The 130190-nt window shown below is 37.3% G+C and overlaps 1 protein-coding gene and 1 pseudogene across 1 annotated transcript in view; one reads left to right on the top strand and one right to left on the bottom strand.

The window, feature by feature from the left end:
• Positions 1-8554: 8554 nt before the first annotated feature.
• LOC131029919 (protein NRT1/ PTR FAMILY 8.1-like) lies at positions 8555-78698 on the top strand (annotated as a pseudogene).
• A 33619-nt stretch (positions 78699-112317) lies between these two features.
• The window catches only part of LOC131029920 (uncharacterized), a 21974-nt gene continuing 4101 nt past the window's right edge, over positions 112318-130190 (bottom strand). The window contains exons 2-4 of the mRNA XM_057960600.2: positions 113526-113791; positions 113009-113419; positions 112318-112586 (exon numbers count right to left, since the gene is read on the bottom strand). Coding sequence (XP_057816583.2) covers positions 113155-113419; positions 113526-113791 — 531 coding nt within the window. The 3' untranslated portion in view covers positions 112318-112586; positions 113009-113154. The remainder of the gene's footprint in view (positions 112587-113008; positions 113420-113525; positions 113792-130190) is intronic.

Below are 130190 nucleotides of genomic sequence, written 5' to 3'. Positions count from 1 at the left end.
ACCAAAATGCAGACAACGTTGTTGAGACAGAAGCGAGGTCTTGCCAAAAACTGTAGAAAGAAGAGTTTTTCAACATTTTTCAATCTGCAACTTGCACAGATGGAAAGCGATGGACCAAACACACTGTGAGACACATGTAGAACAAAAAACCACACCATTTGCACCTCTGCACCACATAAAAACCAATTCTTTTGTGCATATCAATTCTTCTGCAATCTGTAACTTTTGTGTAGCATAACACGACTCCATAACCTACATGTTGTGCGCTTCACTTGTCTGCAACAGTTCTCTTGTTCACATCAATGACAATCTAATACCAACATTAATAATGTATAACAATAAGGGTTTTATAAAAGTGGAAGATAGTAAGGGTTTGTACAACTTGAAAACAGTAAGGGTTTAAAAAAATGAGAAGGATAAGAACACTAGGGAAAGAAAAGGTTCTAAGAATGTGGAACAGTAAGGGAATTAAACTGGAAAACAAGAAGGGTTTAGAAAACTGAGAAGGATAAGAACATAAAGGAAAGAACATAAATGGATCTAAGAATGTATATAACAGTAAGGGTTTATAAAACTGCAAAACAGTAAGGGTTTAGAAAACTGAGAAGGATAAGAACATCACAAAAGACAATACAGGGTTTTAAGAATGTATAGTAGTAAGGGTTTATCAAAGTGGAAGATGGTAAGGGTTTATAAAACTCGAAAACATTAATGGTTTACAAAAATGAGAAGGATAAGAACATCAAGGAAAGAAAAGGTTCTAAGAATGTGTAATAGTTGTAGACACCTAAAATTAACATTTGATTAATTTAAGCCTATCAACATAATTAATTAACTTAATTGTGTTATCCTTATTCCTCTCAGAATCAATTAAATCTAATTTAATTAATCATGTCACTATAGTCCAATAATTAATTTATCAAATAAATTAATTTCTCCTATTCTTCTAAAGTCCTCTCAATAATTATTTCCTCTAAAACCCACTCAGTTAATTAATTCTAATTAATTAACCTAGTCATGTGATTCCTACAAATCACATTTCCTAATCCCACTCATGTCACATCAAACTTTGAATCTCTCAAAGAAATTCAAATTTCTTTGAATCCCTCAATGCATCCTTATTTTGGAATTTTTAATTCCTCAAGTTTGAAATTCAAATTTCTCCCCCCATTTTCCAAAGGAATTTTATATTCCTATTTATTTTCCCAAGGCACCCTTGATCCATGCCTTCTATCCAAAATCAATCTCAACCCTTCATAATCAAATCAATCTTGACGCTCCATTGGCCTTTTCCAATCTATAAATTGGAGCCAATTATCCTCACAAAAGGATCCACTTATCATAGCATCCTCATGTTGCTCTATTCTCCTCTCATCCTCTTCTAAATCCTCTCTCAAATCTATCCAATTCATAATCCATCACTCAAATCCAATACTCCTATCAAATCCACCAATCCAATAATCCTTAATCCATCTCGTTGAGCACAAAGGAGAGCATTCCACATCACAAGCAATCAAAGGAGCACATCAAGTGGAGCATCACCAAGGGGCGCCTTCACTTCACCAAGCTCAATCCAAAGGAGAAGGTATAAGGTTTGTGAGGTATATACATTTCATTCTTGTTTTGAGCATTTCAAATTATGTCTTTCAATTTCATATGATTATATGTTTGATTTGCATATTTGCTATCTAATCCACCTCACTAAATCTTTTCCCCTCTTCAATAGTAAGGGTTTATTAAACTAGAAAGTAGTAAGAGTTTAGAAAACTGAGAAGGATAAGAACATAAAGGGAAGAACATAAATGGATCTAAGAATGTATAATAGTAAGGGTTTATGAAACTGCAAAATAGTAAGGGTTTAGAAAACTAAGAAGGATAAGAACATCAAGGAAAGAAAATGTTCTAAGAATGTGTAACAGTAAGGGTTTATTAAACTAGAAAATAGTAACAGTTTAGAAATCTGAGAAGGATAAGAACATAAAGGGAAGAACATAAATGGATCTAAGAATGTATAATAGTAAGGGTTTAGAAAACTAAGAAGGATAAGAACATCAATAAAAAACAATACACGGTTTTAAAAATATATAACAATAAGGGTTTATAAAAGTGGAAAACATTAAGGGTTTATAAAACTCGAAAACAATAAAGGTTTACAAAAATGAGAAGGATAAGAACATCAAGGAAATAAAAGGTTCTAAGAATGTGTGACAGTAAGGGTTTATTAAACTAGAAAACAGTAAGGGTTTAGAAAACTGAGAAGGATAAGAACATAAATGGATCTAAGAATGTATAGCAGTAAGGGTTTAGAAAACTGAGATTATTGAGAAAATCAAAGAAAGAAATTATACATGTATATCTCAGATCATGGAACAACTGAATACTTTTATGTCTTCTTTGTCCTCTTGGATGCCTGTTTTGTCTCCTCCCTCCTCTACAATGCCTAGTACATTTTCTTTGTTGATTGAAATGGATAGCATTATGTGTATACTTATTGTAAATTTGAATAAGTGGCCTCATAAATGCTTGATACTGGTTCCTTTTTTGAATTTAAATCTTGCTGAGCAAATTGGTTTGAGTTATTGCATATAAATGGAGAATTGTGGCCTTACACGCTTCTTGCGGTGGATGCAGGTGGGATGTGAGTTGAGGTGACCAGTAGGTGTTCAATGAAAGTTGGACAGATGGGACACACAGTTTGATAGCTTGTGAAAGGATCATGGGGTAGTAGGCACGTAGGGACATATGATGGTCATCTTTTGAGTCGATGGGATTTGACATGGCAATGTCTAATCAAAATCAAGTTGTCTTAATAGGGTGGCGAAAGACTTTAATAGTTTAATGTTTTAGTTGTTTTTGGTTAATGTGGACACCTATTCTGATAGTGTACAACACAATAATGGGTAGGGTAGGATGTGTCAGTGATTTGGATAGGATTTGATCAATGTACTCCAACTTGTTTGATAGTTACCTTTTGATGGTAATTTTAAAATTAATTTCGCCGAAGACAACTCCTATTTGAAATGGACCGAGTTGATTTGAAACATCCTCAGCTCAAACTGCTCAAAAAGGGATGTAAGACGATTGCATTCATCTTGACCATTCATTATTTTGCAAGAGAATTTTACCCTAACTTTTAATGAATATCACCCGCCAACAATTTTTTATTATACAAAAACTATCTAGTCACCACGCACGCCCTTCAATTCACCATGCTAAATGAAATAGAATGTAGAAATACACATATAAAATATTAAAAAATGGTTGCAGTGGTAAAATAATTTAAAAAAATGTTAAGATGTGTGCAACGTTAATTCCTAATTTACCGTTTTCATTCTCACTTTATATAAATGTATTTATAAATAAAATATGATATATTATAATAAAATAACATTTTTTTATTATAAATATACAAACATTATAATAAATAGGATTATATATTAATAATTTATATATAAATAATAGTCATGTAGGAGGAAATCTAAAATCATTATGGAGTGTGTACTTCATGAATATAATTAATAGTATATAAATTGTATTAATTATGTGTATATATATTTGATTTGAAAATTTTAGTATCTATATATACATTGTTATCTTGGCTTGCTCTTCTTCCTAATGATGGAACACGTAGTTTGATCTGAAACGTTGAAGAAATAATTACACACAACTTTTATCAATAACATTAATTTTAGTAAATTGTAATTTAACTTTTAGAAAATATTATATACATAAATAATTATGTTTTAGATAATAATATTTATATTTCTTTAAAAAAAATTTCCCACAAGTTTAGCAACCCACCTAATAATATATAAGTTTTACAATATTAATAATAATTATTATTCATATATAAATTGAATTACATAGATTTATAAACTAACTTTACTTTTTACCTTTTTAATGAGTTTTATTTTATTTTTTTTAAGTTTCCTTTTACTTATAATTTTTACATTACAGTAAAATTTTATCTTTAACAATTTGAATATAATTTTTCTAAATTTTAATATTCTATTTGAAGTAGAATTTTATGTTCAATTTTATAATAATTATAATTGATTAATATTGAATTTATCTTTCAATTCATGTTAGTTGTTTTGTAATACAAAAATTATTTTTTTAGGTACACGTTTCATTAATTTTTAAAATTTGATATATTAAAAAAAAAGTTTCATTTTTAATTTAATTACTTGTCAATTTAAAATGTTTATCATTTATTATTAAAATTTTAAAACTATTATAATTCTATAAAATATAACATATGCAAAATATGTTTTTTGTTTTTGTTCTTGATTTTTCTTTCTTTGATTGATCCAAACAAAAATAATTATGTTGATGTTAGGATATTAAGGTTATTATTAAGAATTCTTCTATAATAAAATTTCATATAGAGAAAGGGGCCTAATTACTACCTATAATCATTCATTGAATTTTGCTAATTAAAAGCCGATTAAAAAAATCTACTAGGCCAATAGTAGTCCATTAGTAGACCCAAAAGTTGGGAAAAAAGTTAGTAACTAGACTAATTGTACAACTTTATTAGTACCTTAGCATACAATTACTAGGGCATTTGTGCATATTCAATTAGTTTTGCAAATTTTGGGGTGGTCAAAGTGAATAGTTAACAGGAAAATAGAGTATGTATTGAATGTTAAATCAAAATGACCGCTTTTTGGCCCTTGCACGAGTATGTATTGAATGTTAAATCAAAATGACCACTTTTTGGCCCTTGCACGCAAAACAAATCCCACTGTGCTCAACGTAACTACCCACACGCCAAACAATATGTATAAGCACTCAAGTCACATACAAAGAAGACCAAAAAAATTTAATCATCAAGACCAAATGTACTATTTAGGAGCTATAAGGTGCATGAAGTTAGCCACAATGGCTATTGATTCCCTTACCCTAATATAGTTTAAATTATTATTATATCTTATATTTTATATTATGTAAATTCATTTTGTAAAATACTATAGTTATATTAATAATTAATGAATATATTTTATAATAGAAATTATTAGATATAAATATAATATAATATACAATTATTATTAAGTCAAACCCCTAAAATCAAATTCTCTATATTTATAAATATTAGAAACATATTGTCGATTCTTATATTGGGTGGTAGTAATGAAGTTTTGTTCTAAGTTTCATGGTTATTTTGAAAATGTTAGAGAGCATTTGAGACATGAATAAAGCGATCAAATTGCTTTTACTTCTTCTCCTGTCAACCAATGAAAAAAAATGGAGCCAAGATGATTTGTTGGTTTCCTTCTTAAATAGGTACATTGCATGCAAGACATTAGATCATCCAATGGACATAGCTACAATACTTTGGTCAATTGAATGTTATAAAAATAGAGCATACTATTTTATGAGAATGTAGAAACTATTATATGAAAGAATCAAAAGAATTGTGCAACATATTTTTTAGACTATTCTTAACACTAAATTTAAGCATGTAGGAGTATGATCCTTTATGACATTTTGACAATAAAAAAAAAGTAGATTTTGAGGCTTTTCATTTCTGTAACTTACACTAAAACACAAGAAGAGAACTAGAGTGAAGATGAAATGTACATGCTAATATTAACTAACTCAAAAAATTATTGGCTTCATTGGGAGCCACTACAAACCCCTAATTAATTGAACTTAATATACTTCCAAAAAGAAATATTTATCTTTTGAGATGCCATTAACATTTCCATCCATCTCTCTCCACCTCTCCCCCTCTTTATATTTATCTCTTTCGTCTCTATCCACCCCTCCTCTCTCTCTTTATATCCCCCTCCTCTTTCTCTCTTTCTCTTCCCCTCTCCATCTCTCCATCTCTCTTATTGAAAACCTAACATGGACCTATTGGTAATGGATGCATTGTTGATTTTAAGATATCAATTTCCTCTCTCTCTCTCTCTCTCTCTCTCTCTCTCTCTCTCTCTCTATATATATATATATATCTTTCCCTCTCTCTACATCAGTCTCCATATCTCTATTACAAGTTATCTTTGTCACCTTCTTTCTCTCTCACTCTGTCCCCCTCTAAATCTCTCTATATTTATCTATATCTCCCCATCTCTCCCTCTCCTTCTCTATCTATCTCTCATTATCTCTAACTCTCCCTTATTCACCATATCTCTCTTGCTCTATATCTCAATCTCTTTATTTATCTCCCCCTTTATCTCCCTCTCACTCCTATGTCTCTTTCTATCCCCATCTCTCTCTTCCATCTCTTTATCTCTTTCTATCAATACATTTCTCTACCTCTGTCTATATCTCTCTCTATCTCTCTCCTTATCTCTCTGCATCACCCTCTATCTCTCCATCTCTCCCTCTTCTTCATCTCTCTATATCTCCCCCTCTCTACCCCTCTCTCTCTCTCTCTCTCTCTCTCTCTCTCTGTCTATCTCCTTATCTCCCTTTTTCTCTTCCTCCCTCTATCTCTCCATCTCTCCCTATTGCAAACATGACAATATGAGCCTAATTGTCTTCCTGATTCAAAGGTTTTTTTTCAATAATGTTTGGGTCCTTGTAAGTGGATGCATAGTTGCTTTGAAGATATCACTTCTCCATTGAAACCTATATTGAAAAAAATATATTATGTACTTCACAAATGTTTGAAAAAAAATAGACCAAGATTTTTCCTAATTTACCTTCCACAATTCTTCAGCGTACCCATTGCACACCAAAGGTACAACTGCTAGTATATATATCTACATGATGTTTGGACAAATAGTTGTTATGATTTACTTATAGCATTGAATGGGTCAAAATATGACACGTAGTAACTATTTTGTTGACATGTACCGAGTGAACAAGTGACCAAATGTAGACCCCTTACCACCCATTTACCAACCAAATGTAGACCCTAACCACCCATTTACCATCGCACGTTTAGGACCCCGTGCACGTTTTGGCTCTCCCCCCTAGCCTTGAACAAGTTGAACATCAAATATTTTTCCCTCGCTTTGCCTACAAATTTGTCAATGTTGTTCACAGGGTGTTAATTTTGTGGATTAGAATTAAAATTTATCTTCTTCTATGTATTATCTATCATTGAATTGTTGTATAAATTTGATTGTCTTCTTTTATGTTGCAGGAGAGGAGGGGCATTTTTATTTCGGTGTCCATTCTCACACATTTCATTTGGTATATGTAGTGGGCTGGGTATGGTCAAGCGATGCCTTGACTGGCCATGTCTTTTGGACATGGCCGATCAAGACATCACTTGATCGTGCCCCCTCACGATAATAAATGTTTGAATGAGAGACTTCATTTATCTCTAATTCAATCATTTATCTTACCGAGGCTATCATGCATTAACACTCCCTCTTAGCTAGGTAAGATAAATGTAAAAGGTATTGGGAGCAATATTCATAAATCGTATGATGCTTATCTTGGGACCATAGTTTCAAGATGTGAATTGCCTCTGTCGGCGATTCTATTCACAAACTTTTGAGTGCATTGCCTCTGTCGACGATTCTATCCATAAGCTCTTGTGTGGATTGCCTCAATCGACGATTCTATCCACAAGCTCTTGTGTGGATTGCCTCAGTCGGCGATTCTATCCATGAGCTCTTACGTGGATTGCCTCAGTCGGCGATTCTATCCATGAGCTCTTGTGTGGATTGCCTCAGTTGATGATTCTATCCACAAGCTCTTACGTGGATTACCTCAGTCGGCGATTCTATTCATGAGCTCTTATGTGGATTGCCTCAGTCGGCGATTCTATCCACAAGTTTTTACATGGATTGCCTCAGTCGGCGATTCTATCCACAAGCTTTTACATGGATTGCCTCAGTCGGCGATTCTATCCACAATCTTGAGTTATTGTAAGATCGTCACCTTCCAATAACCTCAAAAATACAAGTGGAAATCATTTGGAAGTCATCACTTCCTTAGGATTTATGCAGGGCCCATAAAATAATTATTAGTATTAATAATAATAATCAATATTTACAATTTTTACTTGAGAAGTGCTCAATCTTGATTAGTAAGCTCCTTCTCAATCACAAGGTATCTTGAGTTTCTTCTAGAGAACATATTTTTCTAAACATACGTCTGAATTTCTGACTTCAGCAAGGGACGCTTGTAGTTTAAGTTTGAGAGGACAAGTTCTTGCAATGTGGCCATATTCAAGACTTTCAAGAAGATATCAATCTGATCTTAATCGGATCTTCCTTCAGGCGGTTAGGCTTTATAGAAGGAAACCTGGCTCCGATACCATGTTAATTTTGTGGATCAGAATTAAAATTTATCTTCTTCTATGTATTATCTATCACTGAATTGTTGTATAAATTTGACTGTCTTCTTTTATGTTGCAGGAGATGAGGAGCATTTTTATTTCGGTGTCCATTCTCACACATTTCATTTGGTATATGTAGTGGGCTGGGTACGGTCAAGCGATGCCTTGACCGACCATGTCTTATCAAGACATCACTTGATCATGCCCCCTCACGATAATAAATGTTTAAATGAAAGACTTCATTTATCTCTCATTCAATCATTTATCTTACCGAGGCTATCATGCATTAACAAGGATTTTGTATCTTTAGTTGACAAAAGCGACCATTGTTGCTGGTTGATTGTTTGGTATGTATTATCAGACTAAATTATTAGCTAACGTGTTTAAATATAGCAGGAGTCAATGTTTTCTACTGGCTAGGCTTGCCAATGTTTTCTACTGGCTAGGCTTGCCAATGTTTGCATTTTCTTAATTTTGCTGGATGAGGTCGACGAGAATGGAATTTTTAGAGATCTCAAATCTACCAAGGTTAAAAAAGCCATTTAAAATTGATTTTGCCTTTTAATTTTGTTTCTGGTATTACGCCAATTCTTTCAACTACTTGAAATCTACTTGTTTGTTTTTACATGGATTTTGAACTGTTTTGGCTGGTTTTCATGGAGATGGAAGAATTGGAAATCACTGGCAGGGTTTGTGGCACGAATTCCAAGGTTTAGCTGGAGAGGAACCGAAGCAGAGTGTGACTGATTGAAGGACGTTATGGGAAATAAATTTCGTCGGTGTAGGCAAATTTTGGATGAGCAGTATACAAGGCCACAGGGTTTGCATCAACACAGGAGACAGCTTATTCTCGATGAAGAGTCGGTTCCTTATTATCGTGGAGGCGCAAAGCACACCATTAATCTTGATGAGTCTACAATTTGTTTCCTGGTATGTTTGTAGAATTTTAATGCTTTTTTATGTCTTTGAATTTTGTAGGTTTTTATTGCTTTGCTATTATGTGTTGGGGTTTTGTTGTAGCATGAGACTAATTGGGATATGGTAATAATTTAGGGTTCTATAGAGCTGTTGTTACATTTAGGTTTTGAAATTGGCAAGTAATTACTTGGGGTGTTGATGAATGTTGTCGCTTGTTACAAAAGCACTAAGTCTGGGTATGGAGTTTTATGTTTTGAAACTTCCAATTCGCTGTGATTGAATTTGGTATGAGTAGTATTGGACTGTGACAGCAGGATATATGGAGTAAGGTATCCACCAGCGTGGCAAGTGAGTTCTTGAAATTGTTTATGGAAAAACTGTGTCTAAAATAGGACAAAAGTGTGGCTAAAGTAGGAACAAAAGTGTCATGTTTCTATATCAAGGTAGAGAAACTGTATATCTTTTCCTCTGGTTCTCAACATAGATGACAATAAAGAAGAAGAGCAAATCAATTTCTCACTGTGTACTTTTTCCCTAGCCTTCTGTCTTCTGTTAATGTCACTTGATATTTGTTTCAATTCTACAACTTAGGTTTAGTCTCTCGCGCACAATGGACCAAATAAGATAATCGAAAGGGATTTTATGAGCTTGATTTATAGCAAAGAAATTGTAGAGATAAAAGGGTTAGAATGCAGGGACTGAACATATAAACATTAATCATATATTATTTTTGAAATAATTTCTTTTTCTGGTTTTGTTGAGCCTGTTATTATTTTATCATAATTTTAAATGGTTTACAATATATATTGTTAGCCATTTGAAAGTGATTTACAAATTGCTTTCTAGTTTTAAAAAAAAATCTTCAATAACTTGGGTCAAGGCGCAAGTCTTCAACAAATATATATATTTTACTTTGTTGTATTCGTGGGAACAATTAATATAATTATGAACTATTTTATATTTATATTTTATTAGTTTTTTAAGATTGAATTAAATGTTTTTCTATTTTTAAATGTTATGTTATGTGTAGAATCCTTATATGTGTTGTTTGAAATTTTGAATGCTGTTTGTTGTGCAAACAAATGAATTAACGGGGGCCTTGTTATTTATGATGCTTGTAATTATAGATTCCACCTCATGTCAATGCTTGTTATTTCTATTGCACTGTCAGTCCTATTGAAATGCAATAGCATAGAAAGAAAGTAATGTTATGGTCCCATGTGGGTGCATGAGTGGCTTTTCTACTTAATTTCAGTAGCATGGTTGATCCTATGCAAATTTTAGATTGTGTTAAAAGGATACTTTAGAATCTTTTGCTATTATAGTGGAGCAGCCACATTTTAGAGATTGGAGTAACATTGGTGAAAGGGGGGGCTGAAATTATGTGACAATAGCATTATTAAAAATATGCCACATGGCTACATATATTTCCTTTCCTTTTTTCATTTTCCTCCAATTTTGTTTCCTAAATTTTGTTTATTAAGAAATAGTTTTTATTAGTAATTTGCTTTTTGAAAAAGAATAGGTAAAAAAATTACAATTTAAGATAATTGCTTAAACTAAGTGAAAAAATAAAATACTCATGAGACCACTAGCTCCACAAATAACTCAAAAAATTTAGTGTTTACTAGACAAAATAAGTTAAGCAACCGCATGGGACCCTACCATAAGGATATTAATTTTTATAGGTGTGGTTGTGAAAAGATTGAGAGGTAAATATGTGCTTCTCTTTGAGGAACATAGAATCTTTGTTGTGAATAAGTGGGGATTTTATGTTGGTACTTTGCTTCTCTGTAATATCCCCAACTCAAGCCATAAGGCTTAACTATGCATTGGCTGTCCTTTCCTTGGATTCCCAAGAGAAAGCAGACTTAGAGAATCATTGGATATATGTTAGAGTCTTTGACTTGTTCTCTATTCTATTCTTAAGTCGTAAGGCATGTCTTTTTATGCAACTTAAGTGACTCTTAGCCTAAAGACTTAATATTTCCCCCTTTTGAGTTGAATGACTTAAGAGACATGTACTTTAAGTTATTTTTATTAAATGTGCTAAAAAGTCAAAAGGATGTTGGAATTTAGAGAGTTTATTGGCTCATTTTTGGGTCTTTTATTTGGAGCATTGGATTGGGTTGCAATGGAACTATGCCTACTAGTGTTCCACGGAGTTCCCTAATGTGGAGATGGGAGGACGGATTTCGGGGACTAAGTTTGGGGATGGTGGGGGATGACAGTGGGGGAGTGGTGCAAATACATATATAACTTGAAAAATTAGTTATAGAGAGTCAAGCAAAGGATCTAATGGTAGCTTTATCAATCTTCAATATGGAGAAAGATAGGGAAGATGTGGAATTTTTTTTATAAAACCTAGGGAACTTGATGAAGGAAGAAGTTAAGAATAGGAAAGAAGAATTAAATTTGGGGATATCTGTATTCAAGTTTTTTAGGAAATCTCCTCTTCAAATATTACAAATGCTTCTAGTTCTAGATATCAAAAGCCTTTTCATGCAATCCCTTTTATGTAGATTTATACATCCATGGCTAAGGATTGAGGAGTCAAGAAACATATGGCATTGGTATGGAGGAGTTGATAATATTAGAGATTAGGTTTTTTTATCTAAAGGGTTTTCCAAAGTAAGCTTCCAAAACATAGAAGATAGGGTTGGCAGATTGAGCAAGGAAACCTAAAATAAGCTATAGAGAGTTGGGCAAAGGATCTAATGGCAGCTTCAACAATCTTCAATATGGAGAAATATAGGGAAGATTTGGGAAACACTAATTATATATGGTACTTGAAAATTTTGTTTAGGGTTGAGGGATGCCTCGGCATCTCGGGGATGTCACATCATCCACTTTTGGCGTTTTCTATGCAAAATGTCTTGGAGATGTCCCAAAAATGTCATGGGATGCATGGTGGTGGTGGAGGGATGGCCGAAGGACATTCCCCTGGAGTTTGCCTATCCCAGGGAAGATTTGGAAAACACTAATTACATATGGTACTTGAAAAATTTGTTCAGGGTTGAGGGATGCATAGGCGTTTCGGGGATGTCCCATCGTCCACTTTTGGCGTTTCCTATGCAAAACATCTTGGAGATGTCTAGAAAATGTCATGGGGTGCATGGTGGTGGTGGAGGGATGGTTGGACGATGTTCCCCTAGAGTTTTCCTGTCCCAGGGACGTCCTTGTTTTGTAAATGTTGCCTTTTTCGAGGGGGGTGTGCCCTTGCAGAACTATGCTTGAAATCCTTGAGTATCCTTGGTTTTGGAGAGACATATGGCCCCCCCTAGTCAAAAGGGTGTGTTTTGGTGGAAGGGCTTTGGTCAATGGTGCCCTTGCACATCATTTTAAGAGCTGCATTTCCTTATTAGGTTTGGAGGCCATTTTGGAGGTGCGAGAGTTATCAGGATTAGATTTCGACAACCTACAACAATATGTCTGCAAATTTTTGAGCATCATTGAAGCTAACATCTGAAAGGACAAGTGGGACGCCACCATTGTAAGACCTATTGTTGATTTTCTAAGGGTTCTGATAGGAGAAGCTAGGGTTTTGAAGACATTTCTGAGGTATTTGAGTATAAATCTGCATACTGCTGGTCATATTCATCTTAGAAAAATAAGAAAAAAATATTGTAGTGATTTATGAAAATTCTGGGCAGATTTAGAGTGTTCTCTATAGTTTTTAATATACTTAGAAATATTCAGAAATTTATATAAATTAGCAGAAAAATCAGATAAATATTCTGAGTCTAGATCTGAGTTTGTGGAATGGTTTTTTATTTGCAAATAAAATTTCAGAATTTTTTGTGGCATATTTTTGGAGATATTGTTGTTTTTCCTTTATCCCTATTTGGGGATATTACATTCTTGTTGTTATTTGATATTTGCTATGGACATGAATTTTTTTAATTCATTTCTTTGGAGTCTGCTGTTCCAACCTGCTTATGTAAAACATCAGATTGGTTTTGGAGTCTATGGCTTCTTCATGTGTTTCCAGATAATCTTGCATTCTTCGGTGGCCCGATCTGTGCTCTTGCAATCTTTTGTGCATATTCTTTAAACATATGATTGGTAGTGGTCTTCTAGGCTACTTCTTGTAACCCTTTCTTTTTGCAAAATGCATGCTTGTAGGATAGAGTGGCAATCTCTCTTTCTAAATTGTAACATGCTTAAACAAAACAAAACAAAATTAACTGCACCTTTGCAACTTTAAAACATAAGGAAAGAAACACTATATTTTTTTTTTGAAACAATCAAATAACTGAAATGAAACTAGATCTTAACTGAAACTTGAATTAAACAATGATCTATGCTATAAGCAAGAACAGTAGATACAAATGTAACTTTAAACATTTCAATTTAAATGAAAGGAAAGGGTTTAGAAAGTACATTTCTTCAGATACTAACATTCTGAACTTTCATAATTTTATCAACAAATGGTAAACCAATGAGGAGGGAAAGTATCATCAGGGCACTTTTCCGCCCAAACACTGACTTACTAGTCCCCCGTGCCATATCCAACTGGATTGGCCCGACCCTTCGCAGGGAGGTAACGGGAAGTTGAACTCATGCCATCTGAGACTTGGTGTTTAGGATCGATGCAATCTAGTCGGTCATACACTATGGGTATCCCCCAACTAGTACGACACTTCTGACTAGAGGTGTATCTGGTTCTAGTGATCTGCGTTAGCTTGCATTATGCAGCACCACCTTGGCCAAGGTTTTAACGTTGCAAGCACGTTAAACGTGCTGTTAATAATCACCACCCTTCTCGGCTACAACGTGAGGCTCTAGGACATAGGTCTAGAAACAAGTAGATCTAACTTACAATGAACTATATCTGTACTCACATAGAGACTATTGGCCACACAATTGTTTTACATTATTTTTGTTATCAGCACTAATTCTCGTCACAGGTTTTTGATTAATCTTTCTCATAAATTACTACATAAGTTATCAGAGTATACAACTAATTCCCTAGGTTAGGAGAAGTAAATGACCTAAGAGCCGCTAGCTGCCCATATGGGCTTAAAATTTGGAACGGTCTTCTTGAATGACAGGTCTTTGCTATCATTGCAACGATTGAATGTATTTTCATTCGTAATTGAAATGCCAACTGCATTATGATTTCTGCTGTTTTGCTCTTATCCATTTTCCCTCCTAAACTGGGGTTTTAATTTTCAACATGTGCTAGAGAAGGTAAATCTCAAGTTGAATTTATCAACCTCACTGCTGTTATATTTTTCAGATTTGGATAATTCTGAGACAGCTCAAGTTAAGAGGTAATTTCTTCATATTACAAGTCTCTTGGATATGCACACCCTCTATTCTGAGTGGTAATGTTTTGTATATCTTTTACCAGCTATGCTCTACAAGTTTTCGGGATATATATATATATATATATATACACGTCTATAGTCCTTCATGTTGTTTTCAGCTAGAAGGTATTTTTGTCTTACACATTTTCAAAGTAAAAACTCAACCAGCCTTGCTGTACCTTATCATAATGCTTCTTAATTACCGACAAAAGAGTTGTTCATAGCTATTATTTATAACACAATATGTCATAATGTTCCAGTTCAAGGGTTTTATTTTATTTCCTCATAATCATACAATATCAGACCCTGAGTTTTATGATTCACATCTGTCAAGATTGCACTCATAGCCATACTTGTGATACTACACAACGTATATAAGTTCTTTTTGTCAAAAGGAAGAAAACAGCATGGCCATACATTTCAAGGCACTATACATATGTATTCATTTCTATTCCAGAAAATTTAATTCTCAGCCTTTCTAAGTATGCATAGTCATACTGTATATGCACAGCCTTGCTGTGTATACACAGTATGGTTGTGTGTTATCAATTGGTGCAAATAAATATATTTCTTCATATATAAAACTCAGCTTGTTAACACAAATGTTCATTACAAAAGTAAGGAAGGGTTTTGTTGATGTGTTTTTTATGCACATCCAAACACAGAATAAAACACCCAAAAGTATCTTATCCTGTCTTGAACAAAGTTACTCAAATGCTGAAGATTCGCACAAGGATCACTTGAGATAACTCCAAAGTTCTTAAATGTCAGGTCACGACGTGTGGATAAGCTCAATGGTTTGATGTGATTATGCTGAAATCACGAGGGGACTCACGTTGAATTGTTGAATCGCTGGAACTTAAATTCTATCTACTTGCTTGGAGAATAAAGAAAGAGCAAAAAATGTAAGGTTTGGGGAGTCTATTATAATCCTAAGAATGCAAGAAAATGGGTGAATGATTGAAAGGAATCCTACTGGGCAAGGTCTCACCATCAAATTGAACAATTTGACACAAGCTCAATGCAATCTTCTAAGGTGCAATTCAAAGATGTTCAAATCATTATCATCAAACATTGATTACCATTCAAGTTAATGCATAAGCAATGGATATATAACAACTTGAAGTTAAGTTCATATCATTCCAGTTGACCACACAAAGCACATTTACAATCAACAAGAGGCTAGTGGTATGGACTAAACGGATTACACACAAATGCATTCAACAAATTCCTCTATTCAATCTAATCAACATGAAAGCAAATGAGAAGCAGAAACCATGGGATTTGTTGAAATAACACATTTCACCGTAACTTCAATGAAAAGAGTATCTCATTTACAAGTCTTAACAATAATTCTTCCTCCTAATCTAACTTCTATTCTATCTTCTAATCTATCTATCCTTGGACTACACACTGTTGTATTCTTCTATTCTATTCCTTCTATTCCATTAACCTTTACAAATGAAGAGCTTGAGCTTTATATAGAGAGCTCATTACAATGAGTGGCCAGGATTGATTTGAGATCAATGGCCGAGATTTTACAATGAAAACCCTAATTAGGGTTTGTTACAACAAACTTTATTCTGGCCAATGAAATAATTACATTCAGGTTCAATACTGAATGTGAACCAATAGAAAATGAGGGTAGGTGTCTCAAAGTTTGTGCCTCCATATGATGAGTTTGGTTCAGTGAATCTGGACGTGTTGATGTGGAACTCCTTGATTTGGTGAGTGGTGACTGGGATGCCACCTCAATTTGCACTTGTAGACTTGATAGATCATCATGAAGGGATGTTGAGAGATATCTCAAAGCTTGATGTGATGATGATGGTGGTAAGTTCGACCTTCTTCCCTTGCTTGCCTATCTTGCCCTAGGGTGATTGTATGACTTCTCCTTTGTACTCCTTTGATCTCTTCATATCTCCATGATAGAATGAGAACTTAGAAGGCATCCTACTCTATTTGTTGTTACACTTGCTTCATGTTGCAGCTGTTGAAATGTTTTAAGTCCTTCATCCTAATGGCATTTTTGAGTCTTCTTCCGTGTCTTTGAAGTGTTATTGATGATGCTTCCAGTCCACTTCTCCATCCTTTTCATTAGTTATTCCTGCAAAATAAACAAAAGATAGTATTACGCACACATGATATATAACTTATACAATCTCTTAATTTGATATAATCTCTAATTTTATGTGGTTTGCAGGTTTGATAAGTGCATCTATAGAGGAGATCGCTCCTTGGTTTGAGCAAATTTGTTGTCTCCTTGATGAATTCGCTTCTTCCTTTGTGAATTTTGCCATCACTATTGATTGAAGTCGCTGCTTGTGGATCAGATTTGATGTTGATACTGACTGAATTCGCTGTTGATGTAATCAAATTCGGTAATGATATGCTTCCTGGGATTCCTTGCCTTGCTGATCAAATTCACTAGTGAAGTTGATAGGGACTGCTGATCTGCTGATCAAGTTCGCTCTAGGAGAAAGGATTGCTTTGAATTGGTGACTAAATGATTGCTTCAAGTCTCCTTATATAGGTGTCTTAATGAGGAGATGTGTCCTTTTAGGGTGAGGCCGACTTGATCTTGAGCAAATAAAATTGAATTTTCTCCCTAAAGAAGGCCAATTCACCACTTAAAAATATTGTTTTTGGCGCCAAATGAGTTTGGATTGTGTTTGCAAAGGCCAAAAGAGGGAATTCGCTCTCAAAAGGGGGCAAAGGAATGACTTTTCGCTCCTATAGTGGAGCAATGGAACAAGAATTCGCTCCATCCTGTAGGCAATGGAAGTTCGCTCTTAGACTCAAGCAATGGAAATGGATATTTGCTCAAACTTGTGAGCAATGGAAGCACATTGATAACCACTCAACTAAATTCCAATCTCTTATGTCTCAAAATCGCCATCTCTCCCATGTGAAATGCTTGAAATTATCATCAAAATTGACTTGGGAAGATTTTTCGCTCTCAAAGAAGGGCAATGGAAGGCAATTTCGCTCCACTCCAAGGGCAATGGAAGTAACTATTTAGTCAAAATTTCATTCAATATCTCCAATCCATCAACTCAAATTCTAGGTTCCAATCATCCATAGCTAAAAATAGCTCAAAATAACCTCAAGAATTGTCTTGAAATCAACTTCACTCATGTTCATGAGCAAAGGAAGAGCTTTTCGCTCTCAAAGGGAGGCAATGGAACAAGAATTGGCTCAAAATCAACTTCGCTCTTGTTCATGAGCAAAGGAAGAGCTTTTCGCTCTCAAAGGGAGGCAATGGAACAAGAATTGGCTCCTAGAGAGGAGCAAAGGAATTTTTTTGATACCTTGCCAAATTCTTGCTCTCCATTCATCAATTCATCTCTTCATATGCAAGCTTTGTCAAATTTCTTCCACCAAGCGTCTTGGAGATGATTTTGCTCTGAGATTGGAGCAATAGAAGTGAAATCCACTCTTAATGAGGAGCAATGGAAGTGAATTTCGCTACAATCAAGGAGCAAAGGAAGTCATTGCAATTTGGATACTTAGCTCAATCTCATTCACTTACCTTCATTTCATTGACTCAAACCTTAAGTCTTTTAGCCACCCATACGTGAAAACATGTCAAATTGACATCAAGGAAGGCCTTAGGAGGAAATTCGCTCCTAAACCATGGCAATGGAAGTGAAATTCGCTCCCATTGAGGAGCAATGGAAGTAAATTTCGCTCCCATTGAGGAGCAATGGAAGTAAAATTCGCTCCAATCAGGGAGCAAAGGAAATTCTCTCACACTAAATCAAATTTTGCCTTTCATCACTTCAAGTGCATCAAATCAAACTAGAGGAAGGTGTTGGAATTGACTCTGAGAGTGGGGGGGGGGGGTGAATCAATGTCAATAATAAATTTGACTCACCTTACTTAATTTTCAAACTTGACAAAATCTTTTACCAAAATAGAGCATGTGATACACTAGCTCTTATTTAAGCATGTGTTTCCAGATTGAGTAATCCTTTTATGCTCATCTTTTAACCTGACATTGCACAATGAACTGTTTTAAACAATGTATAAATTGCAGACTTGACCTTTTTGAAAACAATGGGAATTTGTAGATTTAGACACAATGAATTAAGTAAACTTTGCATAACATCACCACAAGATAGTCAAATGTATCAGAGCATATCAACTATTGAACACATAGAAACAAATTGACACATAACACTAGGATTTCATGAGTGGAAAACCCTCTTGGGGTAGAAAAACCACTCGGCAAAAGTTCCTTTTTATTATTCAAGAGCAACCACTCTGTACAATGAGTTTCAAAGCACCAACCCCTTTTCTCCCTATACAACATAACTGTAAGTAAATTTATATAACCTTATAATTGCATAATCAGAATGCAAGTACAAGTTTACATAAAATTGCTAAATTTAAGATATTCGATGAATCCTTTTTCAATCTCTGTCATACAACCAGAGAGTTCAATCTCAATCTCAATCTCAATCAGAGAGAGTAATCTCAATCTCTGTAATACAAAAACTATCTCAATCTCTGTATACAATCGGAGAGAGTAAAACTATCTCAATCTCTGTAATACAATCAGAGATAGTAATCTCAAATGTATTTCGGTTAAAACCCTTTTTAAATCTCTGAAAAATGTATGCTCTTTTTTTTTTTGTCAAAAATTCTGTAACAATCTTCTGTCATAAAAAGATGTCCTTAAATACCCAGTATTGTCTGAAACAAAGTCTTCAACTGTGACCCTCGAATAGAGTCACCAAACCCTAACTAGGGTTTGTTTTTCCAACTGAAAAAGATGTCCTTAAATACCCGGTATTGTCTGAAACAAAGTCTTCAATTGTGACCCTCGAATAGAGTCACCAAACCCTAACTAGGGTTTGTTTTTCAAACTGAAAAATAACCTCTTTCTGGAAAACATAATATACCAAATTTTACAATAATCTTTTACTGCTTTCGTTTTCCAATCTTTTTCCTTTTATTCAGAAATTTGAAAAGGAAAAATGAATTCAAAATCCAAAAACTTGTACTCCCTATTTTCCTTTTTCAAATAAACTGAATAATATTTCCATTTTGCAAAATAAACAAAAATCGTTTGCAGAAAATGAAACCCTTCCCCTTTCTTTTCAAAAAAATTAAATCTACATCATTTTTTTGATTTATAAAAAACATACCAAAAAAATGAAATCTTTAACTTATTTGCTGTTGAAAGAGAGAGAACGAGCATGTTACCTGTTGAAAGTAACTCAATCATACCAAAATACCCGTGCCAGAAGTTTACCGAAAGTCCCACAAAATCTGCAAGTGTATCTAGAAAAAAACGGCACCAAACGAATCTCCACCATCGTATGCCCTACATACCTAGCAACCAAATCAGAACTCGAGCTAACATAACCACTGTGACTGCTTGAAAAGAAAAGCATCATGATGGCAGCCTTAGGGTTTCACAAACCAACAAATGATACTTTTCTTTTGCTCAAGAAAAAAAACACTATAACTCGATTCCCAAATTAAAGTAGATAATCATTTCAAGTCCGCAAGATCAATACATAACTTGGAGCATATGATTGCCACATAATTTGCCTAGTCAACACACTGCAAATCACATCATTTGCTGTAAAAAAAAACATAATCATTAGCCACGTCATCTAAAGGAATAATGACTGTTGGGTCACATGCCATGTCACAAAAACAATAACTGTCAGCTAGTGCTTGGTTAGCACTTAAAAACAATAACCTTCATAAAGCCGACAAGTACTTTGCAATGTGCTTTGTAAATTTTTAAAATAACATTGAAACCCGATAGCTTATCAAAGCTATATGATTATAAACCAATGCCGATAGTATAACAAAATGCTATGAGTTATAATATTCACTTAGCACTATGAAGTGCTTTATAAATCAAGTGATCACCATGCTTTTTAAGGTGCAAGCCAGTATATATGAACCATAGAAGTGACTAACCATGATCACCATATACCTTGACTGGGACATTCTGAATAACACAAAAACTCTGTCATAAGCCCCTTGATTATGAAACCATATAATCAATGTCATGTAAACAAACCAACCATGTTTCCGTAGGAATCAATTGTAAATCATGTACAAAATGAGTCATCATTGTAATGACAAACTTTAGATGAAACACATGTATGCCTATCAATGTCATTGTTATGTTCAAATCCCCTTTTTGTCATCAAGGACAACTAGAACGGGGCAACAGAAGGCTCTATAAGCAATTTTGCTCCTAACCTTAGGCAAAGGAACACAAAATCACTCCCAACAAGAAGCAATGGAAGGGATTTTTGCTCCTATCAGAGAGCAAAGGAAGTAGACCTCAAACTCACCTCTTAGCTAGGTTTTATCAATTCCTTGCCTTTGCATCAACTTAGACCTTGTGATTTTGCCTTCCTAGTGTATAGATGTGCAAATTAGCTTGAAGGAAAAGAGATAATTTCGCTCCCATCTAAGGGCAATGGAAGTGAAATTCATTCCCACTGAGGAGCAATGGAAGTGAATTTCGCTCCAAAGGAGGATCAATGGAAATGGACTCCAAGTTGAAGTTTATCTCCTTTTTACTCATCAACCTTCATTCTATCAACTTAAATACATCGAATCATGCTCAAGTGAGGCTCTAGAAGTGAATTCACTCTCAACCAAGGGCAAAGGAAGTGAATTTCGCTCCAACTAGGGAGCAATGAAAGTGAATTTTGCCCTCAATCTTGAGCAATGGAACTAACTCTCAAACTCACCTTCTAGCTGGGTCTTACTAACTCACACCTTAGGTTTAGCTTTCATACATCAGAAGACCTCAATACCTACCTTGAATGTGATTTCGTTCTCAACCCAAGGCAATGGAAGGGAAATTCGCTTTGAAAGGAGGGCAATGGAAGTGTTTTTTGCTCCTAGAGAGGAGCAATGGAAGTGACCCTAATTTGTCACCTCCTTTCATTCCTTGGTTAAAAATCCTAATAAACTTCACTTTTTCCATAATCAAAATGATGCTAGAGGCTTCAAAACTCACTTATCTCCATCAAATATGCTCAAGAAATGCACATCGCTCTCAAATAAGGGCAATGGAAGAGGATTTCGCTCCAACTAGGGAGCAAAGGAAGTTGCTTCCTCAACTATCCCAATTCAAGGTCATTGATCCTGCATTGTATTCCTTGCCCAAATTAAGACATTTCATGATGATTAGAAGGGATTTTAGATGATTTGGGGAGCCTAGAGAGAGATTTCGCTCCTAAAGGGGAGCAATGGAAGCAAAATTCGCTCCAACTAGGGAGCAAAGGAAATTTTTAGATACTTAATCAAATTTTACTCCCTTACCCCACTTCTTGCTGAAATACATTTGAGTCACCCAGATGATGAGGAAAACACCCGCATTGTTGATTATGCTTGATCTTAAGGGTTCCTCCATCAAACCTCTTTCTCTCTATGCTCAATTTGACCTCTCCAATGCAAAGGTTAGTAGTGAAAGACCCAAACTACTACCCTAGAAAGCAAAAAAAAAAGAAGTGGGGGTCCCCATTTGCAATGGGGCGATGTGTGAAAACGTCACAACAAGTTTCTTTATCATTAACCGTATTGAAAACTCTACAAATTACAAAAATTCACAAGACAAATGCAAACTACAAAGAAAAACGTTTCTTCCTTTCCAAAAATAAGGTGACTAAGGCAAGAACAAAGAACATAGATTATTCCCTTTAGCTTAGAAAAGAAGCACATGACCTGGTAATAGAGAGCAATGAGTTGCTGAGCCTTCCCTTGCAGATTGAGCAATGCCAAACAGGTTTTCACAAAGCCTTGCCGCCAGTAAGGAAGAAAAACGCAGACCAAAATTTCCCAAGGAAGACAAAACAAATGCAAAGTTAAAATCCTCCAAAACTCCTGTGAATAATGTCCATCCCTCCTCCCAGTAGAATGCATATATGCTTCCAAAATAATAAGGCATTTTTTTCTTCTTTTCGCCCTAATTCCTTTCAATCACAAGAATTTTACCTGCCCATACCTCACGCCCTTTTGTAATATCCCCTTTCTCGCTCTAGTTTGTTTTGGGGTTTGTTGGCCAATGTCGAGACCCGTTGGTCAGTCAAAGGCAGAATTAGGGTTTCCTATTTTCTAGGAGGATGTTTTGGCAATTCTGGTGGCTTGCATGTTGGATTTTTATAGTTTTGATTCTAGATTTCTTCTAGGTTTTTAGAAAGCCTCGCAATGATGGTACATGCATAGCAATCAGTGGGGTTTGGTAAACTTACTATTTTTAGTAAGTGGGGGCAAGGACAACTTACTTTTTTGGGTTTTTAGAGAGCCTTGCGATGGTGTGATGCAAACAAATCTAAAGACTTTTCTAGACTTACTTTTTTTAGTAAGTTGTGACAGTTGCTCAATATGTGGTTAAATTGCATTTGGACACACTTACTATTTTTAGCAGTATGCTATTTTTAGTAAGTGACAGTTGCTTCCCAGTTTGTGCCCTAACGGAGTTTGGAGACACTATTTTTAAGGTTTTGGGTTGAGCCAGTGCAACACAGGCTATTTATGGCAGTCCAACTTGGCATGATGATCCAGAGATTCAGTTCTATTTTTGGCAGGCAAATTGGATTCAGCTTCTTCAGCTTGATTATATGATCAAATGGACCTAGTCATTTATTAATTAAATTACTTAAGTTATTTTTGCTTTTTGGGGGTGTCCATCTTAAAAATATTTTTTTAAAGATTTTAATCTTTGAAAATGTGTAAACAAGTGCTTATGTTGGGCGATTCCTTGTTGAGGAAAAATGTTTTATTAAGTGAAATATTAGCCAAGGCATAATGGACGCCTAAGGGAGAAATAAGTTAATTTTGCAATATATTTCACTCATTCATATTGGATGCCTAAGTAGGTATAAGTTGATTTTATAATATAATGCACTTTATCACCTTTGGACGCCACATTATGCTTTATTGATATTTTTATAAAGTATATTTGCCTCTTAGTGAAGGTCGATTTTGGGAAAAGGAGAAATGAAATGTAAATTTCAAAATAATATGAAGTGAATGTGCATTTGGGTTTGGCGTCCATTTGGAGGGAATGTGAATTTGAATTTGTAGACACCAAAAGCTATACATAAGAGTGTCAGGGTCTTGTTTTGGTATCCAAGAATTTATAACAAAGTGTTGTCGAAAGTTGTTGGAATGCTTCGAGGAATGCTTACCTCCTAGACTATTTGCTTAGCTACTCGCTTGAAAGATAGCGACTAGTTGAGTTTGGGGACTGTTCTTCACTCAGAAGAATGGATGGATTCATTGCTATTGTGTGCTCGAGTTTTCTGATTTTGGAGTGCTCTGTGTGGATTTTCAAGTTGCTGGTTTTGGTGTGGCTGTAACATATTTTTGTTCATAACTCTTTGTTCGTGTGTCAGTTCATTTTGGGTAGTGGTTTGTTCTCTTCCTATGCCCCAGGCGATTATGCTTGTAAGTTTGTAGTGCTTAATGTTGAGTATTTATTTTTAAAACGCAAATCGTACTTCTGCCCTAGCCGTACTATGCTGGGCTGCTTGGGAATGCGTGCATAAACCCATTTGGGGGTTTTGGGTGCAGTTTGTTGGTTATAACTTTATCACCTGCCTTGTATTTTCCTTTGCATTTGTTTTGGGGTCTTTCCGTTGAGTGTGGGTTGAGTTAGAAGTGTTTTTGTGGGGTTTAGTGTTGCTGGTCTGCATTTCCAGCTTGCTGTTCATGTATATCAGATTTTGGAATTCAAGGTTGGAGTTGTTTTTCGGGTGTGTGAGTTCATTGGCTTAGTAGGAAAGGTACTGGTTATTATTTGCAGCTATTGGCTTGTTATCAGCACTTGATTTACCATTCATATTCATCTTGTAATGCTGGTTAGTAGTACTAACAACAATTTTCTTGATTACTTTAATCCCACTGCATAAGTGGAAGAGGCTAGCTTTGTTGCCTATCTTTGGACAATGATATCTTATAATCAGGAAATCCATATTATGCATTGTAAAGCTGATTAGTAGTACTAATAGCTGTTTAATTTCTGGATTGTTGATCAGGACCCACTGGATAAGTGGAAGAAGCTGGCTTGTTGCCTTTCTTTATTATTGTAACACTATCCTCCCGCTGAATAAGCGGTTGAGTAGATTGCAATTTTATTTTCAGTCTTCCCATTGGATAAGTGGTCGAGTGATTGTTGCTATTTTTCAGTTCCTTATAATCTTGTAATTGGCTAGTTGCACTGCCAAACTGTTGAGGAAGTTCTATCACTTGTTGGACAAGCGGAAGGGGTTGGCTTGCCGCCCAGTTTGTAATTTGCATTGTAATTTCCAGCAGATTATTGAGCTAACGATCCCCTTAGCACCGTATGCTCTCACTTTCCCACATTGGGCTCTTGATGATCAGAAATTGGAAGGGTTATCTTTCAGTAGTATTGAGTTTATATTTCCTAACTTTAATGGGTGTTTGTGGTGTTTGAAAACTGAAAAATTTGAAAAAAAAAGTAAGGGGATATTTCACCTTTCCATGCCTTTTTCCTTTCACGGCAAGATAGAAGAGTCACGCCAAAATGGCTTCCTTCTCGACTCTTCTTGAAGGATCAACAATTTTTACATTTTTATTTTGTTCATTCTCTTCCAATATCAAATCAATATGACTGCCGTGGTTATACCCAGATTTGCTCGATGATTTTGTGTTTTAACCATTATATATATATTTTTATACATCCACTCGAATAAATGACTTTGCTTTTGCTCTCATATAAAGTCTTGATAATTTAAAATAAAATAAGCTTTTAAAGTAAGCTTTAGTGGTGCTCTTAAAATCATTTCAAATATAAAAGCCCCCTTTACATACTTAGCTCGTATTTAAATCGCCAAAATAGAGTTGGCTTAAGTATTTTAAAAATGAACCTTACGTTGCGAGAATATTAATATAATATATTCATATATTTATATGTATGAGTCTATATATCTTATGTATACATGTCTATGGGAGCACGTATCATATATATATATACACGTTATCAAACATGAGCCATTGCAAATTTTAATTTAATTATAAGAATAATAATAATAAATAAGTTAATAATAATAATTAACTTGGAACCAAACAAATGACTTAGGGTCATGAAACCCTAAAATCTCTAAATAGACCACTAAAGGTTACCTGACGCGACAGGCTTACGGAAATAACCAGGTTGAACATGATAATTGGCCTTTTCTCAATCTTGAGTGTTGGAGAATTTCTTGGAATGAATTCATATTGTCAGTGATTTATAATTCATATGCTGGGAATGACAATCAATCGAGTGTTTAAAACGGTCTTTTCGAAAAAGGGATTTTAGCCTTTTGGTTATCAGTTTCAAAAGAATCTTATATATCATAGTTCATAATGCTACTGGTATATACTGATCAATTTGTTCAGCCCTTGCCAATTCAGATATTAATGTTAGATTTGAAGCAAACATACTCTGGAGCGTTTACTTATTCTGACTAGATTCCTCTATGACAGCCAACAGATTTTTTATTTATTTAGGAGTTAGATTTTTTATGCTTGTGTTGTCATTTTTTCCTCACTATTGTGGGATGTTTAATGTTAATGCTCAATGTATTCATGTTTTTCTTAGGTTCTCAAAGTCTCTGTTTAGAAGAGCCAGAAAATGGACCATTGTATCTTCCATAATTTCTGGGGTTTTGAGAAATTGTGTTGGCTGTTTTTATTTACTGAACTGAATTGATGTGCAGCTTATTCAAACAAATTTGTGAATATATAGTGTTGGAATCTCTCTACTTGGTTGATTGCTCACAGGATCCTCTCCTCTACCCCTTCTTCAAATTGTGACTAATTCATGAATGAAAAATTGTTGCTTTGTTGTCATCGTATCTGCAAAACCATTTCCAATATTTTATTTATTTCTTTCTTTAGCAAAGCAGTTGGTTGGTCCATGGTATTTGATGCTTGCTTGAAGATGTTACCAAATTCAGGACAATTATAGTCTTTTAGTCTAAGCTTGAGATAGTTTAATATTTATCCACCTGTGAACTTGCACATTTCATGTCCCCCAATATAATTTGTTTCATCCATCATTTTCCACCTTTTGGCTGAAATCTGTGTATTTTAGCATGCTTTCAGACCTAACTTGGGTTTTGTGAGGAGCAAGAGTCCCATCAACCACTTATAAGCATGTTGCTGATATGAGAGAGTAGTATCACTCACTGATTCTATCATTTGTTTGTTGGGAGTCAACCAATGGTCAGAGATTAGAATACAATCCAGGTTTTCTGCAATGTAATTTCTCCTGTGTCTTTTGTTGTTTCCTGTTAACAATCATAAAAAAAATCAAAGTTTAGTCCTTGCTGCATTTGTTTTCAATTAGATCAGTGAGTCTACTTTTCCCTGATTGAAACCATGTCCACCTTTTTTAAAAATTTTTTGTTTGCAGACTTGATTGAATTGAAGACTTGCATTAAGACAGTAAACATCTATGCATGGAAATGAGAGCCTCTGCTTAATTATAACAACATGAGGCTTAACACAGGAGCCTCTTCAACCCTAACCATAAATAGTGATTAAAAGATGAATTAACACCTTAATGAATAAGACCTCACACCATATGAGCTTAGCTGGAAAAAATATCTCATTGGCAATATGTCAGCAGTAGGATTGTTTTAATGCTACACCTATTGAGAACAGTTCAATGAAAATTCTGATCTTGCAGGATTTCTTGGATATATTTGAGTAAATATGCAAAAATGTGAAACAAAATACTTTTCATAATATTGAAATTTAGAACCTTTCCAAAAATAAACTCACACTCCCCATGAAGTTGGCAGTGCATGCCTCCCCAATGGCACCTATTCAGGCGGGTTCAATGATAATTCTGATACTGTGGGATTTATAGGATATATTTGAGTCAAAATATGTAAAGATGTAAAAGCAAATACTTTTTGTGACTGAAATTCAGAAGTTTTCCAAAAATAAACTTGTACTCCTGTTGTGACGTTTTCACACATCGCCCCATTGCAAATGGGGACCCTTTCTTTTTTGCTTTTTAGGGTTTGTTTTTTGGTCTTTTAGGGTTTTGTTAGTTAGCCTTTGCATTTTGAGTGCTGTCGGGGAGATCAATAGGATAGCAAGTCCGGCTTGAGTGATGTCCTGATCCTGAAATTTGGCTAAGTCTGGAATGTCCTGATCCTGAAATTTGACTAAGTCTGGAAACTGAAAAACCTCAAAAAACTAGATTTTGCAATATAACTCCTGGAGGTCTGAAACCACTCTCAAACATCCTGAAAGTATATATGGAATATAACTTAAAGTATAAGTTCTTATACTTAAATGTTATATTCCATAAAAATTATCCTGATAGAGAGTTCAAAAAGTCAAATTTCGCTCCTGTCCTTCACTGAGGATCCAGAGTGAATTTCGCTCCTGTCCCTCTCCAAGGGACCAAGGCAAAGCGCTCCTGTCCCTCACCAAGGGTCCAGGGCGAAAAGGCTTATTTGAGTCATTCCTGACCTTGTTTGGTCAAATTGGAACATCAAAGGCATGGTGGAGGATGAAATGAACGTGATAGAGCATCCAGACTTGATCAAAGACAATGAAATGATGGAGTTTTTGTCTACAAAGGTAAAAGCGCTCCTGTCCCTCACCAAGGGACCAGAGCGATTTTCTTTATATACACATTTTTAGACCTTTCTTAGACTTGAACTCTTATTCATGGCGTGAAACAAGATGATATCTTCCTTAGCCAAGACATTTCATGGTGAAAAGTGAGACATTTTGGCCTAGAAGACAAAATTCGCTCCTGTCCCTCACTGAAGGACCGGAGCTTGAATTTCGAATTTGCACTGTTCTTGCAGGATCAACACAATTTTATGATTTGAAGAGACCAAGGAAAACATGATTTATCCATTGAATGTAATTTGGAAGGCTAACAAAGGATGGATAAGCTTGGATTTGCAAAATCGCTCCTGTCCCTCTCCAAGGGACTAGGGTGAAAAACCTAATATCCAGTCCTTCTCGCCAAGTTTGGACAAATCTAAGCCAAGGCGCGAATTTGAAATGATGTTTAAAATGCCTTGAGGTTGATATGATCAAGAATTTGCGCAATGGATGCAAAAGGCGCTCCTGTCCCTCACTAAAGGACCAGGGCGATTTTTATAAAATCAACAATTTCCCTCCAAGATTATGCTAAGGCAAAGTTGAGCAAGATTGGAAAGGTCTTCTAAATCATCATGATTAGAGGTTTGACTCCAAAAACTTGATGATCCTAGGCCAAATGCAAAAGGCGCTCCTGTCCCTCACTGAAGGACCAGGGCGAAAATCTCTAGAACATCAATTTTGCCTTGCAAAAAACGAGTTGAACATGCACCGAAGGGACAAAAGGGATCATTGCTGGCCCCACAACGTGAATTGGCAATTAAAAAATGAAGGATTGAGGACAAAAGTGAAAAGGTGCTCCTGTCCCTCTCCAAGGGACCAGAGCGAAGTTATTAGCATTCACTATTTTCTACTTGGGCGTTAATATCCTCCAAATCGCATGAAATGCCAAAATCATCAACTTCGAAATATTTGAAAAAATCAATTAAATTGGCATTTAATAAATTAATTTTGGGCCTCAAAAAATCGAATTTCTATTATAAAGGCATTTAAAATTAATTTTTGTGAAATAAAAAATTAAAAGTTGAGCGCACAAGGCATTATTTTGTCTTTATTTATCAAGTCGGCCTTCTTCTTAGTGTTTTTTATATTTTATTTTTTGGCTTATTTTTTCAAGTCGGCCTATGGGAGATGTAGAAGGTGAGCACTCTATATATTGGAGGTGTTGTTTCACAATTCAAATCATTCAATCATCCTTTCAAGTGCGAAATTGGAGAGCAATTTGAGGAGCGAAATCCAGAGGAGTGGAGCGAATTTCTACTAAGTGTGGAAGAAGCTAGTGGAGGGCGAAATTCATCTTGAAAGCTATTGGAGAGGTGAATTTCTAGCTAGATTGGAGGATAATTTCCAGATTTTTTGAAGACATTTGAAGGCGAATTTCCAAATTTTTGAAGAGGCTAGTGGAGTTTATTCTTTTTCAAACTAGAGGAGGCGTACTTCATCCAAGGAAGGACTATAAATCTTGCCCAACAAAATCCGGTCCTCTTCCTTCATTTTTCAAGGTTTTGTACTTAAATACTCAAAGGGAAGGTATGAAGAATCATTTTTTGAAGTTCTTATTCAAGACTTATTATGATCCCATTGCAATTTTGTAAAATCTAAGTCTTGAAGATCCAAATTCCATTCATTATTAATTTGAAAATGTGTAGTTCTTGATTTATCATGACTTTTTTCAAATTAATATCTTAAGTTTTACCGTTGAAAGGTCTTAAATTTCATGCTTTGAGGTTTGATGCTCAAAAGACTAACTTTAATATTTTGTGTAGGCATCAAATGGAGATCCCGGAGTTGGAAAATCAAGCCAGATCAAGGACGGTCTCCTCCAAGACGATCAAGCAAGGAGAAGGGCGACTTCCTCCAGTCTAGCATCGACAAGGACGGCTTTCTTTGGACTAACGTCATCAAGGGCGACTTCTCCAATCCAATATTCCAAGGCGAGGTACATCAATCATCCTGCACATCGAGGACACAAGAAGTTAGAACAAGGGCTCGTTGAAGAAGCAGATAGTACCAGATGAATTAATTAAAGCTAGCTTCTCAACAACATCAAGTTGAATATTTACCAAGTTACAAGTGTCAGACGAGGTGGCATCCTAGTCGTCACTTCTCCAGTCAGTGTGGTCCACCTCAACATTTCCAGATTCAATGTACCTAACTCATGGAAGGTGGCACAAACTCTGATGTACCTACCCTAGCTATCCATTGGTGGAATTTTCTAGAGAGGACATGTGTCCAAGCAATACAATTTTATCATTGGTCAAGCATTAAATGTTATGTTATGGTTGTAACAAACCCTAATTAGGGTTTTCATTGTAAAATCTTGGCCATTGATCTCGAATTGATCTCAGCCATCGAATTGTATTGAGGGCACTATATAAGCCCTGGCATTTCATTTTGTAAAAAAAAGAGTTAGAATATAGATAGAGAATAGTTAGAAGCAGTTAATAGAAGATAGATAGAGAGTAGTTAGAAGGTGATTAGCTAGTTGATAGAATAGCAATTAGAGTAGAGTAGAGAGAGAAGGCAAAGATTGTTGCCAAGATGTTGTTGTAAAAGACTTGTAACTTCATTGAAGAAATGGTGAAATTTATGGGTCGATTCGACAATTTGCATGGTCTCTATACTTCTCGTATTTGATTTCATGTTATTAGATGAGTGGAAGAAATGTGCTTGATTGATGGTGGAATTCGTATATCCATACTACTAGCAGTTTGTTGATTGCAGACTTGCCTTGTGTAGTCAACTGGAATCATTCAGCTTAAGCTTAACTTCAATTGTCGCTTCTTCATTGATATGCATCAACCTGATGGTGTCTATGCCTGCAGTGATGATTTGAACATCATAAAGCTTTCCTTCGAAGATCGCACTAGCCTTGTGGAGATGGTCCTGCGATGTCAAAACAAGACTTAGTTAGAATTTCATCAAAGATCATTCATTGTTCTTACATTCTTAGTGTTAGGATTAGATTCTTTCCTCGCCCTCATCTTTTTTTCTTTTTTTCAAATCAAAGCTAGTAAGATCCTGTGTTCCAGCAATATTCAAAGCAAATCGGAAGTTCAGTCATCAAGTGTAAGTCCCCTTGTGATTCCAGCAAATCACATCATACCACAGAGAGCTTATCCACACGTAGAGACCCTACATGCAAGAACCTTGGAGTCATCTTGATTGATCCTTTTTCGCGACATCTTCAGCAATCAGAGGCTTTATTCAAGAGAGGATAAGGTACCCTTGGGTATTTTATTCTGTGTTTGATTGTGTACAAAATACACGTCAACAACTCCCCATGGAGTCGGTATTGCATGCCTCCTTGTATGCACTCTTCATTAAGGTCCTGTGCAGAAACCACATTGCTCTGCATCTTGAAGGATTGTGTCTTCTCATACATAGCACCACTTACAGTTGATGGGAAAATGGAGTATCACCAAGCAAATTTGATAGCCAATTTCACCTAGAAGAGGTATTTTGTATAATTGGAGGAAGATTTCATCTATGACAATTTCAGAAGATAAACTCCTACCTTTTATTTTGTTATCGATGATCATAGAAAATGCAAGGAAAATGTTGCAGCTTTAATGTGATATGTCATCAAAATCTCAAATTACTTGAATATGTTCTTAAAGTCTCAAACTTCAGCATCAATGGATGGAGACTTTTATTTGAATTCCTTTTAGTAAAAAATGGACTGGCAAATGCTTTTTGGCTTTACCGTCATGTCACCTTTCTCCTTAATCTATGTTGTAGTCCAAAGTGCCCATTATCCATTCCTAGTGTCTCCTTTGACCAAAATTTACATATGAGTTCTTTCCCTTCATCTCCCATGCTGCTGAAATTTCTAAGTATTAAGGCATGGCCAATCTTCTAAGTTTGAGTAAGTGGTTGGAGTAGTGGATTCTCCCTTCCTAGCATGACTTTCCTCCCAAGTTCGCTTTCTCTTTTATCCTTGTCGAAGTATCGGACTTCTCTGTCCGAGCATGCCTTTCGTCCATCCTCCTCTCATTTCCTTTGCCTTGTCAAAGTTTTGGACTTGACCTTACTAGCATGCCTCCTGCTTGAACTTAGATTTGTTACTAGTGTTATGTGTTGTGAGCTATCTTCGACCCTCAAACTTTGAAACTCCCACCTATTTCCTTTGTTCATCCACCTACCTACCTACATGATTGGACCACCTTTAATGCTTTGGTGGATGGCATAACTTATAGAAGGTTTTTTAGGCATAAAAGTATCATTTAATAATGAGGATGTGATGTACACCCCAATTGCACAAATGAAGAGGACAATGAGGATGAGATAGGGTTCCAAACCCTAAGGAACCTTCACCATTATTGTTGAGGGTGTTTGTAGTTCGTAGGGGACATTTTCTCGTGCTTCCAAGCCCATTTCCACACACAAGGACATAAATTTAGGTGCGATTCAAGGGGAAACAATGCTTAGTTGGTACAAGTCGTCCCTATCATGTATTAGTCTTGACTTGGAGGCCATGGCTAAGGATTTTGACTTCCTTTTTAGTTGTATAATGGGTTGAAAGGAAAAACAAAGGGATTATTATGAAATATTCCTAACCATAACCCAAAGCTATTCTAAACCCTAGTGTTTGAGGACAAAAATCCTTAGATTCACAAGAGCTTGAAGGATGAACACTTTGAAGACCTCATTTGCCAAAGGACAAAAATCTTGTTGGCTAAAGGAGCAATTCTCACCCAAAGTGCGCATTTGATCGTCAATGGTGGCTAATATTGGCAATTTTGATTCAGCACGATACTTATAGTTGTTGTTGGAGAACAGGGCAGTGATAATGGAGCTTTCATGGCAGCACATCTCATATTCATCCTGTTTGTGTTATAAGCAATGAGTTATTGTAGATCGCCAATCAAGCAGTTACAAATTTGTCTTGTTTTTGTAGCATTAGTGCAGACTAGTAGAGTATTACAGTTTATTGTTACAGCTGGTCATTTTTTGGTGGCAATTTTCCCTTGCACTAGACATTTAGAGTCCATAAGGCCGCCTTTGATAACTTTAGTGATACTTCCATTAGCTAGCCGTGTAAAAGATAGTGATGATCATAGCTGCAAACTTTTTATGTGCAACTAGTCCAAGCCCTCTATTTGTCTCCTACATCAGTCTCTACAGCTTTGGTCTTGTCTTTAAGAAGCCATTCCTGTGACCCAATATCACCATGACTATATCATAATTGAAAAATAAATTGAATGAATGATTCAATAATCGGATGATTACATTGAAAGATATACACACGTATATATAGAGGTTACAAGACGATGTTCTATAATTAGAACATAATGTTAAAGTAAAAGATTAAAGAGCTAAAAGCTAAATTAAGCTTAAAAGCTAATTAACTAAAAAGAAAAAGCTAAATGCTAAATAAAGCTTAAAAGCTAATTAAGTAAAAAGCTAAATGACCATCAAACAAGGAACTAAATATAGGTGACTAAAATATAATTAAATATTCTAATACCCTCCCTTAATGGTCATGCTATCTATCACACCAAGCTGCCCTCTAAATTTGAGAAACTTTGCCTGGCTCAAGGACTTGGTGAGGATATCTGCAGTCTGATCTTCTGTAGGAATGTACTGCAGTATCACTGATTCATCTTCAACATGCTGACGGATGAAATGACAATGAAGCTCCACATGCTTTGTCCGCTCATGGAAGACTGGATTTTTGGCTAATTTTAAAACCCCTTGATTATCACAAAACAAGGGAGTAGGTCCTAGTTGAGACATTTGCATGTCTGCAAGCATCCTACGTAGCCAAATTGCCTCACATGCTGCCTTAACAGTTCCTCGATACTCTGCTTCGATCAAGGAAAGAGCTATTGCCTATTGCTTCTTGCTGGTCCATGTGACTACACATGTACCCAAGCTGAAAACATACCCAGAAGTTGACTTTCTGTCATCAACACAACCTGCCCAATCTGAGTCTGTAAAACCAACCAGCCTAGGATCTTTGCTTCTGCTGTACAAAATGCCAAAATCAGGAGTGCCCTTCACATATCAAAGCACACGCTTCGCTGCAACCCAATGTTCAACTTTTGGGGCTGACATGAAGCGAGAAATATAGCTCACAGCATAACTAATGTCAGGTTTAGTTGCGGTGAGATAGATGAGGCTGCCCACTAGTTGCCTGAATGAAGACTCATCCACTACAGGTGAATCTGATTTGGCTGATAATTTGAGCCCTATCTCCATAGGTGTAGATGCAAGTTTACAACCTTGCATTCAAAACTTATCTAGTAGGCTCTTGGCATACTTTGATTGAGAAATGAATATGTGGCTATCAGTTTGCCAAACTTCTACACCGAGACAATAATGGAGAAGTCCCAAATCTGTCATATCAAAATGCTGACACAAATTTTGTTTGACCTGCATGATCAGATGTGCTGCATTGCCAGTAATTATGAGATCATCAACATAGACTACTAGAAATAGAATATCATCACTAGTATGTTTGACATACAAATTGGGATCTGAAGGACTCCTCTGAAAGCCTTGATCAATCAAGTACTTATCAATTTTGATGTACCATGCACGAGGAGCCTGTTTGAGGCCATAGAGTGCTTTGACTAGTCTACATACCTGGTGTTCCTTACCAGCAACCTTAAAACCTGGAGGCTGCATCATGTAGACTTCTTCCTGCAAATCACTATTGAGAAAGGCACTCTTGACATCCATTTGATGGACTTTCCATCCAAATTGAGCTGAGAGAGCGAGGACAAGCCTAATGGTACTCATCTTGGCTGTGGGAGCAAACGTCTCCTCATAGTCGATGCCCTCCTTTTGTGAAAACCCTTTTGCCACCAACCGAGCCTTGTACATATCAAGGCTCCCATCAGCTTTATACTTGACTTTAAACACCCATTTGCAGCCAATGGGCTTCTTTCCTGGAGGAAGATCGGACAATACCCAAGTGTTGTTTTTCAGAAGACTATGTTGCTCCGCTGCCATAGCCTTTTCCCATTCAGGTACTCTTTTAGCCTCTGTATATGTTTGAGGCTCATAAATACTGTGAATGTTGGCCATAAGAGCAAAATTAACTGTGTGTTGCTTGCTCTTACCTCTAACTGATCTACCCTCAAGGAGCTCATCATCATGAAGATCACCAATGGTCTTGGCCCACCACTTAGGCCGAAGAGTAGAAGTACCAATATCTGCTGCAGGATGAAGAGTGTTTGGAATATCTGGAGCAAGCTCCCCTGGATGTGGATCGAGAAGATCCTGAGGAAAGTCAGGGGGTGCAATGTCATGCTTGGGAGACCCCACAACTTCAGAGTCAACTAAATCCCTCCCATCAGGTGGAGCTAAGGGAAGACGAATACCCATACTTACAGCCTTTGGAGGGTGATCCTCAGTGCTCAATTCAGGGGAGTGTTGTGACGTTTTCACACATCGCCCCATTGCAAATGGGGACCCTTGCTTTTTTGCTTTTTTGCTTTTTAGGGTTTGTTTTTTTGGTCTTTTAGGGTTTTGTTAGTTAGCCTTTGCATTTTGAGTGCTGTAGGGGAGATCAATAGGATAGCAAGTCCGGCTTGAGTGATGTCCTGATCCTGAAAATTTGGCTAAGTCTGGAAGTCCTGATCCTGAAATTTGGCTAAGTCTGGAATGTCCTGGTCCTGAAATTTGACTAAGTCTGGAAACTGAAAAACCTCAAAAAACTAGATTTTGCAATATAACTCCTGGAGGTCTGAAACCACTCTCAAACATCCTGAAAGTATATATGGAATATAACTTAAACTTAGAAGGAAATGTCACTTATACTTAAATGTTATATTCCATAAAAATTATCCTGATAGAGAGTTCGAAAAGTCAAATTTCGCTCCTGTCCTTCACTGAGGATCCAGAGCGAATTTCGCTCCTGTCCCTCTCCAAGGGACCAAGACGAATCTCTCCTGTCCCTCACCAAGGGTCCAGGGCGAAATGGCTTATTTGAGTCATTCCTGACCTTGTTTGGTCAAATTGAAACATCAAAGGCATGGTGAAGGACGAAATGAGCATGATAGAGCATCGAGACAAGACAATGAAATGATGAAGTTTTTTGCCTAGAAGGTCAAATTCGCTCCTGTCCCTCACTGAAGGACCAGAGCGATTTTCTTTATATGCACAATTTTAACCCTTTTTTGGACATTAACTTTTATTCATAGCATGAAGTAAGGTGAAATCTTCCCTAGCAAAGGAAATTTGAGATGAAAATTGTAGTGATTTGGCCTTGAGGACAAAAATCGGTCCTGTCCCTCACTGAAGGACCGGAGCTTGAATTTCAAATTTGCACTGTTCTTGCAGGATCAGGACAAATTTATGATTGGAAGAGATCAAGGAGGGCATGTTTTGTCCATTGAATATAATTTAAGCAGTCTACAAAGGAGTAAATCAACCCAAATGACAAAAAGTGCTCCCGTCCCTCACTGAAGGACTGTGCCACTTTTTCAAGTTTCTCCTATTTGTTTGATATTTTATGGCAAAACTTGACTTGGATGGGAAGGACGAAGGATGTTTTATGCCTTGGACGCAATTGAGAGATTTAAAGAACAAAAGGGTACGCCAAGATGTCAAAAGTACTCCCGTCCCTCACTGAAGGACCGTCCCACTTTTCCAAAAGTGCTCCCGTCCCTCACTGAAGGACCGTCCCTCTTTTCTAAAAATACAAATTTCTTGCAAAGGCAAGGCAATTTGCGTGATTGAAATGAATGAAAGAGGGCAAGATTCATCCATTGAAGATAATTTGGAAGACTAGCAAAGGACGAATTGGCTTAAAAATGATAAAGTGCTCCTGTCCCTCACTGAAGGACCGGAGCTTGAATTCCAAATTTGCATTATCCTTGCAAGATTTAAGTGATTTCGCGATTTGAAGAGGTCAAAAGAAGTATGTTTTGCCCGTTGAATATAACTTGAATAGGCCACAAAGGAGAGAATCAACCCAAGTTGCACTAGGCGCTCCTGTCCCTCTCCAAGGGACCAGAGCGATTTTCTCACAAGACAAACTTTTGGCAAAAGAAAAGCAAGTTTTATGTTTGAAATGAATGAAAAGGGGCGTGATTTATCCATTGAATATAATTTGGGAGGCTAGCAAAACACAAGTAAGCTCATAGTTGCAAAATCGCTCCTGTCCCTCTCCAAGGGACCAGAGCGAAATCTTCAAAATGCCTAAGTGCCTAACATTTTGAAATGCTATTGCTTGTTGCCAGGACTCAAGATGAAGTGGGGAGTGATGTTCTACGTCTAGAAAGTAATTGGAGATTGATGTAATTAAGAGTTTGTACCATGAACTAGAAGGTGCTCCTGTCCCTCTCCAAGGGACTAGGGCGATTTTTGTAAAACCAATAATGTTCCTCCAAAACCACGCTAAGGCAAGATTGTGCAACGATGAAAAAGTCTTCTTCCAAAGGCTTCGAAATATTTAAAAAAATTAAAATTAAATTGGCATTAAATAAAAAACACATTGGCATTTAATAAATTAATTTTGAGCCTTAGAAAATCGAAATTTTTATTATAAAGGCATTTAAAATTAATTTTTGTGAAATTGAAATTAAAAAGGGAGCACTTGGGGTATCATTTTTATTCATTTTATCAAGTCGGCCTCTTCTTTTTTTAATTTTATTTATTTTTTTGCCTTTATTTGCAAGGTCGGCCTCATGGGTAAGTGGAAGGTGAGCGCTCTATATATTGGAGGTGTTTTTTCATTATTCAAATCATTCATTCATTCATTATTCCAAGTGCGATTTGGAGGGCAAGGAAGGAGGTGCGAAATCTAGCTTGTGTGGAGCGAATTTCTACCAAGTGTGGAGACTAAGGAAGGCGAAATTCATCTTGAAAGCTATTGGAGAGGCGAATTTCTAGCTAGATTGGAGGATAATTTCCAGATTTTTTGAAGGCATTTGAAGGCGAATTTCCAGATCTTGAAGAAGCTAGTGGAAGGTGGAGTTCTTTTCCAAGCTAAAGGAGGTGCATTTTATCCAAGGGAGAGCTTTGATCTACACTTTGCCTAGCAAAATTCATCTATTTTTACATCATTTCTTAGAGTTTAAAACTCAAGAGGAGGTATGGCGAAATCATCTTGACACCCTTATTCAAGGTTTGATTTTTTAGACATTTTTTGGAAAAATCTAAGTATTACATGGTTAATTAGGAAATGATAACTCAAGATTTATCATGAAGTTTCCTAATTAAAATCTTGAATCTTCCTTTTAAAGTTTAATTTTTAGATTTCAAGATATATTAATAATTTTAATATTTTGTGTAGGCATCAAATGGAGATCCCGGAGTTGTAAAATCAAGCCAGATCAAGGACGGTCTCCTCCAAGGACGATCAAGCAAGGACAAGGGCGACCTCCTCCAGCCTAGCATAGACAAGGACGACCTTCTTTGGACTAACGTCATCAAGGGCGACCTCTTCCAATCCAGCATTCCAAGGCGAGGTACAACAATCATCCTGCAAATCAAGGACACAAGAAGTTAGAACAAGGGTTCGTTGAAGAAGCAGATAGTTCCAGATGAATTAATTAAAGCTAGCTTCTCAACAACATCAAGTTGAATATTTACCAAGTTACAAGTGTCAGACAAGGTGGCATCCTAGTCATCACTTCTCCAGTCAGTGTGGTCCACCTCAGCATGTCCAGATTCAATGTACACAACTCATGGAAGGTGACACATACTTTGATGTACCTACCCTGGCTATTCATTGGTGGAATTTTCCAGAGAGGACACGTGTCCAAGCAATACAATTTTATCATTGGTCAAGCATTAAATGTTATGTAATGGTTGTAACAAACCCTAATTAGGGTTTTCATTGTAAAATCTTGGCCATTGATCTCGAATTGATCTCAGCCATCGAATTGTATTATGGGCACTATATAAGCCCTGACATTTCATTTGTAAAGGCAATAGAATAGAATAGGAGTTGGAAATAGTTAGAATATAGTTGATAGAATAGCAATTAGAGTAGAGTAGAGAGAGAAGGCAAAGATTGTTGCCAAGATGTTGTTGTAAAAGACTTGTAACTTCATTGAAGAAATGGTGAAATTTATGGGTCGATTCAACAATTTGCATGGTCTCTACACTTCTCGTATTTGATTTCATGTTATTAGATGAGTGGAAGAAATGTGCTTGATTGATGGTGGAATTCGTATATCCATACTACTAGCAGTTTGTTGATTGCAGACTCGCCCTGCGTAGTCAACTAGAATCATTCAGCTTAAGCTTAACTTCAATTGTTGCTTCTTCATTGATATGCATCAACCTGATGGTGTCTATGCCTGCAGTGATGATTTGAACATCATAAAGCTTTCCTTCGAAGATCGCACTAACCTTGTGGAGATGGTCCTGCGATGTCAAAACAAGACTTAGTTAGAATTCCATCAAAGATCATTCATTGCTCTTACATTCTTAGTGTTAAGATTAGATCTTTTCCTCGCCCTCATCTTTTTTCCTTTTTTTCAAGTCTAAGCTAGTAAGAGCCTGTGTTCCAGCAATATTCAAAGCAAATCAGAAGTTCAGGCATCAAGTGTAAGTCCCCTTGTGATTCCAGCAAATCACATCATACCACAGAGAGCTTATCCACACGTAGAGACCCTACATCGAAGAACCTTGGAGTCATCCTGATTGATCCTTTTTCGCGACATCTTCAGCAATCAGAGGCTTTATTCAAGAGAGGATAAGGTACCCTTGGGTATTTTATTCTGTGTTTGATTGTGTACAAAATACACGTCAACAGAGAGGAAGGCTGAAAAGGCCCTCTTTCTTCATCAAATACTACATGTTGACTGAATATGAGGTGATTAGTGTCTATATCAACCAGCCGATATGCCTTGTGGTTGTCATTGTAGCCGATGAACATCAATTTCTAACTCTTTGGATCTAGTTAGGTGCACGTGGCATCTGGAATCCAAACATAAGCTGTAGAGCCAAAAACTTTCAAATGACTGATTTTGGGCTTCCTGCCAGACCAAGCTTCCTTTGGAGTCATCTTCTTAACGACCTTTGTGGGAGACCGGTTTAGAAGGTAGACTGCAGTGAAGACCGCTTCCGCCCAAAAGTGTTTTGGAACATTTCTATGCTCCAACATAGACCGAGCCATCTCAATGACTGTACGGTTCCTGCGCTCAACAACACCGTTCTACTGTGGGGTGTAAGGTGTGGTAAGCTGATGCTTAATGCCATGTGATGCACAAAAGTTGGTGAACTCTGTAGAACAAAATTCCCCTCCATTGTCGGACCGAAGAGTGACTATCTGACAGTTAGACTCTTTTTCCACTAAGGCCTTAAACGTTTGAAACATGGTGAACACCTCTGATTTCTGCTTAAGAAAATAAACCCACATGCATTTGCTGAAATCATCAACAAATAATAGAAAATAACTGCATCCAGTGACTGATGGAGTGTTCATGGGACCACAGATGTCTGCATGAACAAGTTGCAAGACCTTGGATGCTCTCCAAGCATCTCCATCTGAAAACGGAGTCCTATGCCGCTTTCCAGCTTGACACGCTTCGCAAACTCCATGATTCTGAGTTTGAATATTAGGTAATCCTACGACTAGATCCTCTCGAACCAACTGAGAGAGATAGTGGACATTGAGATGCCCATATCGCTGATGCCAAAGAGTGCTAATGGAAGTACTCCTAGCTGCCATGGCGAGCTCCTGAGAACCAGTAGAATCAACAAGTCTATAAAGACCATGATCCTCAATACCAACTGCAACTGTAGTGCGAGTCTCCCTGTCAATAATGTTGCACTTGTGCAACCCGAAGACGACATCCAACTGTGGTGAATGTTGCATAATCTGACTGACTGACAGTATATTGAGCTTCATACCAGGTACAAAGTATACATTGAGGAATATTAAATCCCTCCCACCAGATGAAATCTGAACGTTGCCTTTGCCGACAACAGTATACTCTTTACCTCCACCAAAGATCACTTAATCAGTGAAAGGCATGTACTCTGTAAACCAATCCCGACGATGTGTGAAATGTCGAGAGGCTCCAGAGTCAATGTACCAGGCTGATGATTGAACATCATCAGAGGAGGTTTGGGCCATGAACGCATAGAAGGCAGATTCCTTCTGATCAGGATGCGTGGCAGAATTGGCTTTCTGCTTGGACCCTCCCTGTTTGGATTGTTGGAATGCTATCAATTTCCGACAATCTTTCACCAAATGGCCATATATATGACAGTAGGAACACTGTAAGCTCTTCTTTTTTGAAGACTGCTAAGGTTGACCTTGACCTTGTCCTTTCTGTTGGAAGGACGGAGCTTTACCCTTGTACTTATGCGAAGCTGAGGCTGTGAAAGCCTGTTCAGTGGATGAACTAGCACTGCTTCCAAACTGTTGCTTCCATTGATCCTGTTGGAGCAGCTTGTTGCAAAGATCAGGAAACTTCAAATCAACACTAGTAGAGGAGATATTGAGCATATCAATGAAATGCTCGTAGGATCTGGGGAGGCTTTTTAGCATGATCACTACCATATCCTCTTCCACCATGGTTCGGCCTATAGCTTCTAACTGATCACGGATGTCCTTGATCTTCGTAAGATGTGCCTGGATAGATGACTTCTCATCCATCATGATAGAAAACAACATATTCTTCAAAAAGAAAGCTCGGCTCTTGTCGGACGTTCCATGAAGATCCTTCAAAAGATCCCAGATCTCTTTTGCTGTTTTACCTGAAGGCACCTGTGGGAGTTGATCATCTGTGATGGAGAGTTTGATAAGCATGACAGCGTCTCGATTCTTCACATCATGTTTGTCTTGATCTTCACCTACTGTTGTAGGACGAGATTCCTTGCCCAAAACAAGCTGATCAAGGCAAAGATACTTAAAGATGGTAAGCATACGTTGTTTTCAAGTGTTGTAGTTGCAGCCATTGAACTTTTGACTGTGTTCCAACATGATGTTGGTTAATGATGCCATCACGAAAATCAAGGTTGATCAAGGTCAACTGAGTGAAAGCAAGAGACAAAAGAATCTGATTTAAAAAAAAAATCAGAATAGAAGCAGTTGCTGAAAAAACTGAAACCTTATAGGAGAATTCTAGCACGAATTCGAAGGCACGAAATTCGAGGTTTGGAAGAAACCCAAAAATTAAAATTTTCTACACACTTAAAACAGCATAAATGGTGCCAAAAAAAAAAAAGCAAAAATCCCAACGTCCATAGAAATAGCAGAAATTGTGAACTGTTTTTAAATTCCAAGGCAAATTTGCTGGCACAAAATTCGAGGAAAACAAGGCACCCAGAAAAATCTGAGACCAACCCAGAAAAGCTCTCAAAAAACCCACCAAGAATCTGAAATCAGAATACAGATCCAACGGCTCAAAAATTGAGGTACAGAAAACGATGCACCCAGAAAAATCTGACGATGACCCAGTTGAGGTCTCAAAAAACCCACCAAGAATCTGCAACCAGAATAAAATTTCGACTTGAACTGAAGGGTCAAAACCCTAGTCGAAAATTGCAGAAACCTTAGGAAAATTTTCAACCTGCAAAAAAAAATCTGCCGAGGAAGAGAAAAAAATCTGCTCTTTTTAGAAAAAAACAGTTTAAAAAAAAATCTCTTCAATAAAAACTTTGAAAAATTTAATAACAAAAAATTTCGGAATTTTTAATTTCCATGTTTTGATACCATGAAAAATAAATTGAATGAATGATTCAATAATCGGATGATTACATTGAAAGATATACACACGTATATATAGAGGTTACAAGACGATGTTCTATAATTAGAACATAACGTTAAAGTAAAAGATTAAAGAGCTAAAAGCTAATTAAATAAAAAGAAAAAGCTAAATGCTAAATAAAGCTTAAAAGCTAATTAACTAAAAAGAAAAAGCTAAATGCTAAATAAAGTTTAAAAGCTAATTAACTAAAAAGCTAAATGACCATTAAACAAGGAACTAAATATAGGTGACTAAAATATAATTAAATATTCTAATAATAATGTGGTACTTCTCAAAGTTAAAAATGTTAATCTTCATTTTTTGTGTTAAAACCAATGATGCTCTTATTGCAGCACAGGTCATTCATCTTGAATGTATGAAAATATTTTGGGTTGCCGCTGATTGTTAGTAGCCTAAGTGGTTCAGGTGGTAGTATAGGGAACATCAATATACAATGTACAATACCAATGCATCACAATTCATTAACATGGAATCAATAACGCACAACACAGTATACTTGAATAGATTTGCATAACACAGGTGTATATCATATTCCTCTCCAAATCCCATCCCCCCACCATGTGCTACAAGTTTACAATATAAAGAGTTCGCGGTTGGTTAGGCCACCAACCGTCTGGCAACTAACTACGCGCAGATATAACTTAATACTATTATTTTCTATTAAAGCATTAAAAAGCCTTATTTACTAATTAACTGGCTTACATCATCCCCCCCCAAAACTTGTTCATCTTCCAGACGAACACTACAGCAATTTAACAAGAAATATCTACTTAGAGGGACAAGAGGACATCCCTGTTCCCGTAGTGGTCCGTTCTCGGAGTATCTTCAGGTCCCTCTCAGCAAGAAGTTGCTTCTCTCGAGTGGCTTTCAGAAGCCTGAGTGCATCCATTCGGTCCTTCTCAGAGGCAGCCAACTTCCGTTTTGTTTCACATTGCGTGGTTCGCTCTTGAACCATTTCTTGCTCCATAGCCTGGATCGTTTCTTTCAGCTCACTCTCTCGCTGAAGGGCTAAGGAATGGACTCCTTCCATTCTGTTTGCTTCCCAGGTCATCCTTTGGAGCTGTAAGAATGTAGCGCGGAAGGTCTGTTCTATGGAAGTGAGAGCTCTCATTACTTTTTCATTACCTCCTATATGTTCACTAAGGATCCGTGGTATTCCCCATTCTGCTATTATCTCTGGACTTCCCGTGTTGGGCCAACCTTGGTTCCTAATTTTCTCTGAGAACTCCCTCTCGCAGCCTTCTGTCATAAACGCTAGTAGTGCTTCCGCTGCTCTTACTATAGTAGGCATATCAGACCCTCGAGACTGATCTATCATCCTCTTCGTGGCTGCCCTCATTACTTCCAACTGGGAAAGAAAATTTTGCGCAACTGGTTCCCACTCTTGGATTCCCTCTGCTGGTGCTGGTGAGGACGTACTGTGCCCTTTTCCGATTCCTTCAATCCTCTGGCTCTCCTGCTGATCAGTCCCCAATGATGGTGAAGGAGGTGGAATTTCTATGTCCATCTGGAATCTTGCTAGCAGGCTGTTTGCTTCTGTCTCCATGTCTGTTTCTTCAATCCCCTTTCCTTTGTCTCCCTCTGGCTCTTCACCATGTATTCCTCCTTCGGTATTTCCTACCTCCATGGTTGCAAGTGGATCAGTTATGGGTGCTACTACCAATGCAACAGCTCTCGCCGCTTCTACGCCCCTGGTTGTGCTTATATGGAGGGTGTGGGCCCCAGCGTGTCCCCGCAAGTCTACTAACTGAGATGGGGTCCCTGTGACTCCAGTTACCAAATGTGTCATGATGGGAATCTGTGCTGGTTCGAAGAGTACCTTTTTCCTTACTCCCCATCCTGGTACGGCTGGTATGCCCTCCATGCGGCTCTTTGTTCCTACCTGCTGCGACCCTCCTACGTGTTCTCCTTCCTGTTCCATGCCCATTGGCTCCATCCTGAATTCTCTTTCATCTTCTTCTGAAGATGATATGTATGTTTCTTCTCCCCCTGTCTCTACCTCTTCCTCTGAATTGTTGTCTTCTTCTCCTCCATCTTCTAAGCTCCCTGCCAGTTCTTGCCTTGCTTTTTTCCTTGGTGTTGTCTCTATGGTTACTGTAAAAGTGTCTAGGTGTAGCCAATAATACATAGCTGGCTTGTAGGGCTCCACCCGGCTTGAGGCCACAAATCCTCCTCTATTTTCTAACGCCACTTGAGTTCTTAATGCTTCCAAGAAGAGGGCAATGAGGTGATGGGGCACGTATAGGGTCTTGTGTTTGAGGAGCATGGCTTCCTTCACACGACTGGAAAGGACTCGGCCCCAGTTATAAATTTTGCCATTACTTAATCCGTGCATGAGGCGTAGCATCCATATTTGCCACATCGGATGCTCGGCTTGTTGCTGTTAACTTACTCTTTATGATATCCAGGACACATCTCCATTCTGGTGAGGTGAGATAAGATTTCTTCAGGCCCCTTCTATTGCTATTCTGCCATAAACTGTTCCATTGCTCTTCTGTGAGTGCGTCGCCGCTGATATGCTCCAGTAGCCACTTCTTTTCTTCTGTAGGCATTCTTGTTGATGGTTTCATAGCTGAATCGCCGCTATTGGGAATGCCGAAAACTTTGCTAAATTCTTTGGGTGCATAAGAAATGACCACTGTTTGTCCCAAATAGTCAATTACTGATCTATGTCTGTCCTGCTCATATCCGTGGACCATGGCACGCAGTATAGGCTTGAATTCTTTTAGGTTGAAGATGGGCATGAAAATGATTTTGTCAACTTCTGCTTGCTTCAATGAACTCTTTAGGGGGTGGTCCTCCTCATTGTTTTCCCACCACTTCCTGCATTCGCTTCCAATTACTCCTTCAAACGTGATATTCTCTACATTCACTTGTTCTGATGCCCTCTCTTGGCTTTTCTTGCTGGTTCCTGGCATGGCCATTGCTTGCTTGTTAGAAGTGCTAGCTTTGTAATTTATTTCATAACTTCCCCTTTTAGGGTTGCCATGACTCCCTTTCACCATCTTGTGCGTGTATAGTGATGTACTCGAGGGCTGTGGGCCTATATGCTGTGCGTGAAATTGAGGTGTTGTGTACGCTGGTGGTTGCGTGCTTTTTTTTCTAAGCGCCACCCCTTTGCGCTGCTTCGTGTTGTGCCACTAGTGCTGTGTCCTACGCCCTAGCTCCCTCTTGTGCTGCGTACGCCTTCCTTTGCCCTGCTGCGTACCTTACCTTCTTCCCTGCCGTGTACGCCTTCCACGCGGCTGCCTTCCTTCCCGCCGCGTACGCCCTCCTTCCCACCGCGTACGCCCTTCTCCTCGCTGCCTTCCTTCCCACCGCGTACGCCCTTCTCCCCGCGGCTGCCTTCGTTCTCGCCGCGTACGCCGCCTCCTTCCACGCGTACACCTTCGTCGCCATGTCTGCCTTCCTTGACGAGTACGCCTTCCTTCACTCCGTTGTGCTCTTGTGTCTCCTTGCTGCATGCTCTCTCTTCCACCCTGCGTACGCCCAACCCGCCTATAATGTGTCTCTTGTGCGTGGCCTCCGCCTTCTTATGTTTTTCTTTCGTTATTATTTTTACTTTTTTGGTTTTGTTTTTTGATATTTTGCCTTTGTCTTTTATTTTTAAATACTTACGCCTTGATTTTTTTCTTATTCTTTTTCTCTCTCCGTCCTCCGCTCTCTTCATTTTTTCTTTGTGCCACTTTATTTCTGTTTGAAAATTGGCTATTTTATTTTTTTCAATCACCACCATTTTAATGGTCATCATATTAATGGCTATGGACTCCCTTTCTTTGTAGATCTTTAGTTTTGATCCATTTACTGGATCTTTGATGGGGCTATCATCCAGGTTGGACAATTTAATAGCTCCATTTTTTCCCACCTCCCTTACCTTGTATGGCCCTAGCCATCGAAGTTTAAATTTACCTAGTCGGAGTTCATTCCGACCATTGTACTTGAGTACCAGCTGTCCTGGCGAGAACTTCATCCGCCTTGGATGTTTATCATGCCAAGCTTTCCTTCTGTTCTGAGCCACTTCTATGGCCCATTGGTCTATTAGGCGGCGCTCATCTAATTTTTGTAATGTCATAAGTCGTTCCTTTAGGCTTTCCTCATCCCCCCATCTGTTCTGCACTGCTATCCGCAAGGTTGGTACAGTGTATTCTATTGGCATTATTGCCTCCTGTCCATACATAAGCTGAAAGGGGGTGTGTGTAGTTGTCGCTTTGTACGTTGTCCAGTAGGCCCACAATACTGCTGGTAATCGCTCTTCCCAATCTCCTTGCTCTACTCCACACGTCTTGTAGAGAATAGATACTAGTACTTTGTTGGTGGACTCCGCTTGGCCATTCGCCCTGGGATAGTATGGACTAGACAATGTGTGGAAAATCTTGAATTCTGTTGTCATATTGCGTATCACTTGATTGACGAAGTGTACCCCCCTATCACTGGTGAGTTGCAGGGGTATCCCGAACCGGGTCACAATGTGTTCATAGAGGAACTTGGCGGTGCTCAAGGCTGTGTTGTCGGGTAAAGCTTTGGCTTCGGCCCATTTGGTGAGGTATTTTGTAGCCACCACAATGTAGTGGCATCTATGTATTTTGCTCGTCCTCATAGGTCCCACGAAATCCAGTCCCCATCTTTCGAACAATTCCTGTGGTTGGGACGGGAACAGGGGCATGAAGTCTTGTTTGAGTGGCTTACCTGCCCTTTGGCACGTGTCGCAGCTGGTCACCCATTCCCTCGCATCCACATAAAGTGTAGGCCACCAAAGCCCTGCTAACAAAATTTTCCGTGCCGTGGTATCTGGCCCCATGTGTCCTCCGGCTAGTCCTTCGTGAGATTCTCTTAGGACTCCAGGAATTTCTTCCTCTAGGACACATCTTCGCAGGATACCGTCCAGACCTAGTTTATATAGGAGCCCATGGATCAATTGGAACGTGGTACTTTTTAGTGCGAGCTTCCTTCTCTCGCTTGGGCTCATGTCACCTGGAAATGTTGCTGTAGAAAGATACTGCCCGAGTTTCTCGTACCAGGAAGGTAACACGGCTATCTTGAATAATTGGCCATCGGGGAAATCTTCGCTCACTCCTCCTTCTCTTGGCTCCCCGGATTTTATTCTAGACAGATGGTCAGCCATTACATGACTTTTCCCTGGTTGCACCACGACATTGAAAGTAAATTCCTGAAGCAAGATCAACCATCGGCTTACCCGTCCTTGAATAACCGGTTTGTTCACCAGGTACATGAGTGCTTGGTGATCCACAAAAAATGTGAATGGGGTGGCCAAAAGATAATGGCGGAACTTCTACACTGCATATACCATTCCCAAGGCTTCCCTTTCCGTGGTACTATAATTTCTTTTTGCTTTTGACAGTAGCCTACTAGCAAAATATATTGGGTGGTCTAAGCCTGAGGATCCCGGTTGCGTTAAGATGGCTCCAATTGCAAAGTTAGAGTCGTCCACATGTACATGAAATTTATTCTCTCAATTTGGGTATGCCAAGATAGGTGCACTTACCAATCTGGTTTTGAGTTCTTGGAAGGCTTCGTTCTGCTCCTTGTCCCACACAAATGGTTCCCCTTTCCTTGTTAGGCGTTCAAGTGGAAGGGACACTTCTGCAAATCCTTTAATGAACCGTCGGTAGTACCCAACATGGCCAAGGAAGGATTTGATCCCCGTAACATCTGTTGGGCTATCCATGTCGAGAATAACTTTGATCTTATCTGGGTCTGTTTTTAACCCTGCCTTACAGACTATGTGGCTGAGTAATCTCCCCTGTGGCACTAGGAACCTACATTTCTTGGGATTGAGTGCCAATCTTGCTCGTCGACACCGGTCCATGCATTCTCCCAGTATCCTCAAATGGTTTTCCTTATCACTATATACTGACCAGTCGTCCAGGAAGGCCTTGAAGTTCCCAGTGGCCATTTTGTCAAAGATGTGGAGTATGATCCTCTGGAAAGTGGCTGGGGCGTTACATAGCCCAAATGGCATACGGTTGTACGCAAAAACTCCATCTTCCACAATAAATGTGGTTTTGAGTTTGTCCTCCTCCGCAATGCTGATCTGGTTATAGCCGGAAAAGCCGTCCATGAAGGAGTAAATCTCATGCCCTGCTACCTCTTCGAGGATGCTATCAGTAAACGGTATCGGAAACGGGTCCTTAATGGTTACAGCATTTAAGCTTCTAAAGTCCACGCAAATGTGGATCTTGTTTCCTTCCTTTTTCAAAGAGATAACAATGGGGGAAACCCATTCACTAGTTTGCACTCCGAAAATGATCTCGGCGTCTAGCATTTTTTCTGTTTCTTCTTGTACCTTGGCCGCATAGTTCTTATTCATGCGATAGGGGCGTTTCTGCACAGGTCTTGCCCCTTCCATCAAAGGTATTCGATGTACGCATAGTTCCGGTGGTACTCCCTTCAGATCTTTATGAGTCCAGGCGAACACATCTTTATACTCCAAGAATATCTTAAACGCGGCTGCCTTTAGTACAGGGTTCCAATCATCTCCAACCATTATCACTCTTGGGTCCTTTTCATCTCCCAAGTTGGTGCTCTGAACCTTTGGTTCCTCGTATTGTACCACTTCTTTCTCAAATTGGTGTGCCAGTGTGCTGTCTACTTCTGCCCCTCCTTCCTCGTATTCCGCAAATTGTGGCGGGTAGGTGCTATCGTTTCCTAACTCGAGGATTTCCAATACATTGCACTCTGGTTGGAAGATCTCATAATCTTCCATCTGCCAGTGGAATAGTCCACTTAGAGAACTTGTTTCATCTTCTGAGCAATTACCGAGGCGGAGCACCCCTTCTCCATTGGGCTCTATCTCGCCTTTTTCCCTTACGGTATTCCCCTCCGAGTCAGAATCTGAGGCCATTTCTTGACTCACCTGCTGGTTTCGCAGGTCAATGACATATTTGTTTCCCTCACTTTCAATGGAAAGAGTATTTTTTTTCCAGTTGTGGTCTGCTTTGGCCGTGACCAGCCATCCTCTTCCCAAAAGTGCATCATATCCCTTCCGCTCCAATGATATGACCATGAAATCTAAAAAGAAGTGTTGTGTCCCGATAGTTACCTTTTGGCCCATAAGCGTGCCCAATGGTTTGATGCCATGTTGATCGGCTCCTACGAGGTGGAAGGCTGGCGGCCAGAGTGTCGGCCTCCCCAAGGTTTTCCATGTCTCCTCAGGTAGCACGTTTACCGCAGACCCTCCGTCCACGATGGTGTTAGTAAGCTTGAACCCGAGAATCTCCATTTCTACTACGGCTGGTGTCCTGCCTACCCCTACTGTCATCAACATAGGATCATTAGTCTCCTTTGCGTGGTTCCTTCCTTCCATTTCCTCCTTGTGGTTCGGCGTCTTCCCTTCCTTCCTGGTCTCCTCCACTTGGTTTATAGCTATCCGTAGTTGTGGTAGTGTTTGCAACAGATCCACTACGCAGACCGGCACCGTGGTTTGCAGTAGCTGTTTCATTATGGTTGTTTCGGAGTCGGTTCGCATGGTGTTGGTGGTTTTGTCGGGTGCTAGCTTTCTCCATTCCTCACTCATTTTCCTTTCTACTTCTCTCTGTGCCTCTTTTAGTCTTCCCTTCTCTATGCCTGGGTCAGGGTATATTAGTTTCCTTGTATGAGATCGGGTAATGGCTAGTACTTCTAGGCACTGTGCGTCTACTTCCGGCCGTACTACCTCCAACATGTTCACGCCTTTTTGTCTTGGACATTCCGTATCTTCGTGATTGCCCGGCCCACACCATTTGCAGAGTAGCCCTCCTTGCCCAACACCACTCTGACAGTCGCGTGCAAAATGGCCCCATTCGTTACATCGTCGACATTGTATCATTGGTCTTCCTTTTGCATCGTATTGGATACGACCCCGTGGTGTATTATTATTGCTGCTGTTGTTACTCCCCCTCCGGCTGGTCCTATAGCCGCCTGGTGACACATCTGAGTTTGTGTTCTTGGTGGGTGTAGTGGGTGGTGTTGCCTGTTCTTGAGTATAAAGTACCTGGGCACTCCTAGCCTTCAAGTTGTAGGGGCATTCCTTAATGGCATGTCCCAACACTTGGCAGATGTCACAAAAAGCTTTCTTTGGACAATTGATTTTTGTGTGTCCCTCCAGTTTGCACTCTGTGCACCAGAGGTCTCTGCCCTCCCTACTTTCTTCCTTCTGCGTCCTCATTTCCCGCATCATCCGTCTCATATCCTTCCGGAGTGCTTGTATCGTACGTGACTCCTCCTCGCTCTCCTGATCACTACTATCTTCATCGCTTGTACGCTTCTTGCCCTTTGATGTCTTGTTCTCACTTTCAATATCCATGGCTCTATTGTATGCCTCCATGAAAGTGGATGGGGGTACTACCTTCATCTTTTTCCATAGTGATGGTTGCAGACCCTCGATAAACCATCGCTTCTTTAACCCGTCGGCCGGGGTATTATCCATTTTGCCAATTAATTCTTTTAGTTTGCGGTAGTAGGACCGTACCGTCTCACTCTTGCCCTGTTTGGTGTTGTATATTTTTGCGACGATCTCGTCATCGTCCCGCAGTAGCCGAAACTCCTCCTTGAATGCCTTAGCAAGTCTTTTCCAGGTATCCTTTGAAGTGATTGGTAGGTCCGTGTACCAATCAATGGCAATACCCCGCGGGGTGGCTGGAAATGCTTTTAGCCAGTTATCCTCATCATCCTCGCCATTGGCCTGCCATATGGTGACACAAGTTTTACAGTGGCGGGCGGGATCCTCCGATCCTAGTCCATTGAATCTGGGGAGTTTCTGTTTTTCGGAGTGTGCCATCTTCCTCGTACTCCCCGAGTTGTCCTGGAAATTGTTGGATGACTCGGTTGGCGTAGTTGTTTGTTCCCAATTATCACTGCTACCTAATGCCTCTGGGCTGTTGTGACTCTTGTCCCACGCTTGTGTATGTTGTCGAGAACCTTCCGCCACGCTCCCTCTTTCTTCCACTATCTTGTAGAGTTTTAGGCGCCTCTCAAGTTGTTCTTGGATCCGCAGGGATCTTCTTACTATGTCTTCTTGGTTCCCTTCTTGTTCCTCCGGGGCTTCTCGGTTTTGATCTTTGTTTAGTGTATTTGGCATTAATTTTTGGATTTGCGGTGGTTTCGTCGTTGTGTATAGTCCCTCTGTTCTTCTTCCCTTTGATTCCTTTCTTTATACTGTTGGAGCACTTGCTGCCTGCGTTGCTCCCTTCGTGTGTTCTCTCGTTCCTCTTCACGTTCCACGAGGACACGTGCCAACAACCTTGGACGGCTACCCAGGAGATCATGTACTGCCTGGTTCACGTTGAGTTCCGCCCGTACCATATCAGCCGAGACAGCGCTCAGTTCCGCTTCTTGCTGTACGTACCGGTCCACGGAAACGTCCCACGCGTGAATCAGGTCCTGTGTCAACTGATCCTCCCTGGTTACTTCCGTGTTATCTTCTATGTCACTGTCTGTCACCAGGATATTTTGGTCGAATGGACGACCCATTATACTTCCATCCCGCCAGCTTTCCTTCCTCAGACCTTCAGGTTCGACTTAGGCAGCGGCACCAAAATGTTAGTAGCCTAAGTGGTTCAGGTGGTAGTATAGGGAACATCAATATACAATGTACAATACCAACGCATCACAATTCATTAACATGGAATCAATAACGCACAACACAGTATACTTGAATAGATTTGCGTAACACAGGTGTATATCATATTCCTCTCCAAATCCCATCCCCCCACCATGTGCTACAAGTTTACAATATAAAGAGTTCGCGGTTGGTTAGGCCACCAACCGTCCGGCAACTAACTACCCGCAGATATAACTTAATACTATTATTTTCTATTAAAGCATTAAAAAGCCTTATTTACTAATTAACTGGCTTACACTGATCAAAATGAAAAAACAGGAATTCTTGATTCCTTATTCTCTTTTGTCAATCTGTACTGATTTCATGTGGTTGTTGGTTGTTCTTCTTGTCAACTTTTAAACATCAAATTACCAAGCAGAAACAAGTCATTAGCAACAGCCATTTGTGTTTTCTATGCTATTTTAAAATTGACAAGAAGCTACAATACCATGTCTCCGAGTGTCACTCTTTCCATATCTGTTATGCATTTCTTCCCTGCTCCTTCCATGCCACATGGGCAAAATAAAGTTACAACTTTTGCAGAATATTTCAACAGAATAGCAAAAGTCAAAGATATTCTATAAAATACCAGGGAAAAATATAATCTCTATAGGATAGACTTATGTCCCAAGGTCCTAACTGTCATTGAAGGTGAAGAGCAGCACCTGATTATGGTATATTCTAACAACGTGTAGAATTAATATCACAAACCAAAGTCCCTGTGATGCGATATGCCAGCATAGCACTTGGAACCAGTGCATTTTGTATGGATCTTCAAATTTGCAAAATCCTTCTTGATGTGGTAAATTTGAGTAATTGTAGGACACCAGTCTAAATTTCTAATCATGTCTGAACGAATTTACTACTTCTGATCAAGAGGAGGATGGCCCAAAACAGAGACTACAACATACCTAATTGGTAGATCCTTTCTTTGTAATCTAAATGGCACAACAATTCATATTGTAGCATAAGTTTCCATACATAAAACAAAAATTGTGTATAATTGTTGATGTTATTGTAGCAGCAGGAGATATCGCTGCTGTGTACATATGCGATTTCTTTATTTTTTTCTAAACTGTGTGTTGGTATTGCACTTTATTTACTCTAACCTTAATCACTGTCTTATAACATATGATCATTTTATATACTAAACGGTTGTTAGTATTCTTTATTCCCATGCGATTAGTTATACTTCTATTGGGTTGTTAGTCTATCGCAAGCTTTTGTCTATAGTCATGTTTGTTCCAACTGAGAGTCGTGTCATTTCATGTGACATTGACTGGTATTTATATCCCTTGATCGGGGTTATTGGAGAACACTAGATAGGGCAGGTAACATATACAGTAGTGGGCATAAAGATGATCGTGGAGTTATATGCAGCACATGCGATACTATGAAAACCAACAATAATTTCCTCAAAATATGGATAAAATGTTGAGTGCTTTATGTGTATTTTTATGATGTTATTTTAATTCTGTATTTTTATGTCATTCTATTTGTTAGTATGTATGTATTTAAGGTAACAACTATTATCTTGTCAGATTCATAACTGCCACATATAGGGGGCATCTAGGTATTGAACTCCTCAATGTTGGATTCCCTTCACTTATGAAAGATGGCAATAAGATAGATGAGAACAGAGCTCTATATATAGACCAACATATATAATATCTTAGTTTTTAAAGAACAAGATTTGTTCTCTCTCTGAGCAAGTCCTTAGCAATTTTTTCATTTAAGATTCATTGTCTTTCTTCATCTGAGTTGATGTTAAAGATGGTCAATTATTGAAATTCTCAGCTCCCACATATTAGAATTAAGATTAGATTTCTGACCGCCAGGCAATGTGGTTTTCTCATGATCATTGACCAATTGTACATTTTATAATGCTGAATGTACTTTAAATTTTTTCCCTTAGTTGTTTTTCAACTTTCTTATTTACCTATATTTTACAGGATAAGAATATGGAGACAGAGAGTGAGGTCTGTTTAGTGCATCCAAATGATGAAATAACTCAAGATGGGTCTGTGGATATTCAAGGAAATTCGTCAATCAAGAAAAAGTCGGGGAACTGGAAGGCTTGCTCATTCATTTTAGGTGCATGCCATTTAATCTTGTTACATATAATAAGATATCTTTCAACATTACAATCTCTTTCTATAGATGTTTGTTTTTGAACTATGAAGAAAACAGTAACTTTTAGATGTGATTTTCAAATTCGACAATCACAGAGAGATGGTTATTTTATATATCAGCAGTTAAGATTTTATATATTTAGGGTTCCTAACATTTTTTATTGATGTAGGAAATGAATGTTTTGTGAGCATAGCATACTGTGGAGTCAATATAAATATGGTGAACTATTTAATAAAGTGTTTACATCAGGGAAACTCTACTGCAGCAAATAATGTAACCAATTGGTCTGGAACATGTAGCATTACACCTATCATTGGGGCTTTCATGGCCTATACATATTGGGGACGGTATTGGGCAATTGCTGTTTTCTCTATTATCTTTTTTATTGTAAGTCATTTTTGTTTCTTTTATTATTTATTTTTTGTTTATTGAGCTATATGTTGCGCATATACTTGCAACTACTTTCTCTTTGATGACCATGTTGTTCAATCATGTGTTAATATTTGGATTGTGATTACAATCTTAAAAATTGAAACACATATTAGCTGAAGGTGCTCCATTGCTGTGCAGGGAATGGCCTGGCTGACCATATCTGCTGTCTGAAGCCTCTGTTGAAGGTTTCTGATGATGACTACAATGCATCTAGGGCACAGATTGGCGTTTTCTTCTTCTCACTTTACCTTGTGGCATTAGGAACTGGAGGTATCACCCCATGCGTATCATCTTTTGGAGCAGACCAATTTGATGAGACAGATGATGTTGAAAAGAAAAGGAAGAGTTCATATTTCAACTGGTATTATTTTTCATTAAATATTGGTGCTCTCATATCTAGCAGTGCTCTTGTTTGGATCCAAGATAATGTTGGTTGGGGGTGGGGTTTTGGAATTCTTACTGTGGCCTTGGCGGTGGCAATATTTTTTTTCTTTTCAGGCACTGTATTGTACCGACATCAGAAATCAGGAGGCAGTGCATTGACCCGGATAGCCCAGGTCATTGTTGCATCATTTCGGAAAAGACATATTCAAGTTCCAGATGATAATTCTTTGCTGTATGAAGTTCAAGATAAGGATTCTGCCATTGAAGGAAGCCGGAAACTTGAGCACACAGATGGATTCCTGTAAGTTTACTAATCCTTTTTTGAAAGAACAACTTTTATTTATTTGGAGAAAGCTCTATTAAGGGAACCAAAAAAAAAATCTAGATTGAGCAGTGCAGTAGGAGACATCATGAACTAAAGAATATTGAAAAACACTTTAAGATCACATTTTATTTATTTTAGTTTATTTACTGAGAGTTATAATTAATAGTACTAGTTGTTTTTATTAGATTAATATTTAGCATATTTAATATTAATGGTCAATTATGTAATAGTTGGTTAAGTTAGCTAGTTTCTTTTTTAGTCTTTCTATTTCATTTAGAAACTTCGTATGTGTAATCTCTTTATAAGAGCATTCTACATTAATGATAATTCATACGATTATCATAGCATGGTATTAGAGCGGGAAAACAAAAATTCCTTTTCCTAGGATTTCAAAAGAAATTTTTAAAGTTTTTTGAAAAACAAATTTTCCTTTTAAGATTTTCGTGGGTTGTGTTTGTATGTGTGTATTGTGTCCGAGGATCGCTTGTTTCAGACACACAACCTCCTGGCTTAGACCCGCGCGACGTATTTCATCTGTGTTCTGCGAATTTTTCCCAACGTCCATGTGTTTGTTTCTAGACGCGATTTCTAGCAAGGGTTTTTCAGCAACAAGATGATCTTTTTCACGATTTTCGCGATTTTTGTTTGCTGGATTTTGGCACGACGTGCGACGGATTTTAGTGTCGGAAATTTATTTTTGTGCCTATCTTTTTTTCGACCCACGCGACGGCTAGGGTTTCTTTATGATTTTTGTGAAAAATCGTTTGGTTTTCAGCGGATTATTTTGGGTTTTTCAGAAAAATTTCAGGGTTTCCAAGAATCTGTACATTGGATTTTGTGCCAGTTTTTGTTGCCTCTTGGAAATCATTCCATTTTTTTTTTGTTTTCAATGATCTTTCGAAAATCGTGAAAATGGCATCTTTAACAAATACCATGCTTGAAAGCAACTAGAAATTCAATGAGAAAAATTATAATACTTGGAAGCAGCACATGATGACTATCTTTGAATATCATTGCTTGGCAGAATTTGTTCTCGACACCACCTCTTATCCTACCGCTACTGGAAAGGACCAAGACACATGGGATGAGCGCAACCGGGAAGCTGTCATGCTCATCAAAATTTCAGTCACAGATGATCAGCTCCCTCAAGTGCCATCTGGTAAAATTGCTAAGGAAATCTGGGATCATTTGAAGGCTCGCCATGAAACCTTCGACAAGAGTAGAGTGTTCTTTCTCAAGAACATGTTTTCCATCATGATGGATGAGAAATTGTTCTTATGGGAGCATCTGACAAAGATTAAAGACATTCGTGATCAACTGGAGGCAATTGGTCAAACAATGGAGGAGGAAAATATGGCTTCCTATGACCTTGTGGATTTCACTCTTGTTCATATTAAATATTGGAGAAAAATATGAACAAGAGTGAAATCCACAAGGTCAAGGGAAGCCATACTAGTAGCAAGAGGCAAAGTAGGATCCACAGGGTTAGAGGAGGCCACACCAGCAATACGAGGCTGAACATCATCCTAAGAGGAGTCACCAACCTATGAAGAGTCATCAAAAGAAGAAACTAAAGCCTCAATAGTCAAGTGTTCACCATTAACGTCATTCCACAAAGTAGCAACGCCTTTACAACGCGAGAGAGATAAATCGATAGCTAAGTGGCCAATTGAGAAGCATCTACGACATTGAAAGGGGAGGCCCTCATAATCCAACGACGAATTTCATGGCCTATCCTCGACCATAAGAACCACATCCCTAGTGAGAGGCGTAGAGATGTTAATGTTGATTAATATGTGAGCAAAAGAAGAATGACTCATGAATGAAGTGGTATCATCAACCTTCAAGAAGTGTTTGATAGAGTTGCCAGTGGCCTCATAACAAGAATTCTCTCAAAAATGAAGGGGAGGATTAGGAAGTCAAACATTGGATGCGAATTGAGTGGTTTAGTAAGAGGGTTAATAGAAGTTGTTCAGGGTTTGACTGAGAGCAAGTTAACTCCCCAAGTCCACAACTTGCTCAACACCAAGTCATGATCATCAGAAGAAGCAATAAAACAACCCTTAGCACAAGGGAAGAGCTCAATGTTACTAGCAACCAAGGGCTTCCAAGAATCCATCACCCAACAACACAGATCAGGGAGAGAAGGCCAGAGACCAACAAATCTACACACCAACCCACAACGTTGTTAGAAACCCACATCTTGGCCACAAGCCACAACAGGGGAGGTCTTGGAACATGCAAGAGGACAAAATTTCCTCTTGGGAGGAAGGATGACAACAGATTTGGCAACATGAGCAAAGCTCTGTCCACCAACAATAGAAAAAGGCCTTGGATGGGGGATCCCAACACCCTTAACACTAGCCACGAGAGGTCTACCACTAGGAGAAAGGACAAAGGGAAAAACCCCTTCACAAGCAACAAAAAAAACTTGTTCAAAAGCCACATCAGTTGTTACCAAACCCATAGGAGAAGGTGTAGGCCCCACAACACCAATGGGCAAAAAACTCCCACATCCTATAGGTGCAACAATGGCAAGGGCAGTAAGAGTCATAGCATCAAGAGATCGATTCAAAAATGTTTTTTTTCCATTGGAGGAGTGAGGGCCATCAATTCAAATCAAGGAATAAGTTTTAAATGCCTTTGTTTTGTTGTTTATCTAATAATCTAATATATATTATGTTTGAGATGCTCAATATATTTTTATTTGTTTAAAACAATTTTATAGCACGTAGCGGATTGATTCCAACGAGTCAAACTAGTACTTTCGGTAATCGACTCTCTTGCTCTTTAAATAAACGTTGGTTCCCCGATCAAGTCTTTAATGACTTCATAGTCAGATCGTTCCCGCATTTCGGACACGAAGTCTCATTCGAAGCCTCAGACAAAGGTGAAATAAAATAAATTTCAACTATGCTAGTCATAATTCTATTATTTTATTTAAAAAATAAAAAAATAAATTAATAAATTAGTAAACTATGGAAACAATGCCTAGCCAAAATATATTAAAATATAGTTGTAATGTCGAGCCTAGATCTAAGGCCCAAAGCCATTGAATCCATCGTTAAGATAAAAGTAATGTCGGTGTGTGGTTGCATTGTCAAAGTTTTTTATGTCAATGAATTCAAGCATAGGAAGGTTACCACAAAGACTTTGCAACTCTATCGTGAAAGTTTATAATGGAAGAGTATGGGGATTTTTTACCTTAATCAATACGGTGATATACTTGCTCCAACATAGGTTATCCACATTGTTGAGTTTGTCAAAGGAATTTATTTTTTGAAGTCACTGAGGACACCTTTGTATTTAATATCTTGCTTAATTAAGCATTTGTAATGTTCTTATATTATTAATGGAAGATAGCTACACCTCAATAGTGTATGCAATCATCAATAATTAAATGGTTACAATTTTTGTGGATGTAACCTTGTTAAGAAAAAATAAAATAAAAGTTAGAGAGTTACATCTAGAAGAACTCCAACTACTTCATTTAATGTGGAAATATAATGTCTGTAACAAAGTGGGGTGAATTTGTATATATGAAATTGAATGGACTAAAGAATATCTATCATATAAATTCTTAAAAGGCATGTTACTAATGTTATTGCATTTGCATTTAAGGGGTTTACTGCATTTTGCCCTCTACAGCTAGTTCAACTGCTCAAATCATATGAAAGCCATGTTCCATTAGTTTCTAAATAAAATGAAAGGAAATATTCTAAGCAACTTAATTTCTATAGGAAGTTGTAATGCATTATCAATTAAGAATTTCATTCAAAGGGTGGAAAATAATGAGTGCTATGAAATTGACATTTCTAAAAAGTTGACCATATAGAAATGATGGAATGCAAATTTTATATGTGGAATGATTCTCTTGTTTCAAAAATGATGTATGATCTCACCAAAATCACCATTATATTGATCCATTTCCCTATCTGATAAAGAAAAACACACTTATACTAAGAGGGGGGTGAATCATTACAATACCAACTTTTCGCTTATTTAACACTTTAGGAATCATAATGAGATGATTAAAAGAATCCACACAAATAAGAGACACAAGGTTTTATGTAGAAACCACCACAACGAATAGGTGCTTGGATCTACCATCCAAATCCAACCTCAACAAAATGAAATCTTCTTCACAATAAGTTGTAGGCACCAAACCACATGAGACACCAATCCCCTACAACTAGACATCATTCTAGCAAGAAACCGTTCTCTTTCAAAGAGATGCACCAACCTTCAAATTATAATATGGTAGATATATGTGAACTTCTTGCAATTGATTCAAATTGTCTTCACAAATCTTCATGAAAAGTCTTTCAACAATCTTGCATAAGTTAACTCCAATATCTTTCATAAGATGAGGTCAAATAGGTCTCGTAAATCTGCTCAACTACTTCTTACAATTCTACTTTAACTTCTTATTTCTACTCTTTATACACAGAAATATTCCTTGAATATCTTGTTTGTAAAATTCCAAAGGTCTTCTATTTATACCTTTCAAAAATGCACCCCTTCGTCAAAAGTTACGCCTCACCAACAAGGTCAACAAAGGTAGCAAGCATAACATAATTTTTTCTTGTTTTTATTGCCTTGACCAATGTGAGTGTTAGCTACAAGTGGGTCATCCCTCTTGGGGACCCAATAAATTAATTAATTAAAAATCAATTTAATTCCCCTTAATAAGGGTTGACTCCAATAAGGGGATCTTCCCAAAATAAAATCTTTTTTTTTGCATTTTTTAAACTCTCCTTCAAGCATGGACACCAACAATTAATTATTTGTGCAATTTAATAATTAAATTGCCTCTCTCATTCAACAATATTTTGACGATGGTGCCATAAATTTGGCACAATTCATTCCTTAGACATCTTCAGACTTACTCTTTGACATCAATGACAACAATTCAACAATCTCCCCCTTTGTTATTGGTGGCAACCTTTCAAAAGAATAATATGTTGATGCAACAGGACCATACACCTCTCCCTGATTGAAATGCTCCCCCTTTAACATTAATGGCAAAGGCTTTCCAAGTCTAATGATAAGACAATGAATAGCTCCCCCTAAACATATGCTTCTTCTAAAGAACTTAGTGATTGGACGAGCGTAATATATTACTCCCAATTTATGTTTCAAATATTCAAAGGTCTCTTATGGAAGGAGTTTTGTGAAAATATTTTCAATTTGTTCCTTTGTAACAATGTACTTCAACTTCACTTGTTGATCAACTACCCGCTCTCTTAAGGAATGATGTTTAATTAGAATATGTTTTGTTCAGGAGTGCATAACTAGATTCTTTGAAATATTGATTGCACTCATATTGTCATAGAATATGGAGATGGGATGCTCATAGTCAACTTTGATATCCTTCAAGTCTGTTTCATCCATAGAACTTGTGGGCAACAAGTTGTTGTATTAATATGTTTTGCCTTTGTTGTAGATAAAGGAATTAAAGCTTGTTTCCTAATCAAGATATAAGACCATTACCAAGAAATGATGCTCCCCAACTAGTACTTTTTTTGGCATCAATATTGTCGGTCCAATCCACATTTGTATATGTTGTAAGGATGAAATCTTCACCTCTTGGATACCACAACCCAAAATCCATAGTGCTTTTTAGATATTTGAATATTCTTTTGATTACTTGCACATGAGTTTCCTTTCGTGTTGCTTGAAATCGTGCCACCAAACTAGCTGCTTGCATAAAATCGAATCTTGTAGTTGTCACATATAATAAACTTTCAATCTTGGAGCTGTATAGAGTTTGATTGGCCTTAGGAGATTTATCATCCTTACTTAATTTACATTCGGTAACCATGGGAGTTCTCATTGGTTGTAGTTTTCCATCTTGTATTTCTTCAACATCTCTAAAATACTTGGTTTCTGAAATGAGTATTCCCCTTATATGACTAAGAAATTTGTAATTTAAAGGAGAAGGACAACTCACCAAACATTGGCATTTCAAATTCTTGCATATTTGTGGCAAACTCTTGGCATATTGTCATTGCTACTTGTTGACGCGTTTTTTATGACGACGTCTAACACAGAATAAAGTTACCAATGGTCACCTTACTCTCTCTTGATCAAGGTTAGGCCATATGCTAAGATTACAAAAAGATCAAACGACTAACTCCAAGGTTCCTTTATGCACGGACGTGACTCAATCGACTGATGTGTTCTACTGGTAATCCAAGGGGCCTTACGTATTCTCAAAGAAGATGCTGACGAATTTGCAGGTTCAAGGAAGACTTTGTGAATGATTTGCAATAAAAGTTTTTTTTTTATTTTTATTTTGGATAAAATATGTGAAAAGTAAAGAGGAAGGGTTGAGAGAACTATGCTTAATTTAATTTAACCCTGTGAACAAAGAGATGTGATTACTTATGCAAAATCAAACCATGCTTCGCTTTGCCAACATAGCACAACTGCACGAAGGCGGTGCAATCTTCAGGGATTCTGAAATAATTTTTTCAGATTACCAATAAATGCCATCAATTTTAACAACATCCATCCGATAATCGAAGTTAAGTCTGCACACAGAATAGGCTCAGACTAACCTTACACAGCAGGCAACAATCAACTGCAAACCAAAGGTATGAGCTCGGATTTTACAACAAGCAATCCTATCAAATCTTGTTCATCTAATAACTTTAAAAGCAAAATCTATACTAAAATGAAGAGAGTGAGACCATGCAAGCCTTAGGGCAACACAAGAATACACCAACAATTGAACAATGTATTAAGTGATTTGCTTTAAAACTTACAACAACAATCTCTGAAGTCAATCTCTCCTCCCTTACAAATGAGGGGGGTCACCCTTTTATATAGGCCCCAAATCCCGAGGACATGCAAACCCTACTTAGGGTTTTCCCCAAAAGATTCTCCACTCGAGATGCAACAAGATGGGAATCAACAATTAATGCCCATTAAGCCCATATACAATTAATTCAAAAACTGCCCAAAAATGGCATCCGTTCGTGCATTAAATGCACCACTTTACCAAGTATGTCCATCATGCAATGAATATTCCTCATGCAAAGAATGTTCCTAAATTCCGTGACGACAACATGCACAAGGAATTTGTCATACAATCATAAATATGGCGGTTGCATGCAAAAGATATTCCATAAATTCGCCATGCATTGATTGGTCCACCACTTAGTCTAAATATTCCTGTAATAAGTGCGCCACCACTACTCGGTCAAAAGATTCTCGACCGTTGTCGTGTTCATTAATTGTATATGTGATGAATTTGGAGATGACTTCTAATTCACCCACGACGACACTTGGCACACTCTCAATCTAGTACTCCATTAGGGTGATTTCCTCTTTGCTCTTGGAGAAAAAGTTCTCCCACTCTACCACCGTTTCCTGTGCTTTCTTCATAGTGGTGGAAAATGAAGAAACATTTTCAAAGTGTTGTTTGGAAAACGATCTGACAAAGAAGAATTCATGCAGTTGATTCCTCAAGAAGTTCATCGTCACTCTGTTCTCATTCAGCTTCTTCACGAACAGTGCTTCAATCACGTTGATGATTTCCTTCGCACTCTCCTGATCAAGTCTTTCAAAGCTAAAGACTCCATGTTGAATCTTTCAAAGATAATCTTTCTAGAGCAAACAACGCAAAAGCACTGCGAGAAGTCGTAGATTTCGTTCTCCTGGATTACTTTCCCATCAATCAATGTTTGCTTTAGAATCTTCATCAAAGCTCCGAGTCGCGGAATGGTGAGGTCTTGATAGATGTGAACATTCTCCCATAGACCTTCCGCTACTTCCAGTTTGTTTAGAAGGGCAACAAATCTAGAATGAAGACTAGCGAAGTCTTCAACGAATTTTCCAGCTGCAGTAAAGACATCTTCCACTCATTCCCCGGAACACTGGGCCATTTCTCTAATTGTCTTCGTGTCATCAACGACTTCCTTGGGGAGAGATGAAGCAGGAATAAAGGATGCATCTGCCTCCCTAAGCGGTTGCTTGAGACCTCTAATATATTCACACAAGGCCCTGTTTTCTTCTTTCAACCTTTTACATTTTGCCTTTGTTTTCTGCATCTTTTCTCAAAGTCTTCTATCACCTGCCCTATGGAAGCACGCCCTAGATCAACTTGTCTGATTACTTAGTCATCTGGCGTGATTTCATTCTTGTCCTTATCTACTGCAGGTTGAGTTATATGCAAAGTTCGGGATCCAGATTCATCTCTCACAACCTTGGAGAACTTTTGGGGTGCCTTTTTCTCTATCGGTTTATCCATTGTCTTCAGGAATTCGTCCAACTCTCATGCTGGATCAATTTCTTCTTTTGGTTCCTTCCTCAATCTATCCTTTAGCCAATCAGGAACAGAAATTGGTTGATCCTGAATCTCCATCTGCTCATGCTCCTGTGAAACTTCTTTCATTTCGCCAAGGATGGCTTCTATGAAACTATCTTTGCTTGGTTCTTCGGGATGAGAGCAAAGTTCTTGTCTTTGCATCCTCGGATGATTTGGCTTGTGCGAAGCACTGATGCTAAGAACATATTGTGTTGGAGCGCTGTAGGCAACATTGCCTTGAGGTAGATTTAATGGATCTTCTTGCGTAAACATTTTTACCTCCTACATCTGGAAGAGCTAACCGACAATTGCATCCTTTCCACCCTTGCTCTTTTCTACGATGATTCTTCCTGTTGAACTTCCTGTTGGACTTCTTGTTGGGCTTCCTTCTTCTTTGTTGTTCTCGACCTCTTTGGAGCACTCTTTCCCTTGTCAAGCTCAACTCCCTTCTTTCGATCTTCTCCTTCCTCAACCTGTGCCTGTGAAGATCCTTCAAAAGCTTCACTGTGCGAGTCCAAATTCCCCATCAATTGGTAAGTCAAGTGGACATTTCCTTCTCTCAACCTCCTAATATGTCGATCTACCCAATGTTTGGTCTTTTCAAAACTGGTTTGGCCAAAATGTCCAGATCATCTATTTCTGGTTCTGACCAATCCGGGAGCTAGATGGGTTGATCCTTCACCTTTTCAAATTCAGGTTGCACTAAGTCGGAATCCTCCTTCACTTGATCCGGCACCTGCATTACTTCACCTATCCTAATTGTGTCAAGGGGCAGTTGAGAAAACATTTTCTTCCTGACCTCAAGGTCATCCTTGGCACTTGCCCAATAGTCTTCTAGGTGAAACTTGTGCAAAATCTTCACTCCAACAACCTTTCTGATCTTACGATATGGATCGTAGTGAGACCTGGTGGTGTAATATGCCAAGCGATAAAATGCCAATTCTTCTACTGCCGCTAGGTTCGGGCACACTTCCACATAGTCGTCGATGATGGCTGGGAATTCAATAGACAACTTCTTTTTCTTCTTCTAAATTTGGTCATAAGCTGTCAACTGCCACATAAGTTCTAGCAGTATCAGTTTGTCGGATGGATGCCATGGCAGTTTATACGGGTGGAAATTGAAACCCTATGTCTTGATATATGTGAACTTTGGAAATTGTAGGAATGTGGCTCCAAATTTCTGAACCAATGCCCTAGCTTGTGGTGGCACTCTTGTGTGGAGCTCATTCTGCATAAATCTGGTCAGATACATGGTGAAAGTGTCATTCGCCAGCTTGAAAGAATTAGTATTGTAGAGGTGCAACTGAGGATAATTCTCATGAACTTTTAGTTGTGTCGGTCCGCAGCCCATAACTCCTTTTCCTCGCAAGCCATCGAAACCACCCATCCTCGCAAGCATATAAATTACATAGGAGCTCATGTAGAAGGATTGGGACTTCTTTTCTTTCAAATTCTTCAGTTGTTCATGAACATAATGGTTGATTAGCCGAGCCCAATCTACTAACCCATTGGCATTCATGACTTGGCCAATGTAGAAAAACATCCATGGCTCGAAATTTATGGCATGTGAACATCCCATTATCCTGCTCAACATCATTATCAGGTCCACATACTCCTGCTTGAATTTGAAAATGGTGAGCTTCTTAGGCATTTTGGAGATGTGTGGTCTAGGTTTCTTCAACCAATGCTTGTTGATAGTCTCCGCACATCTGTCAGGACCTGTATCATATATTGCCTTAGCTCCATTCATAGTCTGGTAAGTCATCGAATGATGTGAAGGAATTTCGAAGGCTTCACCAATAGTCTCCGGAGTCAAGTTTGCCAATAGCTTACCATTTGTTGCCAAAATAGTCATTCCTTATGGATTGTTGTGTTTTGCACATTCCAGAAACAAGTCTGGACATTGAATAGAAGGGGGAAACCCTACTGCCGCAACAATTCCACTCCTGACAATCTTGGCAACGGTAGGAGATGGACTGTACCCTGCTGTCCCAAACATCCTGATTTTGAAGGCAACCATGTTGAACGTTCCTAAATTTGTATCACTGATTTCTTTCCACTTGGACACCATCTTGGATTTCAGAAGGAATCCCTTCATCTCAGCCTTTATCTGCACTTGTCTAGTAATGGTTGCCACTTTGCTTGATTCTGCCATTTTAGGAATAAATCAACACCTCCTACAAAGAAAGCCTCTTGAAAAGAATGAAAAATTCTCGAAGTCTAACTTCTTTCTACTTGCTTTCCAACTCTTCTTTCTCCAAATTCGCACACGAAGAATGAATTACACTTGTGCGTTTATATAGAATTCTTCCAACATGCTGCTAAGTTGGCAAAGGTCAATTTAGGCAGTTGTCTTAATGATGCGTCATACATTCCTTTCCAACACGCCATGCAAATGGACTCCACTATCGTAGTTGGGTCCCAAAATGGAATTTTCTCTAAATGCATCAAGTTGTGTGTCATGATTTGGAATATTCCCTTGCCAACTCACCATCCTTCCATTTTTGAATTTTGGAGGGATTTAGGAAGATTCACTCGAGATTCACCTTATCCACCTACTTGGCAGAAAACTTCGAGAGAGAGAATCTTTGGCCCGAGAAGACTTTTCTTGAAGTTTTTCAACTTTTTCACACCTTGGAGGAGATTTTCAACACTTTTCCATCATCTCCCATTTTTTAGGAACTTGCCTAAAATTTAGGATTCGGGTTCATGTGAGTGAGAATTCTCTCACGAGTCCAAATGGGCAAAAATCTTCAAATTTTGATGAGATTCGGTGTCTTAAAATAGATTTTTCAAAAAAATTTACCGAGGGGAACTTTTGCTTTTTCATTCGATTCCTGGCCTTCAATTTCCCCTTCGCCTTGGAAAATTTTCTTCATTCTTGACTTGGGCGTGGATTTCACTCGGTGATGGAATTCTTCATTTCGTTCATTTTCCATGTCCATTTGATTTTGGAATCCTTCTTCTAGCATGGGCGGAATTTGACTCGAAGGAGGAATTTACCAAATTTGAAGTTTTCCAAGACACCTCTCCTTTAGTTCCCTAACTCATCCTTGGGCGGACTTTTTCGCTGGGCAAGGAATTTCACATTTTTGGAGTTTTCCATGACAATGGGATTTTAGCGCCCAACTCCTTCCTAGGGCGCAATTTTGACCGAGTCATGGAATTTTGACTCTTTGAACCCTTCCTTGGAGGCCTCATTTTGGCACCTGACTCCTGTGAATGGGCGTTGAATTCACTACTTGGATTTAGCTCCCTTACTCGTGCATAGGCGCATTTTTGCATGTGTGAAGGAATTTCGTCCATTTTAGATTTTCCTTGATGCCCTTAGTTTAGCGCCCAACCTCTTCCCCAAGCGCCAAACTCACTAGGTGATGGAAATTTGTTCCTTTTTGGTGTTTTCCAAGGCACGCTTCATCTTGCGCCCAACCTCTTCCTCAAGCGCCAAATGGAATTTGGCACTATTTCATCTTTCCAAACTTAATCAAATTTGGATGCCTTCAAATTCCAGACTAAATGTCATTTTGAGGAGTTGAGGTGAATTTTCCAGACTTAGATGATTTTTCAAGCTTTCCATTTATGGATTGGTTCCTATACTTAGCCACATTTTGATCACTCTGCCCGCTTTTCCAATTCTTTGTATTTAGAAATGATCGTGAAAGCTCAGTCTTCAGTGTTTGCTTGTGAGGAACCTGCCACAAATAGACTTTCCAAAAATAGAAAGTGATTCAAATGTCAGAGTTAGAGCCAAAACAAGATGCGGGGTCACCTACAAAAAATAGTAATTTTGATTTTTGGTGAAACGAAGACATTCTGGGAGGCAGTGAAATCCCTAAAAAATAGGAACTTTCTAAAAATAGAAAGTTGCTCAAAATTCGCTCAAATATCACGTGTCGGATCCTTAGAGGGTCCTGACTCCAATGCAACATTCAGTTTTCGAAAACCCTAAAAGGAAACCCCTAAAATATAGGACTGAAGGCAGAAACCCTAAAATTGACATAACGAGCCCTAAACTTAGCTAAATTAGCTCAAACAAAAAGCAAATTTGATCAAATTGACCCCACTCACTTGCAAGCTCAGAGAGACCGACGAGACTGTCACAAAAGACCCCAAAAACGAAAACCAAAAGACCAAGAGGGCCTAAAAAGTAGGGGGTCCCCATTTAGAATGGGGTGATGTGTGATTAGGTCACAACACTACCCCCGAATAATTTTGGTGATGTAGGATTGCTTGTGAGCTCGGACACTACTACATCAATTATTAATTCGAGTTATTTTATCAAACTAATAAAATGTTTTACTTATTTTAGTTTTGTAATCATGAGAAAAATAGATGAATTTTATTTAATAAAAAAATATCATTAATATTAATATACACTTTACAAATTGTTCAAAATATTATACTAAGTATTGTTATAGCTTTTATTTATTGTACTAAATTGAATTTGTAATAAATGAAACACTAAATGTATAGTGTTAAAAATTGCAAGACTTGTGCAATTCCATATTTACACATTAAATTTGCCTTAGTATATGCATTAATGATAATTTTTTATATTTCTATATGAAATATTTATCTTACATTTAAAGAGCATGACATGCTGCTAGCTTGTGTGCTTAATTGAAATGAAATTAAAGATTTTAATGACCTCCATGAGACCGATCATTTTATGGAACCAACACAACCAACTTTAATTTATCTTTAAACTCTTTTCCATGTTGGTTCTCCTACTATTAATATTGACTAGTAGTTTGGGTGTCTAATTAATCATGTCTTCTTCAAATAGTTGATGCATGTTGTCAACCTTCAAACTATTTTTGTACTGATTATGAATATCCTCATAAGTCGTGCATTCCATGACAAAATGCCATTATGTTTCCACTGCTCCCTTATTGCAGAAAATGCAAACTCTTTCTTCCGAAGTTTCCTTGGGTATCTTCCACCTCTCAATCTCACACCTAAGATGAGGTGATCCCGTCCTTAATTGTGCAACTAGCAGCCTCGCTTTCCCTTTAATAGCTGCCCCTAAATATGTTTTTTCACTATGATCCTTTGCTAGGTTAAACTCTTTAATATAGTATGCTTTTTTTCATCCAATCTGTTTTGTCCACATGGCAGTTCTAAATTTATCAATCACATAACTTTTTATTCCATCATTGGTGTTAGGACATTCTTGCAAATTGATGCCCTATTTGTTCATCCATTTGTGGTAACCATCCGCGGCAGATGCAGAAGCATCCTGGTTCAGAGCGATAGGAGAAGGGGCAAGCTTGTTTGCTTGAGCTGGAGAGTCGTTGCAACATGCATTCAAACTCACAAACATCAGGAGATTAAGGAATATGTTGACATATGCATGTACACAAATTTTACCTATATATTATGGGTGAGGGTATATTATTTTTGTCAATTTTTTTATGCATTTACATGAAATTTTTTTGATAGATTTTGTAAATGTGTTCTTATATAATATTATTATACTGATTAATATAAATAACATGAATGACCAAAAAAAAGAAAAAAAGAACATGAATGACTCAACAAAATCAAAAGAACAACTATATTAGATAGTAAACTAATGTAGAATCTTACATTTATCTAAAAAACACAAAAAATGTTGAATTATTTAATATATATAAAGAGTATTTTTATTTGAACTATTTTAATATAATTTTAATTTTAAAAAAAATTGTTAGCCACATTGTTTTATTGCTACAATAGAAACTTTTCAACTTATAAAATAGTTTTTAAATAAATAAATTCAAAAAAAATAAAATAAAATAAATTACTATTAAGTAGCATTGTCACCTTTTGTGAGATTAACCTACTTGGTATTATATTAAAGCTTGAATGTGTTTTATTTGGTTCATTGTGGCTTTATCTTAAGATGTATCAAGATGTTTCATTCAATGAGAAAACCAAAAATAGTAAACTTGTTAGCAAAATAAATATTCATTCATCATAGAGTTGTTTTGTATACTTTCTTCATGAATCCAAAATGTGTATGCTAATGGACTCGAGTCCATTTTAAAGTACATTTCTAAAGAGCTCTTGGGTCCAAATTAATACATTTGTGTTGCATGAGAGATTCCACATGTATATATATAAATTTGCATTTAAAATTTTAAAATTATATCTTCCTACCATTGTTAGTTCATCATATATCTATATATGAATCTAATGACTAACATATATAACTTTAATAAATATATAAAATATGTCAAGAGATATCTTCCACATGGAGATTCCATATGTATATATATAAATTTGCATTTAAAATTTTAAAATTATATCTTCCTACCATTGTTAGTTCATCATATATCTATATATGAATCTAATGACTAACATATATAACTTTAATAAATATATAAAATATGTCAAGAGATATCTATTGGCATATTTTATATGTAATTATTAACGATATATATGCTAGTAGCATCCACAATTGCAACATGTAAGACATCAATTGAATTCTCATTATAACTATAATATAAGTATTTTTTTTTATCAATACTGCATAATTTTAATTGAATTCTAACCTTAATCGAATCCGAATTAAATATTGACCTTAGTTGAACTCTATATTAAACACTAATTGAATCATAACCCTAAGTGAACCCTAAGCCTAATCGTAATCATAACCCTTATAAAATCATAAATGTAATTGAACACTAACTCTAATCTTAACCCTAACTGCACCCTAAAAATCATTGATCCTAATCCTAACCTTGAACCGTAAATGAATAGTAACCCTAACCCTAAAACTAATCATTACCCTTATTGAAGACTAACCTTAATCATAACCCTAATGGAAATCTAACCCAAATTAAACCCTATCTCTATCCATAATTGAACACTTACCCTTATTAAACTCTAACACTAACTCTAATTGATCCATAACCTTAACCATTATTAAAACCAAACCTTAAGTGTAATTGAACACTAACCCTAATGTATATTTAACCCTAAACCTAACTAAACCCTAACCTTAATCGTAATTCTAACGACCCCTAAGTGAACCTTACTTTAAACTCTAATAAAAATTTAACCCTAATTGAATCCTTACCCTAACCTTAACACTAATCATTACCCTAATTGAACTCTAACCTTAGTTAAATCATAATTGAATCCAACCCTTGTTGAACCTAACCCTAATCATGATCCCAAGCTTTATTAGAGAGCCCTAATCTTAACCCTAAGTGAACACTTAACCCTAATTGGACTTTAACACTAACTTGATCATAAACCTATTTAAATCGCAACTCTAATTGAACCTAAACCATAACCCTAACCTTGAACCCTAATTGAATCATTACTTTGATTGAACTCTTACCCTATCCCTAACACCAACACTCTCACTTACCCTAATTTATACTTACCCCTAACCCTAATTGATTTGTAATTGAATACTAACCTTAATTGAACCCCAATCCTAACCTTGACACTAATACAATTGTAATCCTAAGCCTAATTTAGTCTTAACCCTAATTGAATTTGTAATCCTAACCCTAACCCTTATTGGACCTAAACAATTTAACCCTATTTGAACTCCAACAATAACTCTTAACCATGAGCTTTATCATAAAACGAAAGCCCTAACCCTAACCCAAATTGAACGCTAATTGAAACCAAACCCTAACACTAACTTAACACTTTTACCTTTATTGAACTGTAACCTTAATTAAAACTTGATCCTAATTGTAACCTTTATTGAATCCCAAACCTTAACCCTAATTTTGATTGGACCCTAACCCTGACTTTAAACCTTAATTAAATTCTAACCCTAACCCTAACCCAATTGAGCTCTAATTGAATAATAACTCTAATTGACCTCTGATTGAATACTAATAAATCTAACTCTAATTGAACCCCAACTCTAATCTCATTTGAACTGCAACATTAACCCCAAGCCCAAGCTTTATCATAGAATCGTAACCGTAATCCAAATTGAACTCTAATAGAACCCTAACCCAAAGCCTAACTCAAATTAAGTTGTAATGAACTATAACCCTAACACTAAGTGAATAGTTTCCCTAATTGAACTCTAACCCTAAACCTAATTAAACCTTGATTGAGCTCTTATTGTAACCTTAAATAACCCTAACCCTAATTTAATGCTAACCTTATTTGAACTCTAACCCAAATTAAAAGCTAGCCTTAACTCTAACTTTAATTTAACTCATCCTTAAATAACTCTAAAATTGGAGGATTCACACTTAGGGAAGAAAACCCTATCAAAAGCCCAACTCTAAACACCCCTTCAAAGAATCATTGTGAATAATAGACGTGTGGAAGACACTTCCTATGACCTGGCTTCCAACATAATTGCCAAAAGGATCTCATCCTAATCCTTCATCATGCTAAAAAATTCTCATATTCTTCATTGTCTTTAATATATTCACCATCGTCATCCTCATTGTCTTCTAAATTGCTCTTGCTCGTAGAAGTTTAGAACTCCTCTCCCTCTACCACTTGCCATTAATATTATGTTGAGTGTTGTGTACTCAAACTTTATGTATTATTCATTATTCATGCTTTGACAAAGCCTTGCCCCTTTAACCTTTCCATCTCCTTGATTAAGCTAAAGTGAATTCACCCTCTTTCACTTGATTTTCTCTTTTGATGTTGTAGTTAGGTGGAATGTGATTGTTTGTAGCAACTGCATGATGTTGAGATTGTGATTGATAGAAGAAAATGATAGTATAAGGAAATGATAATGGAAGATGTGCTATTATATGTAGATAATAATGGTGCCGATTGGAAATAATAATGAAATAATCAAAGATGTTAAATATCAATTGTTATCATGGTTTGATATGAAAGATCTTGGTGCCACAAACTTTATTTTGGGCATGGAAATTAAAAGGGTTTGTTTATACAAAAAAATTCTAGTTGAATTAGAGAAAATATGTTGAAACTATATTGCACAAATTTAGAATGTAGAAATGCAAACTTGTTAATGTTTCTATTTGTGTTGGTCTTAAGTTACGTGTAGAGTAGTGTCCTTAGACACAAAGAGAACATTGAGGAAGTCACTTTCCTTATGCAATTGTTTTGGAATTCTAATATATGACATGGTCTATATATTAAACTAGCTAGTGGGAACATATATATGTTAAATTCAATGAAGAAATATTGGATTTTGTAAAGAGGGTTTTATATATTTGTGTGGTACTGAAGATAATCCAATCTACTACAAAGGAAAATGTGGGACAAATAAGTTAGTATATGTACAATAGTTTGTCATGGTTACTAGGAAAAGGAGAAAAAGGAGATTGGTATTGGTATAGGAGGCATGGATAGGTAAGAGGGATGCCACTTAAAAAAAATGAAGATGACATTTGAAATAAAATAAAATCAATTTCTAATTTAAATTTGGAAAAATAATCATGCAACAAATTTGCAACTTTAATCTACAATGCCACTCCTACCTCTAGGGGAAGAGCACACCCAATAACCGTTCACTCGTACACCCAATCCCCCAATTACTAACTTCAGAAAAACCAAAAACAAATAACTATAAGTCTATTAGTAAATTTCACATGTACTAATAGCCGCTCATTTTGTAGCATTTTTGGACCATAATTGGTCCATTTGTGCACCTTTATTGGTACCCATAGTGCACAACTATTAGGGCATTTGTGCATAAGTATTGGCAATTTTAAGTGCACAGTTATTGGGGCATCTTTAAGTAGGTATTGGGAGACACTTTGAAATGTGTTCTTTTTTACCCTTGCACTCATGACGAATCATATAGTGTGCATTGTTACTACCTAAAAGCCAAAAAAATAGCTAGAGCAGTTACGAGTCCCCCGGTGGGGGGGTTTCCTCTTGTTTCCCCTTGTAGTCAGATCTTGGATGATAGTATAGCTTAGACTAGACTATAGTTCATAAGAGGAAAGGTCTTTCTACCTCATCTCATACTCTTTCTTCTGTTGTGAAAGAGAAGTTTCCAGTTTTAGGTCAAGACCCTTGTTTCCTGTGAATATTTTGCTTCAATCAAAATATTTTTTGTCTATGGTTGGTTTACCCAATCTCACTACTAGTGAGACTAGTCCTGCTTGCCTCTAAGCTTGTTTTTATTGTAACGAGTCCGGACCCTTTCCCGTGCTTATCTAATCCAAACAAATTTGTAACTTTAAAAAATATAAAATACTGAAATGCTTGAAAATAAAATATTAATGTTTCAAAATGTTGAAATAGATGACAAAAAAATAATCTTTACGCCAAAGGCGTCTCCTACAATGAAATGCAACGAGCTTATTTTTAACATCAACAGTTGATATTGCATAATATCAATGCAAGACGATTTAAACGTTATGAACCGTCGATTGTAAAGGATTCGGTCGTTCCTGTTTTTGCGTGAAATAAATAAGTGGAAGACCTGTTTTCTGCAGTGACGTGTCTGCCGTAAGTCCCGCGATTGACTTGTCTTCTCACATTTATAGGTGAGATAGAGCTGTGGGTCACCCCTACACCGATGAGACTGCGAGACTACGTAAATGCTCAATAGACCAATGGGCATGCTCCTCCACAGAACTCAGTTTAGACTCTCATCTGGCCCTCCCAGTTGCCTTCACCTATTATTATGAAAAACAAACGTTTGATTCGATTTGCAATTACCATGAGCATGGATACAACGGTAGCAGCCACGACTATTATTAGAATCCTCCTTATTCTATAGTTGTAGACAATGCATCTTGCAGCATAATGTAATGTTATTCACTTATTGTACAGAAAGTTTCCCTATTTGGGGAACATTTTTATTTACAGAGTTCTTTTTCTTAATAACGAAGGAACTCAGGAAATGCGTCATTGAAAGAAGACATTAGAAAGCATAACTGAATGTGATGGTTTTTTATATGAAAGGGACATGCCATCTAATGGACTGCAATCATTGCAGGATACACACAAAATGGATGTGTTGATAAAGCTTTAGAAATTTTTAATCAAATTCAATTGGCAGGTGTATATCAGAATTCCACAACCTTTGCCAGCATCCTCCCTGCCTGTGCCGAATTGGGAGCTTTGGAACAGGGTATGGACATCCATCAAAGCATAAGGGAAGGAGGATTTTTATCAGACGTTACAGTTGCGATTGCCTTGGTAGACATATAAGCAAAATGTGGAAGCATAGATAACACATGTGAATTGTTTGACAGAATGTCTCAAAGAGATGTTGTCGCATGGAATGCAATGATTGCAGGATATGCACAAAACGGATTTGTTGATAAGGCTTTAGAAACTTTTAAGCAAGGGCAATTGGCAGATACAAAACCAACCCTAAAATCTTTGCCGGCATCCTCCCTGCCTGTGCCAAAATCAGAGCTTTGGACCAGGGTATGGATATACATAATAGCATAATGGAAGGGGGATTTTGGTTAGATATTATGCTTGGAAATGCTCCGGTAGACATGTATGCAAAATATAGATGCATATACAAGGCATGTGAAGTGTTTGACAAAATGCCTCACGAAAATGTGGTTTCATGAACTGCAATGATTGGAGGATATGAACAAAATAGACTTGTTGAAAAAGCTTTTAGAAACGTTCAAGCAAATGCAATTGGCAGGTATAAGCCAGACTCGACAACCTTTGCCACCTGCTTGCACCAAAATGGGAGCTTATTACCATTTAAACTCATTATTTAGAATTCATAGCAGTAGGATTTAATAAGTAATCAGTGCCACATCATATATAATTTGGTCTTTGAGATGATCCTTTATAAATCTACAGATTTCTTATGGCCTTTGAGATAATCCTGTAAAAATCTACAGATTTCTTATAGTCTTTGAGATAATCCTTTAAAAATATACAGATTTCTTATGGCTTGATTTTCTATTTTCACATCTCATCATAAATAATTTGGTCTTTGAGATAATCCTTTAACTTATGGCTTGATTTTCTATTTTCACATCTGATCTCTACTAAATTAATGCTGTCTTTTACTGTGATGAGGATGGGTAAGAATTTAATTCAAGAAGGTAAGGAAGAAGGTAAGGAGGTGACACTTTTGGGAAAGATGAGGTATAGTAAAGAGTGTGAGACTAGCGATATGATGCTAAATGATTTCATTGCTTATTATGAGAAAGACATCGAGAATTTGAATATGCATTTGTGGGTCTTGAGAATCTAAGGATTAGATAGGGAATTAATTGGCACCCTACACAAGGATGATTAAGTGGGAAATGAACATCAAACTTTCTGTCAGATTATCTGTCCAATGTATTCCACTTCATAAATATGGAGAAAGACAATGTTTAACCAAGGCATTTTGTATTACAAATACATCTCTCTCTCTCTCTCTCTCTCTCTCTCACACTCACACACACACACACACACACACTCTTGTTTCTCCCTCCCTCCCTCCCTATCTCTATATCTATATCTATCTCTTAATCTCTCTGCCCCCCTCTCTCTATCACTTAATTTCATAATAACAAGATATTAATTGAAACAAAATTGAATGAACAATTTTTTTCATTGTAAGTGACAGTCACACTATGCATTACAAACCAATCTGCACACAAGGTATCAAGGCAAGCACAACGACACATAGGATGACATCACCACTGCATCAAGCATGGTGCCACAATGAAAAGGGTTTCACTAATCATGTGAAAGGTAATTGTTAGCTTTGTTGCACAAACACCATCATTTTCTGAATGGCCTACCAATTGAACTCATGTGTTGCACAAATGTATGCAATTAATAGGCCAAATATTTTCTAATTGCTCTTCCACACCTTTTCGGCGTACCCATTGCACACCAAGGTGCAATTGCTAGTTATACTAATCTATTAACATATTTCTTTAATTCTTTTCATTTTTATTACCACATATCATTACACCAAATTGTTATCTCACTTGCTAGTGACTTTAAAAAACCACCTTTAACTCCACTTATAAGATTTGCCCCCATTAAGCCTTTAAAATTAAAGAAAACTACTTGTAGTCGATAATGGTGTAGTGTGATGGTCAAGTCACAACATTGTTGTAATGGACACCAAGGTTCGAACTCTCACAAGACCACAAGCTTGCAAGCAATATGTTTGTGCAAGGCTAATGTGCTCGCAAGATGTGTGCCTTCACTAGACTAATGTGTTCATAGGGTATGGGCCTTTGCTAGCTCGTTGAGCTTATAGTCTCGATAATAAAGCTACTAAAAAGAGATCTCCTATAAATCTCATTCAACTCAAACTAGATTAAAAACTCCAATTTACAAAATCAGAAAACAAAAAATACTTTTAATTGTTAGTGACTTCATAATTCGAGTCTCGGTTGTTATGGACCATTTAATTTTACCAAACTAAATAGCAATTGCCTGACAAAGTGATTCTTGGAAGGATGGGTTTTTTTGTCTAAGTAAAAATAAATCAGCAGATGAGGCATTAGATCCCTTTTTTGTATACTTCCATACCAAGAAATAAAGGCGAATATGTTCATTGATTTAAATTTGATTTAACATTGATGTGTTCAAAAGCAAATGGATATCTTCTTATCATGTTTAAACATTGTTGCTCCAAAAGATTTTATATCTTTTTCTGTGTTAACTCTTTATTATTTGGAATGTAATTATATATGGTACACTTGTATAGCAAGTTTATTAGTAGTAGCAGTTAATTACAATTAGTAATGATAATTAAGACATTTTAAAGAAGCACAGGTGTCTGGACAAAGCTGCAACAGAAACAGAAAATGAGAAATGTAAAGTGGGTAACATCAACCCATGGAGACTTTGCACTGTGACTCAAGTAGAGGAGTTGAAATCAATTATCCGGTTTTTGCCAATTTTGGCCAGTGCTATTATATTTACCACTGCTTACAGTCAAATGTGTACATTGTTTGTGGAACAAGGAAATACTATGGATGTCAGAATCGGTTCCCATTTCAAAATTCCACCAGCATCTTTAACTATATTTGATATTCTTAGTGTCATATTCTGGGTTCCAGTTTATGATTTTCTCATAGTTCCATTTGCACGTAAATACACTGGGCACGAAATGGGTTTTACCCATCTACAACGTATGGGAATTGGGCTGGTCATTTCTATCTTTGCCATGGTTGTTGCAGCATTTGTGGAGATCAAGAGACTTAAAATTGTCGCAGAGCATAACTACTACGAACAATCATTCATACCCATGAGCATTTTTTGGCAGATTCCTCAGTACTTTTTAATAGGTGCTGCTGAAATTTTCACTTACATAGGACAACTAGAGTTCTTTTATGACCAAGCACCTGATGCCATGCGAAGTCTGTGTGGTGCACTTGCACTTATATCGCAAGCATTAGGGAGTTACCTTAGCACTGTACTTGTTACCATTGTTACTCGCATTACAACAAGGCATGGAAAGAGAGGATGGATTCCTGATAACTTGAATTATGGTCATATTGATTACTTCTTCTGGCTTCTGGCCATTCTCAGTTTCCTAAACTTTCTGGTCTATCTTCTTATTGCAAATTGGTACGTGTATAAGAGGCCCATTGGGGTTATCTACATAAGCAAACAGGACATACAAAAGGCACATTAGCAACCTTAAGTGTTATATGAATCTGATGTACCCAGGAGACGTTGCCAAAAGACAATGAAGTGTATTTTTTTTTAATTGCAGCAAAGGTATTTTAAATTGGCAACAAGATTCTTAACATGTGAAGAATAAGTCCTTTGGATGTTTTTTTGTTTTTAGATAAAGATAAATATATTACCAATCAAATGTTGGTTTTGACAAAATTTGGTTTCATCTAAATGGCTGTCTTTCCTACATGACTGATTTGATATATTTGCTTTGTAATAGGACATATAAGGCTTCATTATAGTAGGTGCAATATTGATTGAATCTAACAACCCATCTTTTACAATAAATGTTTTGATTCATTTGTTTTAATTCTATGATTTTATTATATGTTTTAATTATTTGATTTTATCATACTTAAAATTGTGATTGTGTTATCAAAGAGTTTCATGTTAACTTTGATTTTCAAGATGTAATGGGTCAAGATGGACGTTGGAGGACTCACTAAGAGGGTGAAGGATTATTCATTCAAAGTTTGGATATAATGCATTGAATATCATTTATGGTAGAAGTAATTATTTTTAAATTCAACACTATTGACTTTATAATGTCTGAATTCCATTTTGGTTTTCAATTTTTTGACTTTAATGAGGAGCGAAAGTAGTGTGAACGCTGTCATTTTTTTCCTCATGAGTTCTATGGGATTGAAAGTTTTGGTGATCAATCTTTCTTGATGTTCAATCCACTAATAGGTGTTGCTCACATAGAAATGGAAAGCAAACTGATTAAGTAGTCTTAGGTGAAGATGAACCCAATTCTTATAAAAACAACTGATTAGTGAGACTAGTTCTTTGCGGTTGAGCAACACTATTTTTAATATCACACTACGGATATACATGGTTACAAGCATGTCGAAACAATGAAACTTCAATATAGTCATGTTAGTTAAGATGAGAGGCATAAGTTAACTAGTATTAGTTGCAAAAGGTTAAGGCCAAAGAGCTGTATAACAGTTGGTAAATGCTCTACATCATCTAGTTTAAGAGGGTTTATTGGCTTTTTGTGGCCCTATTGACCTAAAAGATGTTTGTTGTCTATGTAGTGTTATGTGGATGTGTTAAGCATTGGTTATTTTATAACCTAATGTTCTTGTTTTGTTCTTTTATGTAGGTTAGTAAGTGAAGTTATGAAGCAGTCATCGGCTAAGAGGGACCTCAAAGAGATCAGTCCAGACCGGTCAGTAAGAGTAAACACAATGGAAACGCAAGGACATGATGGAGCCAATGCAGAACAGATGGAATTATATCCTGAAAACTAATTACAACCAACCGGTAACAACCGGGTTGCACTAATCGACTCACAGGCTTGCTAAAACATGCTCAAAAATACAAAACAGGTCACAACCAAGACCTCAAATCATAAGATCTATCTTCTATGCACTGTCTAACTTCTTCTATATATTATAATGCTCTATTAGAATAATTAATATGATCCAAGGGGATTTGGTCGGCCCAAAAAGGGATCAAAACCCGAAGAACAAGACCTAATGTGTAAAATCAACAAGGTCGGCCTTCGCCAAAGAAAATCCTCTGGAAAATCCAAATGAAGAAGTGAGAATCAAAGGGAAGGTTGGCCACACGCCAAGGAACATGAAATCAACGCTCAAGGCTCTACAAGCTATGGAAAGGATCCAGTAGATCACCAATGCAAGTAGGTCCAAGCAATCGGTAACAGAAAACTGTCTCGGAAACCAGTAGAGATAAGTTGCCAGAAAATGATTCAAATGTTCCACGGTTTGGGAATGAGGAAGATAATCAAGTCTTTAAGAAAAATACAACTCCACAGGTTCTGGTGAGCCAAATCCGAGAAACACAGAAAGAAATGTTGAAACTGCAAACAGAAAGGAAATATTTTTGGTTGATGCAAGATTGCTATGAACTGGGGATTCTCTTGCATTAGACATTTGGGGTTGTTGAAAAAGTGAGTCTCTCACTTTGCTGGGATTAGAGGAAAACCAAGGCAGTCTACCTCTGCCTGAGAAATCCAAGATGAATCTTCAACTGGTCTGTCCTTCCACTTCACAAGATACTCCTTATACTGACTGCTCCGGGTACTACGCCCAGTCCTACTGTCGAAAATGTCTTCAATCTAATTCGGTTCCTTCCAGGGCAACTGTTTCTCCAAGTCTGCAATATTGTCCTCGCTAAATTCTAGTTCATGATATTGATGAAGATATGCAATGTTAAACACAGGTGAAATACTTAGACTATTCGATAACTCCACTTCATATGCATTTCCAGAATTGAATTTTCTCAAAATTTTGCAAGGTCCAAATTTTCTCATCTGCAACTTGTTATAAGTTCCAACCGGAAATCTTTCTTTTCTCAGATACACCATCACTTCATCGCCAACTTCAAATTCCTTATGTGTTCTCTTCTCATTTGCTTTCTCCTTATATTTGTTGTTCATGTCCTCCAAATGTTGTTTAACTTGACTATATAAGTCCTTCATGTGATCTGCAAATTCTTCTGCTTCTAAACTTCTCCGGTCTTCACTGCTAATATCTTTTAATTCTGATATACTTCTAGGGTGTGCTCTGGTAACAATCTCAAAAGGTGTCCTTCTGGTACTCCTATTTACTGAATTATTGTAGGCAAACTCTGCTTGTGCAAGAATCAAATCCCAACTTCCGATTTTGTCTCTAGCTAAACATCAATTTTACAAGCTCTGGTTACTTATGTCTGTCCATCAATCTATGTGTGAAAAGTAGAACTAAACTTCAAATCTGTCTTCGTCTTCTTCCAAAGTGTTCTCCAAAAATAACCAACAAACTTAGTGTCTCTGACTAAAACTATGCTCGTAGGTAATCCATGCAATCTCACTACTTCCTTGAAAAATAGATCTGCTATATGTAATGCATTTGATGTTTTCTTACAAGGTATGAAATGAGCCATCTTCGAGAATCTATCCACTACCACATATATAGAATCATTCATTCTCTGTGTTTTAGACAATCCAAATATGAAATACATGCTTATATCCTCTCAAGGTCTTACCGGTATTGTCAAAGGTTTATACAATCCCACATTCTGACTACTACCTTTTGCAACTTGACAAACTCTACAACTTTGCACATATTTCCTAACATCCTTATGAATCTGGGTCCAAAAGTAATGCTCACTCGCTAATGCTCTACTATTTTGTCAACACCAAAGTGTCCAGCTAATCCTCCTCTATGTTTCTCCTTTATCAAATTCTCCCTCATAGAACTCTTAGGTATGCATAACTAAACTCCTCTGAATAACATCCCATCTTGAATGAAGTAATCCAACCAATTGATTCTATCTACCGTAACCAGATCTCTACATGCTCTCCAAGGTTCTGCAAAATCTGGGTCATCATCATACAAGGTCTTCAATTTCTCAAATCCAAATACTGTTACTCTCATCTCTATTAGCAAATTCCTTCTCCTACTCAATGCATCAACAACTTTGTTAGATTTTCCACTTCTATGCTTCAACACAAAGGTGTAACTCTGCAAAAATTCTACCCATCTCATATGTCTCTAATTCAACTTACTCTGACTGTTCAAATATTGAAAAGCTTGATGATCCATATACAACACAAACTCCTTAGGCAATAGGTAATGTCTCCACTTCTTCAAGGCTTGAACTATGGCATAAAATTCTTGATCATAAACTGAATATCTCCTCCAGGCATCATTTAATTTCTCACTAAAATAAGTTACTGCTCTCCCTTCCTAACTCAAAACTTCTCCTATTGTTGTTCCACTTGCATCACAATCCACTACTTTATTGAAATATGGTAAAGCTAACACAGGTTGTTTAGTCACTTTCCGCTTCAACAGTTCAAAACTTTTGTTTGCTCTGGTGGTCCACTTGAACTCCTTTTGATCTCCCCTCATTGTCTCAGTCATAGGGTTACAAACTGAATTAAAATTTCTGATAAACTTTGAATAGAAACTAGCCAATCCATGAAATGATCTTACCTTTCCAATTCTTTCCGGTGTAGGCCACTAAACAATTGCTTTTACTTTCTCAGGGTCCACCTTCAAACCATCCTCAGATATCACAAATCCCAAATAGACTAACTCATCTTTCATGAAAGTGCACTTCTTAAGATTTATCAACAACTTTTCTTCTCTCAACCTCTGCAAAACTTGTCTCAAATGCAACAAATGCTCCTCTTTTGTCTTACTGAAAATCAGAATGTCATCCAAATATACAATAACAAACTTACCCAATAATTTCTCCAATACCTCATTCATCAACCTCATGAAAGTACTCGACATTAGTTAACCCAAAAGGCATCACCAACCATTCATACAGTCCTTCGTTCGTCTTGAATGTTGTCTTCCACTCATCTCCTTCTCTCATCTTGATTTGATGATATCCACTCTTCGAGTCTATCTTTGTGAAGTACTTGGCTCCGCTCAAACAATCCATTATGTCATCCATCCTAGGCAAAGGAAACTGGTATTTCACTATGATCTTGTTTATTGCTCTGGAATTGGTACACATCCTCCATTCTCCATTCTTCTTAAGTGCTAATACTGTTGGTACTGCACAAGGACTCGGACTTTCTTTGATCAAACCTTTCTTCAACATATCCTGCATTTGTCTATTCAACTCTTCATTCTTTGTCAGTGTCATCCGGTGTACAGCTTTGATAGGCAAACTAGCTCCGGGAACTAGGTCCATGCAATGACTCATACTTCTCACAGGTGGTAATCCATCAGGCACATTATCTGAAATGATATCTTCATATTTTGTTAGCAAATCTTTTATCTCTTCTGGTTGTTCTTCTTCATGCTTTGAATTCTCAGTCTTTGTAGGAACTAAGGCAAAACACACATTCTCATATCTCAATCCATCCTAGAATTTCCTTCCATCCACCAAACAAATTCTAGCATTCATGCAGACTTCACTTTTCAAAGTTCCTCCAAGGGCAACAAGGTTTGTTTCATCCCATTGGCCAGAATAGTGTATGCATTTTTCCTCCCATCATGTATTGCATGTCTATCAAACTGCCAAGCTCTACCTAACAAAAGGTGACAAATATCCATAGGCATAATATCACACAAGACTTCATCATGATAATTCCCAATTTTTAATTTCACCAAACATTGCTCACTTAGTAATAACTTATGTTTATCCCGAATCCATGCTACCTAATAAGGCTTAAGGTGTTTTAATCTTTCCAAATTCAACTTATTCACCATCTCTTCTGAAACAAGATTATCTGAATTACCACTATCAATGACAACTTTAGAGCACTTACCGGATATCTTACATCTGGTCTTGAACAAATTCTTCCTCTGCAAGGGCTCTTCATCTCTCTCAGTATGACACAAAGCTCTTCTTATCATCAACAATTCTCCATCTTTCAGTTTATTAGCTGATCCAATGGGGTTTTCTTCCACCACTGTTGTTCTTCTGGTATTCTCCATCTTCTTACATTAGAAAGCACGATGTCCTTCTCGTCCACACTTATAGCAAGTTCCTCTAAACACTCTCTTGTCTTGTCTTCTGTCATCTTTTCCAAAATTCTCTTTGTGGTAGCCATCCAGTTCTCTCCTCTGGTAGAAATTTCTATCATCTTTCCAGTATGAATTACCTTCTTTGTTCACTTCTTTGTCCTTGTTTTGTTCCATACAAGTTCCTCTACCTCCGGTATATCCTCTTCCTCCTTGAAATCTTCCTCAGGAAAACCTTCCACCTCTGCCTCCCTGCCTCTGCTCATGTCTTTTGTTTAGCTTCTCTTATGCTTTCAGGGCATATTGGTAAGCTTCTTCAAAACTCTGCAATTCGACCAAACCGAGTTCATCTTGTATAGACACCCGCAATCCATTCAAATATCTTGCAACTTATTTAACTTCATCATCAACATGTTTGGATCTGATATTCAACTGGCATAAATTTACTTGATAATCAGTTGGCATAAATTTTGATTTCAACTTAGCAACCATCTGATCCAATGTCTTGATCTTCCGGAATAGATTTACTTGATAATCAGCTCGCATAAATTTTGATTTCAACTTGGCAACCATCTGATCCCATGTCTTGATCTTCTCTTGACCTCTTCTTTGTCTATCAACCTGCAAATGCTCCCACCAAAGAGATGCATGACCTTTCAATCGGGTATAGGTATATTTCACCTTCAATTCTTCTGCAATATTTTCAAAATCAAAATATGTCTCCATCTCCAAGATCCAATTCATCTAAATCCAACTTTCCATCATATTCCTGTGGGGTAAAATGTGGTTTAGTATTTGCCCTACTCAAAACCCTCAAAAACCTTTCCTCATCTGGATCAACCGCCGGTGGGTTTACTTGTTCTGTCAGGGCTTCTTCTCTTTCATCTTCACTTACATCTTCAATATGTCGCCTCTTCTCTGGGCTATCTCAACGACTTACAACCGAGCTGCAATTCCTCGCAACATTTCTATCACAGCAGGGTCTGCAATCCCACGTGCTCCACCATTCCTATTTCCTCTTCGCGCCATCTTTACGCCAGTCCTCTGCAGCAGCAGGTCGGATCCACAATCCGCCACCCTACAACAAAAATTTCTCAGGACAACACAATCTCTGAAATGAAAGCTCTCTCTAATACCACTTGATGCAGTGACCGACTAGGAGGGACCTCAAAGAGATCAGTCCAAACCGGTCAACAAGAGTAAACACAATGGAAACACAAGGAAAAGTGATTACAACCAACCGGTAACAACTGGGTTACAGTAACTGGCTCATAGACCTGCTAAAACATGATAAACAATACAGAACAGGTCACAACCGGGACTTCAAATCATAAGATCTATCTTCTATGTTTTGTCTAACTTCTTCTATATATTATAATGTTCTATTACAATTATTTATACAATCCAACGGGATCCGGTCAGCCCAAAAAGGGATCAAAACTTGAAGAACAAGACCTAACGTGTAAAACCAACAAGGTCGGCCTCTGCCAAAGAAATTCCTCCGAAAAATCCAAAGGACGAAGTGAGAATCAAAGGGAAGGTTGGCCACATGCCAAGGAACAACGGAATCAACGCTTAGGGTTCCGCAAGCTACAAAAAGGATCGGGTAGATCACCAATGCAAATAGGTCCAGGCAACTGGTAACAGAAAACTGTCTCGCAAACCAGTAGCGATAACTCGTCGGAAAATGATTCAAATGCTCCACGGTTTGGGAATAAGGAAGATGATCAAGTCTTCAAACAAAATCCAACTCCATGGGTTCCGGTGAGCCAAATCTGGGAAACACAAAAAGAAATGTTGAAACTACAAACAAAAAACAAAACAGAAAGGAAATATTTTTGGTTGATGCAAGATTGCTATGAACCGGGAATGCTCCTGCATCAAGTTAATATATATTAATATGGTTGTGTGTGTAAGTAATTAATTGGTAATGTTATTGTTCATTCTTGTGAATTTGATGAATATCAAATACTACTTTTCAAGACATCAAAAATTTTATTGACTTGCATTTGCCATTAATGTTGAATGGGAACCAAACCAAATTAATCATAAAGGGACTTTCTAACTACAAATTAGTTTAGGCGCAAAAATGGTAGTTTACCTACTAAAGTAAAGTAAGTTGTGTGTGCAAGTGTATTTCAGCCTACTGAATTCTAGGAAGTTTCAATTCAATTAAACGTACTTTAAGATCCAATTGTAAGTGAAGGTAGTTGCTATATGAAAATTATTTCATTTACAAATCAAAATAATAGATTGAGAATGCTATCAAAATATCATCATTAAGGACTGATAAGAGAAAGGAAAGTAATGGTGTTTAATTCATTGTCAATTAATTTTTATTTAACATATATTTTAAGAAGGTGAAACAAGTTAAAGAAGCTAGATTTAATAAAGTACAATCTAAATTGAAGTTAGCGAAATAAATTACATCATAATAAATACATAATGATATGTACAAAAGATGTGGAGATTGGAAATACAAGAATCAAAGACAAGTTAGAAAATAGTCCAAGTTGTGATTAAAAATATTGTTTGATCAATAACAACAAATGTAAAAATAATAACAATATGTCAAGCTACTAAAGTGTGAGCTATTCATTATTTGGATAGCAATGTTTAGAAATCAAATCACACATGATCACAAAATGCCTTGATATCATGAAAAAATTAGATGTAAATGATTGTCAAATAATCAACTTTAAGTTGATATCAATTTAAACTTGAATATTTCAAATAATACACTTACTTGTGTGTGTGTGTGTGTGTGTGTGTACGCTCACTGGAGAATTTGATAGCATAACAACCTTCAAATGAAAAATGAGTGAAAGCTTAAAATGGCTAAGTTATGTATATATAGATTGGGGATGATAAGAGATCTAGATGGTTGAGATTAAAGGATGAAGATTTGTGGTGGAGGATAATTTGGTCCTCTCACCTCATTGGATGGTGCCAACTGGCACCATGAGGTGAGTTGAGAGGGGGATGAAAGATTGATAAGATGGAGAGGGTAGTTAAGAAGACAAGACCCATGTGCCCAAGTACATGGGGTCTCCTCCAAAAGAGGTGCATTTAAGGTTGAGTGTGAGGAGCGATTGTGTGGGGATTTTAAGTGGGTCAACATCACTTAATTAGGATTAGAAAATGTGCAAATGATAAGGGGGGTAATTAGATGAGGATTAGGAGATAATGAAAAGTGGTGAATGATGTGACATTAAAGGAGGGTAATTAAATAAATATGATTTATTTATTTACTTGTTGGAAGAAGGGTGTAAGGTTGAGCGTAAATAATTAAAGTAATCATTTAACTTAGATAAGGACTTATGGATAACAGAGGAAAAAAGAAAATATTAATTAAATAATTGAATATTATTTAATTAATATAAATTATGGGGAATTAGATGAAATAGGGGTAAATTGACCAAATGTGGTCAATTTTAGGTGTACATTTTGCCCCTTTGAAATGGTGTTACAAAGTAGCATCATTTCAAAGAAGATCAAAACATGGCACGTGGAAGAAGATGATTAGATTAGGGAAGATGCCCTAGTCATTTGAAGGAGCAACTAGGAGAAAAGATGATGAAAGTGAAGGTGGGGAGGAGGATGCAGCCTCGAGAGGACAAGTGAATTCAAGAGAACATGGATGTGCTCTTGAAATAGATGAGACGATGCATACATAATGTATGGATCTAATTATACTAAATGTGGTATCGATGCAATAGTCTAGGGTGATGATGTTGATGCATATGCCTAATGGTGAGGAAACAATGAAATCAATTAATGGATAGACTAACAAGTCTATATTATGCAAGATGAGACTAAATGGTAAAGAAATGGAGGCAAAATGATAATGAATAGACAAACAAATCTATATTATGCTAGATCCAATAAGATGATAAGGAAATGGTAAGGATGAATGCAATGAAAAAAACTAGTGTAAGAGAGAAAGATGGATGAGTGATCAAGCAAAAACTTGGGGGATAGTAAAAGCGGAATGATCAAAGGTGGAAGAAGAAAGAAGGATGAGGGTAAGGGATGGGTTAGGTAGATGAGGATTAAAAAGATGGGATGAATGAATTAGAAACATGTAGGATAAATGGATGGGAAGGGATTGAATACCGTATGATAATTGCAATGTAGCGAGCACTTTTTTTGGTTTAGCATAGGATATATGCACCATGATATGAGGTTCCAAGGTGAACTCATATCAAATGCATAGGATTGACTCAACAAACAAAAAGGTTAGTCCAACATCTCACAAAGTTGCAAAGAACTTTGGTGGGCATGATGCTAGATAATGCAAGTAGAAGTTATGCCTCGGCATAACATGAGACAACAAGGATCTATGTGAGAACAACATGAAGCACATCAAGAAGAAAAAGCACATGAAAAATTAAGATTATGCCCCTAGTTCCACCAATTATAGCACACCATGATATAAAGGATTGTGGTGACCATAAGGAGGTAAAAATAGGAAGCTCAAGATAAAGATAAGAAAAATACAAAAGTACCAAAGAAATAACAAGCATCTCAAGTACCTTTTTCATAGAGATGATAACAGATGGGGTTGATGTGGTCTTATATGACTCGAAAGGATACATCTCGCACAAACCAAACTAATGGTTCCCATGACAAGAGATAAATGAGACACCTGAAATAGACATGGGCCCAAGAGATTTTGTTGCAACACCAACTAGATAGGGAAAAAGTCTTGATGAACACCAAGAAGGAGACTAAGAATACATGCATAAATTAACTTGGATGGAGACACAATATTGATGCTATGTACAAGACACTATTTACAATATGTATAAGATATACAAGTAGGAATTATGGATGATGATGGTGCTATGAACTTGTGGATTGATGACTCAAATATAAACATGATGTTTCTCTAGTCAAGATGAAAAGCCAAGATGGATAGATGGTAGATGGGGTGCTGATGTGGGAACCATATATCTAGAAACAACATAGGGTGATCTCACAATATTGGGTTACACTTTTTGGTAAATCCTGATTTTTGCTATTTCGTACATTTTTTAGAAAATATAATGATTTAAGCCTTGAGAGGTCCCATTTGAAGAAATTAATTGAAGAGAGTTAGGTCAAAGCCTCTTAAATCAAAATCTCTTGGGTAGAACCTCTCTACTCTTAAATCATACCTACAATGGAGTCTCCTTCGCACCTATCAAAATGTTGATAAAAAATCACTTTTACATTAGCTTTTGTGGGGGGCCAAAAAATTATTTAAAAGTTTTGTTTTTTAGGTATGTAGTTCTTATTATAAGCTTTCCAAATAGTATAATTTTTAATATATTTAATTTCATTAATATATTTATGTTTTATTTCTTATGAACGTAGGTTTTTCATCGAACATTAAGGATTACGTTTCACACATGTGGAAAAACTATAAAAAATATATTTTCACTAGGTATTGACATCCTTATTTCAAGAGAAAAAGAAGTTAATTTAAATGCATACAAAAAAGTTATGCATTACAAAATACACCTTTGTCCAAATCACAATTACTTTGACTTCAAAAATTAACTAATATATATATAGCAAAAAATTATGAAAAATATCCATCTACTAGATATTAATGTGAAAAATCTATATTTTAAAAATTAGAATTTCCTTCTTACTATAAAAATTGTTATGGATTACGAAATAAATGTCACTTTTAAAAAATGTTGATTACTGTAAATATAAGTTTATTAAAAGTTACATAACAATTTGAGCAATTCATTTCTAATTATTTTTTAAATATATATATATTTAGAATCTATATGAAAAATCTCTCAAAACGGTAGTTTACTTCATCTTCAAGTTCTCAATGGCTTAGCTGCTATAAGTGTTAAAAAGTAAATGCAAAATGTTGATTTCAGTGTCCAGTTTGGCAAAAAAATGTAACCCAATATTACTAGTGTAAGAATTGGGTTGACGATGGATGGCATGTCATTGATGCGGGAACAATATATCTTGAAACAACAAAAATATTGTGGAGTATACATCCTGAAGATGATGATTAGATTGCAATCAAGGCTTGTAGCAAGGATACGACCAAGACCACTGATGTGATTGGGTAAGTGGATTCGCATTTGATGTTGGATTATGAGGAGCGTTAGGATTGATAGAATGGGTGACATTGGATTGCATGGGGGTAGTGGTGGCAACAAGGCAGAAAACTGAGAGGGGGGTGAATCAGTTTTCTCAAAATCCTTTCTTAACTCAAACACAATTTCAAATCTGATAATAACAGTGAAAGCATAAATCAACACCACATCAATAACACACATAACACCAAAAAAATTGACATGGAAAACCTGTTCAAGAGAAAAACCATGATGGGAACCTACCCACAATATGATGATACCCTATTAGAAGTATATGAAATATTACAATGGGGAATGCACATGCATTCAGGCACACTGCCCAGAGCTCACTACTAAAAAAAACAAAGGGCTACAACCCAGTGAAGACTCATTATCTTACAAACACATTCGGATTACATTCGAAAGATCATGAACGGATAGAATAGCATCTCATGCCTGGTTACAATTTTGGTTAGGCACATAACACATATTCTGCTCCTTCGCACTTCTTCACACTTCTTTGCACTACTTCACTGCTTCCGAAAGATCAAAGCATTATTCGCACACACAAATACCTCTCTCACATGAGTATTAAATTTATTTATACATATCATCAACCTATCTTTCAAGGTCGGCTCAACGCACATCACAAATAACAAAGATATAACCATAAACGCTACAATATTACATGCGGACCAAAACAATGTCGACTAAGACATGGTATGGCCTAAATCAACACCTCGAACATGAAACACCTCCAAGAATTATGCCTCGAACATCCACAACACGCTACAATCATCATGTTAGCCAAGAACACGAAGAACACCACCAGATCAAGAAAAATCATGAATAATGAGCACAATGATCAATGCGGACCATCAACACAAATAGCACACAATCTAGAAACATCCACAAGCATCATGAATTGCCACAAAAACAACCACACCAACACCACTTTCTAGAATCTTCATCATCATTATACCGAACTTCAAGAACACTAACTGCAATGACTGTCAAACTGAAAGATTCACTTGCGGACCTCCAAATCGTGAACCATCTGAATGGAGGACACACCAGAACGTCCCAAACACTCTGCCAAATCCGCAAACCAAGATATTGCAACACAGAGCAAAATCCAGAACACGAACCGCAATACTGGATCTCATAACTTGATCAAATATCCATGCAAACCACTGAAACTTGAGCTGAATCAATTAGATATACTTATCTCAAAACCCTTTAATCCACAACAACTCATTTGCAACACACTGGCCAAACCAACTCTCTTAATCTGACTGCAACACTGGAACATATAGAGGAATATGTCGACATCAATGACAACACATCACTCAGTCAATCCAAACTCATATTTGCACATTATCCCAACAGGTAGCCTATAGCTAGATACCAATGACAAGATAATATTAGATGAAGGAATGAGATGGGAGGAGGTTTTGAGAGATATACAATAGTATGAAGGATTTGAGAGATGAAAGGAATATGGAAGGATAAGATCGATAATAGGGTTATAAGTAGATAAGGAATATGAAGGTGTGTGGAAGGATTGTATGGATGAAAGAATGGGTGGAATGATAGGTGGACAAAAGGTGGTGACTTTACTAGTGAGATGGAGATGAATGCAAAGAGGTGTCCAAATGATGGAATGAATGGATGTCACTATTTTTGTCAAAATCCAGAGGGTGGAGGAAGTGAAATGGATAGGACATGATGGGCATGAGTGGGATGATGAATAAGTAGCTAGAAGAAGCTTTCCCCTAAGTGCAGAGTGAAAATGGATGGGAGATTATGCATGACACCTGTTTGCCAGGTTTTTATCATGATACTTACTAAGGCACCTGTTTGTGACGATTTCACCATTGGATGAATTTTTCTCTTTACTTTTTTTTAATTATATCATTTTTAATTTTTGTATTTCTAAGATTTTATATATTTGGGAGGAAGTTTATGGATGGATATGGATAAGGATGATGATGTGGATAAGTCGATTTTGAAGATAAGTGATAAGGGAGATGGAGGAAGGAACCAAGCATCAAGTTGCATATCAAGGTTTTAGGAACCTGTGTGGAGTGATCATTGGATGTTGATACAACATATGTTGAATAGTTTTTGTTTTGTTTTGTTTTGGTGGGTCTTTGTAGCATTTGGAATTTTTTTACATCTTTTGATCATATTTTGCACTATGGTAGTATGTCTTTTTAATGTGACGTGATGATCTTTAGATTTTTGTGGATGTAAGGCTTTATGGATGATTGATTTAGCATCCAAATTACTTCTAACTTAGCAATGGTATGGGTGCAAGGAGATGGAGGATGTGGAGCGAATATGAATAGAGTGATGTGTTGGTGTTGGAAATAAGCCACACCCGGACTAACGATGGACTGGTCCAAGAGGGGCCAGTAGCTCAGTGGTAGAGCACTCCAACAGCGTATGGAAGGTCCTAGGTTCGATTCCTAGTTGGTCCATGTCTCAACATGGTATCAGAGCTAGGTTCGGGATAGAAGCCCCAAGCACACGAGAGCTGTGGCTTAAGGGGGGGTGTTGGTGTTTGAAATAAGCCACACCCAGACTGACGATGGACTGGTCCAAGAGGGGCCAGTAGCTCAGTGGTAGAGCACTCCAGTAGCGTATGGAAGGTCCTAGGTTCGAGTCCTAGTTGGTCCATGTCTCAACATGATGGAGGTAGGATGTTGGATAGGATGCATAGGTATGTTCCTTTGTTGATCCTGATTGGGAAATAAAGGAGTGGGATGTTTATGATAGGTGATAGTTAAGGGGATCGGGGGTTGAGGGGATGAGGATAATAAGATGGAGGGGGGAATCCAGGAAATAAAGGAGTGGGATGTTTATGATAGGTGATAGTTAAGGGGATTAGGGGATGAGTATGATAAGATGGAGGGGGGATTTTGGGATATAAGGGCCCCAAATAGATTTACTATGTAGAGGATATGTGATGGTAGATTTGGGGATATGGGGACCCAAAATAGATTTAGAGGATGAGGGAGGAATATGGAAGGGTCTTTTGGGTTGATATGATGGAGAAGGGGGGTGGCAATAAATGGTTTGGAGCAATGGGGAAAATTCATTTTGGTTTTGTAAGAAGTACACTTAGGTTTCAAAAAGGTCATATCAACATTTTTTGATGAAGTACCTTGGGATATATAACCAAGACCTTGAGATTATCTATTTTATTTTACATGGATGGGCTCTAAGGTACCTTATTCATGTAGGCCTAAGCCTTTACCTTGATAGTCCATGTTCTTGAGCATTCAATTAAAATGGGATGCTTGTCATTTTGGAAACAATGTGTGAATTCATTATTAGATGGAAGAGGATGGGTAGTGGACATGAGTTGTTTTTCTACTACAAGAGAACCACCATTAATGAAGGTAAAGGAACAAGAGAATAGAGTGAAGGTGGAGGGTTGGTCTGAATACTAGCTTATTATATATATTCTAATTCTCTTATTTTTGTCAAGTGAGTTTCCTTTTGGTGTGTTCATATAAACTTGTGGATGATTCAAATTTGTTTTTTGAGGTGTGCGTTGATGCAAGACTATGAATGCCCTCATTCTAATTATACATGTTTCCTCTTTTCATCTCCTTGTGTTTATTATTGACCATTTTTTTGTTTTTACCTACATGCATTTGGGATGATGAAAAGCATAGAAAATGTCCCAATGATACTCAATACACTTTGACCAAAAGTCATACCTCTTTTTATTTTTAGTATTTTATCTTACACCTATGTTTACAAGTTTTCTCTTTTTCAATTACATGACCCAAGTGCCTTCTTTTCTTTCATGGCCCTTATATTTCACTACCTACATATTTTATTTTTACTAATACTTTCACCTTGCCTTCCTTTCTCCTATCCTTTGCTTTCATTGTTTATATGTTTCCTTTTTATTGTTTTTGGTTAAGTTAAAAATGGGTTTTTAAGGGACCCGAAACCCTGTACAAAGCAGGTTTAATAGGGAGGACCTGAAACCCATAACCAGAAATATTCTAGATCATCCACAAAACAAAGCTAGACAAAGACGAGACGGATCAAGGCCAAGAAAAGGGGATCAAAGAAGACGAACCCCTCCAGAAAGAAAAGTTGCTTGACAAAAAAGAACATATGCACGAAAAGTCTACATGGAGTTCGAACAACAGGTACCCCCAACCAAAAGCAACCAACCAGCATTAGGATTTCCCTTTGGATCCCTTCTTTTGGGATCTAAGGGTCATATCAAAAGAAGGCAAGGACCTTTTAGAGTGTTTGCTTTTAACCGAAATTCAACCTTCTTCAACCTTAGCAGCATATGCTTGCCAAACCAGCGAATCCAACTTAGGAAACCCAGCATCCAAGGAGAGACTAGCAAACCCCGAAAATCCAGCAAGACCAACAGAGTCAAGGCCAGGAACAACACTGGAAGACGAGACAAACAGTGAGACAACTCCAACAAAATCTATAGAAGCAGATTCAGGCAAAGGGCCAGCACCAACATACGTACCCACGAGAATCCTATCACATCCAGTAGCAGGGGCAGAACCAGCAGACAAATCAGAACCACCAGTTGGCTCAAAAGGAATCGAAGCAGGAACACCATTTGAAACGTCAGCTGAAGGGACAACACTATTTATTGTTACTTGGCCCTTGCTTTTTGTGAGACATGGAACAACTCTGATACCATGTGAGATTTTGCCAAGATCAAGAGGCAATGGAAAGCACAAATGAGAGAGAACAAAATATATGATAGAAATAAACTGTATTCTATCAAGATGAAAATACTGATCGATTGGATCATCAATCGTTTGTTACAATGAATATGAGCCTACTTATATAGGCAAGGCTATATGGATATGTGAGCACACAAACATGACATGTGGCTCAATAAGAAACAAGGGTAGGTAGGAAATAGGTGTGGGTAGGTAGGAGAAACAATATAATATTCCACATGAGGTGGATCACCCACTGAATGTGGAGTGTAACAACAAGATCACACCATAAAAAGTAGAAATTCTCCTACACACACTATCCCAATGTGGCACAAACACCCAAGTGTCTCATACCCAAACTACTATGAAATGCATTTCCTAAGTAAACTTAAGTAAGGTGTAAGTATATCCATCATGAATAATTATTTACACCAACACCCCCCCTTAAGTGCAACTTAGGGGAATGCACTAAAGTCTACAATGCAACTAAGCAATGCAAGATGGGTCCCGACTATGAGGCCATGTTAGGTACCCATGTGCAAATGCAAATGCATGAAAACCAATGCAAGGAAATCTCTCACAAAGCAGGGAAAGAGAGAAAACCCCAATGGGAAAAAACCCTGCCCCAAAAGAGAGATGAAAACTAGATACAAAGAACTCTCATAGAAGTATGTGAAGGACAAAACCCCGTGTGAGGAAAAAGTCCCCCCCATATGAGAGAAGAAGAAGAGAGACTAGGAAGCCCCCCCTCAATCTGGAATCTGCACCAATGATAGAAGCTCAAAGATGAATGAAGAAACTGCTCCATGAACGTCAAACCACGTTCCTCCCCTTAGGAAGAAACAAAACCAAAGGTGTATCCATAAAGTCTCCCCAACCATGAAGGGAAGATGAAGCAAAAATACTCATGATGAAAGGAATTCCTGAAAACTGCTCAAGTGTCCCCATGTCGATGCTGAAAGGTACCCCCTCCAAAGGTGGTAAATTGTGCCACACTGCTGAAAAAGGCACTCTAAGATCTAGTGGAGATGAATGTAGAACAATATCCAAAGACTCATATGTCTCCTCAAAAGATAAAGAGACCTCCTCCAAGTGTTGTACAAAAGTATCCACAATCATGTCAACCTCTAAAGATTGATCATGTAGAGAATGCACAAGAGGGTCAAAGTTATCCCTCGCAACAATCAAAGAAGGATCATCTTCATCAAAGAGAAGATGAATGTCATCAATGGTGTCTCCCAAATCTGCAATGTAGGACTCCAAAAACAAACTTGCAATGTTTGTCAAGTAGGCATCCCAATCAACTATAGCTGGAAGACATGAAATATCCTGCTGCACTGAATCATAAGAAGACAAAACTGTCGCACTAGCTGCATCATCAGCTACAATAGGTGGTGTGATATCAATAGAAGGAGATGAAATGAAAGGCTCAAGAACGGGGTCACATGTAAGAATCCCCAAGTTCAAATGCCCAAAGTTCTCCTCAAAATCTGAATAATCAACGTAGGAAGAATCAACCTCATCAATAGGACCAAAATCTGAAAAAGAGTACAACCGAGATGCATGATCAACCACCCCAGTCGCAATGATAGCTCCACTCTCCAAATCTCTAATGATAACTGAATTAGGTGTGAACTCCACAGTTTTCCTAGTTGCCCCATGTGTGATTTGATAGATGGAAAGAAGATTGTTTGTCAAGTGGGGTACACACAACACATCATTGAAGGAGTTATCCCCAATGGCAATAGATCCTTTCCCAATCACATCCATGTATGTATGATTGCCCATCAAAATCTGCGGCATGTGGCAAGGCTCAAATATAGAAAACATAGACTGTGAAGATGCCATATGATGAGAAGCCCCTTAATCTAGAAGCCATCTCCCTGAATCATGACTTGTAGTAGCACAAAGAGCTTGTCCCTTTCCTTTATCTATCCCAAAAGAGTGATCCTTTCCTTTATCCTTGGAAGAAGAAGCCGATGTAGACATTCTAGAAGGTAGGTTGATTCTATTCTTCTCAAGAAGATTCTTCAAGTTATCAATATCCTTCTTATAACAATGATGTTCATCATGTCCTGACTTCTTGCAATATCCACAAAAAAGATTGTCCTTATATGATTTCCTCTTAGGTGAGAATGGTGAATCACCTTGTTGTGGAGAGGAAGATTGTGCTCCATCTTGTTGTGGTTTAGACTTAGGTTGCTTTTGATTCTTGCCTTTTCCTTGATTACTTTGATTCCCTTTGTTAGCCACCAAAGTTTGTGACTTTGAAGATTTGAGAATCCCCATCGTGGTCAACTTAGATTGCTCAAGTATCAACATCTCTGTGAATGAATCAAATGAGGGAGAAGTGTATGAGGAACCTTGAGCTAACCTATGAGTGTGAAAGCTAGATACAAAGGCTGCATACTCTGAATGAAGCTTGTCCAACAAGTTATAAACCAATTGAGCATCCTTTTTGTCAATTCCACAATCCTTTAGCTTTGATCTTAGCTCAGTTGCTTTTGTGACATAATCTTGGATTGTATCAAAATCCTTGGGATCCAAAGTTGTGAGTTCACTATCAAGCTTGTAGCTCTTAATCTCATCAACTTGACCATACAATTTCTTAAAAATATCCCAAGCCTCTTTAATTGTAGTACACTTATCAATGTGAAAAATGAGGTCATCTGATACATACTTTCTAAGAGTTCCAAGTGCCATAACATTCTTAGTAAGCCATTCAATTTGAGCATTAGGATCAGGTGGTGCTGTAATGGTTTCATTTACATAATGAATGAGTCATTTTTCCATTAGTTTACTCCATGCTTTAATTTTCCATGATGCATAATTATGAGGAGTTAAAAGTGGAAATTTAGGAGAACCCATTGCATCAAAATTAAAAAACACAAGATAGAGAGAGGCACAATCACACAAGACACCCCCCCAAAATACTCAATCAAGAAATCCCCCCAAAATGGTGATTTTGGCACTTTATACTTAGTGCCTATACAATGGGCCACTTGCAAAATAAGGCAAAGTGGACTTCTGATTTCAATTTACAACTTCTCAAAATGAGATATAAGAGACTTCAACAAATATTGCTAGTGATCTAAACTGAGATCCAAACAAAATACAAGTACCAAATATGCCAAAAATAGTCAAATACTGAAAGTACAATTTCAACTTAAAATCACTACAAACTAATGGCAGATTATGAAAGTAGATGAAAAAATATGCACTTTCAAAAAAAATGGCACCTGAAAATGAGTCCATATGAGCCCAAATGAAGCCTCCAAAGCTGTAAAAATCAGGATTTCACGATTTCCGCAAAACCTGTATCCAAAAATCATAAAACTCCTAGACCACTGTACAGATCACGAAATTCTACCCCAAAACAAAAAAAATTGCTTGAAAAAACGAGTCCGGATGAGTGAGATATCGCTATTTGAAAAATGCCTGCAAAATTATAATTTCTGGAAAATTTCCGTCGCAGCGTCAAACTTCAAATGCCTCTAGATTTGGCCTCCGAAGTCCGATTTGGATGAAACAAAAGGCAAAACTGACTTTCTTGGACCTCCTCAATCCAATGATGACCTCAGATTTGACCCGTCAAGCTTCAATAAAAACCTGCAATAGAAAGATCCAAAATGCAAACCCCAAATAGCATCAAATTTCTCTCAATTAGCAAACCAATGACACTCTAATGGCTCTGATACCATGTGAGACATGGAACAGCTCTGATACCATGTGAGATTTTGCCAAGATCAAGAGGCAATGGAAAGCACAAATGAGAGAGAACAAAATATATGATAGAAATAAACTGTATTCTATCAAGATGAAAATACTGATCAACTGGATCATCAATCATTTGTTACAATGAATATGAGCCTGCTTATATAGGCAAGGCTATATGGATATGTGAGCACACAAACATGACATGTGGCTCAATAAGAAACAAGGGTAGGTAGGAAATAGGTGTGGGCAGGTAGGAGAAACAATATAATATTCCACATGAGATGGATCACCCACTGAATGTGGAGTGTAACAACAAGATCACACCATAAAAGGTGGAAATTCTCCTACACACACTATCCCAATGTGGTGCAAATACCCAAGTGTCTCATACCCAAACTACTATGAAATGCATTTCCTAAGTAAACTTAAGTAAGGTGTAATAATATCCATGATGAATAATTATTTACACCAACACTTTCAATAATTGCATGTTTTCCTTTTTATTGTTCCTTGGATATCACCTTTCCTTGCTTCCATAATGTTTATCATTATCATACACACTATGTTACATGGTTTTCTCATTGAGGGCATTATCACACTTTATCATATAAGCCAAGTACTTCTCCCTTAATACCACAAACCAAAAATTCACACATAGTAACTTGACATGACATCATGGCACAATTAATTTACATTATCATATCTCATATGGAAAATATTGCATGGTTCTTACATGACGATATTTGGCACATGGTCACATAGTTTGCATAAATGATTGTGCCTCCTTGGGGTCAACATATGCCCACCATATACTTTATTCATATTGTACAAAAATTATATGAATGATATCAATGGTCATTATGTTGTCCTAACTAAAAATTAATAAATTACATTATTATGGTTCTCTTTTTTTAATTGATTGCACCATGTCATCATACACTCATTTTGGAGGGGCTATACAACCATACTAGATTATCTAAGATTGGCTTATGCATACTTTATGAGAGTTTATCAATTTGAAACTCCACATTTCCTTATGCCATGGCATATTTATCTAGTTTTTAATTTACACCAGTTGCCATGTACATAATTCATGGATATCTGGTAGTTTCAAACTCCACATCACCTTGTGTTGTGATATATTGGTCCAATTATTTTTATTTTATATATGCACAAACTTTATGGGGACCTATTGGTTTTGAACATCATATTGCCTTATGTGCCATGACATATTGCTCCAACTTCATCTTTTTTACTCCATTTTACTTTTTTCTATGCATGTATTTCATGTAGGCCTAGCATTTTCAAATTGTACACCACCTTATGCAACATGGCATATTGCTCTAGCTTTAGCTTTTTTTAATTCTATTTCCATTCCACTCCTTTTGCATTCTTTTAATAGTAACTATGGGTTTTAACACTAGCTTAATGCAAATGCAATTTAAAACTTGTGAAATTATTTGGAAGAAATGCATTCTTTGCATGTGTATGAAGACAATGATGCATTCTAATATGGTAACTTTCTCATGCCTATTTACTTATTTTTGCATACTTACTTTGGAGTTCATGATTTATGTAAATTCACATGCACACCAATGTGGGGGGGAATGTAAAGGATAAAATTGCATGCCTAGCACTTTTACTTTGCACATGTCAAAAATGCATTCTTGTAATAGATGGTTCGGCCTCTTTAATGCACAAACCAACTCTTACCCAATACCCATCATCCAATTTCCACTTCATAACACCTTAACCCTAACCAATCCACATTTTCCAATATCTAATCCAACACAACCTAGTTCACCAACCTCAAAATTTATCTTTTCCTTTAGAAAGGCCAACCCTTTAGGATGTAGCTCTTATCCTATTTATCCATATACCAAAATGTTCAAATTATAAACTAAGAGCGTGTATTTAGTAATGTTCCCTAGGTGAACTAAAACACATTTTTAATTTGGAAGATCACTAAATCATGCCAAAAACACATTCAAATCAACAACACTCAAATAGTTATATTTATGCACTTAGGAACTACATCAAATCACTAGATCTTATCTTTTTTGCAACAACCTTTTCTTCTTTAGGGGCTTGATTGTTATTGAGACAAGCTAAGGGACTTACCTCTATCTTTAATCAAGTTGCATTGTGCTTCAAATCAAAATCACATTGATAAACCAAAGCAAACACAAAGGTGAGTGGATATAGCACATCTTCATTAGCAAAAGACCAAGTTGCGCCACCTGGATTAGTCTACACAATGCCTCCTAGTTTGTAATGTTATAATTCTTTGCCCAAATCCATCACCGTTCCCTAATCACATAATTATATTCCTATCCATAATTTAGGTGTTGAAACACTTTTGCCAATCAACTAATGTCAGCCCCCTATAAAACAAATTCAAATAAGCATTTATTATCTCTTCAATTGCTAGAATCTTTCACTAAGATATGTTTTGTTATTGATTAGGTTTAATCATTTTAATTAAATATAGTTTGATGTAGAAGAAGTGATTAGATTTTTTTTATTTCCTCTACAACTATTGATGTTTATTTTGCTTGGTTGGGACTTACACATATTATGATCATATCTTTGCATCCTATCTTTATTTATTCAACATTGGGTTGATTTGATTATTCTAAGACATGTCCTTCACATGAGATTCCTTCCTTGTGTCAATGAAATATCATTCACAAATTTTCCTAGTTTTTAACTCATTTTTCTTGCATTGTTGTCGATTTGGGTTTTTGTAATCATGTTTTTTGCATGTTGATTTGGGACCCTACCCTTCTCAATCTACCAAATCTCATATTCTTTACCCTTTTTCCCAATCTACGATGATGCTACAACTTTTTGCAATAAAATTGTATCACAACTTTGTTATGCACCATTCTCTAATAAACTTGCATTATGACGGTATTTATGTTTGAATTTCTTTAAAACCCTAATTTTGACTTGTTTTTAGCTTAATGTGCTCTTAAATCCATTTCCAATAAAATTCTCTATGATTCTTTGCTCTTAATAATTTGAAGTTTTCACTTGTTTATTGTTTTATTGATATACTTTACAATCATTTCCTTTACCTTTGTAGTTGTGACTATATGATATGCATTAAAGATCCTTGTGTTATCTCGTGAATAACAAGTGGGATACCCTATCGTTGCAATGTTCATTCCCACTCGACAGATTTCAAACGATGCTCTTACTTCCATTGCACCATCCATTTCGCCTCAACCTTCTACTGTGGGTGTCAGTGCCTAGCCTTGTGTGCATGCCCCACCTCTGGTTGTGACTGCCACTCCCTCAACAGCTATGGCATCCACTCCTGCAACAAATTTTTATGGGTCTACTTTGCTTGGGTTGCCCCTTTCAAGTGGGGCTCGGTCTGGGGCTAAGTCCTCTTTATCGATTTTGGGGGGTGGTGTTGTTGTTCCTGCTACTTCAAATGGTCGCCATGCTAGGGTTTCAGATGATGGTGGTCTTACCAAGGCTACTGCGGATGTTGAGGTCCCTTATGGACCTTTTTCTACTATTGGTGGGTGGAGCTTTGCATGTGTTGTTAGATTTGTGGCTACTAATCCTTCCATGCCCTCTTCCCTATGTTAAAACCTCCTCTATAGTGGTTTGTGGCTAGGATGTGGTTTAAAATGTTGATTTCTACCAATGTTGCGGGTTGGTGTGCAGATTTGCAGGGTTCTGGTCTTCTCTCCCTAATCTTCATTGTTGGGTGAGTGATAGTTAGAAGCCTTTGGTTGCTTGCAATATTGAGTTTTTCCCTTGTGCTAGGGCTTTTTCCTTTGCTTCCTTTAATGATCATGACTTGGTGTTGGGTAAGTTGTGGGCCTAAGGAGTTAACTCTTAATTGTTCAAACCATAGACAGTTCCTTTTAACCCACTTATTGAGCCACTCAATGTGCATCTGGTGTGGGTTCACCTTCCCAATCTTCCTCTCCATTTTTGGGAGCATTCTTGTTATGAGGCCATTAGCAACTCTATCGGCCAATTCTTAAAGGTTGATGATTTCACATCATTCATGGGCCATTCTACTTTTGCTCACATTTTATTTGACATTGACATCTCTTTGCCTCTCTCAAGAGATATGGTTCTTGTAGCGTCGTAAATTGTAACCGGTACAATTTACACCTCATGTTTGTGCTCCTACTTTGGTGTGTCCCATTTTCATCCCCCTAGGCCCATTTTGGCCTCATTTTACTACAACCTTGATGTCATCTATTGACACCACTAGGTGGTCCCTATCTTGGAATTGTCCTCCCTCAACCTCTAAGTTTATGGTCCTATTTTTGGAGTAGCAAGGTGCCCCCCTGCACCCTGGTCCCCCTTAAATAAGTCCCAATTTAGGACCGGGTAGGCTCTCTCTTTCCCTGATGAAATTGGGTCAACATAGCTACACTTGACCATTGGGGGTTAGCCTAATCAGTAATTTACCTAGGGAACCCTATATAAAGACATCCTATCAATTCATTTCAATTTAAGACCTAGAAGCAATTGAGAAGACTTCATATCCAATATTCATCATCTAGCATTCTCAAGAATTCAAGAGATCATTTCATCCTTTAAGCATTATGGAGAAAAGTTACGTCAATCTTCATGCAAGCATATGTGTGTGATTAGGTTTTTCATGTTCACATGTTTGTCATGCCATTGCGTTCAACATTTTTTATTACATTCAAAGAGCATTGCATCATCAATCCTTCCATCAGCAATTGCAAATCTAAAGTATATCTCCTAGCATTTACTTAAATATTTACTTTATTCAATATAAGGTTAATTACTAAACCGAGGTTTGACCTAAGGCAAACTCTTATCCACAACACTTTCTTCTCTCTTTCTATGTGAAAGGAATTTACTTGAGAGTTATACTCGGAGATTCTAATAGAGTTGATGACGATGAACAAGTTCAACTTTTGACAGAGCAAAAGTCAAAGGACCGGAGTGAATCTGTAATACTTGGTCCCAAAAAATCAAGCCAAACTTTCGGGTATAGATACTAAACATCTTATTCTGCCCAAATCCCAGTTTGTGGCTCCATGGGGGACATCTGTAGCATACTATCTTCATCAATTTACTTCAATTGTCCATTGTTTTGCCCTAGTTTTGCAATTCGCATCCAATTATTTTGGTAAATTATACATCCAACATGTGAGATGGGCAAGCGGTTGATTGCAACACAACCAAGTATTTCTCCTTCAATATCAAAGACCCTATAGTTGTGGTGATGTGAGTATGTCCATTAGGACACCATGTATAGAACCTAGGGCCTTTTTCTTTCAATCACACTCAATCTTAGAGATCATTTAATAGTTTAAATCAACTAGATAATTTATGTATACCTAACTCTAACAAGCAATTTAAATTGTGACATCAAACTAAAGAATAAGAATGATATCCAACAAAGTTCATTTGAGCAATTAGTTGAACCAAGTTTGAAATATTAACAAAGAAATTTAGACCTAGTGTCAATACTTAAGCTCTTAAATTAATAAATTATAAGGTTGGCATTACCAACCAATATTGTGATGATCTCTAGCTCCAATATAAGTTTCCGACTTAGAAATAATCTTGAAACTCTCCAAATTACAATTAAGGTGTTGAACCCTCAACTAATGAAACCCTACTGGTCCAAACCCTAACTTGGTTGGTTTGGCATTTGATGTAGGTGTGTGTACTGCAAACTAGGCATCCTTATAGCTCTAAATGATGTAGCCCTAGATGTCGCTTTGGTATGTTGGCTAGTCTGCGATCTAGGAATGATTTAAACCTTTCAAATCCAATTGTATGAGCTATGGTAGGCTACGTAGATCCTTCAATACCTTAGGCCATCCTCCTTGACTCTTACATAGTGAACTACCTTATGTGGTGGTATTGTGCGTTAATTTGACCTAATTTTTTTAATTGGTTGTTGTTGAGCAGTGTTAAGTACTTGATAATAGCAACCTATAGTTATAATTGTTTGCTAAAACTTGGGCTAAATGATGTGTCACAAATTTGCACATGTACCTAATCTACTTATGGAATCAAGTTTGCAAGATGTTTAGACCAAGTTGTAAATTTGAAAGTGAATTTGACCTTGAAAAACAAGAACCTCCATGTGATAATGAATGTGGGTAAAGGGGATTTGTCCTCACCCAAAATTATCTACAAACAAGAGTTTTTCTTCCTACCTAAGCATTATGCAAATAGCAAGATTGATTTTCCCCATAAAGTACCTCCAAAGTGCCCCTCCAACTCATATATTGAATATATTGAATCCAAAATAGGTCCATTGGACCTCAAATTCAAATTCAAATTTTAGTTTTAACTTTATTTTATGTTTATTATTGTATTACTTATATTTTATATTAGTACATATATTAATGTGGCATTTAAAAGTTACCTTTATTAATGAGTGCTAAGAACCAAACTATTGAGGAAGGCGGCATGACACACCACCACCCCATTTTCTTCACCTCATTTAGGTTGAAAATGCCCAAACTTTTGGGTTAGTGCAAGGAGACAACCATAAGTTATAGACATGGTTATACCCTTAAATCACCTATGTCATATAATACAGTTATTTTAAGTGTATAGAAATATTTAGCCATTAACTTCTCACATTCCTTGTTTTGATGTTGCATTAAAAGGATTTTTAAGGCATCCCTCCTCTCTTCTTCACATGTGCTTGTCAAATGCTTATAGCCTAGAATTTTTTCTTATTCAAAATACATTAGAAGTATTTATGATGTTGGATGTTTCTTGTCCATGCTCCCTCTTTCCATATTAGTATGTTATTTCCTTGTAAGAAGCCACTTGCTAGTTTCTTTTGGTGGCAAACCTAAGGGAAGCTAAGGCCTTATTGCATAATTTGTTAGTTGTTCTTCATCCTCACCTCAAGGGGACTAATGATTATTCCTCAAAATTGTTAAGTTCTTTCAAAATTTTGTGATCAAAATAGAAGAGATGGAGATATGATCTAAAAGTTGTATTTTATCCGCTATAGCATGTTTTAAAGATGCACCACACTTATCAATTTCGGTGTGTACATCCTCCTCGATGTAAGCATGATATATAAGTGGATGAGGGGTTACGTAGTGAAGAGATATGTCTTCCCACGTGGGAAGACACATCTCTTCCCTACGTACCTCTCACCATAGTATATAAACTAGTCATCGTTTACTTACCCGATCGGAAGGAGTGCGACTTGTTTGAGAATTGCTTTACCACCCAATACCATGAACGGTGTAACCGTTAGTCAAACGTGATAAGTTAACTTCGGTTTTATTTATCATTAGTTAATGTAAACATATTACTATATTTTATCATATATATATATATATATATATATATATATGTCGGAAGCATGAAATAGTACGACCGACGTTACAAAATTAACACTCCCTCTTAACTAGGGAGGACACATTTCATGTTAGAGAAAACATCACAATTCATCCATTGATTGTGAAGAGAGGAGATATCACACCATAGTGATATTCAGAGATGGTTCAACAATGAATATCAAGTCTCGTGATACTCACCATAACTCATAGTTATCAAGGTATGTGCACTGGCATCAAGTCACATGATGCCTACCATATTGATAATGATTTCATGGCATGTCCACGAATATTATGTTCATAATATTCACCATGAAGATCTCTATCATAATTATGGTTTATTTAATGATATCAACCAACAAATATCTACCATAATCTCTCAGAGATATATATACTATCATGACATGTCCAAAGATATCAAGTCACATGATATCCATCAAGATAGTTAAATTGATAGTTGTAAAATCGTCAACTTACAATATCAATTTGAAACAAGTGTTCATTATTGAAAAGTCGTCACCCTTCAATAATGTTCATAGAAGGCCCATGCAGTCATGGAGTCACACACATGACAAATAAAAGAGTTTACACACTAAACATCTTTAAATATATTATTATATCAGAATAAATGAGACTCTATCTCAAAATTAAATAACATTTTCAACCATACCAAGTTTATCTCTAAATTGTTCAATCTTGATCCTGGAGAGAGGCTTGGTAAGAATGTTTGCAATCTAATCACCTGTACTAATATAATTTAGTCAGATCACATTCCTTTCCACCATATCTCGAACATAGTGATAAGCAATCTCAATGTGTTTAAACCTGTCATGAAATACTGGATTCATTGAAAGCTTGATGCAACTCTGATTGTCACAATAGATGACAGTAGGATTTAAGGGCTGACCAAACAGTCCTACAAGCAATTTTCGGAGCCATACAGCTTCTCTTGCTCCCATGGAAGCTGCAATGTATTCAACTTCTGTAGAACTCTGAGCAACTGAAGACTGTTTTCTACATATCCATGAGATCATTCCTGATCCTAAACTGAAGCAACATCCTGATGTGTTTTTCCTGTCAACTATGCTTCCAACCCAATCAGAATCAGTGAATCCATGTAGGTCAAGTTCTACATGTTTATATTTCAAACCAAAACCAATAGTTCCTCGAAGATATCTCAGAATATGCTTTGCAGCAACAAGATGTATTTCCCTAGGTTCACACATGAACTAACTTAGTGCATTTACAGCATAACATATATCAAGTCTTGTGTTTACCAAATACATCAGAGATCCAATAATCTGTCTGTAGAGTGTAGGATCTGCAAACTCTGATTGTGCAGTTGTTTCCTTTAGCTTGTGCAGATTTGTCTCCATAGGTGTGGTCATGGATCTACAATCCAACATTCTAAATCTCTTGAGTATATCAATGGTGTATTTTTCATGATTAAGGATTATACCATCTACCTGCTGCCAAACTTCCAATCCAAGGAAGTAGTGAAGAATTCCTAAATCTTTCATATCAAACTCAGAGGCTAATTCTTTCTTACATCGAGAAATACAATTATCCTCTCCTGTGATTAGTAGATCATCAACATAAAAAATAATAATTAATAATTCACCATTGATTACCTTGTAGTAGAGATTTGGATCTACTTCATTTTTTAAAAACCCTAATTCCAAGAGATAGTGATCAATTCTTTCATACCATGCTCTAGGGGCCTGTTTCAGTCCATAAAGAGATTTCTTTAATCTGCAGACATGTGATCCAGCCTTATGAATCACAAAACCTTCAAGTTGCTCCAAATAAACTTCTTCTTCAATCTTACCATTCAAAAAAGCAGTCTTGACATCCATTGCATGGACTTTCCATCCTTTAGATGTTGCAATAGCCAAAACTACTCGGACAGGAGTGTATCTGGCAACAAGAGCAAATGTCTCTTCATAGTCAATAGATTCTTTCTGTGAGAAACCTCAGGCAACAAACCTTGCTTTGTGCTTCTCAATGCAATCTGCTGCATGTTTGATTTTGAAGAGCCATTTAGAAGATACCACAAATTTGCCTTTAGGCCTAGGCACAATATCCCAGACATCATTTTTCATAATTGACTGATACTCTTCTGACATAGCATCTTTCCAAACATGATGCTTGAGCGCATCTCCAACACAAGAAGGTTCTACATCACTGATCTCACTCATCAAGGCAGTATAACTGGAAAATAGGTTAGGTCTCTTACTTTCTTTGAAGGTCCCCTTTGGAGCAACATAATTTTCAGCTTCTTGAAGCATCTTTTTAGAGCCCAAAGTGGTCTCTTCCTAATTTAAGAATAATTTTCTTGTAAAGGTAAGCCTTGAACTTCATGCTCGGTATCTTCAGGGGTCTCCCTTTGAATCTCAGGGGTAGAATCCTCATCCAAACTTGTAGGAGGATCTTGGTGTTCTAATTCATTAGAGCTTTTGGACCTCCTGAATGTTGTCTTCCTCAAAGATGACATCTTTGCTTAGTTCAATTTGTCTTTGACCAAGTATGTATATTCGGTAGGCTTTAGAGGTTTCACTGTACCCAACAAATATTTCTTTCTTTCCAGAAGGTTCTAACTTTGACCTCATTTCTTTGGGGACATGAATATAGACTGGACGCCCAAAGATCCAGAAATGACTTATGTCAGGTTTGTTGCCAGTAAAGGCTTCTTCAGGGGTTTTATTGTCAAGAAGAGAATGAGGACATCTATTTTGAATGTACACAGTTGTCCTAGATGCTTCAGCCCAAAATGAGGTTTCTATATTTTGGTCAAACAACATAGCCCAAGCAACTTCTACTATAGTCTTATTCTTTCTTTCAGCTACCCCATTATGTTGTGGGTTATAAGGTACAGTTAACTCCCTCTTAATCCCAGCATTTATACAATAATCTTTAAACATATCAGAAGTGTATTCCCCCCATTGTCTGTTCTTAAGGTTATGATTTTCTTACCTGACATATTTTCTGCAAAAGCTTTGAATTCCTTAAATTTAGAAAGGATTTCTTCAAACTCTTTGTACCTAAGAAAATATATCCATGTCTTCCTACAATAATCATCTACAAATATTACATAATATAAAAATCCCCCTAATGAGGGTACAGACATAGGTCCACATAAATCAGAATGAACTAATTCTAATACATTTTTGGATTTACTGTTGCTAGAATTAAAAAACCCTTTAGTATTCTTTCCCAAGGCACACCATTTGCAGGCTCCTTCAGATTTTTGACTTAGCTTGGGTAAGCCGATCACCATCTTCTCTATCTTAGGTAGGGCATGGAAATGAAGGTGCCCTAATCTTCTGTGCTAAAGTTCATTCGAATCTGGAGTCTCGTGAATCAAGGCTAGAGGTGGAGTGGTGCAAAGTCTATAGAGGCTCCCTTGTCTTACTCCAATGGTGTGGGCTTTCTTGATGGTGGAGTTCTTTGGCCAAGCAAGTACCTTTCCTTCCATAAAGGTTAATCCGTAACCCTTATCTTCAAGTGCACAGACTGGGACAAGGTTTCTCTTTATACCAAGTACAAATAGAACTCCAATCAGTTGTAGGAATATGCCTGACTTTAGGTTGATATTGCAGGTTCCTATTCCCATAACTGGATAATTCGAGTCATCACCAATTGTCACTTCTTCATTTGAATTTCCCACAAGTGTATCTAGGGGCTCACAAAATCCAGTGATGTGTCGAGATGCTCCGCTGTCAATCACCCATGTGTTGAAACTAGAGGTGACTTGACTAGAGAGGGTTGAGTAGAAGACTAGTCTCTCGAAATCACTCCCTTTCTTAACTTCTACCATTGAAGCACGTTGCTTGATCCTGTCTGGACACTTCATTGCATAGTGCCCATATTGGTCACATCTGAAACATTGTACTTCAAAAATGTCTCTCTTCTTCTTTGAAGACCTCTTTCCATTTGAGTTGTTGTCCCTTTTTCTCTTAAAGTTCTTATTCTTTCCTTTCTTGTGGGAATTTGAGTTTAGAACTTGAATGTCCTCATTGCCATTGTTTTGTTTTATTCCTCTTGTGACAAGTCGAGATTCCTCTTGAATGCAATCAGTTTTCAATCTATCAAACTTAGGAAATTTAGAACGAGCATTGATTCCTTGAATGAACGATTCCCATGAGGTAGGAAGTCCATTTAGAGCCATCATAGCAAGTTCTTTGTTGTCTAGTAGATGTCCAATAGTGGATAGTTGATCCCTAAGCTCAGTGATCCTCAAGAAATAGGATGTAACTGTTTCTCCTTTATTCATCTCTATATGGTGTAGTTGATTCTTTAGGGTGAGAGCCCTACTAGTGTTGTTGATTTCATAAATGTCAGCTAGTACTTTGAACATTTGAAAGGCCGTCTCATATTTAGAAATAACTGGTACAATGTGGTCTCTTACTGAATCCACAATTATCTTAAGGGCCTTCTCACTGTCCTTGCTCCACTGAATTTTCTCTATATCATCAGAGGGTTCAGGTTTAACGCTTTTGACATGGAGTCAATTTTATTTTCTTTCAAAACAAGCATGATCCTGAATTTCCAAGATACAAAATTTGATGCTCCATCTAATCTATCTTCAAACCTAACTTCGGTTGCCATTAGGATTATGGGAATGTGATCTTAGTAAGAGCCTGGTGAAAGTTTATGAGATCGTTACAGAATTTTAATATGATCTTCCTTAACTTGGCTTTGATACCATGTCAAGTTCTTTCAAAATTCTGTGATCAAAATAGAAGAGATGGAGATATGATCTGAAAGTTGTATTTTATCTGCTCTAGCGTGTTTTAAAGATGCACCACACTTATCAAGTTCGATGTGTACATCCTCCTCATGTAAGCATGCTATATAAGTGGATGAGGGGGTACGTAGTGAAGAGATGTGTCTTCCCATACCATGTTAAGTTCTTTCAAAATTTCTGTAATCAAAATAGAAGAGATGGAGATATGATCTGAAAGTTGTATTTTATCTGCTCTAGCGTGTTTTAAAGATGCACCACACTTATCAAGTTCGATGTGTACATCCTCCTCATGTAAGCATGCTATATAAGTGGATGAGGGGTTACATAGTGAAGAGATATGTCTTCCCACGTGGGAAGACACATCTCTTCCCTACGTACCTCTCACCACAGTATATAAACTAGTCACCGTTTACTTACCCGATCGGAAGGAGTGCAACTTGTTTGAGAATCGCTTTACCACCCGATACCATGAACAGTGTAACCGTTGGTCAAATGCGATAAGTTAACTTTGGTTTTATTTATCATTAGTTAACGTTAACATATTAGTATATGTAATCAAATATATATATCGGAAGCATGGAATAGTATGACCAACGTTACAAAATTAACAAAAATCACCCTAAAGGTTGGTCTTTTTCATTTTTTAAGATTTTTGATGAATGAATTTTGTCCTCTTAGCCTTCTACCTCCTATTATGCTTGACTCACACCTCTTAAAGGGTGCTATATTAATAATCACACCTCTTAAAAGGGTTCTATGTTGATAATCCCATTGTTGTAATGATCTCCCTCTAGAACCCTACCCTTGTCAAAAGACCACCTTCGTTTCATGTTGTGATCATTAGCTCAGAGGCAAATGAGTCCTTAACACCTTGTGCATTTACCCATGGCTTCTACCTGTACTTTCCCTCACTTTGGTTTCCACTTTTGGGTTTTCCTCTATACTTCATGGCTCTTAGTCCAAACTTAACTAAAGCACTGACTCATTGTTCACCAATTGTTCCATGTCCTCAACTTGAAGTAGCTCTCTTTCATCAGTCTCGTGCTTTCATGCTTCTCCATCTATGTGTAGATCCTAGGTTTGTGATATATGTTTTTATATATCATCTATTTCAATAGACTCCTTTCCATGGCTCCTCATAGGTTTGCATCTTTCTTCCTTGGCACCTAACAATATTTGAATGCTCTTGTAAAACTTTTTTTTTTCTGATTTAGTCAATTTGTAGTTTACGCATCCTACCTATTCCTTTGGCCTCCCTTATTTTCTTCCTCATATGATATCCACTAAGATTTGTACTGCATGTTTTGAAACTGACAGAAGAACTGATCTTAAAATCCAAGACAATCCTTCCCTAGCCACGTGAAGTTCCTTCGCTCTCCATGTACAGTTGCTCAGTGGTGCTCCACATGCTGAAGGAGGGAGTGATGATAGGAAACCTTGGACTTTGGAAGTAGCTTGAAATACTATTGACACTTGTGGTGATGAATTTATGAAGTTTGCTGCTTTATCCCCCAGCGGGAAAAACAATTCTGGATACCTTCAAAGCTCTAAAATTCAACGTCAAAATGCAACATAAATCTCCTATGCATCCTCATGGCATGCCCAAAAACCTAGTCACCAAAGCATATATTTAAGATGAAATTCTAAATAATAATCGACCATGCATGTAAAGTTTGATTAACAAAGGTCCCAACTTATCAGTTAATCTTTAATGATCGGCTTCCAGCCTGTGCCAAAATAGGAAAAAATACATAGCAAATTTCGATAAGAGAAAAAGGTAAAACTTCTATTACAACCCTTAAAATATAACAAGATTGCATTATACAGTGTCATTTTACAAATACTTCCTTGAAGAGTAAAATTTTAATGCATCCGTCATGTACTTGAACAGGAACAAATGGCCACTCCATTGCCTGGCACTTTTGATGGAGACGCAAATGGCTAGTAACTTTTTTGAAATTGTCAACAAAAGTTACAATCCGATCCTAGAGATTAAAAACAGGCTCCCTGCACCAAAATAAAATAAAAGTAAATATGCAAGTAGGATATGATGGTAAACCAACCAATATGCGGGCACTACTTTTCTCCAAATATTATCGAACTCATTGATGACCATTCATCTCGAAACAAAAAACACATTACAAGTGCAAGTTGGGATGAAAAAACATTAGGAATATTGGCAGCTCAATATTTGTTTCTGTTTGTACAGAAAAGATGGCCATGCAAAACATCAAAAAGGAAGCTTTTGCACCTGTAGATAATGTCTTTCACTATCATTGATTATTTCATCTCTAATTGTTCTATAGTTTTACTTCCATTCTAAAGAATTCGAACCAAAGTACCAACAACTTTTGCAAGAATATAACAAACTATGAATTATTTGATCTTAACATGTTAGTTGCTACGTGCTGCATAACATAGATGCTTACCAAGTTACCACATTGGCGTGCTGGCAAACAAACTCCTGAAAGTTGCATAACTTGCATCACAGCAGGAAATCCATACCATCTCAAAGATTTCAGAAGCTAGTTATTACTGGGGTAACATGACATCTGTAAGGTCAAGATACATTGGCTCATCTTGCAATGGCTTTTTTAACCTCGCTGACTTGTTCATAATCTGTATTGATGCCAACTTTGGGAGGCAACACATAATAGTGTAACAACCGGCAATCTATGCCTCCCATTGTTATAGGCCATTTTTTATCAGCCTTCATGCGCAACTCTCTTGTTACAGTTGACCTGCCACTTAAAATATACATATCTGCACAATTGCAATGTTGCTTTGAAAACTGTCCCAAAGCTTGCCATGTAGATTCCACGTCTTCATCATCATTTTCACTACACGAGAGAACATCAACACTTACTGGCAAATACAAAATGTTAGATTATCAAAGCATACAATCTAGTAAAGTTTTATCATCCAGACCAGGAAATGAACACTAACCCTGCATTGCCAAGGCGATAACCCCATGGAGGGTTGACTACCACAAGAGATGGAGTTACACTTGGAATGTATTCTCTACAATCCTTGCAGCTCAATTCAAGGGTATACTTTATACCAGCAGCTTCAGCATCCCTGGCACATAAAGATAAAGCACCCTCATGTTTGTCATTCCCCAAAATTCTAAGCCCCTTGGGCATTTCAGTTTCTGCTGAGGCTGCATTTTCGCAACACTCTCTCCACATTACTGGATTGAAGTCATGCCATAACTACAAGGAACAACATTGCAATATTATCTATCTTTTCCAATCTTTGCAGGGCAGTAAGCTTAACTACTTCCCAACTTGCTAGAATTTGAAGAAAATAAACTGAAGAACAAAGTTACAAAAACCAACCTCCAACCATGAAACCCACAATGCAGTTCATCATAATTTACACTTCAATAAATGAAATGTTTATGTTAATCCACGTAATTTTACAAACATAGAAGATTTTTATATGACATTTCTATCTGATGTGAATTTCTCAAGGAACCCCTGCACAAATTTCATCTAAATAGGAAACAAAATCATCTAGTAGAATAATCCTATTACAAGAAACAACAAAACCCTTAATTCATGTACCTTTTCTCCCTCCAAGTTAAAAATATATTTAGCCATTCGAAAAGCATCCACATTGACAGAATGTCAAGAAAAAAGAGTCACTAGTGTTTCCTCCTTTAAAAGAACAAACCATATTAAATTTGCATAGCATGGCAAAAGTGTTAGGAATGTGAAGTCCAGTGGTCACATGACCATTTGCCTTCTCGCAACTCTTCATTTTATAGCTGCATATGAATGCATATATAGATGTGTACACTCCATGTATTGGATATCGGTTAACACAAGATTTTCCCTGCTTTCTCGTGGATGTAGCCAGTTTTGGTGAACCACGTAATCTGCTGTGTTATGTGTTTGTTTCTGTTTTAGTTTAGCTGTTTTATGTTATTTAATATGTTTTTTCCACTCATTTAAAATTAACAATTGGTATCAGAGCTTGGCGAAGTTATTAAGCAGAGATGGAAGAAGATGATGAAGCCAACTCAGTCATTGAAGAATTTCTTGGCAATATAGACTCGGCAGAGAGTGACGTTGTGCAAGTGAAAGCTGAAACGAAACGCCGTGTACATTGGTGGGATGGCTGGGAAAATGAGGAGGATTCGGCTGAAGAAGAGGACACTAAGAGAAGTGAAGATGAACTTGAGGAAGATGTGAATGAGGCATATGATGCCGAGAACTGGGTGGATGACCAAGAGAACAAAATTGTGAAGCTAAGGGAGGAGAATCTGTTACTCACAGATCGACAAATTTTTATGGAGCAAGAAATGGAAGATTTGCGCCATCATATGATAAATTCGGAAAGTGAAAGCACTAATGAATGTTTTGGCAAGAAGCCCTGCGATAACATGTTTGTTGATCATGATCTTGGTCATGTTTTAGAGACTAGGAAAAATCCTTGAAGGCATGCTAAGTCCGCCCAAGTAGCAAGGATTTTCCACAAGACCATGTGAAGTCCACCCTTCCATGATAAAATTCCTTGTGTCAAGGTGAAGTCCACCCTCCAATGCATAGGGAAGGATTCCAAACCAAGAGTAAAGTCTGCCAAGGCATGAGTGAAATTTCCTTGAAGTCATGTAGATGAATTCGTCTGAGTGTTGGAAGAAGGGTGTTGAGCAGTTAACACAAAATTTGCTTAAGTATGAAGATATGGAAAAATTCCCAACCAAAGAAAATTCGCCTAAGAAAGGTGATGAGGAATTAAAAGCAAGGATGAAAATCAAGATGGAATTTGCCTAAGTGTTGAAGGAACGATGAATAAAGCAAAAAAGTTGAAATCAAGAAGCAAGTTCGCTCAAAGAAGATGAGATGATTTTTGGCAGGGTGTTGAGGAATTAATGCAAAAAAAAACTAAAATTGAAATGAAATTCGCCCAAAGGGAGAACTTCTAAAAGAAAGCAAAAAGGAGATTGCTATTGAAATCATAAAGCAAAAGAAAGAAAAGGGAAATTTCGATTTGATGCTCAAAGCATGACTAGGTTTGTTTCCAATAAAACATTAAAACAAAAAAACAAAGCATAGCAAGAGTATGACTTCTCTATAAACTCAAGCATTGGCATTCATTCAACTCACAAATTGCTTCTCAAAGCTGAAAGTTGGAGCTCAAGAAAGAATTTCTTTCAAGGTTCAAGGCAAATTTCAAATTGAATTACAGGTGGAAAACAATTCCTAAGGAGAATTCAGACATTTGAAGGCGAAGTTGGAAGCAATTTCCCAAAGGAATTTTATCAAAAATTTTAGGTTTATAAAAGATTGAAGGCAGATTTTCAAAATTTTAGTCTCCTTTGCACTTCAAGATTTCTTTCTTCAGTCTGAATTCCTAATTTTCCTGACTTACACAAAAACTTTTCATCTCAAATTCTTCAAATTTCATCTTGGAATCATGTTGCTTTTTTGCTTTTTATAGTTTTGAAGGCAGAAAATTTTGTAATCAGACTTAATTTTAATGCCCAGAATTTCACTAAGTCTGATTTTTATTCTTAATTTCATAATCAGACTTGATTTCACAATTTCCAAAATTTTATTAAGTCTGATTTTTATTTTTCAGAATTGACTAAGTCTGATTTCTAGTCTGAGTTCAAGTATTTCATGAGGAAAAATCAGAATTATCCTTCGAAATTCTTCAAATCAAACATCAAACCCCCTTATTCTGACTTAGGAATTTTTCATGTTTTTCTAGGTGGTAGATGTCAGCTCAAGGAGGGATTTCCAGTAAAACACAAATGAAGTTCAAGAACAAGGGACCTCAGCACGAATCCAAGATCGTATCAAAGTGGAAAACGATTGGAGATACCAACCTGTTGTGACCTAATCACACATCACCCCATTCAAAACGGGGACCCCCTACTTTTTAGGCCCTCTCAATCTATTGATTTTTGTTTTTGGGTCTTTTGGTGGCAGTCTCTCCAATCTCTCCGAGTTTGCAAGCAAGTGGGGTCATATTGATCAAGTCTGCTTTTCGTTTGAGCGAATTTGGTTAAGTCTAGGACTAGTTTTATCAGTTTTAGGGTTTCTACCTTCAGTCCTAGATTTTAGGGGTTTCATTTAGGGTTTTCGAAAAACTGGGCGTAGAACTGGAATCGGGAGCCTTCAAGGAACCTCCCAGTAAAATTTGAGCGAATTCTGAGCAACTTTCTATTTTTAAAAAGTTCCTATTTTTTAGGGATTGTACTGCCTCCCAGAATGTCTTCGTTTTGCCAAAAATCAAACTTACTATTTTTCGTAAGTTTCTATTTATAGTAAGTCATCATGCATCCTGTTTTGGATTCTAACTCTGACATCTTGAAAAGATTTCTATTTTGGAAAGTCTATCTGTAGCAAAACCATTCAAGCTGACACTGAAGACTGAGCATTCTTGAAGATCTGTACAAATCCGGAAAGTCAAAAGCAAACAATCTGGATTAAAAATGGCTAAGTATGGTAGTCCATTCCAGAAGTGGAAAGCGTGAAATGTTCTAAGTCTGGAGAAATCCACTTCAAAACCCCAAAATGGCATTTCAATCTAAGAAGATCACAGTTGACAAAGTTTGGAAAGTTGAAAAGTGAATTTCCATGCCAAGGTGAAATCCATGCCAAAGTCTGGAGAAAGGTGCCAAATCCATCAAGTCCTGGAATTCATGAGAGATGTGAGAATTCCATCTCCGGGCCAATCTAGCGCCCAAGTAGTTTGAGGGGCGCCAAATTGAGGTGCCTGTGGAAATCATAAAATACAGTGAATCCTTAGCCAAGTCAAAAATCCGCCCAAGGTAGTCAAGTGGGGCTAAAGTCACATCACCATGGAAAATTCCAAAGCAAGGCAAATTCCTTCCCCACCACGTTTTTGTGCCCAAGGCATGGTTAGGGCGCCAAATAGAGGGGCCCATGGAAATTCCTTAACTTGATGAAATTCCTCCTACACATGGAAAATGTGCCAAGGTGAGTGAAACGGCGCTAAAGTTGAGTAATCATGGAAAACAAAGAAAATCCAAAATCCTTCCCTACATGCAAATAGCGCCCAAGAGGAAGTCATAACGCCAAACTGAGGGCCTCAAGGAAATTGAACAAGGAATGGAATTCCATAGTCAAGGCAAAATAGTGCCCATACCTGGAATAGGGCGCTAAAATCTCATGCTCATGGAAAATGCTCAACAAAGTGAATTCCCCTCTCCAATCAAAATTCCGCCCTAAAAAGGAGTGGGGCGCTAAAACTCCATTGCCATGGAAAGTCAATGAAAATCAAAATTCCATGGCTCAGTGAAAAATCCACCAAGGGAGTAGGAGGGCGCTAGGAGAGAAGTGCCTTGGAAAACTTCAAATTTGATGAATTCCTCCTCCGAGTCAAAATTCCATTCGTGCTAGAGGAAGGATTCCAAAATCAAATGGCTAAGGATGAAATGATGAAATTCCATGACTCAATGAAAACCCACGCCCAAGTCTAGGATGGAGATTTTCCAAGGCAAAGGAGAAAATGAGGGTCAGGAAAGGAAAGGAAAAGCAAGAAATCCCCTCGGGAAAAATTCTAAAATTTCCATTTTTAGACACCAAATCTTGTCAAAATTCGAATTTTTTTGCAGATTTGGACTCATGAGAGAATTATCTTTCTCCTAGACCAGAGTCCTAAAATTTAGGAAAGTTCATAAAAAATAGGAGATGGTGGAAAAGCATGGAAAATTCCCTCCAAAGCAAGAAAAGTCGAGCCAAGTGGATGAATAAAGTGAATCTTGAAAAATCCTCCATATTTCCCTCCAAAATTTGAAAAATAGAAATTAATGAGATGGCGAGGGAATATTCCAAATTATGACATGCAACTCAACGTAATAAAGGAAGGTTCAATTTGCATGGCGTAGTGAAAGGGAAAGTATCACGCGTAATTAATGCAATTGCCAAGTTTGGTTCCTCCCAACTTAGCAGCACATTGGAGAAACTCTATATAAGCATGAAGTGACAATTCATTTCTCACGTGCAAGTTTCAAGAAAGAAGAGTTGGAGAGGAATTGAAAAAAGTCGTACTTAGAAAAAATTTCACTCTATTCAAGAAGATTTTCCAGGATGGCAGAATCAGGCAAGGCGGCTGCCATCCCCAAGCAGGCACAGATAAAAGGAGAGTTGAAGGGATTCCTTCCGAAATCCAAGATGGTGTCCAGGTGGAAGGAGATCAGTGATACAAATTTAGGAACATTTAACTTGGCGGCTTTCAAGATCGGGATGTTCGGAACAGTAGGGCATAGTCCATCTCCCACAACTGCCAGGATTGTCAGAAGTGGAATTGTTGCGGCAGCAGGATTTCCCCCTTCTTTTCAATGTCCAGACTTGATTCTGGAATGCGCAAAACACTACAATCCGGAAAGGAGGACAATTTCGACATCAAGTGGCAAGTTGTTAGCCACTTTCACTCCGGAATCAATTGGTGAAGCCTTCGAAATTCCTTCACATCATTCGATGACTTACCGGACCATGAATGGAGCTAAGGCAATATATGATGCAAGTCCTGACAGATGTGCGGAGACTATCAACAAGCATTGGTTGTTGAGGCCTAGAACGCACATCTCCAAAATGCCAAAGACACTCACTATCTTCGAATTCAAATAGGAATATGTGGACTTGATAATGATGTTGAGCAGAATAATGGGGTGTCCACATACCATTAACTTTGAGCCATGGATGTTTTTCTACATCAGCGAAGTTATGAATTCCAATGGGTTAGTTGACTGGGCCAGGTTAATCAGCCACTACATCCATGAACAGCTGAAGGATTTGAAAGAAAAGAGGTCCCGGTCCTTCTACATGAGCTCCTATGTAATTTACATGTTTGCAAGGATGGGAGGCTTTGATGGTCTGCCTGGAAAAGGAATTATGGGCTGCGAACCCGCACAGCTGAAAGTTCATGAGAATTATCCTCAGTTGCACCTCTACAATACTAATTCTTTCAAGCTAGCGAATGCTGCTTTCACTATGTACCTGACCAAATTCATGCAGAATAAGCTCCACATGAGAGTGTCACCACAAGCTAGGGCATCGGTTCAGAAATTTGGAGCCACGTTCCTCCAATTTCCAAAATTCACATATATCAAGACACAGGGTTTCGCTTTCCAGCCACAAACTGCCATGGTATCCATTCAACAAACTGATACTGCTAGAACTTATGAGGCAATTGACAACTTATGACCAAATCCAGAAGAAGAAAAAGAAATTGTCTATTGAATTCCCATTCGTCCTCAGGGACTATGTGGAAGTATGCCCAAACCTGGCAGCAACTGAGAAGGCAACTGAAGAATTGGCATTTTACCGCTTCGCATATTACACCACCAGTTCTCACTATGATCCATATCATAAGATCAAAAAGGTTGTTGGAGTGAAATTTTTACACAAGTTCACCTAGAAGACTACTGGGAAGATGCAAGGGACGATTTTGATGTCAGAAAGAAGATGTTTTCCAGGCTGCCCTTGCAAACAATCAGAATAGGTGAAATAATGCAGGTGCCAGATCAAGTAAAGGAAGATTCGGACTTAGTGCAACCTGAATTTGAAAAGGTGAAAGACCAACCCATTCAGCTTCCGGATTGGTCAAAGCCTAAAATTGATGATCTGGATATTTTGGCCAGACCGGTTCTGAAATTTACTAAACATTGGGTTGATCGGCATATAAGAAGGCTGAAACAAGGAAATGTCCACCTAACTTTCCAATTGATGGGAAATCTTGATTCCCACAATGAGGCTACGGGAGGATCTTCGTAGGCCCAAGGTGAAGAAGGAGAAGTTCAACAAAAGGAGGTTGATCCTAGAAAAGGAAGGAACGTTCCGAAAAGGCCGCAAACAGTGAAAAGGAAGAATGTTTAGCAGGAAGCCCAACAGGAAGTCCATCAAGAAATTCAACAGGAAGTTCAGCAGGAAGAACCACTGCAGAAAAGAGCAACGGTGGAAAGGATGCAGTCGCCAGCTAGTTCTTCTAGTGTGCGGGAAGTAGAAATGTTTTCATAGGAGAATCCAACAGATCCACCTCCAGGCAACATCCCTAACAGTGCTCCAACACAAGATATCCTTAGCGTCAGTGCTTCACATAAACCCAATCAACCAGGAGGTCAGAGACAAGAAATTCCTCCTCATTAGGAAGAAACCCGCCAAGATAGTTTCCCGGAAGCCATCCTTGGGGAAATGGATTAAGTATCGTAGGAGCACGAGCAAATGGAAATTCATAGTCACTCCATTCGCGCTCCTGATTGGCTGATGGATAAATTAAGAAGGCAGCTGGAAAAAGAAATTGATCCAGCACGGGATTTAGAAGAGATGTTAAAAAGAATGGATCAGCCGACAGAGAAGAAAGCTCCCCAGAAATTCTCCAAGGTCATAAGGGATGAATCTGAATCTCGAACCTTGCATATAGTTGAGCATGTAGTAGATAACGACAGGGATAAGATTATGCCAGAGGAATATGTGATTAGACAGGTTGATCTAGGGTGTGCTTCCACCGGGTAGGTAATTGAAGACTTCTAAGGATCTTCCTTGGCCATGACAGAAAAGATGCAAAAAACAAAGGCAAAATGTAAAAGGCTGAAGGAAGAAAATAGGGCCTTATGTGAATACATTAGAAGTCTCAAGCAGCCACTTAGAGAAGCAGATCCCTCATTCATTCCTCCTTCCTCTCTCCCTAAGGAAGTCGTTGATGACATAGAAGTAATCAGAGAAATCGCCCAAAGTTCCAAGGAATGGATGGAAGATGTCTTTACTGGAGCTGGAAAGTTCATTGAAGACTTAGCTCATCTTCATTCCAGATTTGTTGTTCTTCTAAACAGATTGGAGGTAGCGGAAGGTCTGTGGGAAGATGTTCACATCTATCAAGACTTAACCATTCCGCAACTCAAGGCTTTAATGAGAGTTCCAAAACAAACACTAATTGATGGGAAAGTGATTCAGGAGAACGAGATTTATGACTTTTCCTGATGGTTCTGCGCCGTTTGCTCCGAAAGAAATACCTTTGAAAAATTTAGCATGGAGTCTTCAACTTTAAAAGACTCAATTAGAAGGGTCCAGGAAAAAATTATCAGCAGGATTGAAACATTGTTCGCAAAGAAGCTAAGTGAAGATGGAGTGACAGTGAACTCCCTGAAATCCCAACTACACGAGTTCTTCTTCGTAGGTTCATTTTCCAAGGAACATTTTGCAAATGTTTCTTCATTCTCCAGCACGATGAAGAAAACAAAAGAAATGATGGAGTGGGAGAACTTATTTTCCAAGAGCAAGGAAGAAATCACCTTGATGGAGTTCAACATTGAAAGTGTGTCAAGTGCCTCCGTAGGAGAGCTAGAAGTTGTCATCACTAAGTTTATCACATATGCAATTAATGAGCGAGATAATGGTCGTCCATTCTTGGACGAGAATCTTTTAACTGAGTAGTGGTGGCGCATTTACTGCTGGAATATTTTGACTTAGTGATGGTTTGGTCAATGCATGTTGAATGCATGAAGAATCTTTTTGCATATAGCCGCCATATTAATGATTTTATGACAAATTTCTTTTGCATGCAGTTGTCGCATGGAGAAAGATGGGCATTTATTTCTGCATGGGGAATATTCATTATTTTTGGGCAAATTTGATGTAATGGGGTGCATTTAATGCACGAATGGATGCCATTTTGGGCTTATTTGAATTAATTGTATATGGGCTTAGTGAGCGTTAATTGTTGATTCCCACCTTGTTGCATCTTGAGTGGGGAATCTTCTAGGGTGAAACCTTAATTAGGGTTTGCATGTTCACATGGCTCAAGGCCTATATAAAGGGGTGATCCCCCTCATTTGCTTAGAGTTTTGAAGCAAACACTTAATACATTCTTTGATAGTTGGTGTATTCTTATGTTATTTTGAAACTTGCATGTTCTCACTCTCTTCATTAGATTAGAATTGCTTTAAGTTGTTAGATGAACGGGATTTGATAGGATTGCTTGTTGTGGAATCTGAGCTCATACCTTTTGTGTGTAGCTGATTGTTGCATGCTTTGTAAGGTTAGTTTGAGCCTGTTTTATGTGTGGTCTTAAGTTCAATTATCAGATGAATGTTGTTCAAACTGATGGCATACATTGATGATTTGAAAACCTTTTACACAACCCCTGAAGATCGCACCACCTTTAGTTGTGCTATGCTAACGAAGCGAAGTGCGGTTTGATTCTGCTCAAGTGATCCCATCTCTTTGTTCTTAAGACTAGATTAATCTTAGCATAGCTCGCTCAACCCTTACCTCTTTTTTTTTAGTATATTCCAAATCGAAAAAGTCCCGCAAAAACATTGTTTTCAAAGCTAAATCATTTGTATCAAATCCTCAAACTTGCACAAATTTGCTTATCTTCTTCAAGTGAATGTATAAGGCCCCTTGGGTTATCAGCAAACTCATCAACTAACTAAGTCACGTCCAGGCTTAAAGGAACCTTGGAGTTAGCTGTTTGAACTTTTGTGCAATCTTAGCACACGGTATAACTTTGATCAAGAGAGAATAGAGTGACCGTTGGTAAACTTTATTCTATGTTAGACATAGTCCTAAAAAACACGTCAACACGACCATGGCCGTGTGGACCTCGGAGACTTCAAGAAAAGAATGTATGGGCTCGATGATTGCTTTCCTTCACCATTAGCACGCAAGATGATGAGAAATGGGATTGTTCAAGCAATTAGTTTTCCTCCAGCTATGTAGTGCTACAAGCTGATAATAGAATGTGTCAAACATTACCACATTGAAGAAAGACAAATTGTGGCACCTGATGGCAGAGTGCTGGCCTACCTTGGAGAAATGGCCATCAAAGAAGCATTTAGCATTCTTGATTACCCTTCTATCATCTACAAGATCAAGGAGGAAGCATTAAAGATTTTTGAAGCAAAGTCGTAAGAAACAAGCAATGGTTGCTTAAGCCAAGACCTCATCATTCCAAAGTGCCTAAGAACCTTTTCCAGACAAATTTCATAGAAGAATATGGAGACCTCATCCTATTGCTAAATAGAGTTGCAGGAAGTCCTCAAGCCTCCTCATTCGAACCTTGGATGTATCATTTCGTTGATGAAATCACTACTGGTGTCAAGATGATAAATTGGGCAAAAATAATCAGTAATCACATTGATGAGTAGCTGAGAAACTTGGAACACAGAAAGACATTTTACATGAGTTCCTATGTCATTTACATGCTGGCACTACCCGCAATTGCAATTGCAAGAGAAATCTCATTTCAAAAGAGTCAATGATCTTGATGTACATCACTAGGACATTTCAAGGAGGCACTCATCAAAGATTGACACAAGAGGCTAAAGATTTGATAAGCAAGTATGGATCGTGATATATTCAATTCTCCAGATTCACATACCTAAGAGTTCAAGGATTTACAGGATGCTCATACAAACAAAATGGTATTACTAGAGGTCATCAGACAGCTGGACACATATGAGAAAATCCAAAGAGGCAAGAAGAAGGCTGGAATTTCTTTTCCTCGTTTCATTGGAAAGATGTTAGAATCATGTCCATCAGCACAGGCAGCTGATAAAGCAGATGTAGAAATGCAATGGTATACATTTTCCTTCTATCGATCAAAATCCAATTTTGAACACCACATTGGGATGATAAACACAAGGAGGTATAGACACAGAATTGATCTTGAAGATTTTTGGGCCAATGCAATTGATGAATATGAAATAAGAAGGAGAATGTGGAGAATGTGGTCCAGGATATCAGTGAGCATGATCAAAACAAATTAAACAATTGAACTTTTTCCCATACCAAATCAGCTGAAGGATGATGGAAATTTCACCCAACCACACTATGAAGAAGAGAAAGATAAACCTCTCCCTGCAATAGATTAGTTTGAACCTGAACTTTAAGATTTGGATACATTAATGAGGCCAGTCATGAATTTCACCAAATGGTGGGTGGATCAGCAAACTCACAAAATGAAGGAGACGTATACTGTTTTTACCTAATGATTTGATGGGAAGCATGCATTCATGTTCTTCCGATGAGGATGAAGTGACTCACCATGTTGGAAGACAAGAAGTGGATATTCCAAGAAAAGGAAGGATACAGTAGAGAATTCACTAAGGCCAAGAAGAAAGAAGATTTAAGAAAAGGAAATTATATGTAAGAAACAAAGAGCAAACAATGCATCTTCTTCTACCAACATTTCTTTGGTTGAAGAAGTTGGCTCACCAAAGATAGGAACAAAGCTCCAGTTGCGGATAATTTACAAATTGAGATGGAAATTCCTCCTCCAATTTGTGAAGAACCAATTCAGCAGCAAATTGTTCCTAATGGCCTTGATAATCCAGTGACAATCATGGATGAAGAATTAGAAAATATTGAAGTTGGTATCTTGGAAGGGGATTTTCAAGAGGGAATGATTTCCGCACTCAAGGGAATTGAAGGAAGTGAGGGAAATCAAGAAAATAGAGAAGATGATGGCATTGAACAGCCAACAGTACCAAATTGGTTACTAGCAAGAATGAAAAAGAAAGCTATTGTAGAAGTCCAACCAATGGACGATTTAACAAAATTCTTAGTTAGATTGAACCAGCCTGTGGAAAAGAAGAAAGCAAAGAAATATTCCTTAATCCATAAGGATGGCACAAGATCCCGTTCAGTACAGGTGGTCGTTCCAAAGTTTGACAAATCCAAAGAAGACATTGCTCCTGAAGAGTATAAACTAATGACTATGGACATAGGTCCAGCTACAAAAGAAAAAGATGTCCAGGAGTTAGATGATTCAGTCAACCCCATCAAGGAAAGGCTAAGAAAAGAGTAAGAAAAGAAAAACAAACTCAAAGAGGAAAATGAACAATTGAAGGTTTATATCCAGTATTTGGTAAATCCTATTGGAAGAGAAGAGGCAGCAGTTGCTCCACCTTTGATTCTTCCACAAGAGTCAATTGAGAATTTTGAAGGAATCAAGACGCCAGCTCAGGAGGCTAAGGAATGGATTGCAGAAATTGGGGACAAGGTCATCAAATTCGTGGAAGAATGGCACAAGTCTATGGTCAAATCTCTTCTTTCATGTACAAAATTTAGAGCATAGCTGAATTTTGGGAAGATCTCCAAACTGTCCAAGAAAAGACAATTCCATGTTTGAAGGTGCTGAAAGGAATTCCTGAGAAAGACTTGGCCAGTGGAAATGTAATTGATGTTGGAACATCATATGACTTCAGCATGTGGTAACACGCCTTGGTGGCTAGAGGAGAAGTCTTGGAGAGGATGAAGATTGAAGGTGCCAAAATAGAAGAAACAATCAAGACAGTCCAAGACAAGGTTTTCATCATAGTTTCTGATGTGCTTGAGCAAGAAATAGTCCAAGACAAGGACTTGGATGTGGAGAACCTAAAGACCAAAGTTCAAAACAATTTCTTCACTTTCGTGAATCCAATTCATAACATCATTTCAGCAAGGCATCCTCATTTCTGTCCATTGAGGATGGTTTTCAAAAATTGAAAGCAGATTGGATAGTCACGTTTGCCACATGTCAAGATGAGATGGACCTGATGGAATAAAAGATTGACATTTTGCCAAGTATCCCAATGGAAGAAATTGATCCCATAGCGACCAGGTTCATTAAATTTGCTGCCAAAGAAAAGGATAAGGGACACCTGCTTCTAGAAGAAAGTTGGATTTATTAGTTGTAAATTTCTCATTGGTCTGTTTTGGATAACTATGTTAGCTTGCCCTAATTAGAGTTTGTTTTTTAATCTTGGCCATTGATCTCAAAACATAATATGGTTGTTGCTTTGTAATAAGGGTGCCCATATAAACCACCCTCATTTAATTTGTATCTCATATGAGAGATTTCAAAGAAATTGTTGTAGTGATACTTTTAAGTATCAGACATTGTTTATTGTTCAATTGTTGGCGAATCTTTGTCCACTTTTGCAAGTTAGCATGGTTTCTTGGCTCTCATTAGAATAGAGTTTCTTTCCAAGAAGTTAGATTGAATGAAGGATTTCTTAAAGTTGCTTAATGTGGAATGATGTTGTTAGATTGAACCAATAAACGAAAACTTAACTTCTATTGCTTTATTCATCGTTCAAAATGTTGGTGAATACGAGTGATATGAAAATGTTTTGAATTCCTTAGAAGATAGCATTGTTCTTGTGTAGTTGTTGAATTTGGCAAAGCAAGAATTGGTTTTAATTCCACTTTTGTAATTTTCGTCTCCCAAGTTCGTAGGATTAGCTTAGGGTTAGAATTATCTTCCTAAACCCTCATCCTTTTGCCCTTTTTTGATAGAAGTGGGATTAAATAGAACTTATTGAAAAATCTTTCCCCCACCCCCCCCCCACAAAAAAAAAAAAGTTACGAATCAGCGAAGTCCTTAGATTGATTTACTCCTTGAACAATTGTGTAATTCCCCCTTGAGATTACCAACAAATCACAACAAACCAACTAAGACTGTCAGTATGAATTTGAAACCTTGGAGTCATCTTTGTGATGACACGGTCCATCTGTTTAGCACATAGAAGATTTTGATCAAGAGAGAATAGGATATCTCTGGGTATTTTATTATGAGTTGAGCATGCATAAAAAACACACCAATAGCCTCAAACAAAGAAAAATGTAGAAACTTTGTCTCTAATGTTGCAGGAAGTTGTAATGGAGGTGGGAATAGAAAATGTGGTGCAAATAATAACTAATAATGTGCATCATATGTGGCGGCTGGGGGAATCCTCCAAGATAAACATAGGACACTTTTTGGTCACCTTGTGAAGCACATGTCCTTGACCTTCTTTTGGAGGACGTAGCAAACTTGATTGGATGACACCAATTGTAGATGATGCAAAGAGCATCAGAAAATTTATCTATAATCACCCTTGGGTTCTTCATTTGATGAGAGATCACACCCAAAGGAAAGAGTTGGTAAGATCGGGTGTCACAAGGTTTGCAACAATTTCCTTAACATGGCAAAGCATTCTTGGTTCATTGGCAACTTTGAAGCAAATGTGTGTCAATCAAGGATGGCTAGACCCATCTTATTTGAAGAAGCCTAAAGGAGATGCATGCATAGTCCTAGACAACCTTTTTGCACAAAGAGCTATAAAGATTGTGTGAAAGTGACTTCAAAACTTTGAATTTAGAATAGAATTGAATATTTATTTAATTTTTTTAATGTGTCTTTCATTATAAATTTGTAAATTTAATCATTTTGTATTTTTAAATTGTAGGTGTCAGAGCCCTATTAGAATAATTAATTCTTTTAGTCAATTACCTTTCTAGTGGTTCTATTAATGGTCATTTAGTTAGTCATTTAGCTTTTTAGATCGTCATCTTAGTTGTCAACTTATTTAGCTTTTTAGTCCGTTTAGTCTTTTAAATGCAACTATTGCTTCTTTTATAAGAACACATAGTTTGTTTTTTAGCTTTATTTAGGGTTTTAAGCGTTTTAGTTTCATGGTGAAGCTTTAGTTTAATGGCTCGTTCTTTTTAGAACACCGCCTTGTAATTCCTTTATATACGATTGTATATTCGTAATTAATTCATCTGATCATTCAATATCATTCAAGTATTTTTCATGGTATCAAAGCAGGTCAATGGGATTTTACAGAGTTTGGCAAAAAAAAATATTAAAAATTCGTGGAGGCACTACCTGGAATTTAATTCCAAATATTTTTTTAAGTGATTTTTTTTAATGAAAAAAAATCATTAGTGCTTTTTCAAAGTTTTTTTTGGGGCGAGCTCGGGTTTTTGCATATTTCTGTGTTTCAATTCATGGGCTTTTGGAAATTTTCATGATATTTTCCATGAGAATTGCACCCTATTTCGCAATTTCTTCAGCTAGCATTTTTCTAGCAGTTCATTTTTTTTAGGTGATTTTTGCAAATCGTTTTCTAAGTCGCATTTTTCTCCACTGCGCCTGCAACCTCAATCACGATTTTTGGAGCCTAAAGCGATTTTTTTTCACGTGTTTTTTGTTCGCCTCGCGCGATTTTTTTGTGATAGCTCAGTATTTTTTGGCAACGGCGGCTAGGTTTTTTTTTGCACGTGGGTTTTCCAACGTGACCAAGAATTTGGCGACTATTTTTTTTCTCTACACGGGAGTCTTTTCACAGCAGCACGAGGGTTTTTCACTCCTTCGACTAAAGCCCATTTGTTGTCTGCTTCATTCCGTGTAAAAGGTTCTAGTCTTTCTACTCAAATTTTTTTTTGGCGCGATTTATGCAGCCTCCAACTCACGTTTTCTAGAATTTGGCTTGTGTAATCCAATCTAGGATTTCACTATTTTCGCGATTTCTAGTCTCCAATCTGCAGATTATGCTCTCTTCCCGCAACTAGGATTTATTATTTTTTCCCTTAGAAAATATTTCAGGGTTTTAAATTATTCTGGGTTTTCTTAATTTTTTCCACAAAAATTATCTTTCTTCATTTTCTAATTTTTCGCCACAAAAAGATCATGGGAGGGTTTTAATAATTTTTTCCTCAAAAATTATTTCTAGGGTTTATAATTTTTCCAGTAAAAAAATTATTCTCGGTTTTCACGATTTTTTCCTCAAAAATTGTTTGTTGGTTTTTTTTATTTTTTCCTCAAAACTCATCTGTAATTCGCGAAGTTCGTGTGGGATTTTGTGATTCACGAAGTTTTCAAGGTTTGACTGTTTTTTCCTAAAAAATCGTGCTTTGTTGCAGTATGTTTTGGATCGCACCTGGAGTTACTGAGGCAAACATCTGCAACCATGGTATCTTGCAATTTGTTTTGGAGTTGCTAGAGCAAACAGTGCTCTGTACTCTTTTGCAAAAGTTTTTGCGGTTTTTGCTAAAATCGTGTTTGTTGCTCTTTGGAGGGTTTGCCGATATTTCCTCAAAATCATGGTTTCAAGCTTCTATAATTCACGTGTAACAATTCTATAATCCATGTGTGACAGTTACATCAGTCGAACGGAATCAACTATTATTGGTCATTCACGTTTTGCAAATCCTGGGAGGGTCTCCACAACAACAGAGTGCTCTTGCGTTTGTGATCAAAAGACTTGCAGTGTCTTCTGTCAGGTACTTAGTTGATACAATGACCATCAAAGGAGGGTATTAGAATAATTAATTCTTTTAGTTAGTTACCCTTTTAGTAGTTCTATTAATGGTCATTTAGTTAGGCATTTAGCTTTTTAGTTCGTCATCTTAGTTGTCGACTTATTTAGCTTTTTAGTTCGTTTCGTCTTTTAAGTGCAACTACTGCTTCTTTTATAAGAACACATAGTTTGCTTTTTAGTGTTTTGCTTTTTAGTTTTATTTAGCGTTTTAGCTTCATGTTGAAGTTTTAGTTTAACAGTTCATTCTTTTTAGAGCATCGTCTTGTAATTCCTTTATATACGGTTGTATATTCGTAATTAATCCATCTGATCATTCAATATCATTCAATTATTTTTCAAGCCCTTGGTTAGAGTTCTCTGCTTGGTAGATGGGGATCAAACCCCATGGGGTATCTTTATGAGCCCATGGATAGCACCAAAGTTGAATCCTTCCAGATTTGTTTGAGGAGTAAGCCTTAAGCCTTGACTAGACCAACCCTTCAATGAAGATTGGGATGGGTTGGGGCGGGTGGGAGGGAGGCCCCTTTCCTGAGGCCCCCGAGCAAGTGGGAGGGGCCCATGGATAG

Source organism: Cryptomeria japonica, chromosome 8 (genome assembly GCF_030272615.1).
Source record: "Cryptomeria japonica chromosome 8, Sugi_1.0, whole genome shotgun sequence".
Lineage (NCBI taxonomy): Eukaryota > Viridiplantae > Streptophyta > Pinopsida > Cupressales > Cupressaceae > Cryptomeria > Cryptomeria japonica.
The sequence above is the reverse complement of the archived record's forward strand: the minus strand, read 5'-3'. Positions and strand labels throughout refer to the sequence as shown.